Consider the following 144,179-nt stretch of genomic DNA (forward strand, 5'->3'; position numbering starts at 1 on the left):
AGCCTTCTTGACCAGCTTGGCACTGTTACAAGAATATTTTTCTTTCTATTGTTTTCTATTATTTTAAGTTAAGCAGGACAGAGTTCTTTTAAAGAAAGATTTACTTATATTCTCAAAAGTTAAGCATGACAGGCTTCTGTTTAAGAAAGAGACCTGTTTTATTGTGTTAATGTTGTCATTTTGAGCTAAAAATAAATAGCTAAATGATCATTTGTTTCACATGTGTTGATATCACAAAGAATAGAATATGCATCTACTTAAATCAACTTCAAGTCAAATGGTTAAAAAAATAATTTCACACACAAAAAAAGAGCTAGAAAATTCACCACACTGGGAAGGGTGAAGACAACTGGGTCGCCCGGTCCTGGCCACGAGGTGTCCCTTATTTATTTTTCAGGGAGTTGGCAACCCTAGCTCTGATGCTGAAACGATGTGTCCATGAATCAAACTGATGAGGCTGTAATTTCCTGTTTGGTCGTGCAGGTTTTACTACGTGAAATTAACTTTTAGCCTGAATCCTCTGTGAAGCCACATCAGCTCCCAGTTTCTGTCCCAGAGTCTGTGCCGTGCTGGGAGATGTTACTGGTTAGTGGACTCCACTTTGGATTGATGCTGGGAGCAGAAGCGAGGTACTGAGGCATTTTGTGTGAATTTTTTAAAGAATGACATGTTAGTGTTTTCTTATGTTAAATTCTTTCACATGTAGGCAGTAAAACCATTTCATACTGTATGTAAAACTGCATAAAGCGATACTTTAGCAGATACATTACATGGACACCAACCACCTCCACAGCACACCTTCAGAAGCTGCTCGGCCATGAAGCTCCTGGTGCACGGTTTCTGTGCTGATGGTCGGAGGCTTTAATACACTTTAATGCTCTCCTCTTTGGTTTCCTGTTTACTGGCTGAGCTGCTGTGCTTTCCAAACACTTTACTTCAATATCTGAGAGGGAGGAAACTTTATTAACTGATTTGTTGCACACGCGACATCTTCTTGCAGCACAATTGAATTCAGCAAGCTCTTTAAAACGACCCTTTCTTTCAGCAGACTGCTGAGTTTAATACACCCGAGGCAATGACGCCAAACACACCTGAATTCAAAGAGGTCTACACAGTGTATTTCTAAAGTATTAGTTAAAGTCTGTGAAGTGTGAACCCTTATCTGTTGTTCCTCATCCTTCTTCTCACCACTCAGTCTCTTCTTCGACTGTTCTCCTGTCTCCTTCAATCCTTCATTCTGCTCTGTCTGACATATCAGTCCATAACTAATCCCTTGGTGATGGATTAAGGCCTGTTTCACACTGCCTGAGGTGATCAACATCATAAAGTCTGTGTGTGTGTGTGTGTGTGTGTGTGTGTGTGTGTGTGTGTGTGTGTGTCTGCGTGTGTGTGTGAGGAACAGACATGACACAAAGATAATGAAGAAACAGAAGGAATGGCCGATACACGCCTCGTGTATAGAAACGTCTGATAATGTAATCTGCCAATAGAGTGGATGTAATTGAGTGCAATGGAGTTGGAAAGAAGGGCGCTATCACACTAAGAACCTTGATGTCAGGACTTCAGAGCATGGCTGCAGAACTGCATTTCTCTGGTGTTTAGTCTGATAAAGCTGGAAATAATCGGGTAAATTAGTGTTTGATAAAGTCTCACTCAGTGCCTGAAATGACTGAAGACACAACCAAGTTCAGTCTGACTGAATGATCATTTCAAAGCAAAGAGATGGCATCACTTCCTGGTTTGTCTCACTGAATGAAGTCTCATTTATCCACAAGCAAGATACGGTTAGAAGTTAAACTCACCGGACATTTGATTAGATACATGTTGCTGGTACCAGCCTGCCAGTACAGATTAAATCCAGTGTCCAGATTTTGGTCCATCACACAGTTGCTGCAGGTTTGTCGGCTGCATCCATGAAGCCTGAAACTTTTTTCTACTAGTTTAATGTTTTAGTGCAGAACTCACAGAAGTGTGCATATATAGATCAAAGACAACCGAAGAGCTCACCGCGTACCCAGTCCTTCACAGCCGGGTCAGTGTGGGACTCGTGGGCAGTCATTCTGAAGGTAGTGAACTCGACACTTGGTTTGATGAATGTTTCATTCAGCAATCATAAAGCACAAAGGCTTGATTCTCTTTGAACACACGTTCTTAAGGCTTTATTAAACTCTCAGCTGTGACTCCAGGCCAGTCACCATAAAAAAAACATATAAAGATATAATTATGTATACACCAGATTTTATCAACAGGAGATTTTAGGTTTAGACATGTCAGTGACTTTAAGTTTACTTTTGTTTTCTACTCTGGAAATTAATCCTAGGCTTAGGAACTAATTCATAAAGAAAAATGAAGAGCCTGCAAAATGCTTCTGGGACTGACTGTTGAATCTGGAAGTTCTTGATAAAGCAAACGAGGCGCTGACATTATTAGATGATCTCACTGAAGGTGAGTTTGTGGCGTAGGCGGCCCTAAATGTGCTTAGCAAACTATCTGCAGGCAGAAACTTATAAAGATGCGAAATCATATCTATTTGTTAGGAAGCACCAAGTCCTTCCCCATCCCACCCACGGTGGGGTTTCTAAAAAGTAAAATGAGTGCTAAACACACCTGTGCACCAACCCAGAAGCACAACATTTGGCGCAAGTTACTCAGGTCAAACCTCTGTGGCAGCCATCTGGTCTTGCTGGTAAACAGGAAGTGCTCCTCAAATGCAGCTTGTTTATTGGATGTGAGCTGGCAAGAGTAGGGACCATTTGCAGACATTTAAATTAGTTAGAGGAGTATGTGTACATTCGTATCTGACATGTCTGCTTCCATTTTGACAAGTGATTTTTTGTGAAAATTAATCTTCTTTTCTCTTCTTTTCCCTGTCTGGAAGGATTATGTCATAGGCCAGTTTGAATTGAGAAGGTGTGGTCTGGGAAAGCAGAGGTGGAGAGAGATGGATAGGTTGCCTTTTTGGAAGCTGCTCTGTGTGTAAAAGATCAGCCAACAAACTAAGGTTGCTCTGCGTTCAGTCACCTCAGAGTGATGTCGGCTGTTTTCCACACCTCTCTGTGTAACATAATTAACAGACATATTCACAGGTGCACGCTGTAAACCAAGCCAGCTCAGAGCTTCGTGCTTGTGGAGGCCACAGAGAGGCAGGAAAGGAAAGCTTAATCTGAGAAATGTCTGTGCTGCGTCATTTCCATGCTAACCCCCGAGGAGCTGCAGCTTTCAGACAGCAGGGTCTGTGGGTGTCAGTCTGAACCACCACAGTAAACACATTCACTTTTGTTCCCTTGACACATAAAAACCTAAATAAAGCCTCCTCATAAAGCACATTTATTGGAGCTATTCTGCTCTAAAGCAATATTGACTTTTTCTATGATAGTGACCAATCACATACAAGCAGAAAGGTAAACACAAAAAGTCTGCAGGGATTTTCGGCTCTCCACAGGAAATCACTGAGGGTGTCAGGAGAAGGATTGGATGTTATGAAGCTGCAAATCTTCAAGAACTAAAATCATTAAAGCAGTCTGCCTGACTCTGATTCATGCTGACAAAAGCTTACCTTTCTGTGTGGGGGTTAAAGCTAGAGTAGAGCCTGTGAGCTGTCTATTAACTAAAGCTTCTGTGATCATTGGTGCCTCCTTTAGCGTCTTTTTTTCTGCTGGTGTCCTGTTTGTATGGATGCTGAAACAGGTTTTAATGAACCCAGATGAAGGAAACAGCAGTTTAATTTCTTTACACTATAAAGTTTATTATAAGGAGAAAAAGGATTTAGTCAATACGTGAAGAAAGAGTAAGGCCAAGGAAAACTAAAAGACAAGACCAGGGGAACAGGATGGAAAGACAACCCAAATTCACAGAAACCCCAAACCAAAGATAACCTCAAACTGAGGACTCGAATAAACATTCAAATATTCAATTCAGTTTGATTTACAGATTCACAACGACAGTATATTGTTAGGCATAGACCCTATAAACTGAATGTAAACAAGAGCCACTGGGAAGTATAATCCATAAAACAAAAACTATAAATGTTAAATATGTCTATGAAGGTTCTCAGTCATCCAGGTCATCGTAGTCAAAGGAGCTCGCAAAGAAAAGCGTCTGGACTTCTTTAAGTTGCTTGAAGACGTTTCACCTCTCATCCGAGAAGCTTCTTCAGTTCTAAGGTCAAATGGTGGAGAGTCCCAGATATAAACCTAGTGGGAGTTTCCCCCCACAGAGGGACAAAAGGACCCCCTGATGATCCTCTAATCGCCTGAGCCAAGGTGTGAAACTGGGTGTGGGTCCCAATCAGCCAGGGTTTCGGGTGAGTTCATTGTGAAACCTGGCCCCACCTTATCATGCGAATTCCCGAGGTCGGATGGCCCAGGCAGCTGCCTTTATTTCCTTTGTAATGTCATTTATTCCATTTTATTTGGTCTCTCACATTTTCTCCTGCTTCTGGCTGTGTAGCAATGACATTTTCTTCTGTTCCACACAACGTACTCATCCCTAAAATTCATATAAGTTTTTTCACACTGCAAGAACCAGCTGGAAGCACCCATCATTTACAGTGACCCAAAGGGGACAATCGTCACAGTTTTTGCATTAATATTTGCCAATAAACAAAATAAACACAAGATCAAATCCAAACAAAGGAATTCAAAAATGGCTTTTTAAAAATACATGGACCATAATACTAGATTTGTGTTCTTCCAGGTACTCTTCATGTAGCTTACACTGAGTATGGAAGACTTTCTGTGGACCTGGGTGATTCTGGATGTGGAGAGCCAGACCGTTTGTCAACCGAACACAGGCCTACAGGAAACTACAGTAACAATGTGTGGACCTCCACATACATGTTCCTCACATCTGAAACTCAATAGAGTTAACAATCCTGATCAGTTCAATTTCTTTATTTATATGTGGCATCAAATCACAACTACAGTCACCTTAAAGCGCCTATGTGGTAAGGTAAAGATCCTATAATCATGCAAAGAAAACCCCAACAATCCGATGACCCCCTATGAGCGACCACTTATCAACAATGGGAAATAAAAACTTCCTTTTAATAGGAAGAAACCTTTTGCATGACCAGGCTCAGGGAGGGCAAGCTGTCTGCCGTGACTGTCCCAGAAGGGACTGGTACCATCCAACTACCGATCAATAACCTATCTCAGCACAACATGCCAGCCATCATAGTGGCTAAGATGAACAGGCATATGGCTCAGTACGTGGGCAGGGCCCAGAAAGTAATTGGTAGCAATGCCAGAAGGGGAGCTAGTGATAGATAGAGCAGTCAATCAAGACTCTTTGACCAGACTGACCTACCTGTGCATTACCTGGATTGGCTACAAGAAAACCTATGCCTCACACATGGATTCTGGAAAAGCCTAGAACTGTACAGCAGCAACAGAACTATAAGAACCTTCATCAGGAACTCAATGGGAATGCTGCACACATCACAGGCAACCAACTTCAATTCAACTCCAACTGCCACCAAGTGCAGGATTCACCCAGGAGATGCTCTGTCCCCACTGCTACTGCACATAGGCCTGAACCCCCAGATCATTAACAGCACTGGCTACGGAAACCGAGTTTTGAACGGAGCAATTATTAGCCACCTCCTCCGCATGGATGATATCCAGTGTGACAAGACATTGATTCATTGATCCACACCAAACGAGAGCTAGAGCAACCATATTAGAATGTCATTCAAACTGGATAAGTGTATTCGGACGGTGTGAGAGGGAAGGCAGTCAGAACTGAGGGGATTACACTACCATAAGAACGCTGCAAACATTAAGATTAGCTATAAGTGTCTTCCAATCCCACAGGCAAATGGGAACCATGAAGAGCCTGCCAGGAAAGCCACAACCACCAAATACCTGCAGAGACTAAGGCAAGTACTGAAGACTCAGCTGAAAGAACATAAAATGGTCTCTGTTTCTGCTGTATTATTGTAGGGGCTACCTTAAAATATAAAGCGCCTTGAGCTCACTGTTGCTGTGTTTTGGTGGTATGTAAATAAAACTGAGTTGAACTGAATCGGCTCTGAGCACCTTCTTGTTTGCTGTGGTGATGAACATGCTGACAGATGAGGCCAGGCAGGAGACTCTGCAGACTATGATGTTTGCAGAGATGATCTTTAACTAGAGTAGGAGGCTGGTGGAAGAGATGCTCTGGAGAGAAGAGGAATAAATGTCAGTGGAAGCAAAACAGAATCCCAAACAAAATCACACCCAGCCAGCACCTCATCATCTCTGCTCCCTTCACCTAAACATCCCTGAAGTTGGCTCTAACCACTGTAACGTGCTCATAGCAATATGCCTACTATAAAGTGCCTTGAGCTGACTGTTGCTGCGATTGGGACTTTGCAGCAAATTGCAATTTGGAGTGTGGTATTGGAGGTGCAGCCAAGCAGCTGCTGGTATTACAGAAGAATTAGATGTTTTTTGATGAGCTTGACAAAGGTCACACACTGGGCTGAACCAATCCAGGCTCATGTCTAACTGCTGCTGTGTTTTCTGGCTGCACACTGTGTGTATGCATCTTACCGTGCACGTGTCTTTGTGTACCTCTCGTGGTCTTTTATCCTGGCTCAGCCTTAGATCTCTTTGTTTGAGCCTCATTAGTTTGTATGAAGCTGTGAATTCAATCCAGCGGTGCCACTGCTCTGAATCCATCCGCTCTTTATCCTCCCTCCTTAGTGGCCTATTTTCCTACCTCTCACTTCTCAAGAAAGATGCACACAGTCAATGAACATATTAACTTGTGTTTGATCATCAGTGCAAGCCTGTGTGTGTTTGAAGAATAAGACACAGACATGTAACCTATATTTGCTAATGTTTGGATACAGTTGATGGCATAAAAACTCAAGCTGAATAATAAAAATAATAGTAAAAGTAAGACCATAATTTAATAAAGTGATTCCAGTGTTATTGATCCAATCTGTGCAAAAGCAGAAAAAACTGTTAAAGCTTTAAAAGCTGAAGTTCTAAAATAAAGAAAAACATTAAAAACTCAGTTCCTGCTTCACGGGCGCTCTCATGCAGAATTAATGGGCTCTATGGAGCTTTATAAAAGATGTGTTTTTACTCTGCTGTCAAAAACATGTTGGTTCTCTGTTGTTGATGAGATATGGATGTCTGTTCATGTACTCACGTTATAGCTGTGCCATTTTGACCAGGTCTGTCTAGATGTTAGATCTGAACTGGACTTCTTACTAAAATAACCAAATAACTTGTACCTAAGTTTAAGAAACCTCAAACCAAATGACAGCCAATGAGAAGAATAAGAGAACAGTTAAAGAATCAGATCAGTAAGTGATACTGATTATTGAATCAACATCAACTCCCGCTCAGGTGACTCACCTGTGCATTCAGTGGTGTTAGATCACTTAGTCGTCTTTACTTATTTTGATTTGAGCTCAAATGTTTCAGACCAAACATGGATTACATCACTTCAGTTTCCTACAAGAATTAGCAAGTTTAATTGAGCAGTTTAGCAGTCTGATGAGCTCTGAGCCAATGATGGAGGCAGGTTTGTGGACATGCTTTATATTTGTGGTGTTTGATTTCTAAACAGTTAAATTTTGCAAGAGTGAGAGAGTTTACTTGATTAGCAGCACTTTGTTTCTGTGTCCTGATTCTTAGATTGATCCTAAATCCAATTCTGTGCTCCCTTGAAAAGCTCTCTGACTGTTTCCCTAGTTTTCCTGCTGAGTGCCTGGACACAAAACTGACATCCGTCCTATGCACCCTGGCTGCAGGTGTTCATCATGTGCTGCTGTAAAAAGTAGGACGTTACATCCGGTAGTTTTCTCCTCTCTCCACAGGAGGTTTTTGTCTCCACACAGGAGTCTGTGTTCATTAACCTCATTGTTTGGCTGTATCTGTCCCTGTCTGACACATCTGAGTGCTGTCTCATTAAATCACACTGACTGAATGCTCAAATGCCTTAAATGACTGATTGTAACTATTACAAAATGAAACTCATTTCCAGGGAATCAAAATGTAATTTGATATAATCTCTCAGTCTCGTATAATAACCTTCTTAAAGTTGGGTGTTTTTTCATATATTAAAGACATTTTGTGAGAATTGTTTGCATCCTAAAAGCTGAGACCTCTCTGACTCTCTGTAATAGCCAATGTCTATGTGAACGTTAGACTAAACTTTAAACACTGTGCTGTGAGTGCCTCAAAGCAGACGACTGAGGGAGCAACTCCTCAGCTTCGCATCAAGACGTTCCACCACACACCACATCATGTACACAGAGACAAAAGCAACAAGAATAGCCTCCTTTAGCTCTGAGTGAAGACCTGCAGGTGCTACAAACAGGTAGCACAGCTGCATCATGGGAGGTGCCTCAGGCCCTGTGTCCGATAGGTGTCGCGTCACCTGTTCAACACCAGAGGTTTCACTGAGTGACTGGCATTCAGATGCTATCCCCACGTTTACATGCATACTGTTTATGGGCTGTTTGTGAGGCGGGAGGATGAATGTCATGCTGTTACACCTGACCTGTGACCCACCTGTGTGTGCTGCAGTGGAATATGATGGTGGATGTTAGCATTGTGTGTATGAGGTCCACTGATCACATCTTCTCATATGGACCAAAATAACAGCTCCATCAGCTGATGACATCGCCTCGTCCGGCGTCTGTGGTAGCTGCGCTTCAGTGGTTTTGTGATCATTTAGAGCTTTCCTGTTAATTATTCCATGCTTGTAGTTTGGAGTTGCTTTTTGTAGTCCTCAGTCCTCCCCCGAGTTTTCCTTAGTGAAGAATTGCTGTGTGCATTTGTTAGTTACTTCCTGGATTATTTGGGGATGATTTTCTGTGTTGGGTTTTACTTTCTTTGTCTTGTTTTCGTGATTAGTTTCAGCTATCAGAGGTGGGGTGGGAGGCATTCACAATATCCTGCTCATCTTCTCGGTGGTTTCTGGATTTATGAAGGTGTGGATTTGAATGTGATTTTGTACTTATCATCTTTAAACCCTTGCCCTATCTTTCACTCCTCAGTTTTACTCCTTGGTCCTCCACAAACTGAGTTTTGGATCTTTTTTTGCTATAAAACAAGCCTATTCAAATGGCGGCCCGCGGGCCAAATGTGGCCCAGAAGCAACCTGCGAGTGGCCCTGCCTGTGGTCCTGGCAGAAACACAGAGAAAACCCCAAAAATGAATTAATTAATTTTAAAAAAATCAAAAAATGAAAAATTCCTACAGCGTAGTGTAGACTGTGAACGCAACACTCCTAGTAGCCTAGCAATATTTAACCCACAATGCACCGTGATGTAAACAAATTAAACAATCATCGTAATATATGATACGACAACAGCATGTCTCTCTCACTCCAAAAGCGCAAAATTGACAATGAAAACTGTCGGTTTAACCCTGCCTGGACTGACAAATACTTATTCATTTTACCGAGTTTAGTAATCTTACAACCGGAGTTGTACTACCATGGTGAGGGTCCTGTACAGCCCAAGAGAGAGCTGCAGCATCTTCCCTTCGTGTTTGCTTCTTGGTGAAGAAGAAAAGGCCTTTCACAGATTCTGAAACAATGAAATACTGCATGCTGGCCGTGGTGGATGCGGTGAAAAGTGATGAATAAATTAAAGTAAGTGTGACATCTGCTATTAAAAACGTACCCCTGTAGGACAGTTCAAATATTCGTAGAGTTGAAGTTCTGGCTTCAGACGAGTTTGAAATGCTGTTAGATGACCTGAAGAAAACTGATGTAATGTCTATAGCAGGAGATCACAGACAGAACTGATAATGCACAGTTGTGCGTATATGTCCGTTTTTTGGATGGGAAATTGCTCGGTTTACTACCGTTAGAGGGACACACAGCTGGCGAAATAATGTTTGAGAAGATTTCAGCTCTTTTTGAGGAAAATGGTCTGGATATGAAGCATGTCTGTATACTTGTGACGGATGGTGCTCCATCCATGGCAGGAAAAATGAGTGGTCAGCGAAATATTTATTTTAATTTGAAAGGGAATTATCAAAATGTTTTTTTGTTATTATTATTATTATTTCAAATGTGCAAAAATAGTTTAGTTATAGCTCCCTTTTTTTTAAATGGACCTTTTGGTGTGCATTTGTGATTTACAGGGGAAAAGGAATAAAAAAAATTACTTGTTGTTCAATACAGTTGTGTGGGTTTGAAATTGATCATGATCTGCTGCTTACTGTCTTCAAAAAAAATATCTGGCCCAGATAAATTCCTCGGTTTGAAAATCTGGCCCAACTAATTTCGTAGTTGAATAGCCATGCTATAAAAGAAAACTGAACACACATAGTTTAGGAGGAATGAATATAACTTTATTAGTTACTTATTTTTAATAACTCACTGTGTTGAATTGATGACTAAAGAAAAAAGAGGCTTAAAATTTCTTTATTAGGGGCGTGGCCTCTCTGACAGGCAGGTGGATGGTGACACAGGTGGCTATAGTTGCCAGCTGTATGGGAGGCTCAGCTAAGTGGACCTCTGGTATTTCCTCACATAGATACCATATCACATGAGAACATTAACATCACATTAAGTGCAGACATGCGGGCCAGTGCAAAGATCGTTTCCTGTGTTTGATTCTGTGATTTCTGAGCAGGAGAACAGGAAGCTGCCACAAACTAGTTTAAGTGCCTTGTTTTTCCGCTGTGGAAATCAAATGAACAATGAAAATAGCTTTTAGGTCTGTGTGTGTTTGACCTTGTTATGATGCCAGAGGAGATGTGTTTTTATTACTGCAGCACAAAAACAAGCCAGTTGTTTCATTCTGTTTTTAGTTTGAATTCACAAAAACCAGAAGAGTTCATGTGTGTCGCTCACACAGATAGTTTTCCAGCGGTGTGGTTCGCCCTCTTGGTAAAAGTGGAAGTACACATGTTCAGTTTGTTTCAATTCAGGGTTCTTTAAACTCTGATATCTGCTGCGCTGTTGGTGCACTTTGATTAACATTCAGTTAAATGAAATTCAGTTTTATTAGCAACAGATCACAACAACAGCCACCTCAAACCGCTTTATATTGTAAGATAGACCCTACAACAGTCAGACAACCCCCTACTGTATGAACAAGCTCTTTGACGACAGTGGGAAGAAAAACCTCCCTTTTATCTCAAAGAAACATCTAGCATAATAACAGTAAACCCGTACATTACTGAATGATTCAATAACCTGGTAGTAACTGAAAAAACACCATGATTAGATCATTTAGGATCTGCTCGGTGGTTTGTGCCTGGCTGTTATAGGTGTCCTCTGGTGCCTGTAGGAAATATCATGATGGATTCTGGTAAACCTAAACAAACACTACCCTGGACTCCAGGGGGTGTAACTACAAAACAATGAAGGCTCATCGTAACCAGTTTTATAACAAGTACAACAGTAAAGCTGCTCATTATGGCTCTAAAACTTTAAGCATTGTCATCATGTCCAGTTTGTGCTGCCTCCAGCTCACCTCTCGGACCTTCACTCATGATGTCATTCTCGTAGTTCACTGAGTAAAACAATCACTCCAACAAGCCGTGAACACTCATTTTTATATCACTTTGTAAATTCTCATTAAATTAATTTATTTATCACTTTTATTCAACAGGAAGTCCCACTGAGATGTCATTTAAACACTTCAACATAAAGTTTCATAAAACCGGTAATTAAATTAATTTTTACCGGTAATTCTTTTTCTCACATCAAGGCATTAAACCTGAATGCCTGGGTTTCTACTGATGAGACCTTTCTCCCATCCGTCCGGCTGATCAGTATTCCTGTGGAGTCTCCTATCGGCAGCAGCAGAGATGGAGATGACATGTGCAAAGGTCCTGGGAAACTGAAATTTTCTGGACGGAGAAACATAGCAATGGAGGCACAATGAGGCTGGCAGAGTGTAATACAGAACTGTGTGGAGAATATGGGGGTCTCTGAGCTGCTATCTGACGGATGGGACCTCCTGAAAATCTCTAAATTACTCCAGAAATAGGACTCCAGAAATAATACATAGCGAATTATTTTCTATCCAATCAGCACAGCAAGTTTGATTTGACACAGCGTTCAGCAGCTATATGTTTCTGATCGCTGACTGCATTAACAGCCGCATGCTGTTCGCAGATGCAGAGCATGCAGCGCTGACTCAAACAGGGAGTAGCCAACCAAACGTCTCAGGACAGCGGCATTAAAAATGTGGCCCCTCCCTGCTGCTCAAACAAACACACACACACACACACACGCACACACACAACATAGTATATTTATGTATCCCCCCTCTGTTTGGTGTTTTAGGTGCTGAGTATCACAAGTGTGCTTTGTAACAGAAGCAGCCGTTGGAGGTCCGTTTACGTCACCCTCAACACCCCACCCACCCCCTCCCATTATCTCCTTTCTTCTTATGTTTCGTCAGCCTTTACCCCTAATCTAATATCCAATAGTCAGTAGTATGAATAAAAAAATTAAGTAACTAAAACACAAACATTAATCAGAGGAGGGCTACAAAGCATTCAGACCATAATTCAGGTCAGGACATCAGGACAGGATACAAAAACTAATGGAGCACAAAACCAGCTTGTCAGAGTATTTACCTGTCACCATGGTGAATCTTGGCTCTACTGATAAAGGAAAAAGTAAATAAAGATATGATGAAGGAAGTGACAGCAGAGCTGTACATTTAAATTTGTTCAGAAATCTCTCAGTCAGAACATGCTATATCATGTTTAGGTAACTAGCGAAACTAGCGAGCTAACTTCCGCTAACTTCCTGCTAGCTTCTAACTCCGTTAAGTGTAATAAATTCTGCTTCAATCAATCAATCAATCAATCAATCAAGGCTTTATTCGCCATGTGCAGGTTGCCCTGCAGTGAAATAGGACACCCCCCGACCTTACACACACAACACAGACATCACATGGGGATACAGGTCGGAGATCGGTAGCGCTACAGAAAAAAACACTGAAATATACACTACAATGGGAAAGTACAAGAGGAAAAAAGAGACCTCTACTCTCGCTGAGCTCCTGCGAGGACAGCATGAGAACAGGAAACAAAAAAACTCCTCTGCACAAAAAAGCACATAAATGTCCACAGCACAACATTATGGAGCACGTGACAAGCCATAATCCGAGTAATCCGAAGCAAACACAGCAGCCATCCTGTGTTTCCCCATTTTCATGGATGCCTGGATGTTAAACTTCATAGTTACACCTGGTAAAGCAGCAACGCTGATCATTTTATTAAAGATGAAAGAATTTAGACAGTTTTTAACTCTCAGTGATGCCGCAGTGTTCATTTGACTTTAGGACCTGAAGCATACAGAGTTTAGGACCCAGATTACTCCCAGATTTACGAGCACCTTAGTCCGACAAATACGGCAATAACGACGGCCGCTTGCATGTTCTACAAAAATGTGCTTTGGTGGGTATCTGACGGACAAACACCAAACCAGTTCCACATCACTGAAGTTCCAAAAACCAGTTCTGGTTCATCTGTTTCATTCAATGATCCACTTTCCCCTTTCTTATTCTCCGTTGCCGCCATGCTTTTTCGGCCATGTGCATGCGCGTTTTACCCATATTCTATCGCGATATTTTATTTTCTTATCGTTGCCCAACATTATACCGGTATTACCATGAATGGTATAATATGGCCCAGCCTTACTTGTGTCTTTTATTTCTCAGTTTGTTTTTGCCACCAAATAAAAGCTGCTGCTTTAAGTTCGCCATCTCAGAGTCCAGCCCCTCCTGCCACAAACATTACATAAGCTTTCAGTTTATTTTAAATGATGCTCACATTTATACTCACACTAAAAGCATCTCAGTAACCACGGTGTCTCTAAATTCAGTTCACCAGCAGTGGTCTCTGAGAGTGTGGTGAGAAAACCTAAAGAAGTCCGGACACTTTACTTTCCATGCTCCGTAGACTACGGTGGCCTGGATGACTGAGAACCTTCACAGACATTAAGTTTGCATTATTTGATTGATGTGGAGATAATCTGATAAATAAGCAGAAGACTGACTGTCTGAGCATCGAATGTCATTGAGCACAGAAATATTGCTGCTCCTCTGTGATGGAGGTGAACCTTGTTAGGTATCTCCTCCTCCTCGCAGCCAGCTGAAGGTGAGACCACACACCAGAGTCATTAATCAGCCTGTTAGTGCATCCAGGCCACGGTACAGCCTGCTGCTGTCTGCAAAAAGATAAATAACAGGGATGAGCTTCTTTGCCTCATTTTGCCTCAGGAAGACCAGCACAATATTTAACCTCTTTAGAAGCGCCACCTCCATCAGTGAACAACACTTCCTCTTATTTCTCGTTTGCTGCCACCTTGTTGATTGAAGTAATTGGCAAAATTGTGAGCACCCTCGCTGCAGCACTCTTTGCTGCTCTCACTTAGCAGGCAGCGCTTCCAATTTGGCTTCAGGAAACAATTAGAGAGCACTCCCTGTGGAGGGTTTGGCTCAAACTAAAGGAGAAGCTTATTTCATACAGCAGTGATATTCATCATATACCAGGGACAGGAACTTTAAATATGTCTCAATGCTGACGAACTGTCGAAACTGCAAACAAACGACCTCATGAGATGTGCCGTACGCCCCCATGGCCGAGGTTCGGTTCACTGTGAATGGCTTCCTGTTGTGGTTAGGGCGATTGTGCATTTTCCGGCCATCTGTTTCTGTAAACTACTGAAAACCAGTCATGTGCAATCCTCATCAGCTGAAATCATACACTTCTGTTCATTTCCTCAGCTGCGATTGGCTCTTTGACTCCAGTGACCACGTTCCCTGCTCAAGAGTTAGAACTTGAGCTGTTCTTTCTCTAATTTGGCAGGTTTGTGTGATTTTATGTGATGTGTTTGAACCGAGGTGGGATCTAATATAACCTCTAGCACTCATTGTATCACCAGCAACAAATCAAGAGTTAGCTCTGGTGCTTCTGTTCAAAGATTTTCCATTCACATTTCAAAGTATAAAAACTACAACAAATACTATAAAAATGGAACTTAAGAGGGTATTATTGTTATTATTATTATTATTGGGTCCTTATATTATGTTATATTATTAAGCCCTGTGAGAGTGTCCCCCAAGAGGGTCATGGACCTCCTATTGATCCTCTACCTAATCACACGAGCCAAGGTGTGAAAACAGGTGTAGGTCAAAATCAGCAGAAGTTTCAGTTGAACCTGCTGTGAAACCAAGCCCCGCCCTATCATGTGACTCACTGAGGACAGCTGGCCCAGGGTGTGAGTGGGCGTTAAGGCATCTGGGAAGGATCTCAAAACTGGATTATAGATGGCAGACAGTTGGTGTCGTAAGCCCTGTCGTTCACAGTGGACATAAATGGCTTCTTTCACTCCTCTTTCAAACCATCTGTCTTTGTCCAACATGTGAACATTGGCATCCTCAAAGAGTGACCTTTGACCTTTAGACGCAGATGTACAGCTGAGCCTGGTCCCGTGGAGGTGGCTCTTCTATGTTGTGGCTGTTTGCTGTCTCCAGGTCTGAGCTCTGCACAGCTACGTGGTTGAGTTTGTGTTTGTGATGAACCAGTTTGTGTCTGAGTGTGTTGCTGGGTTGAAGTACTGCTTGGAGAAGACTGAGCATCTCTGATAAACCTGCTACATGAGGGATGGCCCTGTGATTCTTCCTCGTTGGTGTCTGACCTTCTTCTCTGAGCATCTTTGATGGAAGCCCATGTTTTAAGAGCTTCCTTTACATGTGTGTGTTCCTTTTCTTTCCCTTCTGGCTCAAAGGGAACATTTTATTGTTGTAAAAGGTGTTATTTTAATTCAAACCAAACAAGGGTTGAAGTGTTCCTGGAAAATCTCCTTTGACTAGGTCTTCACTGCTTCTTTGTCGTTTTACATATTAAATCTAATTTTCATTGTTCTTGTTTTACATTGTCTGTCATCGTCCAGTTGCCTGCACCTTCAGACCAGTTCTCTGTTTTTGTTGTTTCTGTTTTTTTCTATCAAAGTAAAATAACAATAATAATAGTGTGTGTAATAACTGCTGTGAGTGTGTTTGACTGACTGTGATATAAGATAAGATAAGATAAGATCAAACTTTATTAATCCCTCGGGTGGGTTCCTCTGGGAAATTCGGTTTCCAATAGCACAGCACCGACAGAAGTTACAGAACGTGAGCAGAATATTATATATATACACATATATAAACACAGAGACATATATGAATAAAATATACAAAAGGGATAAATAGAATAAATAGGAATAAGAATACAAGGGAATTGCACATTTCAAGTATTGAGCTCTATTGCACCATTGACTATTAACAAAAGTATTGCACAAAAGGTATTGCACAGTGAGGTGAAGAGGCACTACAGCTTAGTTGTTCCCCCCTCCTTTGTCCTCCTGTCTCCCCTCCCTCTCCCCTCCAGAGAGGAGTTAAACAGTCTGATGGCGTGTGGGACAAAGGAGTTTTTAAGTCTGTTGGTTCTTGTCTTTGGGAGAAGCAACCTGTCACTGAACAGACTCTTCTGGTTGTTAATGGCCGTGTGCAGAGGATGCCCAGCATTGTCCATAATGTCCAGCAGTTTTTTTAGTGTCCTTTTCTCTGCCACTGTCACCAGAGTGTCCAGCTTCATGCCGACCACAGAGCTAGCCTTCCTGATCAGTTTCTCCAGCCTGGATGAGTCCTTCTTTGGTGTGCTGCTCCCCCAGCACACCACAGCATAGAAAAGTACTCCAGCAACCACCGACTGGTAAAACATCCTCAGGAGCTTCCTGCAGATGTTAAAAGACCTCAGCCTCCTGAGGAAGTACAGTCGGCTTTGGGCTTTTTTATACAGGTGCTCTGTGTTGCATGACCAGTCCAGTTTATTGTCCACCCACAGCCCGAGGTACTTGTACTTGTTGACCACCTCCACCTCCTCCCCCTCTATCTGAACCGGCAGTGGACCTTCTCTGGACCTCCGGAAGTCCACAACCAGTTCCTTGGTCTTTGAGGTGTTGAGCTGCAGGTGGTTTGTGTGACTCCATGCGACAAAATTCCTCACCAGACTTCTGTACTCCTCTTCCTGATCATCCCAGATACACCCCATGATGGCTGTGTCATCTGCAAACTTCTGAATGTGGCATAATTCAGAGTTGTAGCAGAAGTCAGAGGTGTACAGGGTGAAGAGAAGAGGGGACAGCACAGTTCCCTGTGGTGCTCCTGTGCTGCTGACCACTGTGTCAGACGTGATGTCCTTCAGCCTGACGTACTGTGGTCTGTCGGTGAGGTAGTCGGAGATCCAAGCGACCAGGCAGGGGTCCACCTCCATCCTGTTCAGTTTTTCCTGAAGCATACAGGGCCGGCTGGACATACTCTCAAGATGGGTGCTAGGGTGCAGACACACAGCTTGGCAGGTCCTGTGCGTTTGCCAAAAAACCCACCTAAAAAACCATCTAAAAACCCCTGGATCTTGACATCAACTTGTCTTTTTGTTTTTATACATTTTTATCTTCTGTGGAGTTTGACATGTCCAAGAAAGCTGAATAATTATACCACTTTCCCAGCCAAATGGAGTCAACATCTTTTGTTCACAAGATTCTTGGATTTTGGTCATGCTAGACCACCCCCAGGTAAACATGAACAATCAAATATACCACAACTATCGCTGGAGATTCTGAAACTTGTTCTGATGCTACTTTTGGCTGGTGATTTAGAACTAAATCCTGGACCTAATTCAAACATCAGTGATTTGGACTGGCTACAACTAATTAGCCTAGTTAGCCTAGGCCTGCCTGGGCCTCCAGCTCAGCTGCCTGGGCCTCCATTTCAGCTGCCTGGGTTTCCACCTCGGCTGCCTGGGCATACACCTCGGCTGCCTGGGCATCCACCTCAGCTGCCTGGACCTCCACCTCAGCTGCCTGGGCCTCCAGCTCAGCTGCCTGGGCCTCCATTTCAGCTGCCTGGGTTTCCACCTCAGCTGCCTGGGCATCCACTTCGGCTGCCTGGGCATCCACCTCAGCTGCCTGGGCATACACCTCAGCTGCCTGGGCATCCACCTCGGCTGCCTGGGCATCCACCTCAGCTGCCTGGGCCTACATTTCAGCTAGCTGGGCTTTCACCTCAGCTGCTCGGGCCTCCACCTCGGCTGCCTGGGTTTCAATCTTGGCTGCCTGGGCATACACCTCAGCTGCCTGGGCCTCCACCTCAGCTGCCTGGGTCTCCACCTCAGCTGCCTGGGTCTCCACCTCAGCTGCCTGGAACTCCACCTCAGCTGCCTGGGTTTCAATCTTGGCTGCCTGGGCCTACACCTCAGCTGCCTGGGCCTACACCTCAGCTGCTCGGACCTCCACCTAGGCTGTCTGGGTCTCCACCTCGGCTGTCTGGGCCTCCACCTCGGCTGCCTTGGCCTCCAAAGCGGCTGCCTGGGCCTCCATTTCGGCTGCCTGGGCCCCCACCTGCTGTACCCAAACTACAGTCTCCGGTAAAGGGTTTCTCATCATTAAATGCTCATAGCATTGTCAACAAAAGGACAAGAAATCCTGCTATTAAAATTTACAGAGGAACAAAGATCTGCAAGACATTTAATCAGGCTAAAGTAATCTGGGACACTAAAAATAAACCAAAGGGGCTTCTATGTGGACACATTAACATTCGCAGTATGTTACCAAAGCATGAGCAACTGGAACATATTCTAAGCAATTCCAATATTTCTATTTTTGGGTATCTCTGAATCTTGGCTCACAAGTTCTTCTCCTGAGTCTGCGGTTGTCTTTCCAGAGTGCACAGTATTCAGAAGGGATAGAATTGGAACAAGAGGAGGAGGAATACAGTACTTGTGTATGTAAAAAAACACCTAGATTGCTCTTTACTTAGTTCACCAATAGATGTTGAAATAGAACATATTTCTGTTAAAATCACTCTTTCCCCAGAAATAAGATAAGATAAGATAAGATAAGATAAGATAAGATAAGATAAGATAAGATAAGATAACCTTTATTAGTCCCACACGTGGGAAATTTGTTTTGTCACAGCAGGAAGTGGACAGTGCAAAAGTTATGAGGCAAAAATTAGAATACAATAAGAATAAATACAGTACACAACTGTACAGAATAGAATAAAATAAAATACTATATACAGTAGAATAAAATAAAATAAATATACAATAAGATAAAAATAGAATACAAATACAAATACTATATACAACTGAGTAAAAATACAACGATGACAGAAAGGATTATTGCATTTTTGATTATTGATTATTGCATCAACGTAAATGTCATTTACGTTGATCTGTTTATATCGCCCTCCTTCCGCAAAGAATATTTTTTATGAACAACTACAGATATTACTTAAATATCATGCTATAAATAATAAGTCTAATGAAATAATTGTAATGGGAGATTTTAATGTCAACTGGGACTGTGAAAAGGACAGAAAAACACTCAAGGGCATAATGGAGACTTTGAACCTTACTCAACACATTGAACAACCCACAAGAATAACAAGACACTCTAAAACTAAAATAGATCTGGTTTTCAGTAATAAGCCCAAGCGAATTATTAAATCTTATAATTTTATCACTGGTATTTCAGACCACAATTTTATATTATTTTCTAGAAAACTTTTAAAATCACGGGTTAAGAATGACTTTCAAAGTTCATCTAATAGGAGATCCTTTTATGAATTCATACCAAGAAGTCAGCGACAAAATGTAGCAGAACCATTAGCATCAGTTAACTGGGAGCCTTTATTGTGTAGTGATGATCCACAATTCTGCAGCAGTCACTTCACTGACAGCGTTAAGGATGTTATATCAACATACTCAATTAGAAGTCGACAAAAAATAAAGACAACATCTAATTTGCCCTGGTTAAACAAAGAGTGCAAGAATTTAATGAAAACAAGAGATCAATTACTAAAGCAGTTCCTGAAAACAGGTCTAACTCTGGACAGACAGAGATTTACTTCAATGCGGAACAAAGTAACAAGAAGTTTGAGACAGGCCAAAGCAAAAATTTTTATAAATATAATTGAAAGAGCCAAAGGTAATGGTAAAGATCTGGCAACACTTAAATAAATTACTAGGCCGTCATTCAAACAAAAGTAAAAATACAATTGAACTTTATGTAAATAACTCTATTGTTAGAGAGCCTCTATCTATTGCCAGTAACTTAAACACTTTCTTTATTTCATCTGTTAAGGAGATCAGTCAGAGCTTTGACTCAGTCGTATGCTCTGATAATGTAAATGATGCTGGTCAAAATTTGTTCACCATCACTCATATTTCAGACACTGAAGTTGCTAAACTAATTACAGGTTTAAAACAATCAAAAGCACTTGATGTATATGGTATTAACACAAATTTCCTAAAGGAACATATGGATCTGCTCGTACATCCAACAACTCGTGTTTTGAATATGTCTTTCAAACACTCCATTGTTCCAACAGATTGGAAAATTGCTGCAGTTACACCAATTTTCAAAGCAGGTGTGAAGACTGACATGGCTAATTATCGCCCCATAAGCATACTCCCGGTCGTATCTAAAATAGCTGAGAAGTGGGTGGTTAAACTCCTCACTGCTCACCTAGAAAACACCCAACCCTCATTACATCCATTGCAGTTTGGCTTTCGGGCACATCACTCCACAGATACTGTCCTGTGTATGTTAGTGGAGAACTTGAAGAGCTTGCTGGACAAGAGTCCCTGTGTTGGAGCTGTATTTTTAGATCTGAAGAAGGCTTTCAACTCTGTAAACCATCAGATATTGTTGTCCAGATTGACTCAGTTTAATATCTCCAGTCAGGCTCTTCAGGGGTTTGCCTCATATCTCTCACACAGGAAACAGTGTGTGGTGTTGGATGGAGTTAAATCTCCATATTTAGACTGTGATACAGGGGTTCCTCAAGGATCTGTTCTTGGGCCCTTATTGTTCTCTCTTTTTATCAATAACTTACCTGAAGTCTGTCCAAATATATTTGCTCAAATGTATGCGGATGATGCAGTTATATATACGCAAGCAAATAGTGTCCAGCAGGTGGCAAAAGATCTTACAGCTGCTTTAGCATTAATGCATAGCTGGCTGGAGGACTCATGCCTAATGTTGAACACCTCAAAAACTGTCTGCATGTATTTTTCAAAACGCCCCTGAAACTTGAAGCAGTCAAACATATTCCTGGATGGAGTAGAGCTTGAATTAGCTCCAGAATTTAAATATCTTGGGGTCATTCTAGACCCAACATTATCCTTTAAGAGTCACATAAATAAAGTGTCGCAGGTACTTAAATTTAATAATCGAAATTTTAATCATATACGTAATAATTTAAATATGAATGTTGCAAAAACTTATTTTTACTCAATGATCATCTCTCATATGGACTATTGTTTGACGTCCTGGTCACTTGCTTGTCCAACAACACTTAAAACTATTGAAAACATTTATAAAAGAAGTTTAAAACTACTTGACAAAAAACCGACCTCCCACCACCACTGTCATGTGTTAAAAAAAACATAAATTACTGAACTTCAATAACTTAGTGAAACTTAAAAGAGTGAGTTTAATATATAAAGTCTTACACTCCCTTGCTCCACCACCACTAAAGCAGTTCATTAGGCATAAAGAAAGCTCAGACAGGACCACTCGAGCTTTAATCTGAGGAGACGTGTTTATACCCCACAGACGGACAGCATTTGGGCAGAACGTCCTCTCTGTCCAGGGTGGCCATCTGTGGAACAGTCTTCCTCAACCCATTAGAGAATGCTCTACACTCAGTTTGTTTAAGGCAAAGGTTAAAAACTGGTTATGGACAAATCAAGTGTGTGATCATGTATGAGTTGTATAGTTTTAATGTTTTATTTGGGAACAGAATGGTGTGTATGTGTAAGTTTGGTGATGGAGTTTTTATTATGAATGAATGATGAATTTTTATGAATTATTATGTCTATTTTTTTATGTTTAAGGACAACAGATGGAAATTAGCCTTTGGCTATAATCTGGCATGTTTACATTCATGTAATTTTTTTTTTTACATTTATGTTCATTAACATGCACTGTCCTAAATAAATTAATTAATTAATTAAAGGCACTGGAAAAGTCAAGAAACAGGATCCTGACCGTGCCTTTTCCCCCATCCAGGTGTGAGTGGGCTCTGTGTAGGAGGTACAGGATGGCATCCTCCACTCCGACACCCGCCTTGTATGCAAACTGTAGTGGGTCCTGGGCATGTTGTACCTGTGGTCGGAGGAGGTTGAGGAAGAGCCGCTCTAGAGTCTTCAGAAGATGTGACGTCAGAGCCACCGGTCGGAAGTCATTCAGCTCATTGGGCCAGTTCCTTTTGGGGACCCGGACGATGCAGGATGTCTTCCATAGGGCGGGCACTCTCCCCAGTCGCAGACTGAGGTTGAAGACTCGTTGTAGCGGCTCCCCAAGTTCAGCAGCACACGCCTTTAGCATCCTAGGACACACCTTGTCTGGACCTGCTGCCTTTCTGGGGCGAAGCTTCCTCAGTTGTCTCCTGACCTGATCCACTGTAACACTGGGAGATGATTGGAAGGAGGGAGGGGAAAATGTTCTGCTGTTGACAGAGGGGTTGGAGGAGGGGGGTGTCATAGTGTCAGGAAGGGGGGGGGGGAAGCGAGGGAGGTAGGAGAGTGGGGAGAGGGCTCTGTAGTAAAGGTGAGGGTGGGGGGGTTGTGGGCTGGTCAAACCTGTTGAAGAAGTTGTTGAGTTCGTTTGCCTTCTCTACAGTCCCCTCCCCCCCCCCCCCCCCCCCCCACTGTGCTTTTCTTGGTGTTGTGGCCTGTGATGGTTTTCACACCATTCCACACCTCCCTCATATTGTTCCTCTCCAACTTCTGCTCCACCTTCCTCCTGTAGGTGTCCTTTGCTTCCCTCAGGCAGCGTTTCACCTCCTGCTGTGCTGCTTTCATCTCCTCCTTCACTTTGCTCCTGAAAGCCTTCTTCTTCATGTTGAGGACAGCTTTGACTTCCTGTGTTACCCACGGTTTGTTTTTAGGATAACACCGTACCGTCTTAGCAGGGGCGACTGTGTCCACACAAAAGTTGAGGTAGTCTGTAAGACAGTGTGTCGCCCCCTCTATGTCCTCACCATGTGGGCTCAGAAGCACATCCCAGTCTGTGGTGTCATAGCAGTCTCTCAGAGCAGCCTCCTTTTCTGGAGTCCATCTCCTGATGGAGCGTGTTGTGACAGGCTGCCTATGGACGAGGGGTGTAAAAATGGTAAATGGCCTGTATTTATATAGCGCTTTACTAGTCCCTAAGGACCCCAAAGCGCTTTACATATCCAGTCATCCACCCATTCACACACTGGTGATGGCAGCTACATTGCAGCCACAGCCACCCTGGGGCGCACTGACAGAGGCGAGGCTGCCGGACACTGGCGCCACCGGTCCCTCTGACCACCACCAGTAGGTAACGGGTGAAGTGTCTCGCCCAAGGACACAACGACCGAGACTGTCCAAGCCGGGGCTCGAACCGGCAACCTTCCAATTACAAGGCGAACGCCCAACTCTTGAGCCACGATCGACCCCATTGTGGCTTGTGGCTGTATGTAAACCAGGTTGTGGTCTGACTTCCCTAGTGGGGGGAGGGGGTGACTCTGTATGCATCTCTCTCATTAGCATACAGTAGGTCAACTGTCCTGTTGCTCCTTGTGGGACAGTTCACAAACTGGTGAAAAGCAGCCAGAGTAGAATCCAGTGTGGCATGGTTAAAGTCTCCTGATATAATAATGAAAGCCTCGGGGTGTTGTGTCTGAAGTCTTGCTGTAACTGTGTGTATTTGCTCACAGGCAGCTGCTGCGTCGGCCCTCGTCTAGGGCCTCTATCGTTCTCTATAGTCTAGGATGTAGCTTTTAACTGCCTCTCTCTCCTGGAATGAAGATGCTTCAGACACATGTGATGATCACATCCTGCTGAGGAAGTGTCACCACGGTAGCAATGATAGGAAGAGCAGCTCATCATGGCTCATTATACTTGCTGTACTGACCCTCACAAACAGGAGGCCTAAATTCATTTCCCCTAGGGTACGCTACACATTGGTGTTGCAACAATTTAAATAGTTTTGACTTTTTCTGCTCTTCTGTCAGTGCTGACATCGTAGTTTTGTCCGAGTGGCGACGCCTGTCATTCAGGAGAATACTGCGGCGAAGACTCACTCACTGAGCTGTGGTAACGTCCCTGTTTGGGGACACACACATTTCTCAGCACGTGGTTCAAACTTTTCTAGCTCCTGAAGTTTTTTCGTTTTATGCAGTTAAAATCATGATTACATACAAAAGGCGGTTTGTAAAACTCCCCCAAAACTATCCAGAGCTTAAACAGCATAAATATGAGTCCAGCCATCAATTAATATGTAAAAAATACAGAAATCAGTTACACCCTGCATCCTAATGATATAAATAATGATAAAATTACCCACTCCAGAAGACGATCAAAGCAGCCAAACGTGAGTACAGGGACAGGGTGGAGCAACAGTTTGACAACCCTCGGAGTATGTGGCAGGGACTAAACACGATCACAGACTTTAGAGGGAAACCCAGCACACCGCAGACCACGGCCTCTCTGTGTGAGGATCTAAACGTATTCTACGCTAGATTCGACACAGCGAACACCATGAGACCGGACAGTGTGCGCACCGCGGATGACGTCAGTGCGCACACTGTGTCTGAGGAGGATGTGCGGAAGTGCTTCAGGAAGGTGAACGCACGCAAAGCTACTGGTCCGGACGGGATTCCCGGCCGCGTCCTCAAGTCATGCGCGGCTCAGCTGGCTGGAGTGTTCACGCACATCTTCAACCTTTCCCTCTCTCTGTCTGTAGTCCCAGCCTGCTTCAAAATGGCCACCATCGTCCCTGTACCCAAATCCTCCACCACCTCCTCATTGAACGACTGGCGACCTGTAGCCCTGACCCCCATCGTAAGCAAATGCTTCGAGAAGCTGGTCAGGGACTTCATCTGCTCTGCACTACCCGACTCACTGGACCCTCTACAGTTCGCATACCGCCACAACAGGTCCACTGATGATGCCATAGCCCTGACACTACACACTGCCCTGTCACACCTGGAGAAGAGAGACACGTATGTGAGGATGCTGTTTGTAGATTACAGCTCAGCATTCAATACCATCGTTCCCTCGAAGCTGGACAGGAAACTGCAGGATCTAGGACTGAGCAGCTCCCTCTGCAGCTGGATCCTTAGCTTCCTGTCTGACAGACGCCAAGTGGTCAGACTGGGCAGCATCACCTCATCCCCCATCACACTGAACACTGGTGCTCCACAGGGGTGTGTACTGAGCCCTCTCCTATACTCACTCTACACCTACGACTGCACAGCCACTAACAACTCCAACATCATTGTGAAGTTTGCGGACGACGAGTGGTGGGTCTTATCACCAACGGTGATGAGACGGCTTACAGGGAGGAGGTCAGGGCCCTGACCCACGGGTGTCAAGACAACCATCCCACCCTCAACGTCGCAAAGACAAAGGAGTTGATAGTGGACTTCCGGAGGTGCAGAGAAGTACACACCCCCATCACCATCAACGGCGCTGCTGTGGAGAGAGTGAGCAGCTTCCGGTTCCTTGGTGTACATCTGGCTGAGGATCTTACGTGGTCAGTACACACAAACAAAACAGTGAAGAAGGCGCAGCAGCGCCTCTTCTTTCTCAGGAGACTGAAAAGATTTGGCATGAACCCCCGCATCCTCAGGACCAGCGAGTAGTGCGGTGCTCTGAACGGATAATTGGAGGTGAGCTTCCCTCCCTCCAAGACATCTACAGGAAGCGGTGCCTGAGGAAAGCGGGGAGGATCATCAAGGACTCCAGTCACCCCAGCCATAAACTGTTCAGACTACTTCCATCAGGAAGGAGGTTCTGCAGCATCCGGTCCCGTACCAGCAGACTGAGAGACAGCTTTTTCCATCAGGCCATCAGACTGCTGAACACGTCATAGACACCTCACCTTCACTACTGGAACTTCAACATTATGCACTCCATACTGTACAGTAATGCCACAACTCTGTATATTTTTAGATATTTTATTTATTGTTTATTTAATTTGTAAAATATGTGTACACACACACACACACACACACGTAGAAAAACATTTAGTATACACATCCAAAAAAAATTTTTTTTTTGCATATACTATTATATATTGTACATACAGTGTTGGGAAGGTTACTTTTAAAATGTATTCCATTACAGAATACAGAATACATTCCCCAAAATGTATTCTGTAACATATTCCGTTACGTTACTCAATGAGAGTAACGTATTCTGAATACTTTGGATTACTTAATATATTATCATGCTTTTTACAACTACATGAATGTACTATTGCTGTGATTTATTACTGTTACTGAAGGTCCGCGGCTCCGAACCCGTAGTAAAGGGACCTCTGACTAATACGTCGGTTCCGTGTCAGGCTCGTAGCCGAAAAATAGGTTTACTTTGTTGTCTGGGTCAACTCTGCTTGCGAGAGACAGAGAGAGGCGTTGAAAGGCTGCTCCAACAGAACTCATTGTTTCGGAGGAAAACACGAACACAGCGTACAGTCGAGTCTTAATAGCTTACTTACAACTGGGCTCGTCAGGCACTCTTCTTGGCTGCAGTGGTTATTATTATATTTACATGCTTCCAGCTCCCGTTTTTCCTCGATGACAACTCGTACCTTTCCACTCCCCTTTTTCTCCCTCCTCGCGCTCACAGACCCATAACGTGTATGGCAGTCCATTCTCCCTGCAACACGGACTACACTGCCCATGATGCTACATTCTTTAGAGCTATGCTTGTAGTATTCTGCCTGTTAGCTTAGCACAACAACAACAACAACAACGAAAAGGCGCTCTCTCACCCAGGAAACACACAGTCGCAGAGAGAGAGAGCGCGTCGCCCTGTAACTATGGCAACCGTAACGCTGCCGGCTGGAACTACAGAACGTAGCTGTCAAACAAACCCAAACAGTCCTGACCCGCGACAAAATGAAACAGGAAAGTACCGCAGTGTAATCCATTTATTTCAACAAAGTAACTGTATTCTGAATACCACCTTTTTAAACTGTAACGGAATACAGTTACTCGTATTTTGTATTTTAAATACGTAACGGCGGTACATGTATTCCGTTACTCCCCAACACTGTGTACATATATTTATTAGTTTCAGATGTAGCCATTCTTATATTTTGCTTGTTTATATTATTGTATTTTGCACAACTCTGTTGCTTGTGAAGCTCGCACACAAGAATTTCACTCACATGTGCTGTACCAATGTACCTGCACATGTGATGTGACAATAAAAGTGATTTGATTTGATTTGATTTGATTTAAAAACCTCCTGATAACTCTGCTCTGCCTCTGAATCCAGCTGCTCATCCTTCAGGTGTCTTTTCCTCCTCATTGCTTGATGGCGTCCATCTGTGTTTTGGTTCTGCGTGAAAAACATGTCTGTGACTACCCAGAATGCACTGCGATTCCCAAGCTCTGCTAAGGAGCTAACATGAACGGGACACTGATAGGGCACATGATATGGAGCACGCGTGTCTGCTGTCAGCGTGCTCTACCTCACTGTGCTTTGACACAAGCTTGTGAATTTTCAGCCTCACAAACTTCTCAGGCCTTGAAGCCACGCTGTGTGGCGAGGGGTGAATGATCCGGTTAGATGTGAAGCGGCACTCCCTCCTGCATGGAAGAAATCAGCAAAATTAATTCAGTTTGTTTAATTAGAGACCTGAGAGCAACCTGCCATAAAAATAATTCAATCACTCGTAGCACTGGAACACAGTTGCGGTTTGTCATGTTGGAACGCAGTAACAGTCCGTACAGACTCGTTAAAGCATGACTGCAGGAGAAGAGTGTCCTCTGCTCTTTATCACATTTACATACTGATGCATGCCTGACTGAAAATGTAGCTCATGTTAATTTCATATTTGGTCTGAGATGGAGAATAAGATGATTAAAGTTTAATAAAGTGGAAATGTAAAACATCCATGGCATGTCCTCATGTAATTTGTTATTTAGTAACTGATTTGAAAGTATTTGAGGTGATTTCTTATTTTGAGTTTGCTGTTAACAAAAGTAAAGAAGATAAAAATCAGTTTGCCTAAAATAAAATATCTATTTTTTGTCACTTTTAGCTAATTTATTTTGACTGTCAGTAAATTCTGCCTGGACATCAAAATCAGTCTTTTTTTTTACATTTGTTTCTTCAGCACTGAAGCCAGTCTTCATCTTCATCTCCCACCATCACTCTGCTCATCTCTCTCTGCTGCCTGGAGCATCCTTCTAACCCAACATTGTCCATTTTATGAAAAACCATCCATCACACTCGCATCGCCTCTTTGGACATCCATTTTTATTGTTTTTTTATTGTTGTCGCCCTCAAGCTTCATCTCTGTGATATCTCACTGATCTCTGTGGTCTTCATTCCGTTCTCCTTCCTAAGAATTTGCATCTAATTTCAGCATCATCATGAGAAATAAAGCTCAGCGGCTGCAACACCAAGCTGCAAAGGAAAAACAGCTGACTCTGCTGGGCTTGACAATATCTGACAGTCATAGTTTAGAGTCTTCGTCACACTGTCAAGTGATGCAAAGCGTAGTGAACAACTTTCTGTTTGTATTTATCAGACAAACTCAGGGCGCTCAGCAGGCCCTAAATGGGGGCCTGTGATGCCAACAGCTGTAATCCCACTCATACAGCAGCTTATCATGGCTCCCATTTATCTGTACCTTAAACAGAGGACCTGGGCCTTTGCTCTGCTTGCACACTGCACAATCAACCTGTTATTTTAAATAATTTATTTGGAAAATTTCTAGATCCTCTTACTTCATAAGAATAATCCAAGAGTACTATTTGATACCATCAACTGTATTGTTTCTCCTCAAGCTGTTACTTCCTGATGAAGATTGTAATACTTTTCTCAATCACTTTGTGAATAAGGTGATGGACTTGAGATCCAAATTCTCTTCAAGTGCCTCCTCTTATGAAGATGGTCGTTAGTCTCCTGGGTCATTTACTACTACAGTTACACTTGACTTAACTGGGTGAAAAGAAATCCTCATCATGCTCTTTAGATATATTACCTCCTTCTGTCCTGTCAGAGACTCTTACCAGCATCTGTCCCACATTGCTATCCAACATCAACAGTTCACTGAGGTAAGGTCGTGTTTCATTGTGTCTGTGGCTACAATGTAGCTGCCATCACCAGTGTGTGAATGTGTGTGTGAATGTGTGGATGACTGGATGTGTAAAACGCTTTGGGGTCCTTAGGGACTAGTAAAGCGCTATACAAATACAGGCCATCTACCATTTTTTTCATCCTATTTTAAACTTGAATACTGAAGAAACAGAGTCTTGATGCCAACGATGGGCTCATTTCAAAGTTGCTATTTAAAACAAATTATTTGACATAATTGTATGTCTGTGAAGGTTCTCAGTCATCCAGGTCATAAGGAGCTTGGAAAGAAAAGCATCTGGACTTCTTTAGGTTTAAAGATCACTACTCTGCTCAACAATACCTACCTACGAAGCCTTAAAGCGAGACCCCACAAGCAGCTACAAAAAGCTACATCAGCAAAACTAGAGAGATGATAGTGGACTCCCGAAACGACCAGTCAGAGAACACCAGCCCATCCACATCAACGGTGTCAAGGTCGAAAGGGTCAGCAGCTTCAAATTCCTTGGAGTCAACATCACTGAGGACTTCTCCTGGACCCTTCACACAGACACTGCTATCAGGAAAGCTCGCCAGCGGCTTTACTTCCTGAGGAGGCTGAGGAAGTTTGGCATGAACGCCAACATTGCCTCACATTTCTACAGGTGTGCAATTGAGAGCTTGCTGATGAGCTGCATCACAGTTTGGTACGGAAGCTGCTCTGCCAGCAGCCGTAAATCACTACAGAGGGTGGTGAAGGCAGCAGAGCACATCACTGGCACGAGGCTTCCTGCCATTCAGGACATTTATCTCCAGCGATGCCTCCGTAAAGCACACAGCATCATCAAGGACCACAGCCACCCAGCACATCAGCTGTTCTCCTTGTTACCATTTGGCAGATGTTACAGGAGCCTGTCTGCTCGGACTACAAGACTTAAAAACAGTTTTTACCACCAAGCCAAACGACACCTCAACCACAACACTTAAACACACACAACACAGCACTCAGAAGCTACCCTGCAGCTTCACAAGTACTCTGTTTAATCTGCACTGGTCACTCCACTTTATTGTTATTGATATTTATGTGCAATACTGTAATTTTCTGCTGCTCATTCCTGTGCAATATCCAGTGTTGGGACTAACACGTTATTAAGTAACGCGTTACAGTAACTACGTTATTATTGTGGTAACGAGCACGGTAACTAGTTATTATGCCAAAACCAGGAACGCGTTACTCATTACTTGAATTTAGATAGGGTCGTTACTCGTTACTTCGTGTGGTGGCATCGCGGAGCTTCCACAGATTCAGTAACATTAGCAAGTGGTGGAGGCCAGCAGGTGGAGGAGGGAAAGGGGACGCAGAAGGAAAAGAGACCCGAGGCGGCCGCTGGTCCAAGTGTGAACTGAACTTCAGGTAAGAAGTTATAACCTGCAGTCTCTCTGGGTCAGATACCAAGCTTAGGTGGAGTTTATTTTCGTTGTGCTGACTTTTTCCGTACTGCGTGCTAGCTAGCATGACGGAGTTTCTATACAGCTGGGTGGTGCTGTGTTACTGATGTTGAACTTTATTTTGTTCATAAGTTATTAGAGTTGCCAACTGTCCCGTCTGGTATTCAGAGAAAATATTACGTGTTTCTTATTGAGGTGAAAAGGAACAGTTTGTCCCGTAATTCAGCTGCAATGAAAAAGACACAAAGCTGGAGTTATTCTGTGTCTTTGCTGCACAGCTGCCTCTTCTTCTCTCATCCTCTCCCCTCCCTCTCCTGTTTCTACTTCAGTCATGAAACTGATCAATGATCAGCTGATCGGCTCTCTTGTTTGTTTATCGCTCACTTTGTGCCAGAAAGAGGAAACCAGCGGATGTTGCGCTAAACAACAGCAGCACGTTTAAGCTTGATCAGCTGTTGTTAGAATTTATTTAATATTAACTTCTAGTATCAGCTGATGTTTGCTGGAGCCACAGCTGTAAAGCTGCTGGTCATGATGTCGGTTTGGATATGTGGTGAGAGGGAAACATGAAGATGAAACCAGGAGATGTCCTTACTGAATCATCAGAGCTGTGATGGAGAAACAGGTTTACCTTTTAGGTGACATGAAGGAGTTGAAGTTATGAACTGTTTCTGAGAGACAAATAACACCAGGATCCTTTTTTAGGTAGCTGACAGCTGGTAACTGTGCAGGGGCGGGTCTAGCAAAGTGTGGCCAGGGGGGCATGTAGGGCATTAACAGGGAGAGGGGGGCACAAAGAAATACTTTTCTTTCTTATTCTCATTTAAAATGTCTAGCTTTTAAAAAATAATTATCTGAATCTTACAACAAACAATTGATAGATTGATACATATATACCATCAGAACAGTGTACATCACTGTCACAACAGTGTTTATTTTCATTCAAAGGCTTTATGATTTTTCCTATAATGGTGGGCCGGTCTCTAGTAAAAATGCCCGGGCCGATTTTCTGTCCCAGTCCAGCCCTGTATGCAGCTCAGCTGCAGTCTGCTGTTACCTACATCTTCCTATTCAGAAGGCAGAATTTCCGAGTTCTGAGTACAATCAAAGCACCACGACTGCAGTTTTTGTGTTGGATGTAAAAAGCACACATGACGCTGTGACGCAGGCTAGAATCATGGCAGCAGTCCAGGCGTGGGATTTCTCTCGTGGAAATGTGCACATTATCTTTTCCTTTCTATTGGTAGGTGGCACAGTGCACTGTGGCAAGTAAGCAAGCTAGAAGACTGCAAAGTTATGGAAGCAACATATTAACAAGAGAAGTCTGAGTAAAGCCAAAGTTACTTTCCCTAGTAACTAGTTACTTTGAAAGTAACGAGTAACTTGAAGTACCTGAGTTATTTTTGAGAGAAGTAACTAGTAATGTAACTAAGTTACTATTTTAAAGTAACTTACCCAACACTGACAATATCCCACCTGCCCTCCCATCATATTTCTTTTCAAGATTTTCTTATTTAATCACTAGTGTACATATATTTATATTTATAGATACATATATACACTCAACAAAAATATAAACGCAACACCTTTGTTACTGCTCCCATTCCCCATGGGATGGACGTAGAGACCTAAAATTCATTCCAGATACACAATATAACCATCCCTCCCAAACAGTGGTCACAAATCAGTCCAAATGTGTGGTAGTGGGCACATCTGCCATATTGAGATAATCCATCCCACCTCACAGGTGTGCCACATCAGGATGCTGATCTGACATCATGAGTAGTGCACAGGTGTACCTCAGACTGCCCACAACAAAAGGCCACCCTGGAATGTGCAGTTTTTTGCACTATTGGGGGTCTGGGGACCCAGAACCGGTCAGTATCTGGTGTGACCACCATTTGCCTCATGCAGTGCAACACATCGTCGCATGGAGTCTATCAGATTGTCAATTGTGGCCTGTGGAATGTTGGTCCACTCCACTTCAATGGCTGTGCGAGGTTGTTGGATATTCGTGGGAACTGGTACACGCTGTCGTATACGCCGGTCAAGCACATCCCGAACATGCTCAATGGGTGACATGTCCGGTGAGTATGCTGGCCATGCAAGAACTGGGACATTCTCAGCTGCCATCTGCCCTGAACAATGTGAACCATGATTCATCCGTGAAGCGCACACCTCTCCAACGTGCCAGACGCCATCGAATGTGAGCATTTGCCCACACAAGTCTGTTACGGCGACGAGCTGGAGTCAGGTCAAGACCCCGATGAGGACGACGGGCATGCAGTTGAGCGTCCCTGAGACGGTTTCTGACAGTTTGTGCAGAAATTGTTTGGTTGTGCAAACCAATTGTTCCAGCAGCTGTCTGGGTGGCTGGACTCAGACGATCTTGTAGGTGAACCTGCTGGACGTGGAGGTCCTGGGCTGGTGTGGTTACACGAGGTCTGCGGTTGTGAGGCCGGTTGGATGTGCTGCCATATTCTCTGAAACGCCTGTGGAGACGGCTTATGGTTGAGAAATGAACATTCAATGCACGGGCGACAGATCTGGTTGACATTCCTGCTGTCAGCATGCCAATTGCACGCTCCCTCATTGCTTGTGGCATCTGTGGCATTTTGCTGTGAGACAAAACTGTACATTCCAGGGTGGCCTTTTGTTGTGGGCAGTCTGAGGTACACCTGTGCACTACTCATGATGTCAGATCAGCATCCTGATGTGGCACACCTGTGAGGTGGGATGGATTATCTCAATATAGCAGATGTGCCCACTACCACACATTTGGACTGATTTGTGACCACTGTTTGGGAGGGATGGTTATATTGTGTATCTGGAATGAATTTTAGGTCTCTATGTCCATCCCATGGGGAATGGGAGCAGTAACAAAGGTGTTGCGTTTATATTTTTGTTGAGTGTATTTAGTAGGGGTGCAACGATATTCGTATCGATATTGAACCGTTCGATACAGTGCTTTCGGTTCGGTACGCATATGTATCGAACAATACAAAATTTTTAATTTATTTTATCAACTTTCCTTCTGACGATGCTGTCTGTGTTGAGCGCTCAGTGAATCTGCGTTCGACTACTCCGCCTAGGCTCGACAGTGCAGCCTAGGCGGAGTAGTCGAGTCATGCACTAAAGTAAAACAGTATGTTGGATGTGCCATGCAATGCTCAATTACATGGGTGGGAACTAGTGTGTTAGCGCAGTTAGCTCGTTAACGTGTTAGCCGTCTAGCCCCATGCACGGGGCGATCGGCGGTAGCTCGTTAACGGAGATTTGCTGTGTTGTGGCGTTAAGGTCATTTCAACGAGATTAACCTGAAAGCACTAGTGGGAACACAACGAATATGACTGCACATTTACGCCGACATCATCCTAGTGCAAAGACAAAAACAACAAGCATGCTACTAACTTTAGCCGAGTCATTTAGACAGCTGTTAGCACATGATTCTCCTTATGCTGCTGAGAATATAGCCCAGAAGAAGCGGATAGTATAGCTTTTATTTTGGAAAGAGACATTTCTCTGTAATAAACTCTCTTTTCCAAAGATGAGTGATTCCTCAATCAGATACAGGGCTCGCAATATCGCTAGCCCGACGTCCTGGAGCTAGCGATTTTTTCAGTCGGGCTACCAAAATCTATCTCTGCCCTGCCCGTCGGGCTATCGTAGGAAGGAAAAATATATGTCAATGCTTTTGCATTCTTTCAGAAATGTAGCTGGGTAATTATGTCATTGGCATCGGTGAGCCACTGTCAATATGTGACATATTGAAATCGCGTTTGAATTTGCGCTTGTTTTTTTGCTTTCACTTTGCAATGACAGCACTGATCTGTGAGTGATGATAATTTGTGCACCAATTCCTCTGACATCGTCTTATTAATTGGTAGCTTACTATGCAAACATGACAAGTGAAATCTCCCGCAGCAAGCTTAAACATGTGAGAGGTTGATCGCGCAGAGAATCGCTGAGCTTATGTGAGTGCGTGTGTAAAAGCAGCAGGATATATATTTGACTACAATGACCTGGATGACTGAGAACCTTCACAGACAGAGATATATTTTAGTTCTGCTGAGCCAAATAAGACAGGTCAGGGTGAAGAAGTGACAGCCAAAGAAAAGCTTACCACAAAACGGAGAAGTTATGACAAATCAGACTATAAGGCAAAAAGAAAGTGCAGCTTTATGGTTTCATGGACAAAAGAATTTCTGTGGCTGCAATATGACGAGCTAAATAACCAGGGCTGCACATAAGTGGTCCGCAGGTGCGCATTCGCTGTCAAAATAAAAAACACGCACAAGGGTTAGGGTTAAATTTAAAAACTGTACTTTTGAGTTAAAATATATATTTATAATTTTAATAAATGACAAATTAAAAAGGCATGAACATTTTTTTTGTATCGAAAAAATATCGAACCGTGACACCAAAGTATCGAACCGAACCGAACCGTGAATTTTGTGTATCGTTGCACCCCTAATATTTAGTCATCTTTTCTCTTTTACCATGTCTCTGTAATATTTTGCTCCTTACAATGAGCTCACCCGAAACCCTGGCTGATTGTGACCCACACCCATTTTCACACCTTGGCTCATGTGATTAGGTAGAGGATCATCAGGGGGTCCTGTTGTACCTCTTTGTGGGGAAACTCCCACGGGATTTAAATCTGGGACTCTCCGCCATTTGACCCTAGAACTGAAGAAGCTTCTCGGATGAGAGGTGAAACGTCGTCAAGTAACTTAAAGAAGTCCAGACGCTTTTCTTTCCAAGCTCCTTAGAGATAATTGTAGAAAATCAGATTACATTTTTGACAAGGTGCCAAAATATTTTGTGTACAGTGCTTTGTGACCGCCTGTGTGAAATGTGCCTGTTCAACTCTACTCTAGGAGTTAAATGAGGCAATTCGCCTCCGTATTGATTTTGAAGAATTTGACTGAAACATTGTAAATCATTGAAGACATTCACACATTAACAGCAGGAGCTGACTGGGCTGAGGTCCTCATTAAACTGATTGCTGATTACCTGACAGGAAAACCACAATATGTGCGTCAACATTGTGTGTCTGACAAGGTAATCCGCAACACAAGGGCACCACAAGGGACCATACTCTCTCCCTTCCTCTTCACCCTCTACACCACAGACTTCTGCCACTGCACAGAGACCTGCCATCTCCAAAAGGTTTCTAATGACTCTGCGGTGGTTGGATGCATGAGCAGGGGTGATGAGTCAGAGTACCGGGCTGTGGTCGACTCCTTTGTCACGTGGTGCGAGCAGAATCACCTATAGCTCAGTGTGGCGAAGACCAAAGAACTGATTGTGGACTTTAGGAGGACCAGGAAACCTGTGACCCCTGTTTCAATCCAGGGGGTCGATGTGGACATTGTGGAGGACTATAAATACCTTGGAGTACACATAGACAATAAACTGGACTGGGTTAAAAACACTACTGCACTTTACAGGAAGGGCCAGAGTCGTCTCTGAGGTCCGTCAACATCTGTCGGACAGTGCTCAGGATTTTCTATGAGTCTGTTGTGGCCAGTACTATCCTCTACACTGTTGCATGCTGGGGCAGCAGGCTGAGGGTCACAGATGCCAACAGACTCAATAAACTGATCTGCAAGGCCAGTAATGTTGTGGGGATGGAGGTGGACTCCCTTAGGGTGGTGTCTGAGAGGTGGATGTTGTCCAAGATAAAGACAATGTTGGATAACACCTCCCACCCACTCCATGACGTGCTGGCTAGTCACAGGAGCATACTCAGTTAGAGACTGAGATTACCCATAATGCACCAGTGAATGAATCTCCCTGTACAACTCCTCCATCTAATGCACAGAACACACTGCAATAGTTACACATCCATGCCATCTGCACATCCTCTCAGAGGATGGTTGTTATGGTGCATATATATCTATAATCTCTGTGATATTCAATTTTCAGGATGAAAACCTCCTTGTTGTTTCACCTTAACAAAGGCGTGTCAACTAAGACAGTCCTACAACATTCAGAGTCTACAGGAGCTCAGGGTGGTTCTTGTCTACTATAGGGACCATAGGGACCATGACTACCTCAGGGACCTATCAGATGTCTCCGTTGTCCCACAGGCTAGGACCCAACAGGACTCCTTCTTCAGCTTAATGGTTCCCTTCGCCTCTGGTGTCCACCATCTGCTTTGGGAATTACCACCATGGCAGACACCAGCCACCTTGCAGCCACAACTCCTTGCAGTAGCCTCAGCTATTGAGGTGTGGAAAAATCCTCTACTCACACTCCCTCAGATTTTTGCCAAAGTTCTGCAGGAAGTGGGAGATGAAGATCTCCCAGACCAGGAACTCAGTGCCAGGGGATTCCCAGTTCCACTGTATCCCTTAAAACACGTTAGGTTTGCCCAGGATCCTCCCCCAGCAGCTGATCCAACCCACCACCAGGTGGTGATAGGTTGACAGCTCAGCTCCTCTCGTCATCCGAGTGTCCTTAACATATGGCTGCAGACCTGATGGCATTATTACAAAAGGTGCAGGGAAGAGTGACTTTTATTCATCAGTGAAACTCCAATGTACTGGCAGCAAGCAGATGGTACACAAGAATACCTAACCCTGCACGCTGCCTCTCACCGAGGACAATATCAGATTGGAGAAGAGTCCAGTACCTAAGGTGTCTCCTGTGGGTGGTTGGCCTACAGGAGTTCGGGACCATGTCTGCTCTTCGGGCCCCCTGGTGACAGGTTGGGGCCATGGTAAGTTTATACCAGGTAAGGTAAACTGAACGCTTGATTGATGAACATTTCTGGTGAAAATAACTAAATATTTTTAAACAATGAAAACTGAATCTGAAAGTGAACTAACAATGGCAGCCCAATATTGTAAACAAAGCATGACGCTAGCATCGATTGTCCTGAAGTCAGGTTGTCTTTGCACACAAAACAGCAGACAGCTGAAATCAATAGGTGATGGCTCGGTGTGCATGTTCTGTTCGGCGTGGCATGTTTTCTGTCTCTCTGCTGTTGTTTAAACCCAACAAGAAAAAACTGAACAGAGGGAGTACAGATGGAGCATGGTCATCAGTCTGATGCTGCTTTATGTTTACATACAGGTGTCGACGCTCACACTTCCATTATCATCCTGTTTGACCCTCGTCCTCTTTGTCCTTGTTGTCCTCATCAGTCACAACGCTCTGTTTAGTATTCCCGCCACAATGTTCAGCTCGCACTCCATCACACAATCAGATACAGGCTGGAGGAGATAGGACGGATGATTTATCTTTTCTAATAGGCAAAACAGACAAGTCTCTCTCTCTCTCACACACACACTGCATCCACAACTGTAGTTTCATGTGCACACGTTGTGGTCATGCCATCCAATGTCAAGAGTAAGGGGAAGTCCCATTAGGATGAGTGTTTTCTTCATCGCCTTCCCGGTATGATAAACACTGGGGTGAGTGAGGGGTGGACCTGACTGACAAACTCCACCTCATTGTTACTCCATTTTAAAAATCTCTGCCATGTTTCAAAGAGCCCAAAAGTAAATAAGCGGCAGACAGAAATGAGGCAGGTCGAATTGTCTTGCGTTTCATGCATGCGCACGACTGGAACGTAAGCGTTTTCGGCCGTTTCAGTGTGGACGCACAACTCTGTGAAAACAGATGAAAACGATAGTGTGGACGCGGAGAGTTTTCAGATGAAAACGCAGTTTTCAAATCTATCCGGGCCAGTGTGGAAGTAGCCTGAAGGAAACCATCACACCCATACAGCAGCAACTAGTCAGTGTGTGTGCTGACCCACCTTAAATCCTTCCTGCTTTCTCTAATGGTACCCTAATTGCAAAAATGAACATTCAGTTCAATTCAAATTTTATTTATGTAGCACCAAATCACAACACCAGTCATCTCAGGGCACGCTATATTTTAAGTTAAAGACAGGAGAATAAAACAGACACAAGACCAACAATCAGATGAATCGAGATGAGCAAGCACTTGGCAACAGTGGGAAGGAAAAACTCTGTTTTAACAGGAGGAAACCTCTGGTAGAACCAGACTGAGGGAGAGGCAGTCATATTTTACTCAACTTGAAAATAGAGACATATAACATAAAGTAAAGTATCAACTGAGCTCAGACATCAAGAAGCTCATTTTAACTCTGACAAACTTGGAAAAAAACACTGAAGCGGGTGCCGTAATCAGCACATTCCAGAGGAAGACTGATCCAACATACTGTGCATGTTCAATGGTAGTTAGATAGCACTCCAAAACCACAAAAATCAAATCCAACTGGGAGAAGAGACAACAGCCAATGACAAACACTAAGATTGGGGCTTAAATACTGGGAGAAAATAAAACTTAAAACAGGAAGTAACACATCGCAGAAATGCTGAACAAAAGCTCAACATAGAGAAACTTGGAAAAGGAACGCTAGGGAAGGCTGGGAAAGTAACCAAAGCAACCAAACACAGAAAAACAAATTCCATTAATACTCAGACTTGATGTTAATAAAAGGCTCAAAAGTCAAACTGCATAAGTCAAAACCGAAAACTCAGCGCACAGACTAAACAGTATACAAAAGGACAAGACACCAAATCCTTCACCACCCAAAAACCAAGGACAATGGTGGTAGTAATAAGAATAAAATCAAAGGGTTGATGATGAGAAAAGTAGTTTTAAGTAGTGTTTGTGAATATGACATCAGTAGCTGTGAAGGTGCGAAGGCTGTTTGTCCACCCTTTGAATCCCCGGTGCTGAGTAGGGGTGGGTTTTTATAATCGATTTATCGATTAAAATTGATTCTGGCTTGGATAACGTGATATCGATTCATTAAAATCCTGAATCGATTTTTTAATATTAATTTATTTTGCCTGAAACGCCAGAATCTCAGGTTAAACCTCACAAAATTTCAACAACCACCAAACAGCTAAGACAGTAAATAAGAGCAGGAACACGGGTCCTGCCCAAAGACGTAAACACAAAGCGCCTTTCTCATCCGACTGCACGGACACGGTCGGGGCTGAAAGCCGACAGCTCGCTGATTCTGATGTTTCGGCGGGTCGAGCTTTGTGTTTACGCCCTTTTTGCGCCAATTCTGAAGCTGCAGGTTTAATTTCTCTCCAAACAATATTGACCGAACCAGCAGCAAAAGAAGACCCAAACTACGCTTCACATAAACATCGTCATGATTTCACTCTGAATTTTGCTGTTTTGCTTCCACCACACTTCATGCACAGCTCCCTCTCTCTCTCTGTACTTCAAGAACAGTTTCCCGTCTAAAAATCTGTTTTCTTCATTATTCGCTTGCTTGTTACGCACAAGTCTACTGTTGTTTACAGGCTGTCAGCCGCTGTTTTTTTTCCTTTTACTTACTTCCAAACAGAAAGCCTCATTTCTTCCGTTCAACAGGTTTCTGAACAAATGTAAACTTTTGGAAATTATGCAAAACGCTCAGCCGTGTCTCTAATAAAACCGCTGTAACTTCAGAGGTGATGTTCATATGTTGATTAATGGTTTTCTTTCATTTTTGATGTACTGCAGAATATTTTTATAAAATCCAGGCCAGGAAAATCACCTTCATGTTTTTCTGTGTTTTATCTTCAGCTACTTTGACACAAAGGCATCTGCTGTGATGCTCACACCTTTGATAAAGTCTTGCGTGTGTCAGCTTCCTTTTTATAGATACAAAAATATGTAAATGTACAGATCTGAATTATAATATTTCTGACTGTCTGAAGCAAAATTTCCCAGATTTAAATCGAATTGAATCGAATCGATTCGGGACCTTGTGGATCGGAATCGAATCGATTCTAGAAATCAGTGACGATACCCAGCCCTAGTGCTGAGGAGAGACGAAAGCTTTAAGCTGTTTAGATGTTCCCTTTAGGCCAGGGTCTAACATAAATAACCATTCAATGAAATACATTAACTTGAGTTCTTAACACGACCGCAGCTGTTTCCAGCTGAGAAATAACTGTGGCTGTGAACCCGGAGAAACTACTAACCTACTAAGTTAACTGAGCAAAGGTGGAGAAATACGACTGATTTGTTCCTGTTGGTGTCACGGACCCGGTTCCGGGGACTCGGGGTTCGTGAACAGTGTGGACCGTAATTGTTATTGTTATTGTTGTTATTATTATTGTTATTAGTGTATTGGATGTATGTTTGCTGCACTGTGCTCTTGTGTTCCATGCTGGTGTGTGTGTGTGTGTGTGTGTGTGTGGGTGTCTGCGGGTGTGACTGAAGGATGAAGGACAGCCACCTGCAGGCCTGATGGGCGTGGCCCTGCCGGCTGCCGGTCACGCCTAGGTTCTCACACACCTGTTTCTGATCAGGCTCGTCGGGGGAGCTACTTTACAGAGCGATGGAGCTTCCTCCGGCGCAGGATCGTTGAGTTAGACTCCATGTCAGTGTTTAAAGTGCTGTTCAGTGTATGCCTGCTGGAGTTGGTGCCATAACGGCTGTGTCTGTTGTTTTTCCTCAGGAGGACAGCGGAACACAGGACTGCAAGACACACGGGGTGTGCGAAGGCACAGGGGCAGAGAGCACGAAATACCAGCACTTAGGAGAAGACACGTCACGGGAGTCGAGGGAGCACTTTTGGAGATTTAATGTGTGGTGTACATTTACCTCACTGTAAATAAACCCACTGCTCATTCCACTAAGTCCAGCGTTTGGGTCCTTTCTCCAACATCCCCCACGGTCTGCCACCCAGACCGTGACAGTTGGTCTCTTTTACATAAAGGTGCATCCTTATTCTTGGATTCAGCATAGCACTGCAGGGGAAGAATAAAGGAGGTTAGAGATGAGGAATAGTGATGTGCCGGATCTTTGAAGTGAACGACGCAAGCCGGCTCCTTATTGGGAGCCATGGTTTGTTTTCTTTCTCTCGCCCTTTTTTCCCGCTTCACTCTGCACGCGAGCCTTGTGCTTGACCTGAGCAGAGGGGGGAGGGGCGGTAGTTACACTCGCAGTAGCACAGGAACAGAGCGGGAGGGACAAACTCCGAAACACGTAGAAACTCCACAACACGTACAAAACACAACAGAAGTGCTCCAGGATGCTAGGGCGCAGTGTTGAGCTTTTGTTACCGAGTGGCTACACAAGCCAGGAAGTACCACTGACCGGATTTGGTGTGTGGCAGTAACAGGTAAATGAACATTTTTTTTAAATTATTTGAATATATATGAGAGCTTTTGTATAAATAAACAAACCATACACATATGCTTTCAATTGTGTAATTTAAGTGATGTAGTAGCTCTGTTTTGAAGTTCAGTTAATGCTAGAAATGTGTTTTGGAGTTTGTACGCGCTTTGTCTCTAGGGGCCACCGCATATATTTATATATAAACATATATAAATAAAACCATGGTTTTTTTTACATTAGTAATTCTTTTTGTGCATAATTTTATATTGTTTGTTACGATCCAATGTTGTCAGTGTTTTGTGTTAGGCGTGACTGTTATGTGAGCATAGGGACCATTAGGGAGTTTTGTTTGTTATTTTTGGCACTGCTCACTGCTGAAGCAAATAAATGGCTGCTTAGCATTTTTAAAAGAGATTGTTGTTTGTGTTCTTGCTTGGGTGGAGTGTGGTGGGCCAATGTTTTGTTGCGTTCAGGACACGCCTAGCCCTAGAACGTAACATAAATGGGGGCTCGTCCGTTGATAATACATTAATTAAAGCAACAAAACAACCTGAAGATCCAGTTGGGAGCCGAAAGAGCTGGCTCTCTAAAAAGAGCCGGAAATCCCATCAGTAATGAGGAAGAAGAGGAAGGTGTCGAGTTTAACATATAAAGAAGAAGAAAAGAAGAAAGAAGATGAGTATGAAGTATGAAGACACAGTAGAAACACATCGATGAGGAGAAGTCACACAGAAATGCAAATATTTAAATCTAATTGGAGAAAAACAGCCAAAGTGAGTCAGAAACAAAGGACAGACTGATAAGTGACTACAGCCAGCACTGCCATTTTAGGAGACTTACTCACTCGTCTTCTTTTCCTCTTTCCAATCATGATCTTTATAGCTCAGTCGCTGCCTTTGTCTTTAGATCTGCTGCCACATGATAACAACATGCAACACAGACACTTTAAATCGAACCACAAAAAGAGGATTTGGCATCAGGTCTCAGATCGGTGTGAATCACAGAGAAGCTCCCGCTAAATGTGAGATGATGGCAGGCAGATGAAGAACATGTTCTGACACAACCTTTTACCAACACTTGTGTTAACAAGAAGAGACCTCAAACAGAACCAGGATCAGACAGGGACAAATGTAGCTGCTAAAACTGGTGGATCTAAATCTTCACCACAAAGTCCATTCACATACAAGAAGAAGGGGACTGAGTGGGTCAGCGCTCAGGGCACAGAGACTAAATCAGCCTTAAACACACCATTTATTTCCATGGAAAAAGGCAAAACCAGAATTACAAATACAATTTCAAAATACCCTATACAATAAAAAGAACGTTCTCAATGCACTACAAACCCTGCCGGCAGAAATAAATATACACTATGCAAAAAAATGCTACAATGTTTCCCATACACTAAAATTTCCCCCACAGTCCCGTAATCCCACAGTCCAACCACACTCGGGTAAATCTGAAAAAAAAAGAAAAAAAACCCAGGAGAGGAATTCCTCTTCCGGGATGGAAATCACGCCAAAAAACCAAGGAGGAGGCTCCTGTCGCAGACCTGTCTCCTCCTGACAGCGCGTCACTGCACAGTCCAGCCACACACCTGAACACGGCCTCCCTCATAGCACCGCCAGATGCAGGCAGAGACACACCCCTGCCCTGCTGTGGATTTCACGTGTCACCTCCCACTGTCGCTATTCCTGCCGTCGGGACGCCGTGTTCCGCTGGCCGGTCCGTCGCCGAATGACTTGTGGCACCCCACAGTGCGAGAGCGAAGTGCTCTAATCCGGTTGTTCAGTGATGACGCGACGAATCCTACTTCCAAGCCTAAAGTAGTCTGTGTTTAATGTGCCTTTTGTGTTGTTAACATGTTTAATGTTTTGTATTTTCTTATATTTGATCTCAAAAAGCTCCTAAAACAGTCGGTGATCACTGTTGACCTCCCTCGGCTTTTATTACCGCTAATCATTTATTTAAGCTCAGTTTTTAAAACCTTAGGGTGTAACTACAGCCCAGCCCATGCAGCAGTATATGAATGACTAACCTCGTATTGTGGATGGATTATCTCAGTTGTTCTCCTGGCTGAAGTTTGGTCCTTTTACAGCATCCTGCCATGCGATTACATTTGTTCCTGACCACCGAGAACACTCACGTTAACTTTTATCGAGTGGAAAAAAAGTTAGCTTGTTTATATTATGCTAACATAGCTGTGTCGCTAGCGGTCACGTAGCACATCATTATATACCAGCTAGCCCAACTTCAGTAACCCTACAAACGTCACTGCTGTTTAGTTTTCTGTCTTCATTTATGCTGGAAGTGATAACAGAGCTGTACGTTTTCATTTGTTTCCAATACCCCGCAGTCAGGACATGCTATATTGTATTTAGATAGAAGCTCGCGAGCTAACTTCTAACTCCGTTAAATGTCATAAATTCCGTTTTCATGGATGCCTGGATGTTAAACTCAATTGTTACACCTGGTAGAGCAGAACGCTGATCATTTTATTAAAGATGAAAGACTTTAGACAGTTTTTCAACTCTCAGTAATGCCATAGTGATCGTTTGATATATGGACCTGCAGCAGAGTTTAGGTCCAGACACGGCTAGTGACGTCAGACTGAACAACCGGATAGGGTGATATGGTACTACAAGGTCATTAAGATAAGATGGGGCCTGATTATTTAAGACCTTGTATATGAGGAGCAGGATTTTGAATTCTGGATTTAACAGGAAGCCAAAACAGGAGAAATCTGCTCTCTTTCTAGTCCCTGTCAGGACTCTTGCTGCAGCATTTTGGATTAACTGAAGGCTTTTCAGGGAGATTTTAGGACTTCCTGATAATAATGAATTTAGAGCAATAATGAGAATCATCAGTAAAAAGGAGCAGAGCTTCTCTGTTATGGTGCCATCCTGTGCTGTAATGCCCTTTTCTCTGCCTCTCTCATTTTCTCCATGAGTCTGTGTGTGTGTTTGTTCATGTGTGAAAGCATGACCCCTCCTTACTTTACAGTGGCCTCCGGGATCCCCGCCTTCCTGCCACACACACCTAGGATAATCACCCCCTGCTAATCATCTGGCAATCAACAGGCTCCTTTAAAATCTGGGGAAGCTCCTTCAGTCTTTGCCTGAGCGTTGAACCTGTTGTGGTAGTTAGTCACCCACATGCTCTAAGTCTGTTTACCTGTTGTCATGCTTGCCTTCTTTTTACTCCTCATCCCTTCTGCAGAGGTTTTTGTGTGAAAGCTGGAGTGGAAAATCAGTATGGTGGACTTTGGCATGTGGCGAACAGAGGACTTGATTACCTGACCAACCTCCTTCCTGCAGCTATGTGCTTGAGAGACGGTGGATTTGTCCCTTCTAAAAGAAATAAACTCAATGAACTTCATTTCTGAGACCCATTTTTGAGTGCCTTTAACTATGAGCTGTCTGGATACATCTTTAGCTGCTGAACCTGGCTGAATCTTTACAAAACTGGACCTACCGAACGCATACCATCCAGTGCGCATCAAAGATGGAGATCACACTGATCTCCATCAGTGGAAGACAGCATTTAATGCTAAACTGGGACACTTTGAATACCTGTTCATGGGCATTGGACTCACAAACTTAAAAGGCTTGTCTTTGTATATCTAGATGACATACCTATCTTTTCACGAGTCCCACATCCATCTGGTCCTGCAGCGCCTCCTGGAGAATACTTTTTTTGTAAGCGGAGAAAAGTGTGAGTTACACCCACTCTGTCTCTTTATTGGGCAGATCAGGGCAGTAAATGACTGGCCCACACCAACCAGAAGCAGCGCCGATGCGTCCTCACTCAAGGAACTGTTTGCAGAGGATTCTCTTCTCTTTACATTGAAGATCATTTCACTTTGAGTCATTACACGTTAGGTCTATGCCACGTGTGGCTTCTGGGTAACAGTGTTGATCTGTGGTACAGGTTACTTTATACCACATTTACTACTCACAGCTGAGACTTTTCTGATGTGGAAATCTTAGTATTTTATCTCTTATTTAATCAGATTCCTCCTGAATTGGACCTGTGGGAGCTGATCTGACCTCCACACATGTTGCACTGCAACTTTGTCTAGACACCCATTAAGTACTTCGACTGACTGTCAATCCAAGTCAGGTCTATTTCCGTAACCAACTCTCCTCTCTGTTTCTCTTTTCTATCAAACGTCTTCCTGTCTCACCCACGCTCTCACCACCTTCTCTCTCTCCGGAGGCAGAAACTGGAGGAGATAATGGAGGATCACAAATTAAAGCTGAGACCTAATGAACACACACACATATTAATTTGGTCCGAGTGAGTCACACTCAAAGCACTTAGCTTAGTTCAATCTAATCTGAGTTTAAGTGTGACGGACAGGAGAACGTTCTCCTCTATCCTTCCATGCTACATGTCGTCCATTTAAATAAATTAGATCTGAATCGTTAACATTTCTATCAGACAAGCTCACTGGTTTAAAAGAAATATAAAAATGTGTGTAGACCAAAGATTTCCTTACTTTCATGTTAAAGAATGAACCGAACCAATCGAAGTAGAAGTCTCCTTTGGTCATATCCATAATGCATGGTTATTTATTTGACATCTGAGCTGAATAGCAGACAGACTTTAAAGAACCGAGGAGTTCTTCATGGCAAACAGTAGTTTTATTAGGTATCAGTGGACTAGATTAAAGTATTCATCATATATAAATTATTAATGTGTACTTTATGGATTTTGTCAGCACAGGCTGCCTCATCCAAAAATGACCTTTTCATTTTCTCTGTGCTCTAGTTTCATAAAGCTCTGCATTGTCAGAATGAGATAAACTTAACACCTGCCAATGAAAATAATCTCATATCTGCTGACACTCTGTGCTTTCCTGAGGATTTTTGGATACATCAGCTCCTCACTGATAAATGGTCAGTCTGTGGGTCATCTCGAAGACGTGATATCAGTGATCCAGTGTGTCATTCTGTGCTGCACTGTGAGCTGCATTCAGACAGGATTAGTGTGTGTGTGGAGGTCAGATCATTTTATGTCTGCAGTGAAGATGATAATCCTGTCCACATCAGCCCTGGCTGTGTTTTATATCTATAACCCTCAAGATGTTTCCCACACCTGTGCAGACAGGGGTGTGTGTGTGTTAATGCATTACTTTAAAATATGTGGAGACTGCTTCAGTCATATCTGACTTTGCTGGATGGGGGAAGGCAGAAAAAGACACTAAAGTATTTGGGATGACTTGTCTTAGGAAAAGGCACTAAAACATACAACATAAAACATCCTTCCACACAATAGGTACGTGCTGTGCCCGTAAAGACTTGTTATAAATATAATGAAATACAGGAATTAGTTGCTGAGCACAACATTTGAGCAAACAACGACAAATATTATCAGGTCCATGAGACAATTTAATTTGGAATTCAACTTTATTTATACAGCGCCAAATCACAACAACAGTAGCCTCAGGGCTCTTTATATTGTAAGGTAGACCCTACAATAATACATACAGAGAAAACCCCAACAATCATATGACCCCCTATGAGCAAGCACTTTGGCGACAGTGGGAAGGAAAAACTCCCTTTTAACAGGAAGAAACCTCCGGTTCAGGGAGGGGCGGGGCCATCTGCTGTGATTGGTTGGGGAGAGAGAAGGAAGACAGGATAAAGACATGCTGTGGAAGAGAGACAGAGATTAATAACAGATATGATTCAGTGCAGAGAGGTCTGTTAACACATAGTGAGTGAAGAAGAAACACCCAGTGCATCATGGGAGTCCCCCGGCAGCCTACGTCTATTGCAGCATAACTAAGGGAGGATTCAGGGTCACCTGGTCCAGCCCTAACTATATGCTTTAGCAAAAAGGAAAGTTTGAAGCCTCATCTTGAAAGTAGAGATAGTGTCTGTCTCCTGAATCCAAACTGGAAGCTGGTTCCACAGAAGAGGGGCCTGAAAACTGAAGGCTCTGCCTCCCATTCTACTTTTAAATACTCTAGGAACAACAAGTAGGCCTGCAGAGCGAGAGCGAAGTGCTCTAATAGGGTGATATGGTACTACAAGGTCATTAAGATAAGATGGGGCCTGATTATTTAAGACCTTGTATGTGAAGTGCAGGATTTTGAATTCTGGATTTAACAGGAAGCCAATGAAGGGAAGCCAAAACAGGAGAAATCTGCTCTCTCTTTCTAGTCCCTGTCAGTGGGGACAAAGAATAACATCCCCGAACCCCCACCCAGAATCATTGATGGGGATCCTGCCATCACTGGTCAACGGATTCTGGAGTCACGCTGTCAGGGCTGGAGGTTTCAGCATTTGGTGGAGTGGGCTAGTTCTGACCCTGAGGAACATTTCTGTGTGCCATCCCATTTCATCTTGGACCACTTACCATTTAGGAGTCAGTTGAGGAGACTGTCTTGAGACTTCCATCACTGTTGTCCCATACCATTAGTCATGGAGAGTGGGGTCAGGTCAGGTAGTAGCCAGGACACAACACCGGCATATCAATTTAGTAATCCAGGCATTTTGCTTCATTACTGACATAGGGCTGGATCAGGTGGACCCTAAGTCCTCCTTTAGTTATGCTGCAATTGGTCTAGGCTGCTGGGAGGATTCTCATGATGTTTGTGCGTTTGTTTTTCAGTTGGTGTTTATACACCACTCTGCATTTAATCATTAGTTATTATTCATCCCTGGCTCTCTTCTATAGTCTTTGTCCTGTCTTCCTCCCCTCACCCCAGCTGGACCATTGGGGTGAGGGGAGGAGCCTGAATCTGCTGGAGCCACCCCATATGGAAAAGATATATATAAATCTTATAAAGTTTTTATCTGTCTTGTATGAAACTTGTATGAAAAGCATACAAGAGTGAAAACACATATAAGATCCCTTGAAAAATTATATAATGAAACTTGTATGTTTTGTATACTTACTAAAAATATATATGAAAGTAATGAGAAAGTGGCCACTTTCATGAGTAAATCATATATGTTTTTACTATTTCATTTCCATATGGGACATTCTCATAGGGGTTGTATGAGCGTTCTTTTTTTTGTCCTGTTCTCTTTCTATTATTATAGGGCCTTTACCTTTCAATATAAGGCACACTAAGGCAAGTTAAAAAGTAGAATGGGAGGCAGAGCCTTCAGTTTTCAGGCCCCTCTTCTGTGGAACCAGCTTCCAGTTTGGATTCAGGAGACAGACACAACTGTTGTTGTCGTTTGGTACTATACATATAACATTGAATTGAGTAGAATTGAAGATTATATGACATGAAAGAGTCCTTTGAACTGTCTTGAACATATTACAGGCTAGATTATTAAAATCTTTATCCAATTAAACAAAACTGAGGTCATCATCTTTGGGTCTTCTACATCTAGGTCAGTTCGCCCCATATTTAAAAACTCATGCAAAAGACCTAGTTTTGTTTTGCTTTGACAAAAAAATTTGTTTTGTTGTCACAAATAGTTGATCTTTTTATGTTATTCATGATCTCGAGAAAGTCATCCATGCCTTTATTACTTCACATCTGGATAACTGTAACTCCATCTACCTCCATCTCCTTGCAGATGGTGCAGATTGAGCCGACTGCTGTCTGCTGCACATCACTCCAGTGCTGTGCTCTCTGCACTGTCTTCTTGTCCATTTTAGAATTCATTTTAAAATTTTACTGATGGTTTTTCGAGGCTCATCATAGGCCTGCCTGTAGATTGTGTTACAAATCTTATTCATTCACATTCGGGTCTCTCACATCCACTGGCAAATATCTCTTACATCTTTCAAGGTCACGCCTCAAATAAAAACCTGCTGCGCTGCGAGTCTGGAATCAGTTACCACTTGATGTAAAAAGAGTGCCCTCCTTCTTTGCCCTTACATGTGGGATCAAACCCACCTTTACTCTTTGGGCTTTCAGCCCACCAACCTCTCGTGTTGTTATAGCTATAACTCTGTTTGTCTCCTGATGTGTTTTTGTGTTTATGTATCTGCTTATTGTTGAAGGCCTCTTAATTCTGTGTTGTGTGTCCCCTTCTGATTTTTTTAATGTAATTACATGTTTGTGTATATATACACTGTAGGTATAGCTACTTTGTACAGTGAAAGCTGGGTTTTAAATCTGATTTAGAATTGCATTTTATTAGTGCAGATTAGTGTGTACACACTTCATTTGACTTTACAGATGATAATGTGAAATCACAATAATTGATTACACAGCGGTGGAGAGTAGACTTTATCACAGTAGATGTCTTTCTGAAAGCGCTGTAACTAAGTTTAAGAATATAATCCACCCACTGTTATCATCTTCAATGTCCTGTACCAACACAGAGCAGAGCAGCTATCTGAACGCTACTCCAACAGAAGTCAATTATCTTGTTAATAATTTCACCTCCTCACTACGTACGACTCTGGATATTGTAGCTCCTGTGAAAACTAAGGTCTCTAATCAGAAGTACCTGACTCCGTGGTATAATTCTCAAGCACGTACCCTAAAGCAGATGACTCGTAATCTGGAGAGGAAATGGCGTGTCACAAATTTAGAGGATCATCATTTAGCCTGGAGAAATAGTTTGCTGCTTTATAAGAAAGCCCTCCGCAAAGCCAGAACATCTTACTACTCATCACTGATTGAAGAAAATAAGAACAACCCCAGGTTTCTCTTCAGCTCTGTAGCCAGGCTGACAAAAAGTCAGAGCTCTGTTGAGCCAACCATCCCTTTAACGTTAACTAGTAATGACTTCATGAACTTCTTCACAAATAAAATTTTTATCATTAGAGAAAAAATTACCAGTAATCATCCCACAGATGTAATATTATCTACAGCTACTCTTAGTACCATTGATGTTAAGTTAGACTCTTTTTCTCCAATTGATCTTTCTGAGTTAACTTCAATAATTACTTCCTCCAAGCCATCAACGTGTCTTTTAGACCCATTCCTACAAAACTGCTCAAAGAAGTCCTGCCATTAATTAATTCTTCGATCTTAAATATGATCAACCTATCTCTAATAATCAGCTATGTACCACAGGCCTTCAAGCTGGCTGTAGTTAAACCTTTACTCAAAAAGCATCTCTAGACCCAGCAGTCTTAGCTAATTATAGGCCAATCTCCAACCTTCCTTTCATATCAAACATCCTTGAAAGAGTAGTTGTCAAACAGCTAACAGATCATCTGCAGAGGTTTATTTGAAGAGTTTCAGTCAGGTTTCAGAGCTCATCACAGCACAGAAACAGCTTTAGTGAAGGTTACAAATGATCTTCTTATGGCCTCTGACAGTGGACTTATCTCTGTGCTTGTCCTGCTAGACCTCAGTGCAGCGTTCGATACTGTCGACCATAATATCCTATTAGAGCGATTAGAACATGCTGTAGGTATTACAGGTACTGCACTCCAGTGTTTTGTATCATATCTATCTAATAGACTCCAGTTTGTGCATGTAAATGGAGAGTCCTCTTCACACACTGAGGTTAATTATGGAGTTCCACAGGGTTCAGTGCTAGGACCAATTCTGTTTACATTATACATGCTTCCCTTAGGCAGCATCATTAGAAGACATAGCATACATTTTCACTGCTATGCAGATGACACCCAGCTCTATCTGTCCATGAAGCCAGATAACACACACCAATGAGTTAAACTGCAGGAATGTCTTAAAGACATAAAGACCTGGATGGCCGCTAACTTTCTGCTTCTTAATTCAGATCAAACTGAGGTTATTGTACTCGGCCCTGAAAAGCTTAGAAATATGGTATCTAACCAGATTCTTACTCTGGATGGCATTACCTTGGCCTCCAGTAACACTGTGAGGAACCTTGGAGTCATTTTTGACCAGGACATGTCCTTCAACGCACATATTAAACAAATATGTAAGACTGCGTTCTTCCATTTGCGCAACATCTCTAAAATTAGAAATATCCTGTCTCAGTGTGACGCTGAAAAACTAGTTCATGCATTTATTACTTCCAGGCTGGACGACTGTAATTCATTATTATCAGGAAGTCCTAAAAACTCCCTGAAAAGCCTTCAGCTAATCCAAAATGCTGCAGCAAGAGTCCTGACAGGGACTAGAAAGAGAGAGCATATTTCTCCGGTTTTGGCTTCCCTTCATTGGCTTCCTGTTAAATCCAGAATTGAATTCAAAATCCTGCTCCTCACATACAAGGTCTTAAATAATCAGGCCCCATCTTATCTTAATGACCTTGTAGTACCATATCACCCTATTAGAGCACTTCGCTCTCGCTCTGCAGGCCTACTTGTTGTTCCTAGAGTATTTAAAAGTAGAATGGGAGGCAGAGCCTTCAGTTTTCAGGCCCCTCTTCTGTGGAACCAGCTTCCAGTTTGGATTCAGGAGACAGACACTATCTCTACTTTCAAGATTAGGCTTAAAACTTTCCTTTTTGCTAAAGCATATAGTTAGGGCTGGACCAGGTGACCCTGAATCCTCCCTTAGTTATGCTGCAATAGACATAGGCTGCCGGGGGATTCCCATGATGCATTGAGTTTTTCCTTTCCAGTCACCTTTTTCACTCACTATGTATTAACAGACCTCTCTGCATTGAATCATATCTGTTATTAACCTCTGTCTCTCTTCCACAGCATGTCTTTTATCCGGTCTTCCTTCTCTCACCCCAACCGGTCGCAGCAGATGGCCGCCCCTCCCTGAGCCTGGTTCTGCCGGAGGTTTCTTCCTGTTAAAAGGGAGTTTTTCCTTCCCACTGTTGCCAAAGTGCTGCTCATAGGGGGTCATATGATTGTTGGTTTTTTTTCTCTGTATCTATGAAGCGCCTTGAGGCGACTTATGTTGTGATTTGGCGCTATATAAATAAAATTGAATTTAAATTGAATTGAATTAATGTGCATACATAGTACATGTATGCATCCAGTTAACACACGTGGAGTTTTCACTTCAGTAATCATGATGCAAACATCTGCATTATAATTAGGTCAACGTTTGACCACTAGAGGGCGTCATAACTCCAAAACAATGTGATATAGCTCAGTGGTTCTCAAACTTTTCACAGCAACGACACCTCATAAAATAAATGGCTCTTGAAGTACCATCCTAATGACCGACATTAAAGTGCAGTAGTATAGGCCTGTTTAACACCACATACAGTTTACACAAGACACTTTTATTTCTTATATCAATGTTATTTATTGTAAATGTCATAAACAGGATGTGACACGTGATAATAATAACAACTGTACTGCATTAAAACATTGACAGCAGGTGGGATAGCCAATCTTTAAGTGCTGATGTATGAACCCTGGATGACTCCAAACTACTCTGCATTTATTAAGGCTGTTGTGTTTTTAACATGTTTTAGTGTTTTGTTTCTTGTTCTATTTAATCTGAACAAGCCCCTAAAAACAGTCAGTGATCACTGTCGGCCTCTCGGTTTTTATCACCACTGTTAATTTTAAAGCTCAGTGTTTAAACCCTTAGGCTGTAACTCCAGCCCAGCCCATGCAGCAGTAGAATCTTATATTGCAGTTGTTCTCCTGACTTGGTCCGTTTACAGCATCCTGCCATGTGATTGCATTTGTCTCTAACCATCAGGATCCTTCACGTTAACTTTTATGAGTGGAAAAAAGTTAGCGTTCATCCTCCAGCTTCACTGTTTATGTTATGCTAACATAGCTGTGTCACTAGCGATCACGTAGCACATCGTTATATACCAGCTAGCCCAACTTCAGTAACCCTACAAACGTCACTGCTGTTTAGTTTTCTGTCTTCATTTATGTTGGAAGTGACAGCAGAGCTGTATGTTTGAAATTTTGCTGTTGCGGCTAAGCTGCAGGAATGTTGGCTTCACGACCCTCCTTCGTAGTTCGTGTACGTCAAAGCTCCGTTTGCTCTTCGTGGCGTTTCAGCCGACAACACCAAATGTGGGGGCCTTGCTGGATCCACTGTCCACCCACCATGTGATGACCCTCTTCTGGGATCCCCCCAGCCAAGGGAAATACACAGCTCTCAATACACCGCTGCTGCGGCGCTACTCCCTCTTTTACATAGAGCGGGCCATGAAACTCCTCTCTCTCTCTCGGGCGTGGGTGATGGTGCCGCTCTCAAGCTCATGGAGAGCACGCTGTCCTTGCTAGGAACGGATGACGGCGGATTCCTCTTCACTCACGTCTTTCTCCGACAGTGGCTTGGTATGACTTGACCTCGCCAACTCCCCGCTGCTGGCTGCAAAGGATTACCCCCCTCTCGCTGAAGAAGCTGATCGCATTCAACTGGCTACCAGGAGCTTCGGCATCCGGGCGATAGTTCCCGACTCACCGACAGCATCTCCTGCGCCCACACCGATTCTCCTGGGAGCCTCCAACTCATCAATTGTGGCTGGCATCGTGGCATGGTGGAAAAGGGCAGTGTCTTTACCATCTGCGTGACAGCGCTGTGGTGCCTTTGCAGTTTTAAGTCCCAGGGAAACAAGCCCACCAGCATTCTGTAGCAGCCGTGGCTGCTGGCCATAAGGAAAGGCTGCTCTTCATAGAGGACTCGCGCTCGAGGAGCTCTTAAGCTAAAAATAAGCTTCCTAAAATAAGCTTTAAATTATTTTAGGAACAAAATCTGTCTGAACCTTTGGAGGAAATATGAAATATTAAGTCCAGTTTCCACCAGGATCACCTACAGTAACATCAGGATGATCACAGCAAATTGGTCATCAGCTGGCAAAGCTAACAAGGGTTTAACCTGCAGTTCACATGAAAGAGGCTGGGCTGGCAGCATCTGACCAAACATTATTGAGGAGTGGCATAGCTGTAATAATAGAAAGATGTGAAGATGTTACACAGACTACAGACTGAAGGCAGGACAGCAGTGTCTGGTTCAGAGTGATTAAAATTGAGCTCTTTATAGCCTTCAGTCGTTCAGACTGTAAAAGAGCTGGTTTATGAAGAAGTTTAGCATATTTGTAAGAAACCTGGTAAAAATGAGGACTGTGAGTGAACAGACTGGTCAATGTCACAGCTCGATCAAAGGGATTTTTAGTTTTTATTCTCTCAGCTGGAGTTTAACACTCTGAAACAATAAAAACTGTAATCAAACTCAAGATCAGACTAAACCTGATCTGAGGCCAGCAGGTGCAACCAGCTGATGTTCTCAGATCAGATATTAATGTTTATAGTTCAATAAAACTAAAGCAAGTGTAACAGTGTATATTAAACACTGATGTCCATCATCAAACACAAAGACTTTGGAACACTGAGGGATCTTCATGACACTATTTTTCAGAGATCTGATTGGTCAGCAGACTGTGATTGCTTACCTTCTATCTCTAATGTGGAACCACATCTCAGAACTTTGATAGAAAATACAGATTATTGAGCAAAGGAGGCTCTGCCCAGACACAGGAGCTGCAGGAGACAATGTTAGCTCACTGAGACTTCTCCCACTGGGATGTCTGACAGTTTACTGCTGCAGAGTCACAATCAACACAACAGAGTAGTGCTGTGCGTGTGTGTTTGTGTGTGTGTGTGTTTGTGTCCAGGTTTCACTTCCACCTTGGCCTGTGCAGCTTTGTAGATAAAAAAATAGAAGAGTTGGTTGGACTCTGGTTCTGTGAATGTGGCAGATGAGTTAAAGTTGCAGTATGTGTGTGTGTGTGTGTGTGTGTGTGTGTGTGTGTGTTGTTTCTGGATGTTTCTCTGCTTTCACTGTTGAGTCAATCTGACCCAAACAGGATGTTCATGCAGAGACTTGATTTTTCTGCTTTTCCAAACCTTTAATTTGTCCCCATAATTTCCAAAAACAGATATTTGCATATGAATAAACATGTGTCTGGCTGTGCAGGAAACTCTGGTTTATGGTAAAACAAACCATACAAACAATGCATGCCTCGAGCTCTGAAAACCACACACACTGGAAGCGAAACAGAGCTGAAACATGGACATGCCTTCACTTAGTGCAAAGTCAGGGGAGAACCAGTGTAGGCGGAGCTAACATGTTTAGTTTTTATTGGCTGTCAGATATGTCAAGTTCTGTGATGATGACAGGAGACATTTGCACCTGAGCAATAATCAGCCCTGTTCTGAGCTGATGCTCTCAGGTGAGTTACATTCATAAACTGACCCAGGATCAGCTGTTTGAGCTGATGTTTGCTGCAGAAACAAACCTGCATTAAACACTGCGAGCGTGTCAGAAACTCAGTGTGCATTGTCAGTGCCCTCATGTGGTGACAGGGTAAACTGCACAGTGTGCTGGTGGCAGCTCACCTGTGAGTCGGTGTGTGTCAAACAGGCTGAGAACACCTGAGAAAGACTGCCTGCTGAGTCAGTGAGCAGCAGAGCAGCTGCAGGTGGTGGAAACAAATTTGATATCAGAAACACAATGCAGGCTGGGTTCAAAGGTCACCCTAATATCAGTCAGTGAAGGCTGCTGCCAAAACACAGCCAGAGGCAGGAAAGGGTTTCCTGTTTCCTGCAGCTGTGGTTTACAAATGTGTGGTGTGTGCACTCATTCAGTGTTACACAGGTGAGTCAGTAACTCCACCTCATCTGTGCAGCAGTTAAAGGCAATGATCAGTGAATGGAAACCAGGAAGGAAATCAATTCATAAAAACTTCCCATCTTCCAGCTCGCTCTTTGCCCTCTCCTTGGTGGATGGCGCCCCCTGCTGTTCACCGTGTGTGTCTGTTTGCAGAAGCCACAGGAAGCTGTCCAGCTGGTTCTTTGACGGAAAAGTTATTCAAGCCCGCAGCATCTCCATTGAAACAGAAAACTCAGGACTAAACATGACTTTCTGACCCCCCTCCCACTTTAAGCTGTAGGGACATTTGTAACAATATCAGCATCGAAACTGAACAATGATTTAAAGACAAGGTAAAACAACAATAACAACAAAAACAGGTGTGTAGGCAGTGACATCACCGAGGCTATTAGTTATCTCCGTTATCTGATTGAAATAAACTGCTCTCTGATATTAATGCGCTGGCCAGAGTTTAAACACCGGATCAGATACAAATGTTTCCTGTTTTACTCAAACGTCGTGCTGATACAGCTGCAGGAGTGTGTGTGTATTACTGGACAGGTAGGTGTGGTTTGCTGTCTGGTGTGTAATAACTAACCGCGTGCTTCAATAACGTGAGTAAACAGTTGATAAAGTTTTTTTTCAACTCCAGCTCTCTTGCCTGCATGGACGTTATGTATATGCGCATGCGCCGTGGCGCCCGTGTCCGTCAGGGCGGTGATCTCTCTCCTGTTCTGCGTGTCTCTCTCTCTCTCTCTCTCTCTGTGGGAAAAACCCAAGTAGGAGGAGGACTCCTTCCTCTTCTCCGTCTTGTTCTGCTCCGGCGGCGGTGAGCTCTGATTGGAGTAAATGATAAAAAGCTCCCGGTGCGCGGCGGTGAAGGCAGACAGACGCACGCGGATGTGTCTCCGGAAGCGCAGCGGAAGCCGCCCCGCGGACCTCCTTCAAGCCCAGATTGTGAGTATGAGCTGCAGAGGAGGGGGCGGGGAGCGCGCTTTCACTTCAACCCCCGTGCGGGCTCCCGTCCGCGGCCACGCTGCTCCTCCCTCCCCCCCTGCCAACGAGCGGCCAGTGTGCGGGGGTGGGGGGAGAGGAGGACCCGTGTCTCCTTTCCTGCTTCCTCTCTCAGTGACATTGGACCGACAGCTCTGGGGGAGGAGTGAGGAGAGGAAGGCAGCTCTTTAGTCCTCTTTCCTTCACTCCGTGCTTGTTTCCTTCAGCTCTCATGTGTGCCAAAGACCTGCGGAGGCTCAGTGAGGAAGGCCCGGTGCAGACCAGCAGGGACAAACTTTAATGGGTTAGAGCGGACTTCTGTTCTCCTGCTGTGACAGATGTTCTGGTGTTGTTAGCCATGTTTTGGCGTTCTGACAGAGGTTCTGTTTTCATGAAAAGACGTTCTGGTGTTCTAGCGGAGGCTACGATGTTCTGACAGATGTACGGACAGATGTTCTGACAGATATTCTGGTGTTGTTAGCCATGTTTTGGCGTTCTGACAGAGGTTCTGCTTTCATGAAAAGACGTTCTGGTGTTCTAGCGGAGGCCACGATGTTCTGACAGATGTCCGGACAGATGTTCTGACAGATGTTCTGACAGACATTCTGGTCTTCTAGCAAAGGCTAAGATGTTCTGACAGATGTCCGGACAGATGTTCTGACAGATGTTCTGACAGACGTTCTGGTGTTCTACTGTGAACGGTATGATATGGCCAAAACAATCCATAAATCCAAAATACTCCCCAAAAAAGGGCACACACAGCTTGGCCCAGACTGCAAGGTCCTCATGGTGATGTGATCTGCCTGACACATCATGTCTGTTAGAAATATTGGGGTAGCTCTCTGGGGTGGCTGTGGCTCAGGTGGTAGAGCAGATCAGCTACTGACTGGAAGGTTGGTGGTTCGATCCTTGGCTTCCCAGGTCTGCATGCCAAGTATCCTTGGGCAAGAACCTAAAACTAACCCCAAGTTGCTCTCCGATGCATCGGAGTGTGAATGTGTGTGAATGCTTAGAGTACAGAAGGAAGTGCTTGTATGAGTGGGTGAGTGAGGTCTGTTGTATAGATTGTATAGAGCGCTTTGAGTACTCCGGAAGAGTAGAAAAGCGCTATATAAGAATCAGTGCATTTACTAGAGCAGGGCGATATGACCAAAAATATTTATCACCATATACATTTGAAAATTTGCGATAACGATATAACTGACGATATAATTGACACTAGACAAAATACTTTACAACTCCTCAACTTTATTAGTGCAAAAAAAAAAAATCAATGTATTTTCACTTAAACAAGCAGCTGTTTATGTGCATTAAAGTTATATAAAAATGTAACAGTGCAAATTCCTCGCTGACAGTTTCACCAAAAGGCGTTTCCAGTGGAAACTGGCCGACATATCCTCAGCATAACCATGTATAATATCCACAAAACTGGTTCTGGTGTTCTAGCAAAGGCTAAGATGTTCTGACAGATGTACGGACAAATGTTCTGACAGATGTTCTGACAGACGTTCTGGTGTTCTAGCAAAGGCTAAGATGTTCTGACAGATGTCTGGACAGATATTCTGACAGATGTTCTGACAAACGTTCTGGTGTTCTAGCAAAGGCTACGATGTTCTGACAGATGTACGAACAGATGTTCCGACAGACGTTCTGGTGTTCTAGCAAAGGCTAAGATGTTCTGACAGATGTTCTGACAGATGTTCTGACAGACGTTCTGTTGTTCTAGTGGAGGCTACGATGTTCTGAGATATGTACGGACAGATGTTGTGACAGATGTTCTGACAGACGTTCTGTTGTTCTAGCGGAGGCTACGATGTTCTGACAGATGTCCGGAGAGATGTTCTGACAGACGTTCTGGTCTTCTAGCAAAGGCTAAGATGTTCTGACAGATGTCCGGACAGATGTTCTGACAGATGTTCTGGTCTTCTAGCAAAGGCTAAGATGTTCTGACAGACGTTCTGGTGTTCTAGCAAAGGCTAAGATGTTCTGACAGATTTCCGGACAGATGTTCTGACAGATGTTCTGACAGACGTTCTGGTGTTCTAGCAAAGGCTAAGATGTTCTGACAGATGTCCGGACAGATGTTCTGACAGACGTTCTGGTGTTCTAGCGGAGGCTACGATGTTCTCACAGATGTCCGGACAGATGTTCTGACAGATGTTCTGGTGTTCTAGCAAAGGCTAAGATGTTCTGACAGACGTTCTGGTGTTCTAGCAAAGGCTAAGATGTTCTGACAGATTTCTTGACAGATATTCTGAAAGATGTTCTGACAGACGTTCTGGTGTTCTAGCGGAGGCTACGATGTTCTGACAGATGTACGGACAGATGTTCTGACAGACGTTCTGACAGACCTTCTGGTGTTCTAGCAGAGGCTAAGATGTTCTGACAGATGTTCTGACAGACGTTCTGGTGTTCTAGCAAAGGCTAAGATGTTCTGACAGAAGTATGGACAAATGTTCTGACAGATGTTCTGACAGACGTTCTGGTGTTCTAGTAAAGGCTAAAATGTTCTGACAGATGTTCTGACAGATGTTCTTACAGGCGTACTGGTGTTCTAGCGGAGGCTACAATGTTCTGACAGATGTACGGACAGATGTTCTGACAGACGTTCTGGTGTTCTAGCAAAGGCTAAGATGTTCTGACAGATGTCCGGACAGATGTTCTGATAGATGTTCTGACAGACGTTCTGGTGTTCTAGCGGAGGCTACGATGTTCTGACAGATGTACGGACAGATGTTCTGACAGATGTTCTGACAGACGTTCTGCTGTTCTAGCGGAGGCTAAGATGTTCTGACAGTTGTTCTGACAGACGTTCTAGTGTTCTAGCAAAGGCTAAGATGTTCTGACAGATGTCCGGACAGATGTTCTGACAGATGTTCTGACAGACGTTCTGGTGCATTAACAAGAGTTCTGTTGTCATGAAAGACATTCTCATTAGGGGTGGGTTTTTATAATCGATTCATCGATTAAAATCGATTCTGGCTTGGATAACGTAAAATCGATTCATTAAAATCCTGAATCGATTTTTTAATATAAATTTATTTTGTCCGAAATGCCAGAATCTCTGGTGACATCTCACAAAATTTCAAGAACCACCAAACAGTAAATGAGAGCAGGTACAGGGATTCTGCACATAGACTTAAACACACAGCGCGACCCGCGGATCAGAATCAGTTAGATGTCGCCTTTCTCACAGTCGGGGCTGAAAGCCGACAGCTCGCTGATCCGGGTCCGCGCTTTGTGTTCACGCCCTTTATGCGCTGATTCTAAAGCTGTTAGTTTGATCTCTCTCCAAACAATATTGACCGAACCAGCAGCAAAAGAAGATCCAAACGCTTCACATAAACATCGTCATGAATTCACTCTTTTACTGTTTTGCTTCCATTGCGATGCGCAGCTCTCTCTCTCTCCCTCTCTCCCTCTCCCTCTCTCCCTCCCTCCCCCCCCTCTCTCTCGAACAGTTTCGCTTTCTTCATTATTCGCTTGCTTGTTACGCACAAGTCTACTGTTGTTTACAGCGCTGTCGGCCGCTGTTTTTTCCCTTTTACATTCTTCCGAAAAGAAAACCTCATTTCTGCTGTTCAATACTGAACAAATTTAAACTTTTTAATATTATTCAAAATGCAAAATGCTTAGCCGTGTGTCTAATAAAACCGCTGTAACGTCAGAGGTAATGTTCATTAATTAATGGTTTTCTTTCGTTTTTGATGTACTGCAGAATATTTTTATAAAATCCCAGGCCAGGAAAATCACCTTCATGTTTTTCTGTGTTTTATCTTCAGCTACTTTGACACAAAGGCCTCTGCTGTGACGCTCACAGCTTGGATAAAGTCTTGCGAGTGTCAGCTTCCTTTTTATAGATACAAAAATATGTAAATGTTCTGATCTGAATTATACTTCTGACTGTCAAAATTTCCCAGATTTAAATCGAATCGAATCGAATTAAATCGAATCGTGGATCGAATCGATTTGGGACCTTGTGAATCGGAATTGAATCGATTCTAGAAATCAGTGACGATACCCAGCCCTAATTCTCATGTTCTGAAAGATTTTGACCTTGTAAGAGAGGCTCTGAAGATCTGACGTAGGTTCTGGTGTTCTGACAGACGTTCTGGTGTTCTAGCAAAGGCTACGATGTTCTGACAGATGTACGGACAGATGTTCTGACAGATGTTCTGACAGACGTTCTGTTGTTCTAGCGGAGGCTACGATGTTCTGACAGATGTCCGGACAGATGTTCTGACAGACGTTCTGGTCTTCTAGCAAAGGCTAAGATGTTCTGACAGACGTTCTCGTACTCTGACAGAGGTGTTGATGCCGCTGATGCTTTAGTGTTCTGACACAGGTTCTGTTATCAGGAAATATGTTCTGGTATTCTGACAGAGGCTCTCATGGATAGATACAGGAGCCTGATAAAGAGTCCAGTCTACAATACACAACAAGACACGACACACTTAAAGGTGCCATCTTATACTATAAGATTTAATACATTTACAACAGTGTTTTTTTTTTGTTTTTGTTTTTTGCCTGTCCCGTTTGGCTCTTTTGCATCAGAATTGTTGTCTAAAGGCAAAGAAAGATGCCCAATGGATTTACTTTACCAAATTGACCATCCCAGCCTTGCCGTAATGGTCCATTTGATTCACCTTTTATTGTTTATTTTATTTTCACTTACTGAATACGGGACAGACTTGACTGGGGGAAAGAAGGGGAGAAAGAAAGAGGGAAAGAGAAACAGCTGAGAAGAGGGACGGGGGAGAAGGGCAAAAAACAAAAACCAACAGAATGAGCAGAAAAAAAAAAAAGAAATAAAAAATGCATCTATCAATCACCTGGGTCACCTGCTGAGAAAGAAAAAAGAAAACAAGCAGAAGAGAACAAGAGTAATAGAATAAACAACATCACAATGATCTATGGGAATATGACAGTAAATACTAAATATTAAACATTATTGTGCAGCACATAAGATCAACAGAACACAGTGTGCTTTGAGGTAGGAGCCAAAAAGGGTGTAGTTTGTGGGTGTGATCACCCATGTGTACACCTGTGAGCATGGACGCGCTTGTTTTTTTTTAAAAGGTTCCTTCATGTAATGATCTGCTAGAGGGTGTGGGGGGGCCACAGCCCCGTCCTCCAGGGCATGAAGCAGGTATGGAGGAGATCAAAACTCCAGACATCCAGAGGCCCCCAGAACACAAGAGACCAAGGAAGACCAACAGAGGGGCAGCCGCGCCACTGTCCCAGAAAGAGCTGAGGAGAGTCCCAGATGAGGGCTCACTCAGCAGCCGCGGAGCAGAAGCCAGGGGGAGTTGCAGTGACGCACCCGTGAGCTCCGCCGGCAGCCAGCCGTGCCTGAGTGACCGAGCCCCAGGCCGAGAGGCCGGGGGCACCCCACCTCCGAAGTGGCCCGAGCGAGCCCCAGGCTCCAGGCCCCGATAAGCGGCCGCCAAGGAGTGAGCCGGTGTGTACCTGGACGCCCATCCCCGGACACAAAGAACCACCAACGCACCGATGTCTGAGGGAGTCCGCCACTGGCAGGGGAAGTGGTGGTAGGGGGAGATAGGCCTCCAAACCTTGGAGGGCCTAAGATGTCCCCAGAGAGGTGGCGCCTGACACCCAGCCTGACATATAGACACAGAAATACAGGCACACACATTTACAAACATCCATTCCCACCCTCATGCTCTCATATGCACTTACTCCACACTCAACCAACGTGGAGACAGACATAAAGAGACGCTGTACACACGATCACACTCCCCAAGCGTACTCTACAAACCGGGTCTAGGTACCCTTGCCCCTGGAGGGGGAACTGCACCCAGACCCAGGTGGTATTACCTTTTTCCCTGCGGTGGGGGGAGGCAGACCGCCCCGACTCCGCAGCAGCAGGGAGGCCCCACACTCCAGACCGCAGTCGGACGGCCAACTCCTCCTCCTAGCCCCCCCGCTCCAGCAGGTCGCAGAGAATGGGGGTGAGAGAAGACTCCAAACCTCCCTCCACCCGCTCATTGTAGTGTTGATGCATGTGTGTTCTAAGGTGCATTTAAAACCCAGGAGGGCATGGAGCTACCTGCCAGAGAGCAGCAGGTAAGCGCATGGTCCCTCCTGCTAGCCCTCAATGCCTACGTGTATTTAACCTTGAGAGGTGGACAACGACGCCAGGGGTGGGGTGTACACCCTGATGGTACTTTGGACTCCGTGTATCGTGCCCACCCCCAAGATCCTATATGTATGTGTAATGAGAGTGTGAGTAATGTGAATGTCCAAGTTGTGGGATAAAATTGAGGCAGAGGCAGCCAGAAGGGGACGGGGGGGGGGGGGGGGTAGCCTCCTCTGCACCCTGGTGACATACCCCTACTCCAAGGTCCTGCATGTGTTAAAAAAGTCCAAATAAAGTTAGTTAAACATGGTAAAATTAAAACTGACATTTTATAACAGAAGTGCAAACAGCATTCAAAAACTTTTTGTGCACTACCAGTTAGGGCTGCTCAATTAATCGAATTTTAATCACGATTACGATCTGGGCTTTCAACGATCATTTTTTTTTTTTTTTTTTTTTTGAGAATTATAGGCGCTTTCAACGATCATTAAAAATGACTGAGCCGATTATTAGCCCCTCCCTCATTTATCTGCGACACCTTAAAGGCTGGTCTGTGAAAATATTGTCGGGCATAAACCGGTCCGTGGCGCAAAAAAGGTTGGAGACCGCTGATTAAGAGGACCCGAGGGAAGCTCGGAAAGCTAAGCAGGAGTTATTTGGAGAGGAGAGAGTGACTGCCGTTGGTTGAAAAGAGAGGTAAAAAAAAAACTTCAGTGGTGTTGCACACTATTTTATATTATTTTTTAAAGTCATTATTCAATACATTGTTATTGTTAACCCTTTAAAGCCGGTCAGAGCAGCACGCTCCGTGTTGTGTAACTATTTTTAAATCCCTGTAGAACCTGAACCGCGTAAGCTAGCACAATAATTTGTTTTGCATATGAAACCAGAGGAGTTGTACTTACATCTTATGCCATCAGCTTGTCCTCCGTCACGATTTCCTTCCACATATAGTTTTGCAAAAATTGCATAAAAAGCGCTTGCAGGAACAAAAACATAATATTCCAGAAACACGCTTTGCCGATCCGATCAGCTGTTCGTAACACTTCCCACAGTGAGACAGACGTCAGCGCGAACTATCGCATGTCCGCCATTTCCTGCCCGAAACCGGAAGTGACGTCATTTTCGTGGAAAATTTAGTTTTTTTTTACTTGTAGGCCTTAAAAGCCTATACTGGTCATGTTTGACTTTTCTGAATAGTTTCTGGGATGCTTAGAACTCAAATTGCACTGCTGGAAATAGTTTATTTTGATGCACCTGCTGTTTTCTTTGCAAATTTGCATCATAGGATTGTTTTTTGTTTTTCCTGCAGTGTATAAAAATTGCTGTATCTCCAAAATAAAACTATGAAGACACTCAAAATAAATTTCCTGTTGTTGTAAACTATTTTTTGCAACTTTTTTGTATTTAAAGTTTTGAGGGATAAGCCTCTTAAATTTCTCCAAGTAGAAATATATGTAAAAAAAACAAAAACGATTTTCAATTTTTTTGTAGTTTATTGCACTTTTTTGCCATTAATGTAGTTACTATGGACTTAATGCATACATATTATTAAAATATGGGCTATAACAGTTGTATAGCAACTTGAAATGCTCCCACAAATGGCACTACAACATGTAAAAAAATAATATAAGCTCTGGCGGACTTGGTTCTATAGTAGGTCTTAAAGGGTTAAATAAATATCGTCAAATAATCGAGATCTCAATTTCAGTGAAAATAATCGTGATTATCATTTTTGCCATAATCGAGCAGCCCTACTACCAGTCGAACGTTTGGACACACCTTCTCATTGAATGGTTCTTCTTTATACAAAAAAGGGTGAAATAACTCAGAACCGTGTTTTAGATTCTTGGTAACATCCAGCCTTTACTTTGATTCCTGCTTTGCTCACTCTTCTCATTCTCTCCATGAGCTTCATGGGGTCGTCTCCTGAAATGGTTTTCCAACAGTCCTGAAGAAGTTCCCAGAGATGCTGAGCACTTGTTGGCCTTTTGCCTTTACTCTGCGCTCCATCCCAATCCATCTCCACTGGGTTTAGGTCAGGTGACTGTGGAGGCCTCACATCACTCTCCTTCTTGGTCAAACAGCCCTCACACAGCCTGGAGGTGTGTTTGGGCTCATTGTGCTGTCCTGGCATGTGTCTGCAGGATGCTGTGGTAGCCATGCTGGTTCAGTTATTATGGTTCTTGCCATAATATGAATTCTAACAGTTGTCAAATAGGGCTGTGTTTGACAACTGTGAACCCTGACAGGCACACCTGTGAGGTGAAACCATGTCAGGTGACGACATCATGTAGCTCACTGAGAGAAGGCCGAGGGTTTGCAATCAGCAAAGCAAAGGATGGCTACTTTCAGAATTTAAAATATAAAACACATTTAGTGTTTTTATCAATCTTTCTTTGCTACATAATTCTATAAAGCTCGATGCATATATTTGACGTTTGTATCTACAATGTGTAAAGTAGTAAAAATACAGAAAAACCATTCAATGAGAAGCTGTGTCCAAACGTTCGACTGGTAGTGTAAATGTAAGAAAAACACCTGTGTGAAGCTGAAGTTTATTTATTTAGCACATTACCAACAGTCCATGCTGCACAAAGTGCAATGTAAAATACCACTAAAATAAGATGCACAACAGTGATGCAGGTAAAACATCGAAGAGAGGAAAAAAAATAAAACAAGTAAATAAAAACAACAACTAAGGCTGTTAAAACCAAAATGTTTAGGTCAACGTGTGTTAAAAGCCAGACCATAAAAATGTGTCTTTAGTGATGATTTAAAATGTTAGTGTTTGTGCAGGTCTAATATTAAGACGAAGACTATTGCAGAGTCTGGTTCCTGCCACAGAGAAGCCTCTGTCACCACCACACTTTAGTCCAGGAGTAGTTAAGGTTAGTTCTGACCTGGACCACACGGTCCAACAACAAGAATGCAGAGTTAAGAGAATATCATTAACAACCCTTCAAAGTGCCGTCTCTGTGTTGTGTACTGATTTAAAACAAGATTGAAACTTTTCATCGATCTCATTAAGACCGAGGTAAGCCTGCAACTGTAAACTGTAAATAGACCAGTTTCTCCAGAACTTTTGAAAGAAAGGGAAGCTTTGAGATTGGTCTGTAATTGGACAGAACAGTTGGGTCCAGATTGTGATTTTTAAGACGAGGCTGAACTATAGCTTGTTTAAAACATGATGGGACACAGCCTGTAGCAAGGCAAGTGTTGATTAATCTGTGGATAAAAGCCCAACAGTATTAAAAGTATTTTTAAGCAGATTTGGAGGAAGCCGATCTGATGTGCAGTGTGATGATCTTCGGTGATGAACTACCACAGACAGTTCACTCAAACTGAGACAGCTGAGCACACAGGAGGAACACTGAGGTCTGAGGCAGGGGGCGACCAGACATAAGAAACTTTATCAGTAAAAATGCTGAAAAGTCATCAACTATACATCTGACATCACCACATGGACAAAAAATCAGATTAAAACATTATAAAGTACCTGAGGCTGTTTGTGGACACCAGGTTTGAGACAAGCTGAGTGTTTGCAGTCTGTGCAGCCTCTTGGTAAGCAGAGACACAAACATGAAGCCTATCGTTTTTCCATCTCCTTTCAGCGTGTCTGCAGTCACGTCTAAGGCTGTGCGTATGTTCATTCAGCCATGGCTCTGATAATGGCTCAGCACGCACAGTCCTGAGTGGAGCGATTCAGTCCAAGATTTAAGTGCAGGTTGAATTAAAGATGTCAGAACGTCCTCAGCGCTTTCACAGCTGGAGTTCATTTTTCCACAAACCATAAACGCAATAGAAAACTTAGGCGCTATCAAAGTATTAAGGGCTCGTCCTTTGTGGGCTACAGTGCACGGCTTATCCACAAACAGCCCAAAGTTAAAGTGAACAACTCAGGAAAATGATCAGAGACGTGCACGTAGAGCAGGGCGATATGACCAAAAATATTTATCACGATATATATTTGAAAATTTATTTATGTATATTTATATATTTGAAAATTGATGATAATGAAAATTGTGATAACAATATAACTGATGCAAGACAAAATACTTCACAACTCCACAACTTTATTAGTGCAAAAAACCCCATTAATATATTTTCACTTAAACAAGCAGCTGTTTTTTTATGTGAATTAAAGCTGTATAACAATGTAACAGTGCAAATGCAAATTCCTCGCAGACAGTTTAACCAAAAGGCATTTCCAATGGAAATGGGCTGACATATGCTGAGCATAACCATGTATAATATCCACACAAGTTAAAAACTGGCGCTTTGCAACATGGAACTGCAGTGTGCCAAATAAACAAGTCAAATAGGTATTTTTCGGACCATAAGGTGAACGGGATTATAAGAAAACCAAACAGTCAAACTTGACTCATTCTTCTCGCTTCCTCCACGTCTGTACCATTGATTCATTAATGTTGAATTCTCTCACAGCTGCTCTAGTCCCATGTTCTACTAGTCCCTACTAGTTCTACTCTAGTCCCAAGTTTGAAATCCACTTCATAAGCAGTCTCTTAACAGGAGCCATTTGTGGTCCTTATACACACACACTACTGTAATATTATGTTGAAGCACAGTACGTATCACTCCGCGAGGCTCCTGCCTACAATAGCCGTAATGCTCCAACAATCCATCAGCTGGTGCGCCTTCGTCGCTTACCAAAGGCGTACTAAAACATTTTTGACAGATTTCTGCATGTACCACATAAAATCGGTTAGAGGTCAGTAAGCACAACCAGAATTCATACATAAGGCGCACTGTTGATTTTTGAGAAAATTAAAGGTGTTTAAGAGCACCTTATAGTACGGCAATAACGACGGCACGCTTGCATGTTCTACCAAAAACTGTGCTTTGTTGTGTATCTGACGGATGAAAGCTAAACCAGTTCCACACTAGAGGTGGGAATCACCATACATCCCACGATACGATATTATCACAATACTTAACTCACGATACGATATTATTGCAATTTTTAAAAATATTTTGTGATATTCAGATTCTGTACATAAAGGTAAACTTTATCAATATTCATTTTATCTAATATCAAAGTCTCGCACTCAGTCTTTCTCTCATTTCAGTTTTATTGTTGACAAACTGAACAGTTTGTATTACAGTCTAGTCCAACTTAACTGAATGCAACCATCTGGTGCAATTACAGCTATTCTGAACTATGAAATTTATTCTTGCTCAGAAAAAGGATCAACATGCTCTGAAGTCAGAGCCAAGATGGCGCCGCGGATGGTCGCCCTGGTGCTTCAGTGCGTTACTTTTGTTTTGTTTTTGTGCATTTCTTCTGTTTCTGGGCACTCCTCTGGATACTCGTACACCAGAGAAGAGCTTCTTAACTACAGGACTACAACGCCTGTGGATTTATTTCCAATATTTGTCGCATCTGCGGCAGATTTACTGCTGACTCTGACCAGGAAAGCGAGACGCCGAAAGAGAGGGAAGCGAGCCGGCGCACTCGTGCGTTTGAGGAGACGCGGACTGCGAACTGCTCTTCCTGGGATCTTCCTTTCTAATGTACGCTCACTCGGGAATAAGATTGACGAACTGGCCCTGATGAGAAGCATGAACAGAGACTTTGCCTCCTCCTGTGTCTTATGTTTTACGGAGTCGTGGCTCAGTGAGAACATCCCAGACTGCGCGCTCAAGCTGGAGGGCTTCCATCTGCTGCGCGCGGACCGGCAGGCCGCTCTCTCCGGTAAGTCCAAAGGTGGAGGTGTCTGCTTCTACATCAATAGTGGCTGGTGCACAGATGTGACAGTGATTGCTCAGCACTGCTCTTCCTCTCTGGAATATCTTTTTATCCACTGCAAACCGTTTTATTCTCCGCGGGAGTTTGCTTCATTCATCCTGGCCGCTGTTTACATCCCGCCAGACGCAGATGCGCAGGCAGCTCAGTGCGCACTCGCGGAGCAGATTCTCCACACGGAGCGGACATTCCCGGACTCTCTCATCATTGCTCTTGGGGACTTTAACAAAGCCAATCTGAGCCATGAGCTTCCAAAATATAAGCAGTATATTAAATGCCCGACCAGAGAGGAGAGGACATTGGACCACTGTTACAGCACGATCAGCGGGGCCTATCGCGCGGTGCCCCGCGCTTCACTCGGACTTTCTGACCACGTCATGATCCACCTAATCCCCGCGTACAGACAGAGGCTGAAGCTCTCCAAACCTGTCGTGAGGACTAAAAAACTGTGGAGCAACGAGGCTGTGGAGGAGCTTCGCACGTGTTTGGAGACCACAGACTGGGACACATTGAAGGCTGCTTCTAACAGCTTGGACGAGTTTACGGACACTGTCACCTCCTATATCCACTTCTGTGAGGACAGCATTGTGCCATCACGCACCAGGGTGAGTTATAACAATGACAAACCCTGGTTTACTCCTAAACTCAAAAAGCTGTGGCTGGAAAAGAGAAAGGCGTTCAGAAGCGGAGACAGGGACTGCTACAGAGAGGCCAAGTACAGGTTCACTAAAGAAGTGGACATTGCTAAACATCAGCACTCTGAGAAGATGCAGCAGCAGATCTCAGAGAATGACTCGGCCTCTGTGTGGAAAGGTTTTAGGAATATCACAAACTACAAGCCTAAAACCCCCCACTCCACTGATGACTTGCTCTTAGCCAACACCCTTAACGACTTCTACTGCCGTTTTGACGAGCCATCAGGCAGCCTTCACACCTCCAACGGCCCCAACAATAGAGGCACTTTGGACACTAATTCCCCCACCTCTCCCCCCTCCATAGAGCCATCACCACCTTCAAACCGTTCACCTACAACACCCCCCTCCTCACCCCACACAAAAGAGGATTTCACACCACCTCCTCCCACCACAACTCTTCATATTCATGAAGCAGATGTGAGGAAGCAGTTTAAGAACCTGAATGCTCGGAAAGCTCCCGGCCCAGACGGTGTGTCTCCTGCCACCCTCAGACACTGTGCAAACAAGCTGGCCCCAGTGTTTTCTGGCATTTTCAACTCCTCACTGCAGGCATGTCATGTGCCTGCCTGCTTCAAGTCCTCCACCATAATCCCTGTCCCCAAGAAACCTAGGATCACTGGACTAAATGACTACAGACCCGTGGCTCTGACATCTGTGGTCATGAAGTCTTTTGCGCGCCTAGTTCTCTCCCATCTCAGGACCCTCACGGCCCCCCTCCTGGACCCCCTGCAGTTTGCATATAGAGCCAACAGGTCTGTAGACGACGCCATCAACATGGCCCTACACTTCATCCTGCAGCATCTGGACTCCCCAGGAACCTACGCCAGGATCCTGTTTGTGGACTTCAGCTCTGCCTTCAACACCATCCTTCCAGACCATCTCCGAGACAAGCTTTCCCAGATGAATGTGCCTGATCCCATCTGCCGGTGGATCACTGACTTCCTGACGGACAGGAAGCAGCATGTGAGGCTGGGAAAGAATGTCTCGGACTCCCGGACCATCAGCACCGGCTCCCCTCAGGGCTGTGTTCTTTCTCCTCTGCTCTTCTCCCTGTACACCAACTGCTGCACCTCCACCCACCAGTCTGTCAAGCTAATCAAGTTTGCAGATGACACCACCGTTATTGGACTCATCTCTGACGGGGATGAGTCTGCCTACAGGAGGGAGGTTGAACGTCTGGTGTCCTGGTGCAGCCACAACAACCTGGTGCTGAATGCCCAGAAGACAGTGGAGATTATTGTGGACTTCAGGAAGCACACAGCCCCACTCCCCCCCATCATCCTGACTGACACCCCCATCACCTCTGTGGACTCATTCCGCTTCCTGGGTACCACCATCACCCAGGACCTGAAGTGGGAGCCCACCATCACCTCCGTCATCAAGAAAGCCCAGCAGAGGATGTACTTCCTGAGGCAGCTGAAGAAATTCAACCTGCCAACACGGACGATGATGCAATTCTACACTGCAATCATCGAGTCCATCCTCACCTCCTCCATCACCGTGTGGTACGCTGGAGCCACTATCAGGGACAAACAGAGACTGCAGCGTGTTGTGCGCTCTGCTGAGAAGGTGATTGGCTGCAGACTCCCATCTTTGCAGGACCTGTACACCTCCAGGACATTGCGGCGTGCAGCTCGGATCTCAGCTGACCCTTCTCACCCTGGACACAGTCTGTTTGACCTGCTCCCCTCAGGCAGGAGGCTCCGGTCCATTCGCACCAGAACCTCTCACCATAAGAACAGTTTCTTCCCCTCTGCTGTTGGACACATGAACAATAACCATATGACTGTTCCCACCACTAACACATGACCCTACGCTGTGTCGCTGCATCATTTCATGTTTGGCACTGATCACCACCTGCACTCATGTATATATCTTTCAACGTAGCACTCTTAATTCTTATTCTCATGTATATATCTCATGTATATCTCATGCACATATCTTCCCACGTAGCACTTTTAATTCTTATCCCTACTTTTATTTTTTTCCATGTCTATTTAAGTGCTATTTATGACACTATGTTTGCACTGAAGCACCGCAGCAATTTCCTAATGTTGTAAACCTGCTCAACATTTGGCAATAAACCCCATTCTGATTCTGATTCTGATTCTGAAAAACTTTTTTGTAACAAAATATCGATTCCTGCTGTCCCTGTATCGATACATTATTAGCAAACAAAATATCCCGATACTACACAGTATCGATTTTTCCCCCACCCGTATTCCACACCACTGAAGTTTCAGCATTTTTACAAACCAGTTCTGGTTCATCGTTTCATTCAACGATCCACTTTCGCCCTTCTCATTCTCCGTCGCCGCCATGTTCATATGAAAACAAAGGCACTGCGCATGCGCGTTTTACCCATATTCTATCACGATATTTTATTTTCTCATCGTTGCCCAACATTATACTGGTGTTACTGTGAACAGTATGATATGGCCAAAAAAATCCATAAATCCAAAATACTCCCCAAAAAAGGGCACACACAGCTTGGCCCAGATGTGGCTCACATCTGCAAGTTTTACAAAGACTGCAAGGTCCTCATGGTGATGTGATCTGCCTGACACATCATGTCTGTTAGAAATATTGGGGTAGCTCTCTGGGGTGGCTGTGGCTCAGGTGGTAGAGCAGATCAGCTACTGACTGGAAGGTTGGTGGTTCGATCCTTGGCTTCCCAGGTCTGCATGCCAAGTATCCTTGGGCAAGAACCTAAAACTAACCCCAAGTTGCTCTCCGATGCATCGGAGTGTGAATGTGTGTGAATGCTTAGAGTACAGAAGGAAGTGCTTGTATGAGTGGGTGAATGAGGTCTGTTGTATAGATTGTATAGAGCGCTTTGAGTACTCCGGAAGAGTAGAAAAGCGCTATATAAGAATCAGTGCATTTACTAGAGCAGGGCGATATGACCAAAAATATTTATCACCATATACATTTGAAAATTTGCGATAACGATATAACTGACGATATAATTGACACTAGACAAAATACTTTACAACTCCTCAACTTTATTAGTGCAAAAAAAAAAAATCAATGTATTTTCACTTAAACAAGCAGCTGTTTTTTATCTGCATTAAAGTTATATAAAAATGTAACAGTGCAAATTCCTTGCTGACAGTTTCACCAAAAGGCGTTTCCAGTGGAAACTGGCCGACATATCCTCAGCATAACCATGTATAATATCCACAAAACTTAAAAAGAGGTTATACACACACAATACGGTAATATTATGTTGAAGCACAGTACGTATCACTCCGCGAGGCTCCGCCTACGACAGCCGTAATGCTCCGACAATCCATCAAGCGGTGCGGCTTCGTAGCTCAGCAAAGTCGTACTGAAACATTTGACAGATTTTCGAGCGCCGTGCACATAAAATCGTTTCGAGGTCAGTAAACACAACCAGAGTTCATACATAAGGCACACGGGATTATAAGGGGCGCTATCGACTTTCAGGAAAATCAAAGGATTGATTTTAAGTGTGCCGTATTTTCCAAACAACACGGTAATAACGACGGCCCGCTAGCATGCGCTACCAAAAATAGTGCTTTGTTGTGTATCTGACGGACGAAAGCTAAACCAGTTCCACACCACTGAAGCTGCAGCATTTTTACAAACCAGTTCTGGTTCATCTGTTTCATTCAACGATCCGCTTTCGCTCTTCTCATTCTGCATCGCCACCATGTGCGTATGTAAACAAAGGCGCTGCGCATGCGCGTTTTACCCATATTCTATCGCGATATTTCATTTTCCTATCGTTGCCCAACATTACACCGGTATTACCGTGAACGGTATGATATAGCCCCGCCCTAGCATTTACCATTTACTCTCATAATGACTATGAGGTTTGTTGAATTTCTCAGGTTAACCCTGATCATGTGTTGCTAACCTGGAATTCAAACGTGAGGCCAAGCAGTGTTGCTGCCTTGCTCATGTGAGAGAATTGAACCGTGTTCCTTAAATTTAGAGCTGCATTTGGAACAAACAGACACAAAGTGTTCCTCCGTGCTTCCTTCCTTTCTTGGTGTGTCGATGACTCGTATAGCTTACGTCAGGATAAGCTGCAGTATGGGGATTTATGGGAATGTTGTCATTATGACCATATAGGGTGCTGGGTCTGGTTTCAGGAGGAAGAGACACTGAAAAGCAGAAATAACGTGTTTCTGCATTGAAGGAATCGTATTTCGAGCAGTAGTTTTTACATCCAAGTCCCTCAGAGTGGAACAAACACCTGTCTGTAATCATTACTGATCACCTGCGGGTGCTTCGCCTCGACTCCGTTTCCCTTCTTTCTGAACACCCAGCCCTCCCTTCATGTCACTCTTGGTTTTACATATTAGGCTTAAAAGCATGTTGGAGGTGAGGGTTGTGGGTCATTGCAATAATGTGTCTTAATGTGAAAGTCTTTGGAAGCCTCTGGAAAGAAAGCTGTGCTGGTTTGTTTGAAGTCTCTTGTCAACTTTGAATAAAGCCACCTCTCAGATAGCCGCCGGAGGACGAGGAGCAGGACGGCTTTTTCTGTCTTCCTGTTGCCAGTTGGTACACACTTCCTCTTCCTGCGTCTTTCTTCATTATGTCTGTTGCTTACTTCCTCTTTTTCAGACTGCTCATCTTCTTCCCTTCTGTCTGTTTCTCCTTTTGTCTTGTGTTTCTAGCACTCCGGCCATCTTTGCTTCATCGATGCGTACGTCTGTGGGCTTTTATCAGACGATGCTGCTTCATCAGCCTGTTAAAGGTCATATTCACTCAGAGAACCGCAGCAGTGATTCAAGATACAAGAACTTTATTGTCAGTACAACAGTATACACAGTATGCAGCGTACCGAAATACCCCCCCCCCCCCCCCCCCCCCCATGGTGCATTTATAAGAATATAAAAGATAAATCTCCAAGAGATATAAATCTAGGCATTACAAAAAATAGTAACTTATAAAATAAAAAGGTACTATTACTAACTATACAATACTAACTGTACAATAAACAAAGGACAGAGGCAATACGAAGTGGATTGTGCAGCAGGTATTGAACACTTCCAAAAAAAAAAAAAAAAAAAAAAAAAGAACACAATAACTGGAAGATGATGATGGAGACAGATTGGACAGTACATGAAGCAGATGTGGGACTGACAGAGAAACTTGTGATAAGCCGACATTACCCAAGATGACGATCAAAGTGACTCTGTGTTACCCAACATGTAAGCGAGGAAACTGCTAAAGAAAAAACAAGTGGCTTTAAAGAGTTCCATCTCCTCTCCGTTCATAAATAGACACACAAACATCGTGTAGTTCTTCACATGATAAAATACACATGGAGTCAGCCTGTGACTCATCGTGGTGCCTCCTTAATGTGAGGTCAGAGGTTTGATCCCTGTTCCTTCGTCCTGGATGCTGTCCTTGGACAAACCCCTGAACACAGAGGTTTCCTGTGTGCTGGTGTGTCAGGGTGTGAATATAGAAACGCTAACAGCAGTGAGGGTCCGTTTACAGCCTTTATCTCCCCTAGCCTTAACCCTAATCTCCCCCATTGTCAGCTTTTCCTATTGAAAGTGATAAAGAGTGGTGGCATGATGGCTGACCACTGATTCTAACTTCTTCCTTCCAGAGTTGGAGAAAAAGCATTTTCAGAACCAGAAATTTCAGTTACTCGTTTTTTTCTGTCCATGTGTTACAGTGGAAACATCCTCAGCTCCACCTCTGATGGTGGGTGAAGTTCTCGTCTTTACGGAGACTTTGCATGAAATCACGGTGCACAAAAACTTAACTGTGTTTGCCTGAATGGTTCGTTAACTGGAATCTGATGAACTGGATTAAAATGTGACTGTTTAGTACAGGTGTCATTGCTCCCTCTGCTGCTTTCTTGGTCATATGGTTTTACACTCGCCACACTCACGTCCTCCAAATGTTTACAACTAATTGAATGCATCAGGAGCTCGTTCATCTCTGCTGTTCGATGTTCGAGGTTTAACCCTTTATTGACGATGGGCCCGCTGACAGGCCCATTTTACAAGCGCTCTTTAAACGACGGTAACTCCGTCATCGTTTATGCTAGAGAGAAAATGTGGACGCTTACTGAAAGACGAGAAAACTTTATGGTGCATCTTTAGAAAGCACGAGCAACCGATGGTCCAATCACATGTAAGAATTGATGATGCATGGGTGTGAAGAAGTGGCAACGCCCCAAAAAAGGCCTGCAGATTTAAAAAAAACTGAGTGGCTTAGGCTCAAAAACTTCATTGTACATATTTAGTATAGTTCATTTTTAGAGTTGATGTGTTACATTTTGTTTCTGTGGAATATCAGTTTCCACTTAACTATAAATCTGAAAACACAGAGTCTGTTTTTTATTTTCGTCCACTGTAAACTGTTGTTGCGTTGTCACAACAATACAGTGATGTAAAATGACTGACAGATATTTAAAGCTGGGGTTATTCTGAAAAAAGGGGCAAAAGCATGCACTTATAGTGTGATTTCTGCCCCTATTACAGCCAAAATGACCAAATACGTCCAGGCGGCCTAATGATGCTTGGTCAGTAAGAGCAGCAGATTAGAGGTGATGATGTCATCTGGTCCTCACAGCGCCCAGAAAACACGGCAACGTGTCAATCGTTTAAATATAAAGTTCATTAAGAATCTTTCAGTGTCCTTTTCCCACTTTTGCACACACACACTCACTGTGGTTTTTTTCTCTCCTTCGTGTGTGTGTGTGTGTGTGTGTGTGTGTGTGTGTGTGTGTGTGTGTGTGTGGACACCTTGTGAATAAATCTGCCTCTTGGTGGATTTGTTGGTGCTGTTTGATGTTGCATTTGTGAACATCTCCATGTGTTTGGACTGTATGTGCTTTTGTGCATTTCGCTGTGTGTGTGTGTGTGTGTAAAGCAGAGGTCCGAGGCTGAAGAGAGGATGACATGCGTGTGCCCGGCCTGCTAACACCGCTGACGACGCACGCTCTAACCGACCGGCCACTCTCTCGACATGGCGGATGTTCTGGTAAAGCCCTCTGACTGTGTGTCCTCTCTGTGTCCGTCTGTCCGTGTGCCACACAAACACGTCCTCTTCTAGCAGTAATGAAGTCACATCACCATCAGCAGTGTGAGAGTTGTCCTCGCGCACCACACAATCATTTCTTTATGGACTCTGCAGCAGCAGACCAGGGAAGGTGCTGTCATGTTGTAACATGCACGAGAGCTGAAACTGGATGTAATGTGACGCTCATCTCGGACCAGAAGCACGTAAAGGGTTTTGTCTGTAATGTGTTGAGAAGAACAAGGGCACAGGCCAAGCGAGCAGCTGGGCTGTGACAGCTGGGCTGATGTTGTGATGAGCTGTGGGGATTTAGCCTCAGGGATGTGGTCAGGTTGGTTTTCCTGTGAAAGAGAGAAACTTTGACAAGTCGAGACTGGACTGATTCCAGAGATGAACAAGTTCAAGAATGTAAACACTGCTTTTAGCAGCTTTTTCCTCCTTTTCCTGCCTCGGTGGTGTGAAGAGGTCCGTGCAGTCCTCGTGGCAGGGTTAGTTGTGTGTGTGTGTGGACGCCAGGTCTGATTCATCAAGTTTCAGAGAGAAACCAAGAACCCCTGTGTGTCACAATACCTCTGATTCTGCTTCCTGCCCCCCACCCTTCGTCTCTTCCTCCTTTACGGGAGTGAAGGCGTGCTGATTGATGGAGGCGTCGTGGCTGTTAGCGAGCGGCTGAAAGGAAGGAGAAAGAAGGACTAGTTTGTCGATCGTTCGCCGCTGAATCGTCCCGTCTCTGGTGAGTTGTGTGGCTGAATGCTTTCTGTGTGCTTTAGCGTGCTGCCGTGGGCACTCCTGTCACCTTAAAGACGATGGATGCAGGTACGGCGTGAGTCACGCCATGCTGTCGATACTGTTGATTATCGACCGAACTGAAGGTTCATATCTAAGATTTGAAAAATGATTTCTGATCTGTGGGTGTTCGAGGAAAGGCAAAGGTCTTTAGTGGAAAATGCATCATGGTCAACTGTATTTCTCAGTTCCTGAAAAGCTGAACAGTCTGGGAAATGCTGATTTTCATGTGTTGGCTTGTAAACAACAATGAAAGGGCCCAGCAGACTTTCAAGTTGAATATTTGAAAGCTGCAGAGGCGGCAGACAGTCTGTATTTAAATAAGAAGTACAGATAGTAGTTTTGAAAATACTCCAGTAAATGTCGAAGTACTAAATAAACTCTTTGAAGAAGTACAGAGTAAGAAATGAAAGAGTAGCTCCCTGGAGGACGTCTGACAGCTGCGCACACATAACTCAACCTTGTGGTATAAAAATGAGAATATAAACCTACTTGAGATGAATTTTCATTGCAATAAATGCAGTCAGCCTGAATCACTGAAGCAGAACATGAGCAGCTGCCTACATGTTGGCGCCGGGAGCGGGCCAACAATAACCTGAACTATGCTCAATACAAATCTGCCCCAACTGTAAAGAGCAGTAAATTATCTCATTTTGATTATAAAGCATGTTCTGCTAGAATAAAGATGTAAAATTGTGGAGTAAGTCATAAACAGGGAAATGTTTAACACATAACTAAGAAATGCTTAATAGTTGTTTTTCAAATGTAAGCAAAGGCAGTAAGGGCTTGTGTGTGTACACGGCAGCATGAACTCGGTTGGATTTACCTGCACGTGTAAAATGTTGTCCTGTTGCTGCGCTTACAGAAACGCTGTCTCTGACTTGAAAAACTTTACTTTATGCTCCTCCCACTCCCTGCTTCTCAGCTTGATGCTGACATCTCCCCTCGGTGAGGGGTTAGGTCCGAAACAAACCACATTAACCCCTGACTTCAGTTGTGCCTCTTTCATCTCTTTTTATGCGATGTACCCCGGTGATTTATACACGAGTAGGATTGCCTCATGTGTTACAGTTTACGCTCATGTCGGTTAAAAAATAACTACTCAATTAAAGTACAGCTCCTAAAAGTTGTACATAAGTATAGTAATAAGGTATTTATACTTTATTTTTCCCACCTGTGCCGGGCTGTGGAGATTTCCATCTTAAATGTTTCCCTTCAGGTTGGTTTTATATTCTGAGTGGGGGTAATACAGGCAGGTCTTCCCTCAGAGTGTGTTTGCTCCTGAGCCTGAATGTGGTCTTTGGACCGTTAATAACACCTTAATACTATTAGTGGTACCCGTCTGAGGACCCTGAGGAAGAGCACTGAAGCCGCTGCTTTTGTTGGGCTCCCATTTAGTTCTGTATATGATTTTTTAAATCTCTAATATATATATGAGTAATAATCCATGTTAAAATCAGTCACTACAATAGAATTGAATGGCCCTTTATTGTCATTGTACATGTACAACAGTATGGTGGCTACTCCATGCTGACTGAGCAGCAGTAAAAATCATAGAAATAGTAAATAAATCAGGAGTAAACAGGAAAGTAGTGTTAACAGTCCGAATGGCCCGGGGAAGAAGCTGTTAGTGAGTCTGGAGGAATAGTGACCCTCTGTGCAGCCTGTCTGACCCCTGAGTACCAAACACCAGGCAGGAGGAGAGCCTGAAGGCCAGCAGCAGCTCCTGCTCCAGGTTATTCTAAGTGCAGCCGCTGCTGGGCCTTCTTTACCAGGTGGTGGTGTTGTGGGTCCGGGTGAGCTTAGCGGGGTGGCCTCAAACAGAGCAAAAAAGACGTTGAGCTCCTCTGCGAGTTTGAGGCTGCTGTCAGGGGTTGGGGGACTCTGGCCTTTGTAGTTGATGAGGGTTTGCACACCTCTCCGCACCTGATGGGGGTTGCTGTCGGTGAGCAAGCCCCCTGTCTTCCTCCTGTACCTCCTCCCCAGGTTGGCTCTGGCAGTCGTGTATAAAGAACTGTCTCTCAGCCTTCGGCTGAGTTACGAGTTGTGATCAGAGCCTGGACTTCACTCGTCATGGGTTAGGAAAAACCTGGATGGTTTGGTGACTGTCACATTCTCTACAAGGCACTTACTGTAGAAAAGGACAGACTGAGTGAAGGTTTCCAGGTCCTGCAGTTCGAAGACGGATCAGTCTGTCAGATCAAGAGAACAACATCTGGCCTTGTTTTAATGACCCCGGTGCTTAGAGGAGTTTGTTTCCTGAGAGGGGGTGTATGCAGAGATAAGGAGCAGCGAGAGGGGGTCAGATTGTCCCATGTGGGGAGGAGCGTGGCTCTATTCCTGTACACATGGTCCAGTGTCCTGTCCCCGCTGCTAGGACAGTTAACATGCTGGTGGAATTTGCAGGGTAATGATTTCAAAAATGCCTTATTAAAGTCCCAGCAACAGCATGGATGTGCTCTGGGGTCTCTGCTTTCTGTTGATAGAAGTTGGAGGTGGATGAGACTTGAGCTAGCGTTGTAAACAATGGTAACTGTGGCTACCGTTAGCCCGTGAGGTAGATAAAAGCACCTGCACTGAATGGACTGAATGGAATCTCAGTGTGCAGTGACTGTCTGTGATTCCACTGTTGTTGTCCTGAAGCACATGAGCACAGAGCCCACCACCCCTTCCCTTACCAGAGTCTTTGTTGTGGTCCCGGAAACTCCTCTGTGGAATCAGGGATGTTTGGATGCATCCAGCATGCAGCTACAGTGAGTAGACAGCACTCAGGACAAAGCAGTTGTAGTAAATCTCTGATTGTAGCTCCTTTGTTGGCTACAGCCAACAAAGGAGCCACCCCTACCCATGAAGCCAGATAACACACACCAATGAGTTAAACTGCAGGAATGTCTTAAAGACATAAAGACCTGGATGGCCGCTAACTTTCTGCTTCTTCATTCAGATCAAACTGAGGTTATTGTACTCGGCCCTGAAAAGCTTAGAAATATGGTATCTAAGCAGATTCTTACTCTGGATGGCATTACCTTGGCCTCCAGTAACACTGTGAGGAACCTTGGAGTCATTTTTGACCAGGACATGTCCTTCAACGCACATATTAAACAAATATGTAAGACTGCTTTCTTCCATTTGTGCATTTGTGTATTTATTACTTGTAAGCTTGACTACTGTCATTCATTATTATCGGAATGTCCTAAATATTGGCTTTTCTTCATTGGCTCTATAAAGCACCTTGAGGTGACTATTGTTGTGATTTGCTGCTAAAAAACTAAAACTGAATTGTAAAGATTAGAGCTGCTGCTCCTACTGAGAGAGTGTGCCGAAGTCTCCTGTGTGTTTCAAGTCCAGCTGGGAGGAGATCCCAGTGTGTCCAGGTAAAAACATGCATACAGACTGTCTTTTACTTCTTTCTGTAGCTGCTGCAGAAAGTGTTTGTTTCTTAAACTCTAAGTGTTTTATAGGATTCTGTCTGTTTGTTTCTTGGCCTGAAGCCCTTTCAGTCAATGCTAACATCCTTGTAGCCTTAAAATGGGCGTGTGGCAGCTTGCTTGGTTACGCTGTGTGTGTGCGCGCTCTGAGTGCACGTGCACGAGCATAAACGTGTGTATATTTCAAAATACTTCTCCTAATAAGGACAGGGGCTGAATCTTGAGTCTGATGCAGTTTGTTGAAGCTGAAAAACCTCAAATGTGTCACCTCAGAACGGTTCGGCTGATTTAGACACCGCTGACTGCGTTCGAGTGTGAGTGCTCGAAAAGGAAACTAAGCCTGTGTGTCCAACATGTCGGTACAGCTCCTTTCCTTTCTGCCCCAGGCTCAAGTCCACCGGTGCTGTCAGCCTGGTGTCATGATGAAACATAGAACTGTTCACACTCTACAGTCACCATGACTCAAACGTTTATTCCCCTTTTCTGCATTTATGTCTTTCATTGTATCACACTCCATGTCTTCATGTCCTTATAGCTCCATGTGTCCTTTGTCCACATGTCTGCTGTTTAAAAAACACAGTTTGAAAACAGAACAACACTAATCTGTTTTTGTCATTAGGACCTCTCCCTAACACACACATGCAGAGTGCTGCTGCTGATCAGATGGTGAAATTATGAAGCGCTAATCTCTCAGATTAATATTTGAAATTTACTTAATTATGTAAACACAGCTCTGTGCGTGTGTGTGTGCGTGTGTTTGTGTACATGTGTGCGTGTGTGTGTGTTTTTGTGCATGTGTGTGTGTGTGCCTGCGTCTGTGTTTGTGTGCGTGTTTGGAGCTGCTCAGTGCTGTCAGTCTCCTGCATGGTCTAGGAGATGTTGTCCAACAGGGATGACAGCTTAGCCACCATTCTCCTGTCACTCTCCACCTTCACTGGGTCCAGACTACAGCAGGGCAATATGGCCAAAAATATTTATCACAATATATATTTGAAAATTTGCGATAACGATATTACTGACGATATAATTGATGCGAGACAAAATACAATTCCACAACTTTACTAGCGCAAAAACCCATCCATTTATTTTCACTTAATCAAGCAGCTGTTTTTATGTGCATTAAAGCTATATAAAAATTGAACAGTGCAAATGGTAAATGGTAAATGGCCTGTATTTATATAGCGCTTTACTAGTCCCTAAGGACCCCAAAGCGCTTTACATATCCAGTCATCCACCCATTCACACACACATTCACACACTGGTGATGGCAAGCTACATTGTAGCCACAGCCACCCTGGGGCGCACTGACAGAGGCGAGGCTGCCGGACACTGGCGCCACCGGGCCCTCTGACCAAATGCAAATTCCTTGCTGAAGGTTTAACCAAAAGGCATTTCCAGTAGAAATGGGCTGACATATCCTGAGCATAACCATGTATAATATCCACCGAAGTTAAAAAGAGGTGCTTTGTGGAAGGGCCGATGGCGCGTCCACAAAGCAGCTCTTTCGATATGGCAACCTCGCTTCTGTCAGTCTGCCCCAGGGCAGCTGTGGCTACACCTGTAGCTGCCTCCACCAGTGTGTGAATGTGAGAGTGAATGAATAGTGGAATTGTAAAGTGCTTTGGGTGCCTAGAAAAGCGCTATATAAATGCAATCCATTATTATTATTATTATTATTATTATTAAACTGCAGTGTGCAAGAAGAAGAGCTGTACGTTTGAATTTTTTCAGAAATCTCTCAGTCAGAACATGCAATATCATGTTTAGGTAACTAGCAAAACTAGCGAGCTAACCACTAACTTCCTGCTAGCTTCTAACTCCGTTAAATGTAATAAATCCTGTTTTCATGGATGCCTGGATGTTAAACTTAACTGTTACACCTGGTAAAGCAGCAACGCTGATCATTTTATTACAGATGAAAGAATTTAGACAGTTTTTAACTCTCAGTGATGCCGCAGTGTTCATTTGACTTTGGGACCTGAAGCATACAGAGTTTAGGACCCAGATTGCTTCCAGATTTACGAGCACCTTAGTCCGACAAATACGGCAATAACGACGGCCGCTTGCATGTTCTACAAAAAAATTTGCTTTGGTGTGTATCTGACGGACAAACACCAAACCAGTTCCACATCACTGAAGTTGCACCATTTTTACAAACCAGTTCTGGTTCATCTGTTTCATTAAATGATCCACTTTCCCCTTTCTCATTCTCCGTTGCCACCATGCTTTTTCGGCCATGTGCGTATGAAAACAAAGGCACTGCGCATGCGTGTTTTACTCATATTCTATCGCGATATTTTATTTTGTTATCGTTGCCCAACATTATACTGGTATTACCGGGAACGGTATGATATGGCCCAGCCCTAGTCCAGAGGGCATCCTAGAACAGAGCTGGACCTCCGGATCAGCCTGTTCAGTTCTCTTCCCCAGCACAGATGCTGCTGCCCTAGCAGACCGCACCTTAAAAGATGGCTGAGGCCACCACAGAGTCATAGAAGGTCTTCAGGAGTGGGCCCTTCACTCCAAACGACCTGAGTCTCCGCAGCAGGTACAGCCTGCTCTGCCCTTCCTGTAGAGGGCGTCTGAATTATGAGTCCAGTCCAGTTTATTGTTCAGATGAACACCAAGCTACCTGTAGCTGTCCACAGCCTTGATGTCCATACCTTGGATGTTCAGTGGTTGCAGTGGAGGATGTTTGTGCCTGCAGAAGTCTACCACCAGCTCCTTGGTTTTATTAGTGTTGATCTGGAGGCAGTTCAGCTTGCACCAGTCCACAAAGTCTTGGGTCAGTTCTCTGTACTCCCTGTCGTCCTCATCAGTGATGAGGCCGACTATTGCAGAGTCATCAGAGAACTTGTGCAGGAAGCACTGGGTGGAGTTGTGGGAGACGTCTGCAGTGTAGAAGAGGAACGGAGCCAGAACCGTTCCCTGTGGGGCCTGTACTGCAGACGACCCTCTCCGACACACAGCCCTGAGTTCTCACATACTGTGGTCGGTCAGTGAGGTAGCCCAAAATCCAGGTAGTGAGGTGATGCTCCACTCCTGAGTTCTCCAGGTTGTCCTTCAGGACTGTGGGAAGAATGGTGTTAAAGGCACTGGAGAAATCAAAGAACATGATTCTCAGAGTGCTCCCAGCGGTCTCCAGGTGAGAGAGGGAAGGATGCACGAGGTGAATGACGGCATCGTCCGCTCCAATGCCTGGTAGGCAGACTGAAGTGGGTCCAGTATTGGAGAAATCCGATCGTTCAGACCCACAGAAATGATTTAAATCATCATGTCAGTAAACTGTCATGAATGTTACTGCAGCTGTGATTCTCCTCCAGATTATCTCAGAGTAATGCGAATTTCCATTCCATCCATCTCCAGACGCTCATCCAAACGGGAGCCTCCAGCCCCCCCCCCCGCGAGGGGGGAGGCGGGGGCAGGTGGCTTTTCTGTCTAACACAGAGAGACAGATAATCATTCACACTAACACCTCGAGCTGAATCACAGAGTAACCCTAACATGCATGTTGAACCGTGGGAGCCCAAAGTGGCACAGAAAAAACCCACAGTCACTTTTAACTTTTATTTTGGGGGAAGAAAAACTCTAAAGCAGAGATATTCTTCAACTGTGAGAAATAAAAACATGACTCACACACACACAAGTGTGTGTCACATGTTGGGTCTCTTTCACTTCCTCTTGCTCTTCCTCTCTTCTATTCACGCCCTTTATTTTGTAAAACCCTGGTTTCTGTTTCCTCTTTTGTTTTTGTCTCTCCTCCTTTTTGATGTTACTTTGACTCTTTCCTGCTTTTTTCTTTCTTTCTCCCAAACAGTGAGTGTATTTCTCTTCCTCTAATCAGCGTGTCTTTTTCCCGTCTCTCATATTGTGGTTCTGATTTTTGATTTTTACTTGTTCAGTGTTGTTTCAGCTGCCTGCAGCCTTCAGTCACTGAAGGCTGCAGGCACCAACTTTTTATTGTTGGTGTCGGACTCACAGTAATAATGAATGACCAGTCGTGCATCTGTTTCGGTGCATGCAGTGAATACACATTTGTTTACTGCATAATAGATTTATGAAGTAGGAAACATCCTCGATCTTTCCCGATCATCCCACTCAAATATTTCAGATTTAGGACTGGCTGTGCAAAACAGCCAGAACGATTTAACCTGAGCAGAGCTGGGAGGATGCTTCATAAGGCCAAACAACCAGTGTAGTTCACTTCCTGTCAGCTCTGTGAGGATCTTCAGGAACAGTTTTCCAGGCTCCTTGAAGGACATTCAAAGCTCTTCTTTGGATGTTTTGTTCCCTGTCAGGATGATCCCACGCTGCTTCAGTCATGCTGAGGTCTGGCTCTGTTCCCCCGTGTGTTTCTATCCAGCTGTGCCTTCACTGTGGTTGGATCATTGTCATGCTGAAACATGAAGCTGATGTTTCCAGATGCTGCTGCACGGTGGATCACACTCATCAGTTTATCAAAGATCCATCTCTCCATCAGACCTGTTCCTCTGATTTCTGAGTTCTTGTGCAATTTCCATACCTCAGCCTTTCCTTGTGTTTCCCTTCATTATGGCTTCCTGATGCTGCCCTTCCACTCAGACCATTTCTGATGAGGTTTCAGTGGAAAGTAGATGATCATCGCTCAGTGTCCTGTGTCAGGTCTTTGCTGGACTTGTTCTTCTTTCTTCAGTTTTCACCTTCCCTGCTGTTTGGGAGTCACCTTTGGTGCAAAAACACTATTTTATTTCAGACTTTGTCATCGTTGGTATTTTTCACAGATTCGACTAAAGAAACCAGCTGCTGGTAACAAAAAGTCAAAGTCTTTGCTAAGGTGTCTGCTGTGTACATCCTTGAGTTAGAAGACTTTTTATGCTTTAGTGCTTCATACGTCAGAGTTCAGGGGTTAAAAACACTCCCGTGAAAAGGGTCAGGTACAGGGACTGAACAAAAACAAAAAAAGCAGCCGATGTCCAAAGAAGAAGAGCTTCAGAAAGCTGGAGAACTGTTGCTCAAAAGCACTTTTTCTTTTTTTTTTTCTTTTTTTTTTTTTTTGTCTGTCCCGTTTGGCTCTTTTGCCATCAGAATTGTTGTCTAAAGGCAAAGAAAGATGCCCAACGGATTTACTTTACCAAATTGACCATCCCAGCCTTGCCGTAATGGTCCATTTGATTCACCTTTTATTGTTTATTTTATTTTCACTTACTGAATACGGGACAGACTTGACTGGGGGAAAGAAGGGGAGAAAGAAAGAGGGAAAGAGAAACAGCTGAGAAGAGGGACGGGGGAGAAGGGCAAAAAACAAAAACCAACAGAACGGGCAGAGAAAAAAAATGCATATATCGATCACCTGGATCACCTGCTGAGAAAGAAAGAAGAAAACAAGCAGAAGAGAACAAGAGTAATAGAATAAACAACATCACAATGATATATGGGAATATGACAGTAAATACTAAATATTAAACATTATTGTGCAGCACATAAGATCAACAGAACACAGTGTGCTTTGAGGTAGGAGCCAAAAAGGGTGTAGTTTGTGGGTGTGATCACCCGTGTGTACACCTGTGAGCATGGACGCGCTTGTTTTTTGTTTTTTAAAAGGTTCCTTCATGTAATGATCTGCTAGAGGGTGTGGGGGGGCCACAGCCCCGTCCTCCAGGGCATGAAGCAGGTATGGAGGAGATCAAAACTCCAGACATCCAGAGGCCCCCAGAACACAAGAGACCAAGGAAGACCAACAGAGGGGCAGCCGCGCCACTGTCCCAGAAAGAGCTGAGGAGAGTCCCAGATGAGGACTCACTCAGCAGCCGCGGAGCAGAAGCCAGGGGGGGTTGCAGTGACGCGCCCGTGAGCTCCGCCGGCAGCCAGCCGTGCCTGAGTGACCGAGCCCCAGGCCGAGAGGCCGGGGGCACCCCACCTCCGAAGTGGCCCGAGCGAGCCCCAGGCTCCAGGCCCCGATAAGCGGCCGCCAAGGAGTGAGCCGGTGTGTACCTGGACGCCCATCCCCAGACGCCCATCCCCAAATGACAACAGTCCCCACAAGGCGCTTTATATTGTAAGGCAGACCCTACAGTAACACATACTGAGAAAAAAACAACAATCATATGACCCCCTATGAGCAAGCACTTTGGTGACAGTGGGAAGGAAAAACTCTGCCTCCCATTCCAATTTTAAATACTCTAGGAACAACAAGTAGGCCTGCAGAGCGAGAGCGAAGTGCTCTAATAGGGTGATATGGTACTACAAGGTCATTAAGATAAGATGGGGCCTGATTATTTAAGACCTTGTATGTGAGGAGCAGGATTTTGAATTCAATTCTGGATTTAACATGAAGCCAATGAAGGGAAGCCAAAACAGGAGAAATATGCTCTCTCTTTCTAGTCCCTGTCAGGACCAGTGTTGCCAACTTAGCGACTTTGTCACTATATTTAGCGAGTTTTCAGACCCCTTAGCGACCTTTTTTCTAAAAAAAAGTCGCTAAAAAAAGACGTGAAAGCCCATATTGCTTTTACTCTCAACAAGCAGCGGGTGCTGTAACGCAGTCAGTTCTTCTTTTACTCTTTTACTCTTATGCTGTTTTGTGGATCACAAGGTTTAAAACTACTTATAAACACACACACACAAAGTAACTCCACCAGAGTGCCTATTTCGGGTCACTTTTGCCAGTCCAAGCCCGGGTAAAGGAGCAGGATTGGAAATGTGACATTAAACAAAACAATAATTGCTAAAAGAAATTTAATTTGTAGTTCTAAATAAACTCTAAATGCATTTAGGACGTTTTTTACTCACTTTATGTCTCTTCCACGATGTTATTTGTCTCTCCAACAACATAGGGTACAATTAGATTAGTATGATCAATTATGCAAATTAGGCGATGACATCATTTAGCGACTTCTAGCAACTTTTAGGACAACCAATAGCGATTTTCCTTACTGAGGAGTTGGCAACACTGGTCAGGACTCTTGCTGCAGCATTTTGGATTAGCTGAAGGCTTTTCAGGGAGTTTTTAGGACTTCCTGATAATAATGAATTACAGTCGTCCAGCCTGGAAGTAATAAATGCATGAACTAGTTTTTCAGCGTCACACTGAGACAGGATATTTCTAATTTTAGAGATGTTGCGCAAATGGAAGAACGCAGTCTTACATATTTGTTTAATATGTGCGTTGAAGGACATGTCCTGGTCAAAAATGACTCCAAGGTTCCTCACAGTGTTACTGGAGGCCAAGGTAATGCCATCCAGAGTAAGAATCTGGTTAGATACCATATTTCTAAGATTTTCACGGTCGAGTACAATAACCTCAGTTTGATCTGAATTAAGAAGCAGAAAGTTAGCGGCCATCCAGGTCTTTATGTCTTTAAGACACTCCTGCAGTTTAACTAATTGGTGTGTGTTATCTGGCTTCATGGACAGATAGAGCTGGGTGTCATCTGCATAGCAGTGTAAATGTATGCTATGTCTTCTAATGATGCTGCCTAAGGGAAGCATGTATAATGTAAACAGAATTGGTCCTAGCACTGAACCCTGTGGAACTCCATAATTAACCTCAGTGTGTGAAGAGGACTCTCCATTTACATGCACAAACTGGAGTCTATTAGATAGATATGATACAAACCACTGCAGTGCAGTACCTGTAATACCTACAGCATGTTCTAATCGCTCTAATAGGATATTATGGTCAACAGTATCGAACGCTGCACTGAGGTCTAGCAGGACAAGCACAGAGATGAGTCCACTGTCAGAGGCCATAAGAAGATCATTTGTAACCTTCACTAAAGCTGTTTCTGTGCTGTGATGAGCTCTGAAACCTGACTGAAACTCTTCAAATGAACCATTCCTCTGCAGATGATCTGTTAACAGTTTGACAACTACTCTTTCAAGGATGTTTGATATGAAAGGAAGGTTGGAGATTGGCCTATAATTAGCTAAGACTGCTGGGTCTAGAGATGCTTTTTGAGTAAAGGTTTAACTACAGCCAGCTTGAAGGCCTGTGGTACATAGCCGATCATTAGAGATAGGTTGATCATATTTAAGATCGAAGAATTAATTAATGGCAGGACTTCTTTGAGCAGTTTTGTAGGAATGGGGTCTAAAAGACACGTTGATGGTTTGGAGGAAGTAATTATTGAAGTTAACTCAGAAAGATCAATTGGAGAAAAAGAGTCTAGCTTAACATCAATGGTACTAAGAGTAGCTGTAGATAATATTACATCTGTGGGATGATTATTGGTAATTTTTTCCTCTAATGATTACAATTTTATTTGTGAAGAAGTTCATGAAGTTTCTATGCCATATGTTAAAACAAGATCTAGAGTGTGATTAAAGTGGTGGGTGGGTTCTTTTACATATTTAGCATCTACATGGATGTTAAAATCACCCACAATAATTATTTTATCTGAGCTCAGAACTAAATCAGATAAAAAGTCTGAGAAATCAGACAGAAACTCTGTGTAAGGCCCAGGTGGACAATAGATGATAACAAGTAAGACTGGTTTCTGACTTTCACAGCTGGGGTGGACAATGTTAAGCATCAGGCTTTCAAATGAATTAAAAGTCTGTCTGGGTCTTTGGTTGATTAATAGGCTGGTGTGAAAAATTGCTGCCACACCTCTCCCTCGGCCTGTGCTTCGAGGTTTCTGGTAGTTAGAATGACTCGGGGGTGTTGATTCATTTAAACTAACATAATCATCCTGCTGCAACCAGGTTTCTGTAAGGCAGAGTAAATCGATTTGTTGATCAATTATTAAGTCATGTACTAACAGAGACTTGGAGGAGAGAGACCTAATATTTAATAATCCACATTTCACTGTTTTACTCTTTGGTTCAGATGTGGATACTTTATTGTTCTTTCTTTGTAATTGTTTATGTTTAAGTTGTTTGTTGCTGGTTTTTAGTTTGTTTTTTGTCTGTTTGGGAGCTGACACAGTCTCTATGGAGATGGGTTTTTTGGGGGGGGGGGGGGGGGTAGCAGGAGGAGAGAAGCTGCAGAGAGGCGTGTAAGACTGCAACTCTGCTTCCTGGTCCCAACTCTGGATAGTCATATTTTGGGAGGTTTAATGAATTTGTCCATATTTCTAGAAATGAGAGCTGCTCCATCCAAAGTGGGATGGATGCCGTCTCTCCTAACAAGACCAGGTTTCCTCCAGAAGGTTTGCCAATTATCTATGAAGCCCACATTGTTTCTGGGACACCACTCAGACAGCCAGCAATTTAAGGAGAACATGCGGCTAAACATGTCACTCCTGATCTGATTGGGGAGGGGACCAGAGAAAACTACAGAGTCCGACATTGTTTTGGCAAAGTTGCACACCGATTCAATATTGATTTTAGTGACCTCCGATTGGCGTAACCGGGTGTCATTACTGCCAACGTGAATTATGATTTTACTGTATTTACGTTTACCCTTAGCCAGCAGTTTTAAATTTCCCTCAATGTCGTCTGCTCTGCCCCCTGGAAGACAATTGACTATGGTTGCCGGTGTCTCTAGCTTCACATGTCTGAGAACAGAATCACCAATTACCAGAGTTTGACCCCCGGCGTGTGTGTCGCCGAGTGGGGAAAAACGGTTAGACACATGAACGGGTTGGTGGTGTACCTGGGGCTTCTGTTTAGGACTATGCTTCCTCCTCACCGTGACCCAGCCGCCCTCTTTCCCCAGCTGCTTGGGATCTGCCGGGGAACAGCTAGCGGGGCCTACGCTATCTTCGGCTGCACCAGCTACAGGGGCCTGGCTAGCTACGGGTGAATGAAGGGTGCGAAGCTGAGTCTCCAATTCAGTAATCCTGGCCTCCAGAGCTGCAAATATGCTACATTTGTTACAGATTTCATTACTGCTAAAGGAGGCTGAGGAGTAACCAAACATCTGACACAATGAGCAGGAAAGTGAAGGGGGGACAGGTGAAGTAGCCATGGTGCTAACGAGTCGGCTGCGAGCTAAGCTAAGCTATTGAAACAGTAAAGACACAGTGAGTGAATACTTTGGCTATAAATTAGGGAGTGAGTGCACAGAGAGTGTGCTTCGGATGAAGCATGTGAAGATTATACTATGAAAGAAGAAGGTATCTAAGTTTTTAATTAAATTGCTAAGCAGGTAAGCTACTCAAAAACATCACTGTGTTTGAGCAGTAACAGGAAGTGATACTCTACCGCAGAGAGCGCGAACACCAATTGTTAATATCGGCGCAATATGGTGCAAATGGAAAAGAATGTGTCACTGTTTGTTTACAGGTGCAAGCTCGCTGTCATTACTGTAAACAAAGGTTATTGGGAAGGGAGATTTTAAGCTCAAGTTTCGTCCTGTGACCTGAGCAGGAAGCAGCGTCATTTCTCTGAGTCGTCACATCCTGACTGAGCCCAAGATCATCAGCTGAAGCAGCTTTAAACTCAAACGGTTAACTGTCTCTTCCCAGCTTTTTCAAGTGGTCTCAGTCACTATAGTACCTGTGCAGGTAGGCCAAACCGAGTGCGTTCTAATAGACCAATATGCTTAGGAAGGTATCGAACTGAGACATGTGACAGGAAGTATCTGGTGTTCCAGTTATCCAAATACTAAGGAAAGGAGCTTCAGTACTTCCTTTAGCATAGGGTACATGCTAATATTACTGTGTTATTGTGCCACATGCGTTTATGCATTCATGGCTTCTGTGGGTGGGGCTAACTTGTACCGACTGAGTGTGAGCTCTGAGTGTCAGGACAAGGCCAAAGACTGAGCATCCAAGTGCAGATCATGCTTTCCTTCTGATAATAAACAGTCCGGGTAGCAACTATCACAAACACAACAGCCATGACTTTTTTCTCTTAGATTTTGTTCAATTTGCAGTAAATTGTGTGTCACAGAGTTTTTAATTCACAGTTGGGCGACTGAGTGAAATATTATCCTCCTGAAAGTGAAACTCTTGGAAATACGTTTGCGAGTGTTTACGAGTGTCTTCATGCGGCTGCAGACGTTGAATGTTCCTTCTTCTGTAAAACTCCAGCCTTTGTAATGAAGGATAGTTTTGTTGTGAAGCACAAATTAATGTAATAATAATAATAATAATAATGGATTGCATTTATAACTTATGTCTAAAAATGTATCATTTCATACATCTGTTAAAACACTCGACTCCAGATACATGACGCGCAGCTGGAAACACTTCCCGCAAGACGAGCTTCCCGAGATTCACAGAATTTACAGAAAATGTTACATTTATGTGATTTATATCGTTATCGGGATGATAGAATTCTTATATCGGGATATGAGATTTTGGTCATATCGCACAGCCCTAACAGTTACCGTTTAAAAAAGGTGGTATTCAAATTACAGTTACTTTGTTTAAATAAAGGGATTACACAGCGGTTTCATATATTAGGCTGTCCCCTCTCTGTTTTTGGTATTTACACGCTGGTGGAAACCCAAGGAAAACACACATTAAGAGGCTCAAATGTCTGTGTCTCAATCTCGCGTCTCATAATGACATGAAGAAATATTTTTAAAAATGTTTAATATGAAGGCAATAGGCAGAGTGTTACATGTAGGGCTGCCACGATTACGTCGACTATCAAAATCGTCGACGACTAATTTAATAGTCGACGCGTCATTTGAAGCTTTGCAAGATCCCAAAAGACGCAGGAATAAGTAGCAGGATTTAAGAGTGTAATAACGGACTGAAACAGAAGATGCCAGCACTGCATGTACAAGGATGCCAGCTGCCGTTAAACCCCGAAGAAGAAGACTGTGTCCCAGAATTCATAGCGCAGCCCAGCTCAGTTGTCAACAATGGCGGCAGCTAGTTAGTTTTAATATTACTCTTATTATTCTTTCTGGGTCACAAAATAAACTTTTAACATATTTTCAGGCGAGAATGTAGCTGTGGAAACCTCAAATATCTGCTCAGTTTATCAAGACACCGCATATTTTCAAAAGCGCTCCGACGTTTTATTTGTTTCTGAGTAAATCGGTTTGGCTGAGATTAAAGTTATAGTTTTTACACAGCTGAATAAACGTCAAGCAGACAACTGATCATCAGAAGTGTGAGATGCTCAAGAATTTACTCCGGTGAGTTTATTAAACTCCACCGAAACAATCTGCAAATTTCATTTAAATTTAATAAACTATCATCTTGTCTTTATTTTTAGTTAGCACATACCTGAAACACTGAAAGCTGTAAGCTAATGATAGTTATATAAGAGCAGCTGCTGCTGGTGCAATAAGCTGTACGTTTTACGTTCAATGGATGCATGATCTGATTAGTCAACTATCAAAATAATCGTTTGTGGCAGCCCTAGTTACAGGCATTGCCCTAAAGCATGCAGCCTGATGGGCAGTGTAGTCCGTGCTGCAGGGAGAATGGACTGCCATACCCGTTATGTGTCTGTGAGCGAGGAGGGAAAAAAAGGAAACGTACGAGCTGTCACGGAGCAGAAACGGGAGCTGGAAGCATGTAAATATAATAATAACCACTGCAGCCAAGAAAATGGTAAAATGGTAAATGGCCTGTATTTATATAGCGCCTTACTAGTCCCTAAGGACCCCAAAGCGCTTTACATATCCAGTCATCCACCCATTCACACACACATTCACACACTGGTGATGGCAAGCTACATTGTAACCACAGCCACCCTGGGGCGCACTGACAGAGGCGAGGCTGCCGGACACTGGCGCCACCGGGCCCTCTGACCACCACCAGTAGGCAACAGGTGAAGTGTCTCGCCCAAGGACACAGAAGAGAGCCTGATGAGCCCAGCTGTAAGTAAGCTGTTAAGACTCAACTGTACGCTGTGTTCGTGTTTTCCTCTGAAACAATAAGCTCCGTTGGAGCAGCCTTTCAACGCCTCTCTCTGTCTCTCGCTAGCAAAGTTGACCCAGACAACAAAGTAAAGCTATTTTTCAGCTAGGAGCCCGACACGAACCTGACGTATTAGCCAGAGGTCCCTTTACTACGGTTCAGAGCCGCGGACCTGTTTTATATACGCGCCAAATAGTTTTCTACACGAGATCGCTGCAAAAAGTGTAGCCTTACCTAATGTCCACCTACTGTTACTCATTTATATTAAGATTTTTACATCTAGTTGGTATTGGTATGGCGAGTAACCTTCAGTAATAAATCACCCAGCAATACATTCATGTAGTTGGAAAAAGCATGATAATATATTAAGTAATCCAAAGTATTCAGAATAGTTACTCTCATTGAGTCGCATAACGGAATACGTTACAAAATACATTTTGGGGCATGTAATCTGTAATGGAATACATTTTAAAAGTAACCTTCCCAACACTGATCACCCTGAGTATGTATCTGTACAGTACACAGGTCCGATTCCGGCCGAGCGAGGGGCGGAGCTCACCATGGGCGGAGGTCGCAGCGAGACCTCTGCACTGACCGGGACGGGAGGGGGGCGGGGCACGGCCACTACCCAAAATTCCCAGCGGCCCAACGCCTGCTGCTTCTGCTGGTGCTGCTGCTGCAGCTGTTCATGGTGAGACACACCTGCCTTACCTGGTCAGTGCTGCCCTTAACCTCATCGTGTGTGGCTGTGCTGTTTGTGCGAGTTTGTGTGTGTGCGCGTTTCCTGTCTGAAGGCTGTTTTATCATGTCAGTCTCACTGTCAGGAATGAAGAGGAGAGGCAGAGGTGGAGGAGGAGGAAGAAGATACCGGACACAAAGATGGAAACCATTCCAAACTGTGAAGCTTGGTGAGTCACTGCAGTCGATCGTTCTCTGCTCGACCTCAAAAACATGAAAAACACAACTTTTTCCGCACTGCAGAAAAATGCCACCAGGGGGCAGTATGACCTCAGCTGAGCTCAGCGAGCCGTGAAACATGTTGATGGGAGTAGTTTGGGAATAAGCTGAGCCTGAGTGTGAGTTTTATTTACCTGCAAAGGAAACGTGTTCAAACACAGATGTGGTCTGACTGTGCCTACATCAGTTTATCCTGCATTAACGGCTCTAGGATCTTTACAGACTCTCAGTGTTTAGCCTCACAACTGCAATTAAGTCAGAAATATCCAAATATTCGTACGTTCAATTTTATATCAGCTAACTGCAGACCAGGAACATACACAAATGAACAGATGAAGATGAACAAAGCTTTCCCCGCTTCTTCCTCAGCACCAAACCATCGTTAGAAGAGATCCGGCTGTGGTCTCAGTCCTTCGACAAGCTGATGAGGAATCCGGCAGGTCGAAATGTTTTCCGGGAGTTCCTGCGGACAGAGTACAGCGAGGAGAACATGTTGTTTTGGCTCGCCTGCGAGGACCTCAAACAGGAGATGAACAAGAGCGCCATTGAGGAGAAAGCTCGTTCCATCTATGAAGACTACATTTCTATTCTGTCACCAAAAGAGGTATGACTGTTTTTCAGCTGGGGTTATACCAGTGCTCACTGTTTAGAGGACCAGTGTGTGAACTATACAACAGGTGCACAGAGCTGTAAGATGTAAGGTGTGTCTAAGCCAGAGCTGTGATCGCTCTGTTACAAAAACACTGGATACAGGTTCTGACACCAGGATTTACTTCCTGTTTACGCATTCTCATTGCTATCCTCGAAGAAACCAACTCCAGACTTTTTTGGAAAAAAATTCTTCATTTAATCCCAAACGCTACAGAAAGAGTGCGTATTTCTCCCACATTAGCTTCTAAAATCCAGGTGTTTACAGGTGCACCTTACAGCCGTACGTCTTGGATTTTCAGCACTGGCACTCTCAGTGTTCGGGTTTTCTTTCTTTAAGGAGGTAAAGAAAATATTTAATTGATTTCAGCAGTTGAAATGACAAGTTACAGCACGCTGGACAGCACCACCAAAGCTGAGGCCATGCTTCTGGAGACTTCTCTCCAACCTCTGGCTGTGGAGGAGCGTCTGCTCCGTGGGTTCTGAGTCAGCTGATCTGTCGGTCGAGCCACACCAGTGGATGTAAGCTGTGGGGAGCAGAAATGTGTCTTCAGTTATCATTTTTGCTTCTGACAGTTCAAAATGAGTCAAACTGTATTTCCATAGAATCTTTCCAGATAGCATCAGAGAGAAAAACAGAAAAGTTCCCAAAAGCAGGTTTAAAAGGTTTTTAGCTGCTTTGAGAAGGAACCCAATGAGATGTCAGACTCAGGGGGAGACAGCGCCACAGTTTGGCCACTGATGGAAAAGCTCCGACTCCTTTAGATCTTGTTTGCTGCACAGCCAGCAGATGGCCTCGGGGACCTGCTGGGGCTGCATGGATGTACCCTGGTGCTCATCCATCCAATTCAATTCAATTCAATTTTATTTATATAGCACCAAATCACAACATAAGTCGCCTCAAGGTGCTTCATAGATACAGAGAAAAATCCAACAATCATATGACCCCCTATGAGCAAGCACTTTGGCAACAGTGGGAAGGAAAAACTCCCTTTTAACAGGAAGAAACCTCCGGCAGAGCCAGGCTCAGGGAGGGGCGGGGCCATCTGCTGCGACCGGTTGGGGTGAGAGAAGGAAGACAGGATAAAAGACATGCTGTGGAAGAGAGACAGAGGTTAATAACAGATATGATTCAATGCAGAGAGGTCTATTAATACATAGTGAGTGAGAAAGGTGACTGGAAAGGAAAAACTCAATGCATCATGGGAATTCCCGGCAGCCTACGTCTATTGCAGCATAACTAAGGGAGGATTCAGGGTCACCTGGTCCAGCCCTAACTATATGCTTTAGCAAAAAGGAAAGTTTGAAGCCTAATCTTGAAAGTAGAGATAGTGTCTGTCTCCTGAATCCAAACTGGAAGCTGGTTCCACAGAAGAGGGGCCTGAAAACTGAAGGCTCTGCCTCCCATTCTACTTTTAAATACTCTAGGAACAACAAGTAGGCCTGCAGAGCGAGAGCGAAGTGCTCTAATAGGGTGATATGGTACTACAAGGTCATTAAGATAAGATGGGGCCTGATTATTTAAGACCTTGTATGTGAGGAGCAGGATTTTGAATTCAATTCTGGATTTAACATGAAGCCAATGAAGGGAAGCCAAAACAGGAGAAATATGCTCTCTTTCTAGTCCCTGTCAGGACTCTTGCTGCAGCATTTTGGATTAGCTGAAGGCTTTTCAGGGAGTTTTTAGGACTTCCTGATAATAATGAATTACAGTCGTCCAGCCTGGAAGTAATAAATGCATGAACTAGTTTTTCAGCGTCACTCTGAGACAGGATATTTCTAACTTTAGAGATGTTGCACAAATGGAAGAACGCAGTCTTACATATTTGTTTAATATGTGAGTTGAAGGACATGTCCTGGTCAAAAATGACTCCAAGGTTCCTCACAGCGTTACTGGAGGCCAAGGTAATGCCATCCAGAGTAAGAATCTGCTTAGATACCATATTTCTAAGCTTTTCAGGGCCGAGTACAATAACCTCAGTTTGATCTGAATTAAGAAGCAGAAAGTTAGCGGCCATCCAGGTCTTTATGTCTTTAAGACATTCCTGCAGTTTAACTCATTGGTGTGTGTTATCTGGCTTCATGGACAGATAGAGCTGGGTGTCATCTGCATAGCAATGTAAATGTATGCTATGTCTTCTAATGATACTGCCTAAGGGAAGCATGTATAATGTAAACAGAAGTAGTACCGTGGTCTATGAAGGGGACGAGGAGTGTAACGGTCCTAATGCTCCTGCGTTGGTCCCAACATAGCCTGTTAGTCTTTAATGCAACGAGCAGACGTGCACACACAGCGATTGTGTTAAAGCTGCAAACGACACAAATCTAAATAGCCAGTCCTCTTCACCAGCCTCAAACATCACTCAGCCAGGGGAAGCTGGTTATACTAGACACCTGCTCAGCCAGGTAAAGGCCCGTGATTGGCCCAAAACACAGATCCCAGAGAATCCCGGGCCCAGAGCGAGACCCGTGTAAAGTTAGCAGATTTTTCAATAACAAAATTCACTTCCTGTATCATGTAGGTGGGAATGCACCCATAAGCATTTTGGTGCAGTCCATTGTTGTACTCGCGGCTGTCAGAAACTTGCGATTCTTTTAATTGAACAAATTGGTAAGCAGTTATGGGAGTTACAGTTCCCGTACCATAATTCCTTTATGTAGCACTTAGAACACATAGCTGGCCCAAGTGCTGTACAGCAGAAGAACAAAAAGTACAATAAATAACTAACAATAGAATAACAGTGTCAGTTACCCACTGAGTCAAAGGCCAGTGTATAAAAATGAGTTTTTAAAAACCACGTCTGAAGTCGACCGCCTACTAGAGGAAGCGCTTCAGGGTCTCCTCTAAGTTTCAGCTGCTCAGCTGACCGGAGTGAACCGTATAAGGCAAATATACCATTTAAGGATTTAAAAACCAGTAAAAGGATTTAAAATAGATCCCAAATTCAAATGGAAGCCAGCGTAAGGAGGTCAGAACTGGAGTAATATGATTTTTAAAACCATTTGAAAACACCTGTCTGGTGCCAGCGACAGGTCCTGGTTTACAGGGTTAAACTCGTCCATTTGGGCCAGTAACTGGTCTCTGTGGGCTCTCCACCATCATCCATAAAAATAATAAACAGAATTGTTGACAAAGGGAATAAACGAAGACAAAGAACCAGTCTGACTTTCTGCAGGCAAAGACAAGGCTCTGACTGTAGTTATACACTCAGAGAACAGATAGCTCCATACAAAGGGACGATACTCGATACCTTTGAAGGGACAGAGGGGGCGACGTGTTTGTTTTTTTATTTCCGTGCACTCTTCTCGATCCTGACTGAGCGCCTCTGGGTGTAGATTATGTAAGTATCTGCATTGTTGATTGGTTGATAAGTGGGCTGGAATAGAGAAGGGAGCGATAGCAGAGTTCACCGGGAACAGGAGTCAATACTCAATTTCTACTTTTTGTATGTAAGATCAACAACAACATGAGCAAGAGTGGCTCTCAGATGGTTGAACCACAGACTCTGTACACTGCCTCCCTCTGGCAGCAGAGCTCTCTGCAGGCAGATGGGTAGTCTGCAGCCTATAGGCAGCAAACACTGCTCAACCATAAATCTGCTTCCCCCCAGAGTTGCCTGATCATTTGCCAGAATTTCTTTAAGACTGAACAAAAGTCTTGCTCAAGGCTTCCCCTAACTCTCACAGCAGAGGTTTGGTTCATTCAACCATGACCAGAGATGCGTTCTGCCCATTGTTACCGCTCTGCAGCCTCCAGAGTCCACAAGTAAACCAAGCTCCATAGGCCTCTTCTTAGGCCTGTCTGCTTCAGGGATCACCACCACAACACCCACCGACCACTCCACAGGCACAACTCTGGATCGTGATCCATTCAGATCCTCGCCTGCAGTTCTGTAGAAAGTCTTCTGCCTGTGACAGACTCTCACAGGTCACTCTCACTATACTTTTGGGTACGCAGCTCCTGAAGACAACATCCAACATTTTTCCCAAAAGGCTGATTCTGTTCATCTGGACGTTTTCAGTGGGAGAAACGTTTCACGATCGTCTAAGTGACTCCTTCAGTCTCAGCTGACTGCAGGTTTCAACCTTATAAAGAGCACATTTGCACAATGACTGAATCCAGCCCACTGAATGAACAATGGGCTGTGAGGTCGGTTCCTTGAGTGATGAAACGTTTCTCCCACCGAAAACGTCCAGATGAACAGAATCAGCCTTTTGGGATTTACTTACCTGGATGACTGAGCATCAAGACATCCAACATTTTTATTGGAGATTATGTATCGGGATTTCAGGAGCAGGACCACGCCTCCAAACGCTCCTTCCGGCTGTCATCTACAGAGGTTCCCCCAGTTCTGCAAGCCGATCATTCTCGTTTACGTGCCTCACCCTCCCTCTCTCTTTCTTCTCCATTCTTCAACTTCTTCACTTCTATTTAGTGCATTGGGATCTGCCAGGCCCGGGAGCCATCGCCAGTCTCCTTCGAGGCCTTCCCCAAACCGCAGCTCAATTCATGCCAAAGCATCACTTTTACCTACTAAAATGCTGTCAAACCTAAAATGAGGACGTGGGCTCAGTTAGTGAAATGTTATTTCCATGTTAAAGACATGTGGAGACGACACAGTAGCCTGAGTTGGGTTTAGCAGCAGCTGTTCAATGCAGTGTGCCTGGTTAAGAGTCTCTCGTGAGCTCCTATCAGTCACGTCTCCAGCTCCAGGTTGGCTGGCTCATTAGTCACACTGTTTCTTTATGTAGTGAAACCTGAACTGCTTTGTTGCATCAAAGTGTGTTTTTCCCTCCAGGTGAGTCTGGATGCTCGGGTTCGAGAGGTGATCAACAGGAAGATGCAGGATCCGACGCCACACACCTTTGAAGACGCCCAGCTGCAGATCTACACGCTGATGCACAGGGACTCCTACCCACGATTCCTTGCCTCCAACATCTACAAGGCGCTGGTTCATGGCGGCTCCCGTACGCCCTCCGAGTCCTACTCCTAAACATCTTCATCCAACCTGCGCTCTGCCTCCATCCAAATCTTTCAAGCAGTCATCACTCCATCCTCAGCTCTTCCCACGTACTCATCTTCATCGTCTCTCCACTTCATGTTTTCTTCCTTTTAGTCACACTCCTGCTCACTTCTTTCTTCTTTTGTAGTCACCTTCTCTTAATATGGAGATAATCATTTTGAAAACAAGAAAAAAAACCCTGGAAACAGATTTACAATGTTTATAAAAATATATATATTTTTCTCGAATTTGAAATCTTAATCAGGCCTTTGACGTCAGTTAGACCTTGTTATGTGCAGGGTTAGTGCAGTGCAGTGATTAAAAACTAGCAGTTAAATATTAAGACAAACTCCTGGCCAACAGTTTCAGCTCAAACAGATGAATTTTAATAGCAGTGAACTTATTGATTTTAGGTGATTTATGAGTTTTACGTCACTGAAATCAGACTAAGCTGATCCCTGATCCATCCCTGCCTTCCTCCTCCTCACGGTTCACCTCTGCTTTGGTTCATGTTTCCCACCTGCTCCTGAGGGCACCAGCGAATGACACTGAAGTTTTACTGGGGTGATTGTTTTTTCAGTGGGAAAAATATTCACATGTGCCATCAGCTCTTTGTGGATTTTTACCAGCCTTGCTCCTTAGCATCTCCTTTCACAGAGCCAGCTGACTCCACCTCGCACTTCAGGAATGATGCGGTTCAAAGAAAAAGATGAATGCTGCGTCGTTCCCTTTCTCTGTTTTTGAACTGGAAACATGACGCTTCCTGAGACGCTTCATCTTTGGTAGTTCGCTGGATCGATGACTTTACTCCTGACCACAGGGGGGCGCCGCTTCCTCCAACTACTGATTAACAAACGACTACGTGAATATTTTATATCACAGAACTGAACGTGGAACATTTCACCTACTTTTGTTTGCCGTGGTCTCTCCTCGTCCTGGTTTTTCCAGAAGAGGATGACCCAATGAGACTGATTACACCCGACACACACACACACAGAGCAATAAAAACACTGGAGTTTAGAAAACACACACAGAATCAGTGCTACTTTACTTACACGGACCGTTCAATAATCAATACTTTCCTTCCATTAATGGTCAGAAAGACACAGATTTTAGTTTCGGAGTAAACGAAGCTGCTGTGACCGCTGTGTCTTTAAAATGAATGGATAATCAGTAATAATGATTATTGTTCATAACTAGTCTGCAACCAAAAACTACTATCACTGAGAGATGAAATGTAAAGAGTGCAAAGCTGCAGGCGGACGTTTGTGTTGTAATAAATGAACATTGTGTCTGCCTCGTGTCGCAGAGACCATAAGAAGAAGGACCTGTTAAAAGTGACACAGAGGAGGTTTTGTTTGTGCGGGTGGAGAACGCTTCACTGTTTACGACCAAGAATAACGCGCAGGTGAAGTTGGAATTTTATCTTCTTTAAGTCAGACGTACGCTGCCATTACGTGAATGTTTATGGTCGCCACATCTGTTTTCTTACAAATTTATAACAGGCCCTGTAAGTATAGTATCACACACACACACAGACACACACCGGGGCTGCCTACCTGGGCGCTGCTGCTGCTGACCTCTGCGACCTCTCACTTTTGACCTCATCACTGTCTGTGGCTCCTGATTAGCTGCAGGAGGCCACCGGGCTCATCTGTGGTTGGTCCATTCAGGAAGGGGGGCGGGAGGAAATCCCAGGTGCAAAAAAGCAGCCCATGTTGTGAGTCGGACGCTTCCTGCACTGCTTCATGGGAACGCTGGTAGATGGAGGCGGAGGCCACAGGTTCCAAACAGGAGATGCCTCCCTCTTCAGCAGACCAGTCACACGATGCATTTCTCTTCGTATTGTTGATGTTATTTATTTTCTATTTTGTTAAAACTGTGATTTTAATTGTACAAATATAAAGAGAAAACTGAAGATCCAACGAGAGGCTGCTTGTTTTGTGACAGAAATGACCTGAGAGGTCAGACAGTGTTCACACCTGTGTTAACACCAAGGACTGAATCAATAAAATCTCCCAGGCTAAAACGCTGTTATTATGATAACTGACCAGCACCGACACACTCTTTTTTGTGTGTGTCCCGTTTGGATCTTTAGCCATCAGAATTGTTGTCTTAAGGCCAAGAAAGATGCCAAGCGAATTTATTTTACCAAGTGGATCATCATGGCCTTGCCATATTGGTCCATTTGATTGACCTTTATTATAATTATGAATTTATTTTATTTTCATTTTTTAAAGTCGGGACAGACATGACTGCGGGATAGGACAGGGAGAAAGAATGAAAGAAAGAGAGGGAGAGAAAGAAAAATAGAGGAGAGAAGAGACTGTGAGAAAGGGGGAAGAAAGAAAGAAAAACAAACAAAACACCTGGGTCACCTGTATGGAGAAAAAAAAACAAAGCAAACAACAAAGATCAACATAATAAAAACAGCACCATCACAATAAACTAGCTAACAATAGATATCAGTAGATACTAAATATTAAACGATATTGTGCAGCACGCAAGATAGACAGCGCACAATGTGCTTTGAGGCAGCAGCCAAGAAAGGTGTAGTCCGCGTCTGTGAACACCTGTGTGTACACCTGTGTGCATCAGCATGCTTGTATTCCGAAGGTTTCTCCATGTAACGATCTGCTAGGGAGTGTGGGGAGCCACAGCCCCGTCCACCAGGGTATGAAGCAGGTATGGAGGAGATCCAGGCCCCAGACATCCAGAGGCCCCAGAGTACGAGGACCCGAGGAGGACCACTAAAGGGGGGGGGAACCGTGCCACCCTCCTGGGAAGAGCTGAGTAGAGCCCCAAACGAGAGGTCACCCAGCAGCTACGGAGCAGAGGCCAGAGGGGGTTGCAGTGGCTTGCACACACAGATTTCATTAACCATGTCAGGGTGCTAGCTCGCTGGTTTCCCGTGTTCTGATGGTAGGATTTCTTTCTAACCTTCGGCCTCGATGAAGAGGAAAACCTAACGGTGTTTGCAGGGTTGGTGAAGTCGGTCCAGCTGATGTGATGATGAACTTGAGGGTCTACGCTCGCCACAGATCACCAACACGTATATCTGACTTTGTGGTAAAGTCACAGACTTCGCTTTGATCTGTGACAAATCAGGCTGTGTGACAGGAAGCTTTGATGTTTCCATGGATACAGTCTAAAGTCTCACAGCTTAAAAACAAACAGCACTGAGCGCGTTCAGACACAAAATAATTCAAATCTTTAGATGAACCAGTTTCTGCTGCTGTCAGATTATTTTAATTTATTTATCTAAAAAGGGACAGTGCAGTTTAACATAGTCCAAGTACAAAACATGAAACTGATGTAACGCACATAAGTTTATAGCTATTGCTAATTTTCAACAATTGTCCCTTGTTGGGCTTACAATCAAAATAAATACATTTTACAACAACTACAATTAATAGACAATAAATTAAAAAATAAAAATCTGTTAAAAAATAAATATTTTACTTTTAGATTTTGTCTTTTTCAGAGGTGTTGTATTTTTATTTATCCTCATCTGATAAAGCATCTGAGCAGGGGGTGCTCACAGGGATCATTTGATAAGAAACAAGACTGACGTGACGTGTCAAATACCTTTTTTATGTGAGCCTGAAGCAAAGAGCCCGGCTTAACAGAGAAGGCTGGTAATCACGATACCCGTTATCGCTGACTGGAGTTTCAGATTTTAGTCCAGGAAGTCAGGATATATAGAACTTTAGTTCACGGTTAGCTACAGAGCTAATATAAAATCATCAACACAGGAAGCAGGAGGGTAAGGGTTAAACTGTTCCCAGTAACGATCACGCTGGGTGAAGGATGGAGACAAACACCATTGTAGGACAGGAAGAAGCTTAAAATGACACAAACGTGTCCGTCCACAGCTCGAGGTCAGTCACTAATCTGCTGCTGCCTGGTTTGAATGACTGTGACAAAATCCTGATCCTCAGTGTCGTGTCCAGAACGAGGGGAATTCTTTGGAGTCCAGGACACAACTTCTCTGCTGCTGGGTTAAGGTCAGACACTTTCTAATAAACAGTTCTTAGAGCACAACAGGAGCCAAGAGTACAACTCAATAAAGTTTCCACGAACACAGAAAATAATGAACCAGCTCCCTGAAATCTATAATCTCAGACGGTTTCCACTGAGCACCAATTATGTTCTCTTGACAAAAATAGACTTGTGAAAAGATTCATTTGTACATATGTTATATCTGTTTTCTCTGTCTCTCTTCATGCTCATGTATGGGAAGAGCTCACCGGTGTTTCCACAACAAACACAACAGAATCTTTCTCAGCTCTGTTTCCCCACCACTCTTCATCCTACCCGTCAACACACTTCCAAACACCAGCAGCATTTAGAAAAACAGCACGAGGCTTCTGCTCTTTGTTTAAGTAGTCTGTCTTTTGCTGGATGCTTCGTGGTACAGTGTTAATGTCCACATTTATTCAGACGAATACTGTTTAACTTCTCAAAAGTAAGAGCATGTTGGTCTGTCCAGGCCAGGTTAGATATGCATCCGACTGCCACCATCACAGATCTGTTTAATCTGCCTATCAGCCAACCAGCCTCGTCCGTTTAGACTTGTCCTTGACATTTTGGGGCATGAAGCTCCTTTCGGTTATAGCCTGAAAAATATTTGTTGAGTCTTGGTGGAAAAACCTTTCCCGAGTCTGTGTGAACATTTGTGTTGAATTTGAGGCGTTGAACACCTTCAGGGGTGATATAACCAGGATTAGCAATCATCAGGGTTCACTGGTACTGTAACCAGTCAAGTAGAGGAAGAAGGTTTGTTGTCACTCGTTGGCTGTTTTGCACAAACTAACAATGGGAATTATAATCCATTAAATAGAGGATTAGAGTAACTCTGCAAATAGTCTGAGGGTAAATTAATCTCATTTTCACTGACCGACAGTGAAGATGAACTGTGAAGGAGTGGAGAGACAATGCTGGTACCTCAACGCTGCACGAGGTCATCGTTCATTCGTCTCGATGAGCTAAAAGTCACACTCAGCTAAACAACCATCAAGATTTTTTTTTTCCTACAGGTGGCATGTAAACCAGCCGAATTCTTCTCAGTTCGTATTAATCAACATTTTTCAGATTGGAAGCCAGTCCAACCTACAGAATGACTGAAAACACAACATCATTTATTATAATCAAACCCAAGTGCCGATGACATCGTACCACCACTGACTCAGTCTAACAAGTCTTTGGGGAAATTACAGTGAAAGAAATCATTATGTGATGAAAGTTTTCCCACAAAGAAAGAAATGGTTTCTGGTTCATTTCAAAGGAGACAAACTATTCTGCATTAACTCGAAGCTTCAACTCTCACCACAGACTTTTCATCGACCTGAGGACAGGAGACTGGTGAGGACGGTGCATAATACCTCATTCTGGATCTTCGTCTTTAGCCGGTCCTTTGTTCTCTTAGTGCTATGTTTAAGGTCTTCCTGGAAAACCCACCCACAACCAATCTTCAGCATTCAGGCTGAGGGGACGAGGTTCTGGTCCAAGATTTTAATGGTACATGGCCCTGTACTTTGAAGACACAGGGCCTGTACACTCAGAAAAACGACTTCAAGCAAGTTTCCACTTCCATGCCCAACGGTGGGGATGCTGTTCTTTGGGTCATACGGCGGGTAGAACTCAGTTCCATTTTGGTTTCATCTGACCACAGCACTTGCTCACCCGGCTTTCCTGAATCATTTAGATGTTCACTGCAAACGTCAGATGGGCCTGCTTGAACATTTCAGTCCAATTTCTGAATACTCAAACTCAATGCCTCACCAAGTTCATGGTGGTCGTCTTTTACTTCATTCCAGCCATGGGCAGGTCTACGGTGGGAACCGGAATTCTAGCTGGGTTGTAAAGGCTCAAATACTCATTTCAGCCAATAACATGACATCAGTTTTGTCTAATGTGTTTCTCTAGATTTTTGGTTGATATTCTGCGTCTCTCCATTCAAATGAAATTCTAAAAGAAAGACTGCCGATTTCTTTGTGAGTAAACTTCAAGGTTCACCAGGGGGCAGGGATGGTTTCCCTTTTTATTGATGATGGTGATTTCTGAAGCCAAAACAATAAAAACAGCGATTCGATGGTCTTCATCCAAGAGCAGATTTAATATGTTCAGCACATCATGGCAAAGAAAGACACACTATGAGCTGTGATTTGAATCTGGCTCAAGCGTCTTCAGAAAGGAAGTCTCAGTCATCAATACAAAACCAATTCAACCAATGGACAACATCAGCTGGCTTTTGTCTCTCCAAATACATTGCAGCATTTAGTTTGATATATAAAAAGAAATTACACCAAAAAAATAAAAAATAAAATAAACTTCAATAACTTCAATTTGCTTCTTGACAGAAGAATAAACGGCCGAGTTTTCTTCAACAGAACTGAAAGACAAATACAAAGAGACACCTCAATCAGACCCAATGCAGAGAAACCTGAAACAGTCAGAAACAGATCCGACTGTCACCTGGCCCTAAACAGACACTATGAATCTCAGCACCTCAGAAATCAGAGGCAGAAGCTCAGTGGAAAAAGATCAAAGTGCACACCTGCAGTGGAAAAACACACCACAGAGCTAACAAACAAATGCAGATCTGGTAACTCAAATCTTTTCGCTTTGAGCAGCTTGAGGCAGCTGCTGTTGTGATTTGGCATTTTATAAATGAAAATGAATTGAACTGAAGCTTTGCTCTTCTCATAAATCACCTGCTTCTCCATTTAGTTGCTTCACTTTGACCTGAGTCAGCAGCTAAATCAGCTAGGTCGGGGTGAGAGGGTATGGTAAGATCAGAAGGTCAGGTAAAGAAGGTTAGCATGCAGATAGAGCTGAGAGGAAGAGGGGGAAGCTGTAATTCAGCCTCTGCTGCCACCATCTGGAGGCAGAAGCTGCAAACCTGAGCTCAAACATTCAAAGCAACAGACAGTGCACAAGACAAGTGAACAAAAGCTCCACAAAAGAGGAAGACTTCAGAGAGGATTCATGGATGTACTGAAGGAAGGAGGGTGGGTGTGACTGCTGTGTAGACCTCTAAGAAGGGTGATGAGAAAGAGGGTAGGTCGATTAGCTATTTATCAAATATTTGCAGAAGAGAAACTTTTATATGGCCCTAAATATTTCCAAGACAGCGCCGTCTGTAACACTGATCAGTGTCAACGCCAGTCCACATGTCCTGTGTATTTCTCAGAGTCAGGGGCCTTACCTTCCATCGGTTGCCGCAGTCGTTACACAAAACAAAAGTGGTCATGGGCTCATCAGCGCTGCGGGTCTGCACCTGAACACGAGAATGAGGTGGTGAAAACTGGTCAGAGAACAGCGACCATCAGCCTGAAGATGTGCTCATACCTGTGTGTACGTGCAGCTCTTTCCATGACACTTGCTGCAGATAAACATGTCCGTCTCAGTTCCTCCGACCTTGGAAAGCTGATGCTGTCTGATCGACTCTTTTGTCAGAGCCTCTCTCATCTGCTTCAGCTCTGCACTCGCCATTTCCTGCGCGTGCACACACACACACACACACACACACACACACACACACACACACACACACACCTTCATTCGACCCACTGACTCCACTCCTTTTTGTAGTTATCCAGTTTACATTCATACAAACCACCGCTGCACAAATGGGGATTCTTACCGTTTCACTCTATAAGCTCAGTGGGTTCTTGACCTCATCTCACTAACGTGAAACTAAAACAAATTACTTCCCATTTAGACTTTCAGAATAAAACAATATTAGGCCTATAAATATTTTGCCAGAGACAACTTTTTTCTAATTTAGGCTCTGTAAATCACCACAATCAATTTAAAATGAAACAACTGAGATGCAGGTGAAGTGCAGACTTTCAGTTTAATTCAATGGTTTGAACAAAAAGATTGCATAAATGTGAGGAACTAAAGCATTTTAATGCAATCAAACACAAAACAGAAAAGTAATCGGACCAATTACATATAATAAAATGTTCATTTCTTATACTTGGTTGAAGACCCTCTGCCTGAAGTCTTGGACATCACCAGATGCTGCTTTTTAACGCTCTGCAGGCCTTTACTGCAGCAACTTTCACTTCCTGTTTGTGGGCCTTTCTGTCTGACTCCAACCAGTGAAACGCTCAGTTGGGCTAAGATCAGCTGACTGACTTGGCCCTTGAAGAATTTTCCAATAAACTCCTGGCTGTGTGTTTCGGGTCATCTGTATTATGAAACACACTGACTCTGACTGCACGTAGACAGTCTGTCTCTGAACACCTCAGGAGTTCGTTCTGCTGCTTCGGTCACATCATCATAAACACTCATGTCTAGGGATGGGTATTGATAAGATTTTCACGATTCCGATTCCATTTTCGATTCTGTTTAACGATTCGATTCTTTATCGATTCTTTTTAAAAAGGAGGACACTAAGGTCGACTAGCTTAGAACTTTGTTTTATATCTTCTCTTTGAACAAGATAGAAATTTAGGAGTAACATGGCCTTACAAACCCAACAGTGAGATCTTAAGAGATCCAGCCTGCGGCTCTTCAATGGGGTGTCACAGGGTCCCCAGGAAAGAAATTGTAAATGTAAAATAATAAAATAAATATTCTTCTGTAGCAATAACAAAGTATAACATAAATTATTCTGTAGCAATTACACAAGAATATCCAGTAATGTCCCTGCCTACAATTACACACATTCACTTACTGAAAATCATCTGCTGTGGCAAACGGGTGCAAGCCTTTGACCACAAACTGAGTCACTGCTCGGTGACATTCGTCTATCCTGCCTGAAAGGAGACGCTGCCGGCAGACTGCAGCGAGAACTGCCAGCATCTGAGCCAGACTCTGTCTCTCATCATGGTCACTAAATGCACAGTAATGGCAGGTTTGTAATAAGGCAGATCGCGCTAACATAATATGCACTGTTAGTTGATTATTTACCTGCCGCATTAACGGGAGAGGATGTGCAAACGTTACCGCTGCTGCTGGGTTGAGATTCACGAGTCCAGAATTAAAAACACGACATTCATTTAAGGTCATCGCGTGTTTGTGAGCAAATGCTTTTGCATATTCGTAGTGTTTCCTCCCTTAAATGAAATATTTACTTTGCAAGTATTGCAAGTTGCCCTGTCGTCATCCGTTCTCGTAAAGTATAACCAAACTTTTGAGCGTTTGAGCCGCCGTGTTTCCTGCCAGGTAAATGACGCTCCACAACGTGGTGACGTCATTCGGGGCGACTGGAATCGATAAGGGAATCGTTTGCAAAAATGGCAAACTATTCCAAGGAATTGAAACAGTGGGAACCGGTTCTCAACAAGAACCGGGTTTCGATACCCATCCCTACTCGTATCCCAGTGCCACTGGCAGCCATGCACGTCCAAACCATCACACTACCTCCACCGTGTGTTACAGATGATGCTGTATGCTTTGGATCACGAGCTGTTCCACGCCTTCTCCATACTTTTCTCTTGATCTTGGCCTCATCTGTCCAAAGAATGTTTTCCCAGAGCTGTGCCGGCGTTTTTAGACGTTTGTAGCCGATCGAGCCTTTCTATTCTCGGGGCTTATGAATGGTTGCACCCTGCAGTGAACCCTCTGTGCTTTCTGTCATACAGTCTGCTCTTTATGCTGCACTTGGGTATCGACACGCCTTCCTCCTGGAGAGTGTTGTTCCCTTGGCTGACGTTGTGAAGAGGTTTCTCTGCACCGTGATTCTGCGAGCATCCACCACCGTTGTCTTCCATGGACGTCCAGGTCTTTTTGCCTTGCTGAGTTCACCAGTGCTCGCTTTCTTTCTCAGGATGATTTTGTCACTCCTAATATTGCAGCAATTTCTCAGACGGTTTGTCTTTGTTTGTTTCAGAGCTGCATTGACTGCATGATGTCTGTTCACAGCAAAATCTTCCAAATGCAAGAACCAAACATCAAGTCAAATCTTTATTCTTCACTGATGATGACATGACGAAGGAATTGCCCACACCAGGGGTCAGTAACCTTTAACACCCAAAGAGCCATTTGGACCCAGTTTCCACGCAAAAGAAAACACTGGGAGCCGCAAATACTTTTTGACATCTAAAATGAAAATAACACTGCATATATTGGGTTTTTTTTTTTACCTTTATGCTTCAACTAAGGTGTGTTGCTTATGAATCCATGAAGTGGTATGGAGAAAATTACATTATGTAATTAACACATTTTGAACTCTTAAAGAAATATAACAAAAGGAAACACCCAGCTGAACTAAAGTGATCCAGCAAACAAAAACTGTGAGCCGCCACCCTCATATCGCCTTTGGGCTTTTGGAGCCTTGACCTGACTTTGGAAAAAAGCACTATGCTGCTAAAAAAAAAAGAAAAATAGATATTTGCAAAATTCTGCCTACATATGTATTTTACCAGGTTAATGGGTGTGGCAGGGCGTGGTCTGCAGTGCCGCTGCAGAGGAGGCGGACGCACCTGAGAGTCACCCGCAATCACGCCTCGCCGCCTTAACCTCTGTGCTATCTGGCTCAAGCGATGGGAGTTCGCCTTGTAATCGGAAGGTTGCCGGTTCGAGCCCCGGCTTGGACAGTCTCGGTCGTTGTGTCCTTGGGCGAGACACTTCAGCCGTTGCCTACTGGTGGTGGTCAGAGGGCCCGGTGGCGCCAGTGTCCGGCAGCCTCGCCTCTGTCAGTGCGCCCCAGGGTGGCTGTGGCTACAATGTAACTGCCATCACCAGTGTGTGAATGTGTGGATGACTGGATGTGTAAAGCGCTTTGGGGTCCTTATCAAATCAAATCACTTTTTATTGTCACATCACATGTGCAGGCACACTGGCACAGCACATGCGAGTGAAATTCTTGTGTGCGAGCCCCACAAGCAACAGAGATGTGCAAACACAACAACACAAACGAGCAAAATACAAGAATGGCCAACCTGAAACTAATAAATATATGTACAATATATAATAGTGTATGCATTTCTGGATGTGTATACTAAATATTTTCCTACGTGTGTGTGTGTGTGTGTGTGTGTGTGTGTGTGTGTGTGTGTGTGTGTGTACACATTTTTACAAATTAAATAGTAAAAAAATAAAATAATAATAATAATAATAATAAAATATATAAAATATACAGAGTTGAATATGTGCAAAACAAGTGGCATTTATATACAGTGTGGAGTGCATAATGTTAGGGACTAGTAAAGCGCTATATAAATACAGGCCATCTACCATCTATCTGTGCTGCTGTGTTGGTATGTGTTGGGCTGTGAGCTTTAACACCGACTGTATGCGCACAGCAACCGTGTGTGAAAAGTGGTCAATAAAGAGATGCTGAAAAGCGTGTTCATGCAAACATTGTCGGATCTGCCGTGATATGTTTACTATGGGACTTCTGCTCCTGAACCTCTGCACACAGCGTCTGCAAATCGTGGCTTCCATCTTTACGCAGGACTGTAAGCTGTCATCTGTGAGGCATGAGCGGTGTTTGTTTTTAACATAGTTCACGGTGGAGAACAGCTGCTGACATAATGTGGATCCGAAGATCCATAACTGGCCTACCTGGGGTTGAAAGTCTCGATGCACGACGTTTCTGCGGGTACACCGGCTTCCGCGAGTGTGACGCTTATTTTGAGCGATGAAAAATAATAAAATATAATTTTATTTTTATATTTCAAAATCACAATAATCTTCCAATTTAGAACTACAAGTTAAAAAAAAGAACTAAATACAAGTAAAACACACTTCAGCTAAATACTTCTAATTTATTTTACCCAAACCACGCGGAGTCGCAGTACAAGGACTAAAGAGCCGCAGGTTGCCGACCCCTGGCCCACACCATCCATCGGCCTTTCAGACGATTGTCTGATTACTTTTGGTCCCTTTAAATAGAGGGTGGCACATGTTAAAGAGCTGAAACTCTTAAATCCTTCATCCAGTTTCAATGTGGATACCCTCGAATGAAAGCTGAGAGTCTGCACATTATGTCCTTTATACAACTAAAAAACAGGTTAAAAAAAAAAACAAAAAAAACCTTGTGTCAGTGTCCAAATATATATGGATGTAACTGTAGAAGTAATAAAGGGTTATACAGTTACACTGCACTGTATCGTGAAACTCCGCCCCTGACCCCTATTTAAAGAGGAAGACGCACTGACCTCAGCAGTCATACAGGCGATGCGATGTGGCGAGATGTTTCCACACAGTACGTTGCGGCGCAGTTCTGGGTTCTTCTGGTCTTTCAGGTTGGAGATTCGACTTCGTAGACGGGTTTTATATTTCATGTCTGTCGACTTAAACTCCTGGAAGATCTGTGCACATGGCGAGCCGTCAAGGATCAAGAGTGTGTGCGAAATGTGTTGGAACTGGAAAAACGTGCAGAACATTTATTGTAGTGCTGCTGGTGTTCATTAATACTGAAGCTTTTATGTAATCATGAATGAAATCTGCTCCAGTAAAGTGAGATCCTTCCTGTGAGGATGCTCCCGCCGACACTGTTCAGTGGTCAGGTTTCAGCAATAGCAACACGAAAGGATATGTTCTTCGATTTGAGCCGCCAGGTGCTCGCAGTCCACTCTGATGGCCTTGTGGTCATCTAAAACACAAACATTGGTTAGCTTCATGCTTGTAAACAGCACCACAAACACCTGACTATCAACTCTGACAGATTCCAGGTCTTTGTGTAAACAGGAGATTACTGAAACACAGATTCCTCATTTAGACAGTGATACGATCAGATTAATCTGATCAAGGCAGGGTTCAGAGTCTGAAAAGATCCAGACTTCATTATCTTCTCACCGTCCGTCTGTAGCGCCGCTACCAGCAGCTCTCGACTCTTGCTTCTCACGCAGCCCATGGTTACGGGGGCAGGGGGGAAGGAGGTGACCTGAGAGAGGGTGGTGGTAGTTGGGGAAGTGGGGGTGGACGGGGGCCCCTCAGAAGATTTACTGCTGAGGAGGAGGAGAGAGGAAGAGTTCTTATTTGACTGAAACTTTCTCCTGATCGCAAACATGTAAACAAGCTGACGCCGCCGCCAGTGTGCAACAGACCCTTTTTCACTGCTGCCATAATCCTTGGAGGTGGATGAAGACCTCACCGGAGAGCCGTCCTTTTTCTTCTCCTCTGAACCCTCTGTCAGATAAAAACTATCAAATGACTGCAGCCATAATTCTACTTCCTGTTTGTACACTCGGGATTACGGTTTCTAACACTTGATGATGCAACTTAAATCATGCGAACTGACAACAGTCACCTGGAGACACATTATATGTCACGTTTCGGTTTTTCTTTACCCACCCAGCAGTTTCTTCCAGGACTTGATGAGAGTTTTGGCTAAAGTCTGAACTTCTTCGTCTGAACTTTGTTTCCTCACAGCGTTCACCGACATACCCACTCTGGTAGACTACACACACACACACACACACACACACACACACACACACACACGTTTCTGCAGCGCTTTAAATGAAAACATTCACAGCAATGATAAATGGATTTGGTCTAGTGTATTCATAAACCTCGTGGACTTTAATCTCACCGGTGTGTTACTGCACACTGAAAGTCATAAACACCGAGTCCTGTGTTACCTTCAGTTCAGTTAAATCAGACACGCAAGTGAATTTCAGGCTTTTTCGTATCACCATATTGTTTGTGGAGTTGCTCACCTGCAGTGTCTCCAGAGACATGTTGATGTTCTTCAGTTCTCTCAGCAGGTCCAGAGCATTGTCCTGTAAACAGAACCACCATTTTATTGTACCTAGTCGTTTACTAAATAAACGTGTTGTGAAAAACTGTAAGAAGGTTTCTGTCTGAATGTTAAAAAACTATTAAAGTTTTTCAGTAAAGCTTCACATTTGAATCTCGAGTCCTCACTAAGACCAAAAAAAGTGGACCACACCAGTCCAGCTCCGAGGTCTTTACACTGGCTGCCTGTCCGTCAGAGGATAGACTTTAAAGTCCTGATGCTGGCCTATAAAGCTCTGAATGGTTTAGGACCAAAATACATCAGTGACCTCCTGACCCAGTATGAACCTTCCAGATCCCTCAGGTCATCTGGATCTGGTCTTTTATCAGTTCCCAGAGTCAGAACCAGACACGGAGAAGCTGCATTCAGCTTTTATGCTCCTTATATCTGGAACAAACTCCCAGAAAGCCTCAGATCAGCTGAAACACTCAGTTTATTTAAATCCAGGTTGAAGACTCACCTGTTCTCAGCTGCATTTGAATAAAGCACCAAATCCACACTTTTAAGCTTAAATTTCAAAACTTACATTTAACTACTGATTTTATCTACTGTTCTGATTTTATCTGTTCTGATTTTATATACTGTTTTGTTTGTTTGTTTATTAGTTTGTTTGCATGTTTTAATCAATTTTAAATCATGCTTTTTATTGTTTGTGTTTCTAATGTCTCTGTAAAGCGCTTTGAATCACCTTGTTGTTGAATTGTGCTATACAAATAAACTCGCCTTGCCTTTGTGCAATACTATTTTTCTTTGGTCAGCACACCTTTACATTCAGGTGGAATAAAAACACAGCTAATATTTCTTTTATCTTTTACCTCTTTGATAACAAACAAAGTTTCACCAAGAACTCAAGGAGCTGCATGACAAGACGACAGACAAACAGAAGAAAGTTCAGTACAGTCAAAGAGCGCAAGTTAAGCAAAAGAGAGTAACAGCAGAAAGCAGGACAAGACTGCTCAAAGAAGTCCTGCCATTAATTAATGCTTCGATCTTAAATATGATCAACCTATCTCTAATAATCAGCTATGTACCACCAGCCTTCAAGCTGGCTGTAGTTAAACCTTTACTCAAAAAGCATCTCTAGACCCAGCAGTCTTAGCTAATTATAGGCCAATCTCCAACCTTCCTTTCATATCAAACATCCTTGAAAGAGTAGTTGTCAAACAGCTAACAGATCATCTGCAGAGGAATGGTTTATTTGAAGAGTTTCAGTCAGGTTTCAGAGCTCATCACAGCACAGAAACAGTATCAAGCCTACAGCCTCTCCGTCAGTCCAGCCTCAGAGGTCTGTCTGCATCATGCTGCACACGTTGGTCACATTTGGAGTTCAGGAAACTACAGTTTGAATATTTTGTGCCATGTAATGACATCACTAATCACCTGACTGCAGGTGATGAGCTCTGAGCTGATTCCAGGTGTGTCCGTTTGAAATCTGAACTGTGTCATGATTTCAAAGTGTTACCTTCCTCGCTCACCATCACCTGTCGGCCGCTTTCACTCACCGTGCTCTTCTTCTGCACCATTTTATCCAACTTTCTGGCGATGCGCTCCACTTCCTGATCCTTCACCATGTCTGCGTCACTGCCCTGCAGAGGAAAGCTCCATGGATGGAGCGCAAACTCTTCTCCGTCCTCTTCTCTCCTCTCACGGCCGGTCGTTGTGTGCGAGGCATTGTGGGAGATGGAGTCTTCTTGTCTCTCCAGGTTAACGTTCTTCTTCTTTTTCTTACTTTGGTTGGCAAAAAACAAAACGGCGCATTACCGCCTCCAACTGGTGTGGAGTGTGAACTGGACCGTCGCTCAAAAAAGCCCCAAACAAACAAATTCTCCCGAGCGATTTACCCTCTTTTACAAACTGGAATAAGGCCTGATAACTTTCACTTCATGGGTCCTTTTGCAGTAAATCAATAAGATCCAGTTTCATTTACATATCACTGAGGTTTCCTTCATTTCTTGCCTTACCATACTCGTTATCTCTGTCTGACAGAGGCTAATACCCAGGTTCACTACCCCATGCTTTGTGGCTTCCTTTGCAGCTCTGTCTGCCATTTCATCTGCTCTGACTCCACAGTGAGCTGGAATCCATAAACACATGTGTGTATATTCTGTGAAGTGTTGCTGAACCTCTGTTAGGACATCTGCTCTGCTTTCTGAGCGGCTACTCTGTAAACTGACCAATGACGAGCCAGAGTCGTAACAAATTACTGCTTTAAACGGCCTCATGTCTTCTACCCAGTGAACAGCTAACCGTATTGCGAGCATTTCTGTATACTGACAGTCCGTCACTGATCCTTTCCCTATTTTGACTTTAAACTCCGGAACAACCAATGCTACACCGGTTTGACCGGCTGTGTTCTTTGATGCATTTGTATGTATTTGTACATAATTATAATACTTGTCGATATAAGCCTGTCCTGTATGTGCGTTTAAATTAACTACCCTGTCCCTGTTCTTCTTTTCCAATAATGGATACTTCCTGTGGCATCAGGTAGTATCCATGGAGGTATTGCTGATAACGGCACTCTTTGACTGATGTTGAACTGATGCTCTCCTAGTCACAGTCCATCCGAAGCTCTTTGTTTCCTGCAAGGTTTTAGTACCTCTTCTGTTGGGTGATCCTGTCCATGGCCGTCCAGATTTGCCATTAAGTGTTAACTGCTCTCTTCTCATTCCTAGTGGCATCTCACCCATCTCCATCTGTAAAGCTGCTGTTGGGCTTGTTTTAAACACACCTGTGCAGAGTCTCAGTGCCTGATACTGAATATGGTCTAACTTTGAAAGGTTTGTGTCTGCCACTGAATTATATGCTACACATAATCTAACACTGATTTGACTAACCCAGGGTATATGGCCCTCAAAGACTTCCTATCTGCTCCCCAGCCCATCCCAAGTAAACCGCTCATTATATTTATTATCCATTATTCCCTGAATGTGTTCAGCCCGTGTTACCCTTTCATCCAACCACAATCCAAGAAACTTAAATTTACTCTCTCTTTCTAACTCCTGACCGTATAACTTAAGCTTGACTTCCTCTCCAACTCTTTTTCTCGTAAAATCATTGCCTTGGTCTTATAAACCGAAAATTTAAAACCCTGTTTATACGACCACTCTTCAACTTTTCCAGTTGCCCCCTGTAGTTTCTTTACAATAAACATTTTTATTGTAAAGAATAAAAATGTTTTCCCTCTCTTCCCCATCGCTCCATCAAAGTGAAACCCCCATCCCACCCTGTATGTCATTAAACACATGATTTATCATTAAAGGAAATAACAAAGGCCTCACTCTGCTCCCTTGATGTGTACTGTTTTCTACGGGAAACCTCTCCGAGTGAATCTTCCCAATTCTCACTTGTATTTGTCTTCCCCTTAATAAATCCTTTATCATCTGAACATCCACTGATACCCGGTTTCCTGACTTTGAGGCCTTTGAGGCCTTCTCTCCACATCGTGTCGAAGGCTTTTTCCATGTCAGCAAACACCTCAACTACACTCTCTTTGTTTATTTGTGCTTTCCTGACTTCATGTTCCAAACACAATATGGATCCTCTTCTGAAAGCACTTTGATGTTTACAGGGAGTGCAGAATTATTAGGCAAGTTGTATTTTTGAGGAATAATGTTATTATTGAACAACAACCATGTTCTCAATGAACCCCAAAAACTCATTAATATCAAAGCTGAATGTTTTTGGAAGTAGTTTTTAGTTTGTTTTTAGTTTTAGCTATTTTAGGGGGATATCTGTGTGTGCAGGTGATTATTACTGTGCATAATTATTAGGCAACTTAACAAAAAACAAATATATACCATTTTCAATTATTTATTTTTACCAGTGAAACCAATATAACATCTCCACATTCACAAATATACATTTCTGACATTCAAAAACAAAACAAAAACAAATCAGCGACCAATATAGCCTCCCTCTCTCTCTCTCTGTTCCTCTCTCTCTCTCTGTTCCTCCCCCTCTCTCTCTCTGTTCCTCCCTTCCTCTCTCTCTGTTCCTCTCTCTCTCTCTTTCTCTCTATTCCTCTCTCTCTCTCTCTGTTCATCTCTCTGTTCCTCCCCCCCTCTCTCTCTGTTCCTCTCTCTCTCTCTTTCTCTCTATTCCTCTCTCTCTCTCTCTGTTCATCTCTCTGTTCCTCCCCCCCTCTCTCTCTGTTCCTCTCTCTCTCTCTCTGTTCCTCCCTCTATCTCTCTGTTCCTCCCTCTCTCTCTCTCTGTTCCTCCCTCTCTCTCTCTGTTCCTCCCTCTCTCTCTCTCTGTTCCTCCCTCTCTCTCTCTGTTCCTCCCTCTCTCTCTCTCTGTTCCTCTCTCTCTCTCTCTGTTCCTTCCTCTCTCTCTGACAATATGACAATCCTCAAATATACATTTGAAACCAGATATTTACAAACTCTTCAGATAAAAACACTTTTTTAATTGTAACATCAAATCAGACTAAATGTTTATTTTTTTAGATAAATATAAAAACATATTTGTTAACTTTACAGGAAGTGCAGAATTATTAGGCAAGCTGTATTTCTGAGGAATAATTTTATTATTGAACAACAACCATGTTCTCAATGAACCCAAAAACTCATTAATATCAAAACTGAATGTTTTTGGAAGTAGTTTGTAGTTTGTTTTTAGTTTTAGCTATTTTAGGGGGATACAGTATCTGTGTGTGCAGGTGACTATTACTGTGCATAATTATTAGGCAACTTAACAAAAAACAAATATATACCCATTTCAATTATTTATTTTTACCAGTGAAACCAATATAACATCTCCACATTCACAAATATACATTTCTGACATTCAAAAACAAAACAAAAACAAATCAGCGACCAATATAGCCACCTTTCTTTGCAAGGACACTCAAAAGCCTGCCATCCATGGATTCTGTCAGTGTTTTGATCTGTTCACCATCAACATTGCGTGCAGCAGCAACCACAGCCTCCCAGACACTGTTCAGAGAGGTGTACTGTTTTCCCTCCTTGTAAATCTCACATTTGATGATGGACCACAGGTTCTCAATGGGGTTCAGATCAGGTGAACAAGGAGGCCATGTCATTAGTTTTTCTTCTTTTATACCCTTTCTTGCCAGCCACGCTGTGGAGTACTTGGACGCGTGTGATGGAGCATTGTCCTGCATGAAAATCATGTTTTTCTTGAAGGATGCAGACTTCTTCCTGTACCACTGCTTGAAGAAGGTGTCTTCCAGAAACTGGCAGTAGGACTGGGAGTTGAGCTTGACTCCATCCTCAACCCGAAAAGGCCCCACAAGCTCATCTTTGATGATACCAGCCCAAACCAGTACTCCACCTCCACCTTGCTGGCGTCTGAGTGGGACTGGAGCTCTCTGCCCTTTACCAATCCAGCCACGGGCCCATCCATCTGGCCCATCAAGACTCACTCTCATTTCATCAGTCCATAAAACCTTAGAAAAACCAGTCTTGAGATGTTTCTTGGCCCAGTCTTGACGTTTCAGCTTGTGTGTCTTGTTCAGTGGTGGTCGTCTTTCAGCCTTTCTTACCTTGGCCATGTCTCTGAGTATTGCACACCTTGTGCTTTTGGGCACTCCAGTGATGTTGCAGCTCTGAAATATGGCCAAACTGGTGGCAAGTGGCATCTTGGCAGCTGCACGCTTGACTTTTCTCAGTTCATGGGCAGTTATTTTGCGCCTTGGTTTTTCCACACGCTTCTTGCGACCCTGTTGACTATTTTGAATGAAACGCTTGATTGTTCGATGATCACGCTTCAGAAGCTTTGCAATTTTGAGACTGCTGCATCCCTCTGCAAGATATCTCACTATTTTTGACTTTTCTGAGCCTGTCAAGTCCTTCTTTTGACCCATTTTGCCAAAGGAAAGGACGTTGCCTAATAATTATGCACACCTGATATAGGGTGTTGATGTCATTAGACCACACCCCTTCTCATTACAGAGATGCACATCACCTAATATGCTTAATTGGTAGTAGGCTTTCCAGCCTATACAGCTTGGAGTAAGACGACATGCATGAAGAGGATGATGTGGACAAAATACTCATTTGCCTAATAATTCTGCACTCCCTGTAGATATGTATCCCTTATTTTCTATATGGTACGTGAATCTTTCACGTATCATTCGCTCCATTATTATACAGATATTAGATGGTAAGGCTATTTGTATCATCCTTTCCTGGTTTACATATGGGCACAACCCCCAACTAAATCTTTCACAGACGGCGTTGATGAACGTGCAGACTTGATGATGTCATTGAAACACTTTCTACGCTTTTTATTTGTTTCTGCAGGTAAATTCTGTTTTTTTCTCCAGAGCTCACACATGACCTGAAACTCTCGCTGAGCACATTATTAGGAAAACCTGTAGAAACCCACACTCTAAGAATTGAAATACTGCTGTTGTTTACAGGATACATGTTTTTTACGGTGACTTTACGCTACATAATTAGTTTTTTTACTCTCAAAATAAGATAAGCAGGCTTAGTATTAAAGTAATACCGTGAGATGTTAAGGCTACAAAATCTTTGCTATTCAAATTACTGTCTCAGTTCAGAAGGACTGGCCCTTGAACTGCACAGTCTCGCACATGCGCAGTACTAGGGCGATCGTGGCTCTGGGGGTTGGGAATCGCATCTGTAACCGGAAGGTCGCCGGTTCGATCCCTGGCCTCTCTGTCCTGGTCGTTGTGTCCTTGGGCAAGACACTTTACCCTACTTGCCTACTGGTGTTGGCCAGAGGGGCCGATGGCGCCATATGGCAGCCTCGCTTCTGTCAGTCTGCCCCAGGGCAGCTGTGGCTACAACTGTAGCTGCCTCCACCAGTGTATGAATGTGAGAGTGAATGAATAGTGGTATTGTAAAGCACTTTGGGTGCCTTGAAAAGCGCTATATAAATCCAATCCATTATTATTATTACTATACAACTGGCGGGGTCTTTCTATCTCTTGAATTCAGGCAAAAGCAATAACTAGCTGACGTTAACAGGGGGCTTCTTTGATTTGGTTTGCTTGCCTGTGCGTCCCTTGATACACTGCTTTAGCTTAAGATCTGCCAACAATCATAATGTCAACACATGTTAGATGCTTCAGCTTTGTCTCATCCGATAGATGCAAAGGGTCAAGAAGGTAAGACTTCTTGACCTCTTAGATGTTACAGTATTTGCTCCACATCTATTGCTCTCTTGCTTGAATGCTGTCTCTCTCTTTCAGTTAAAAGGGAAGATAAATATGGGCCATTCAGTGCCTTTAAAAAGTCTTGTTGAAAAACTGTCTCCCACAGAGTCCATGTGTTGGTTTAGCCTCAATACAGCATTTAAGCTGACTGTAATGACTGTAATGAATAATTGATTGCCTACAATGCAGGTGGGTCTGAGGGTCACATTTCTTTCCAAATACTTGTGTAAAATATATCCTGTAACAAAGGAGAGTGGACCAGTGATGCTTACCCGGCAGAGTAAACTGAAGATTTCCAGGGAAAAACCCCAAATCTAATCTAAAGACAAATATTTGGTTGATCTGTAATGATCATGTTCTGTCCATCTCACCTGTGAACAGAAAATTTTTTTTAAAATAGGATGTGTAACAATGTGTTTAATATTTACTTTTTCTAATCGAATATTTTGTTTAACTTGTGCTTCTGTAACCAGGCTTTAGAGATGTTCCCTTGTTAATGCCAACTGTCTTCATGCTAGACTCTTTTCACATTACTGTAAATCAGCACAGAGAGTCACGTCAGTTGGCTCTACTTTGCATTTTCGATAAGTTGTCGCGAAATATAAATATTTAAGTGTATTTTATAGGAAGGATTTTAATGAGATAACAATGAGAAAGCATAAAGTGACGCAAGTGTTACAGAAGACTATAGCTGTGTTTAAAGTGGCAGAATGAGAGTAAACAACTTAAACCTTCGGAGTTAGCTATAGTTAAGAGAGCAGTGGGCTAGTTTGAACTCATTCAGGTGTAAAACCTATAAAAATAATAAAACTTGATTATCAGATCATCAAGTGAGACATTCACTGATAAGGAACTTTCAGTTTTATGCATCTTTATTTTCTTCACATGGGGTATACTTAGGTACATATGCAGTTTTTGTAACTGTATACTTTTTTTCTCAGTACACATAGCATGCGTTAACTACCGATACATGTTGTGTGCATGTTTTTCTTTTCTGTTAGATGCCTTGTTAGACAATGTTCTAAATCAGAGTTTAATAAAGTCAGGTTTAGATAGAGCTTTATTAATCACTTGGGTATGTTCCTCTGGGAAATTCAGTTTCCAGTAGCAGAACACCGACAGAAATTTGCATAGTAGTAAAAAATTAGAATAAAAATTAAAGGGGGAAAACAGGAATATAAGCTTAAATACAGCATATATAAATAAGCTACGTAGCAGCCAGAATGTGTATTGCACAGTGATTGGTTCTTATTTAGTTTTGTTTTTTCAGTTGTCCCCGCCCTCCTTTGCCCTCCTTTGTCCTCCTGTTCCCCCTCCCCTCCAGCGAGGAGTTAAACAGTGCGATGGCGTGCGGGACAAAGGAGTTTGGTCTGTTGGACCAACAGACTTAAACTTGTCTGTTGACTTGTCGCTTTACTAAAGCAACTTGAGTATATTTGACCTGAAAACTTAAACGGCGCAGCTATGCTGTACAATGAACAAAAGCTTCTAATATTAATACTCATCATTTGTATTTAGTGAGCTAAACTTAATCATTAATCAAGTTAATTGAACCTGTTGTCAGTAGATCCAAGAAGATGATTTTAGCTAATGTAATTGAACTATATTCTCTTTAGTATTTAATTAACACAGCTTAGTTACATTTACTTAAAATATATGATTACAATTAAATGTAATTACTGTTCCCATGTAAACAGCGAGTTTTGTGGGACTGGTTGGTATAACTTGATTAAGTAAATACAACATTTTATTTCTTACCTGAACCTTTGTTCCGAGTTACAGCAGAACAATGGCGGAGCGGGGGGGGAGGCTTAAGCCCGGGTTGTTTTTTCAGAAGCACGGGGTCTTTTGGAGTGTAATCTTTTCATAGTTAGATGCCTGGCTGACAACTGTATAAAACAAAACTACACACAATATTCGAAGCACATAATGCACACTGTGGGAATTAACGACTGTGCGTAAATCTCCCCTAATATTGGTATGATCCGAGCTCAGACACTAATCAACTGAGTGAGGGGGCGGGGCAGCTGCTGCCTGCAAGTGCGCTGTTGGAGAAGCGCAGCCAGGCAGACAGAGGAGAGCTTAAGTTTGAGCAGTGTTAAGGTTCTAATAATGAGGAAGGAGAGTACAAACAACCAGGTCCAGAACTTGGTCAAACAATTGATTTTAATGAATACACGCGTGGGAAGACCAGCACCTGTTCGCAGACAGGGCTGATCTCCGACTTAATCAAAGCATACACAGATTTTTATACCATCAGGGTTTGAATTAATGACGCCCCTTCATATGTCACCAGACAGAATATATGGATACGTCAAATCAAAACCACAATGACTTTTAACACAGTTTAAAAAGAACATTGTCTTCTATCTTCATGGCCGGTATTTCCTGTCAACCTTTTGACTTCCAGTTCTCGTCTGGAAACTGTTCCTCTTTTTGCAGAGACAACAAGAAATTGTTCCTCTTTCACAGTTGCGAGCAAACATAACTAACCTCTCACCTATAAATGATTCTCTCTAACTGTGTGTGTTTGTGTGTATATGTCGTCCTCAAATGCTCTTTCATCTCACCCGTTGCACTTCTGACCTTTCACCAGAACAGAGGCTCATCCTCACATGTAATCCTCAAAATAACCTGCACTTAGACTACTTTCGGTTTCAGTTCTGCAAAAGGCACACGCTGCAAACCTGCAATTTCCTGTCAGCCTGTGGCTTTAGTCTTTCTGAAAGACACACACTGTTTAAACATCTGAATGCAATATCAATACTGTAAATTATATTATTAATGCAATGGTCATGATGATTATTAACAATAGCAGTAAAATAATTTCCCTGCTCTCCACAGCAGGTACTAAAGCAAATCATTCGTACTGTACAAATAATGTAAATATGACGGTGTATCACAAAAGATTGATAACAAACTGATCACTTGACCAATATTACGTTACTTGCTCTTAAAGTGAATCAAGAAATGGCGAAATGAAAAGCTGAACAACAACAAAGCTGTTTCTTTAGAGAGTCTCAGCTTACATGTGTGTTTATTTCATATTTTCAGTTGTTTCCCTCCACGGCTAAACAAACCGGTTTCAGTAATGTACTGATATACAAGAATGGACATAAGGAGCTTCTTTCAAAGAAAAAACTCAGGTAGATGTTATTTTATTTATCATGCTTTGTATGTTGTTCAGTATATTTCTATGCAAAACAACAGGAACTTCAATACACAGCAGTATATTCACAGTTTAAACCAGATATTTACACTTTATGGAGAAAACATAAAAACATTATTTTACTGTTAAACATCAATTTAGAGTACACTTGTTTTGTTTTGGATAAATAAATAAATATTTAAAATCTTTTGAATTAGTTAAATGTCAGAATAAAGACAGATATAGCTTCTATTTTAATCACTTTCATCAAATTTAGGAGTACATATGCACTAAGTTTATTGTTAATTAATAAGAAAACTCCAGACGATTCCATTCTGAGCTGAAAAAGCTTCTGATAGGTTAGTAGAGTCCATGTGAGTAAATTGGTGGCACAGCTGTGGATGCATATAAGGCAAAACACAGGGCCTGTTTCTGTGACATGGGAACATCCAGAGATGTCAACCAAAACACCAGGAACAGGGTTGTGGATCCTCATAAGTGTGGCTCAATTTGAATACAATTTGGTGCCATTTACAATTAAGAATTATTAGGCAAATGAGTATTTTGTCCACATCATCCTCTTCATGCATGTTGTCTTACTCCAAGCTGTATAGGCTCGAAAGCCTACTACCAATTAAGCATATTAGGTGATGTGCATCTCTGTAATGAGAAGGGGTGTGGTCTAATGACATCAACACCCTATATCAGGTGTGCATAATTATTAGGCAACGTCCTTTCCTTTGGCAAAATGGGTCAAAAGAAGGACTTGACAGGCTCAGAAAAGTCAAAAATAGTGAGATATCTTGCAGAGGGATGCAGCAGTCTCAAAATTGCAAAGCTTCTGAAGCGTGATCATCGAACAATCAAGCGTTTCATTCAAAATAGTCAACAGGGTCGCAAGAAGCGTGTGGAAAAACCAAGGCGCAAAATAACTGCCCATGAACTGAGAAAAGTCAAGCGTGCAGCTGCCAAGATGCCACTTGCCACCAGTTTGGCCATATTTCAGAGCTGCAACATCACTGGAGTGCCCAAAAGCACAAGGTGTGCAATACTCAGAGACATGGCCAAGGTAAGAAAGGCTGAAAACGACCACCACTGAACAAGACACACAAGCTGAAACGTCAAGACTGGGCCAAGAAATATCTCAAGACTGGTTTTTCTAAGGTTTTATGGACTGATGAAATGAGAGTGAGTCTTGATGGGCCAGATGGATGGGCCCGTGGCTGGATTGGTAAATGGCAGAGAGCTCCAGTCCGACTCAGACGCCAGCAAGGTGGAGGTGGAGTACTGGTTTGGGCTGGTATCATCAAAGATGAGCTTGTGGGGCCTTTTCGGGTTGAGGATGGAGTCAAGCTCAACTCCCAGTCCTACTGCCAGTTTCTGGAAGACACCTTCTTCAAGCAGTGGTACAGGAAGAAGTCTGCATCCTTCAAGAAAAACATGATTTTCATGCAGGACAATGCTCCATCACACACGTCCAAGTACTCCACAGCGTGGCTGGCAAGAAAGGGTATAAAAGAAGAAAAACTAATGACATGGCCACCTTGTTCACCTGATCTGAACCCCATTGAGAACCTGTGGTCCATCATCAAATGTGAGATTTACAAGGAGGGAAAACAGTACACCTCTCTGAACAGTGTCTGGGAGGCTGTGGTTGCTGCTGCACGCAATGTTGATGGTGAACAGATCAAAACACTGACAGAATCCATGGATGGCAGGCTTTTGAGTGTCCTTGCAAAGAAAGGTGGCTATATTGGTCGCTGATTTGTTTTTGTTTTGTTTTTGAATGTCAGAAATGTATATTTGTGAATGTGGAGATGTTATATTGGTTTCACTGGTAAAAATAAATAATTGAAATGGGTATATATTTGTTTTTTGTTAAGTTGCCTAATAATTATGCACAGTAATAGTCACCTGCACACACAGATACTGTATCCCTCTAAAATAGCTAAAACTAAAAACAAACTAAAAACTACTTCCAAAAACATTCAGTTTTGATATTAATGAGTTTTTGGGTTCATTGAGAACATGGTTGTTGTTCAATAATAAAATTATTCCTCAGAAATACAGCTTGCCTAATAATTCTGCACTTCCTGTAAAGTTAACAAATATGTTTTTATATTTATCTAAAAAAATAAACATTTAGTCTGATTTGATGTTACAATTAAAAAAGTGTTTTTATCTGAAGAGTTTGTAAATATCTGGTTTCAAATGTATATTTGAGGATTGTCATATTGTCAGAGAGAGAGGAAGGAACAGAGAGAGAGAGAGAGGAACAGAGAGAGAGAGAGGGAGGAACAGAGAGAGAGAGGGAGGAACAGAGAGAGAGAGAGGGAGGAACAGAGAGATAGAGGGAGGAACAGAGAGAGAGAGAGAGGAACAGAGAGAGAGGGGGGGAGGAACAGAGAGATGAACAGAGAGAGAGAGAGAGGAATAGAGAGAAAGAGAGAGAGAGAGGAACAGAGAGAGAGGAAGAGAGAAAGAGAGAGAGAGAGGAACAGAGAGAGAGGAAGGGAGGAACAGAGAGAGAGAGGGGGAGGAACAGAGAGAGAGAGAGGAACAGAGAGAGAGAGAGAGGAACAGAGAGATAGAGGGAGGAACAGAGAGAGAGAGGGAGGAACAGAGAGAGAGAGAGAGGAACAGAGAGAGAGAGAGGGAGGAACAGAGAGATAGAGGGAGGAACAGAGAGAGAGAGAGGGAGGAACAGAGAGAGAGAGAGAGGAACAGAGAGAGAGAGGGAGGAACAGAGAGATAGAGGGAGGAACAGAGAGAGAGAGAGGGAGGAACAGAGAGAGAGAGAGAGGAACAGAGAGAGAGAGAGGGAGGAACAGAGAGATAGAGGGAGGAACAGAGAGAGAGAGAGAGGAATAGAGAGAAAGAGAGAGAGAGAGGAACAGAGAGAGAGGAAGGGAGGAACAGAGAGAGAGGGAGGGGGAGGAACAAAGAGAGAAATAGAGAGAGAGAGAGAGGAACAGAGAGAGGAACAGAGAGAGAGAGGGAGGAACAGAGAGAGAGGGAGGGAGGAACAGAGAGAGGAACAGAGAGAGAGGAACAGAGAGAGAGGAACAGAGAGAGAGAGGGAGGAACAGAGAGAGAGAGGGGAACAGAGAGAGAGAGAGGGAGGAACAGAGAGAGAGAGGGAGGAACAGAGAGAGAGAGAGGAACAGAGAGAGAGAGAGGGAGGAACAGAGAGAGAGAGGGAGGAACAAAGAGAGGAACAGAGAGTGAGGAACAGAGAGAGAGAGGGAGGAACAGAGAGAGAGAGGAACAGAGAGAGAGAGAGAGGAACAGAGAGAGAGAGGGAGGAACAAAGAGAGGAACAGAGAGAGAGGAACAGAGAGGGAGGAACAGAGAGAGAGAGGGAGGAACAGAGAGAGGAACAGGGAGAGGAACAGAGAGATGAGGGAGGAACAGAGAGAGAGAGAGGGAGGAACAGAGAGAGAGAGGGAGGAACAGAGAGAGAGAGAGGAACAGAGAGAGAGAGAGGGAGGAACAGAGAGAGAGAGGGAGGAACAGAGAGAGAGAGAGAGGAACAGAGAGAGAGGGAGGAGGAACAGAGAGAGAGAGAGAGAGAGGGAGGAACAGAGAGATAGAGGGAGGAACAGAGAGAGAGAGAGGAACAGAGAGAGAGAGGAACAGAGAGAGAGAGGGGGAGGAACAGAGAGAGAGAGAGGAACAGAGAGAGAGAGAGGGAGGAACAGAGAGAGAGAGAGGAACAGAGAGAGAGAGGGGGGGAGGAACAGAGAGAGAGAGAGGAACAGAGAGATGAACAGAGAGAGAGAGAGAGAGAGAGAGAGAGAGAGAGAGAGAGGAATAGAGAGAGAGAGAGAGGAACAGAGAGAGAGGGAGGGAGGAACAGAGAGAGGAACAGAGAGAGAGAGGGAGGAACAGAGAGAGGAACAGAGAGAGAGGGAGGGAGGAACAGAGAGAGGAACAGAGAGAGAGAGGAACAGAGAGAGAGAGGGAGGAACAGAGAGAGGAACAGAGAGAGAGAGGAACAGAGAGAGAGAGGGAGGAACAGAGAGAGGAACAGAGAGAGAGAGGGAGGAACAGAGAGAGAGGAACAGAGAGAGGGGGAGGAACAGAGAGAGAGAGAGAGAGGGAGGAACAGAGAGAGAGAGGGAGGAACAGAGAGAGAGAGAGGAACAGAGAGAGAGAGGGGGAGGAACAGAGAGAGGAACAGAGAGAGAGGGAGGGAGGAACAGAGAGAGGAACAGAGAGAGAGAGGGAGGAACAGAGAGAGAGAGGGAGGAACAGAGAGAGAGAGAGGGAGGAACAGAGAGAGAGAGGGAGGAACAGAGAGAGTAACAGAGAGAGAGAGAGGGAGTAACAGAGAGAGAGAGAGGGAGGAACAGAGAGAGAGAGAGGAACAGAGAGAGAGAGAGAGGAACAGAGTTCTTACACACACTGGACATTCTGGACATTGTTTCACTTCATTACTTAAATCACGCTGCTGTTATTGTGTATATATTTATTTATATTTCTTCATACATTCTTATATAGTTCTATATTGTGTATTTTGTTGTACAGTTATTTTATTTTCAACTTTAATTTATATATTTTATCTTATTCTCCCAGTTAAATTTACCCTTCATTCTAATTTGTGTTGTACAGTTATTTCATTTTTAACCTTAATTTATATTTTATTCCTTCCTAGTTAAATTTACCCATTTTAATTTTTCATATTTATTTCCTATCTTATTCATAGCCTTTTCCTTTTTTGTTTTCTTTAGGTCACGAGCAGTTGTCCAAGCATTTCACTACATATCGTACTGTGTATGACTGTGTACGTGACAAATAAAATTTGAATTTGAATTTGAATTTGAGGTAGAGGAACAGAGAGAGGAACAGAGAGAGGAACAGAGAGAGAGAGAGAGGGAGGAACAGAGAGAGAGAGAGGAACAGAGAGAGAGAGAGGGAGGAACAGAGAGAGAGAGAGAGGAACAGAGAGAGAGAGAGGGAGGAACAGAGAGAGAGAGAGAGGAACAGAGAGAGAGAGAGGGAGGAATAGAGAGAGAGAGAGGAACAGAGAGAGAGAGAGGGAGGAACAGAGAGAGAGAGGGAGGAACAGAGAGAGAGGAACAGAGAGAGAGAGAGGGAGGAACAGAGAGAGGAACAGAGAGAGAGAGAGGGAGAGAGAGAGAGAGAGAGGGAGAGAGAGAGAGAGAGAGGAATAGAGAGAGAGAGAGAGGGACAGAGAGAGAGGGAGGGAGGAACAGAGAGAGGAACAGAGAGAGAGGGAGGGAGGAACAGAGAGAGGAACAGAGAGAGAGAGGAACAGAGAGAGAGAGGGAGGAACAGAGAGAGGAACAGAGAGAGAGAGGGAGGAACAGAGAGAGGAACAGAGAGAGAGAGGGAGGAACAGAGAGAGAGGAACAGAGAGAGGGGGAGGAACAGAGAGAGAGAGAGGAACAGAGAGAGAGAGAGAGAGGGAGGAACAGAGAGAGAGAGGGAGGAACAGAGAGAGAGAGAGGAACAGAGAGAGAGAGGGGGAGGAACAGAGAGAGGAACAGAGAGAGAGGGAGGGAGGAACAGAGAGAGAGAGGGAGGAACAGAGAGAGAGAGAGGGAGGAACAGAGAGAGAGAGGGAGGAACAGAGAGAGGAACAGAGAGAGAGAGGGGGAGTAACAGAGAGAGAGAGAGGGAGGGACAGAGAGAGAGAGAGAGAGGAAGAGAGAGAGGAACAGAGAGAGAGAGGGAGGAACAGAGAGAGAGAGGGAGGAACAGAGAGAGAGGAACAGAGAGAGAGAGAGGGAGGAACAGAGAGAGGAACAGAGAGAGAGAGAGGGAGAGAGAGAGAGAGAGAGGGAGAGAGAGAGAGAGAGAGGAATAGAGAGAGAGAGAGAGGGACAGAGAGAGAGGGAGGGAGGAACAGAGAGAGGAACAGAGAGAGAGGGAGGGAGGAACAGAGAGAGGAACAGAGAGAGAGAGGAACAGAGAGAGAGAGGGAGGAACAGAGAGAGGAACAGAGAGAGAGAGGGAGGAACAGAGAGAGGAACAGAGAGAGAGAGGGAGGAACAGAGAGAGAGGAACAGAGAGAGGGGGAGGAACAGAGAGAGAGAGAGGAACAGAGAGAGAGAGAGAGAGGGAGGAACAGAGAGAGAGAGGGAGGAACAGAGAGAGAGAGAGGAACAGAGAGAGAGAGGGGGAGGAACAGAGAGAGGAACAGAGAGAGAGGGAGGGAGGAACAGAGAGAGAGAGGGAGGAACAGAGAGAGAGAGAGGGAGGAACAGAGAGAGAGAGGGAGGAACAGAGAGAGGAACAGAGAGAGAGAGGGGGAGTAACAGAGAGAGAGAGAGGGAGGAACAGAGAGAGAGAGAGAGAGGAAGAGAGAGAGGAACAGAGAGAGAGAGGGAGGAACAGAGAGAGAGAGGGAGGAACAGAGAGAGAGGAACAGAGAGAGAGAGAGGGAGGAACAGAGAGAGGAACAGAGAGAGAGAGAGAGAGAGGGAGGAACAGAGAGAGGAACAGAGAGAGAGAGAGGGAGGAACAGAGAGAGAGAGGGAGGAACAGAGAGAGAGGAACAGAGAGAGAGAGAGGGAGGAACAGAGAGAGAGAGGGAGGAACAGAGAGAGAGAGGGAGGAACAGAGAGGGAGGAACAGAGAGAGAGGAACAGAGAGAGAGAGAGGGAGGAACAGAGAGAGAGAGGGAGGAACAGAGAGAGGAACAGAGAGAGAGAGAGAGGAACAGAGAGAGAGAGGGAGGAACAGAGAGAGAGAGAGGAACAGAGAGAGAGAGAGGAACAGAGAGAGAAAGGGAGGAACAGAGAGAGAGAGAGAGGAACAGAGAGAGAGAGAGAGGAACAGAGTTCTTACACACACTGGACTTTCTGGACATTGTTTCACTTCATTACTTAAATCACGCTGCTGTTATTGTGTATATATTTATTTATATTTCTTCATACATTCTTATATAGTTCTATATTGTGTATTTTGTTGTACAGTTATTTTATTTTCAACTTTAATTTATATATTTTATCTTATTCTCCCAGTTAAATTTACCCTTCATTCTAATTTGTGTTGTACAGTTATTTCATTTTTAACCTTAATTTATATTTTATTCCTTCCTAGTTAAATTTACCCATTTTAATTTTTCATATTTATTTCCTATCTTATTCATAGCCTTTTCCTTTTTTGTTTTCTTTAGGTCACGAGCAGTTGTCCAAGCATTTCACTACATATCGTACTGTGTATGACTGTGTACGTGACAAATAAAATTTGAATTTGAATTTGAATTTGAGGTAGAGGAACAGAGAGAGGAACAGAGAGAGGAACAGAGAGAGAGAGAGAGGGAGGAACAGAGAGAGAGAGAGGAACAGAGAGAGAGAGAGGGAGGAACAGAGAGAGAGAGAGGGAGGAACAGAGAGAGAGAGAGAGGAACAGAGAGAGAGAGAGGGAGGAATAGAGAGAGAGAGAGGAACAGAGAGAGAGAGAGGGAGGAACAGAGAGAAAGAGAGAGGAACAGAGAGAGAGAGGGAGGAATAGAGAGAGAGAGAGGGAGGAACAGAGAGAGGAACAGAGAGAGAGAGAGGAACAGAGAGAGAGAGAGGGAGGAACAGAGAGAGAGAGAGAGGAACAGAGAGAGAGAGAGGGAGGAACAGAGAGAGAGAGAGAGGAACAGAGAGAGAGAGAGAGGGAGGAACAGAGAGAGAGAGAGGAACAGAGAGAGAGAGAGGGAGGAACAGAGAGAGAGAGGGAGGAACAGAGAGAGAGAGAGAGAGGAACAGAGAGAGAGAGAGGGAGGAATAGAGAGAGAGAGGGAGGAACAGAGAGAGGAACAGAGAGAGGAACAGAGAGAGAGAGAGGGAGGAACAGAGAGAGAGAGAGGAACAGAGAGAGAGAGAGGGAGGAACAGAGAGAGAGAGAGAGGGAGGAACAGAGAGAGAGAGGGGAACAGAGAGAGAGAGGGAGGAACAGAGAGAGAGAGAGGGAGGAATAGAGAGAGAGAGAGAGGAACAGAGAGAGAGAGAGAGGAACAGAGAGAGAGAGGGAGGAACAGAGAGAGAGAGAGAGAGGAACAGAGAGAGAGAGAGGGAGGAATAGAGAGAGAGAGGGAGGAACAGAGAGAGAGAGAGGAACAGAGAGAGAGAGGGAGGAACAGAGAGAGGAACAGAGAGAGGAACAGAGAGAGAGAGAGGGAGGAACAGAGAGAGAGAGAGGAACAGAGAGAGAGAGAGGGAGGAACAGAGAGAGAGAGAGAGGGAGGAACAGAGAGAGAGAGAGGAACAGAGAGAGAGAGGGAGGAACAGAGAGAGAGAGAGAGGAACAGAGAGAGAGAGAGGGAGGAATAGAGAGAGAGAGAGGAACAGAGAGAGAGAGAGGAACAGAGAGAGAGAGAGGGAGGAATAGAGAGAGAGAGGGAGGAACAGAGAGAGAGAGAGGAACAGAGAGAGAGGGAGGAACAGAGAGAGAGAGAGGGAGGAACAGAGAGAGAGACAGAGGAACAGAGAGAGAGAGAGGGAGGAACAGAGAGAGAGAGAGAGGAACAGAGAGAGTAACAGAGAGAGAGAGAGGGAGTAACAGAGAGAGAGAGAGGGAGGAACAGAGAGAGAGAGAGGAACAGAGAGAGAGAGAGAGGAACAGAGTTCTTACACACACTGGACATTCTGGACATTGTTTCACTTCATTACTTAAATCACGCTGCTGTTATTGTGTATATATTTATTTATATTTCTTCATACATTCTTATATAGTTCTATATTGTGTATTTTGTTGTACAGTTATTTTATTTTCAACTTTAATTTATATATTTTATCTTATTCTCCCAGTTAAATTTACCCTTCATTCTAATTTGTGTTGTACAGTTATTTCATTTTTAACCTTAATTTATATTTTATTCCTTCCTAGTTAAATTTACCCATTTTAATTTTTCATATTTATTTCCTATCTTATTCATAGCCTTTTCCTTTTTTGTTTTCTTTAGGTCACGAGCAGTTGTCCAAGCATTTCACTACATATCGTACTGTGTATGACTGTGTACGTGACAAATAAAATTTGAATTTGAATTTGAATTTGAGAGAGAGGAACAGAGAGAGGAACAGAGAGAGGAACAGAGAGAGAGAGGGAGGAACAGAGAGAGAGAGAGGAACAGAGAGAGAGAGAGAGGGAGGAACAGAGAGAGAGAGAGGAACAGAGAGAGAGAGAGGGAGGAACAGAGAGAGAGAGAGAGGAACAGAGAGAGAGAGAGGGAGGAACAGAGAGAGAGAGAGAGGAACAGAGAGAGAGAGAGAGGGAGGAACAGAGAGAGAGAGAGGAACAGAGAGAGAGAGAGGGAGGAACAGAGAGAGAGAGGAACAGAGAGAGAGAGAGGGAGGAATAGAGAGAGAGAGAGGGAGGAACAGAGAGAGGAACAGAGAGAGGAACAGAGAGAGAGAGAGGGAGGAACAGAGAGAGAGAGAGGAACAGAGAGAGAGAGAGGGAGGAACAGAGAGAGAGAGAGGAACAGAGAGAGAGAGGGAGGAACAGAGAGAGAGAGAGAGGGAGGAATAGAGAGAGAGAGAGAGAGAGGAACAGAGAGAGAGAGAGAGGAACAGAGAGAGAGAGGGAGGAACAGAGAGAGAGAGAGAGAGGAACAGAGAGAGAGAGAGGGAGGAATAGAGAGAGAGAGGGAGGAACAGAGAGAGGAACAGAGAGAGGAACAGAGAGAGAGAGAGGGAGGAACAGAGAGAGAGAGAGGAACAGAGAGAGAGAGAGGGAGGAACAGAGAGAGAGAGAGGAACAGAGAGAGAGAGGGAGGAACAGAGAGAGAGAGAGGGAGGAATAGAGAGAGAGAGAGAGAGGAACAGAGAGAGAGAGAGGGGAACAGAGAGAGAGAGAGGGAGGAATAGAGAGAGAGAGAGAGGAACAGAGAGAGAGAGAGGAACAGAGAGAGAGAGAGGGAGGAACAGAGAGAGAGAGGGAGGAACAGAGAGAGAGAGAGGAACAGAGAGAGAGAGAGGGAGGAACAGAGAGAGGAACAGAGAAGGAACAAGAGCAGGTGAGACACACATGTTAGTCAAATGGTTTTTTACCAAAAGTATCACCGTATCATAGGTACTCATGTATCTCGTACCTAGTGTTTCTTTTTAGGTTTGTTATTTTTCAAATTCTATATTTATTAAGTTATGCAGCTTGTTTGCACAACAAGGCTAAATAATTATATAAACTTTTCTCAATCTAAATATTGGACTTTGGTAGAATTAAAAAAATATTGTAGTGCAGGTCTATGATGATTTTTAGTGCTACTATCATCTAGTTCTGATTCTGGTTCTGCCTTGGTTACGTCCTAAGTAGTCCTGATTTTAAACTGTTGTAGTCCTGTTTTAATTCCGGATCAGTTCTGGGTCTGGTTGAATTTGGGTTTAGTCCTCGTGTCTTGATACAGCCCGACTTGCTGCTTAATTAAAAAACTAATTTAAGGTGTCCTGCATAAGTGATATATATTTTTCCCTATATGAAGTCATTCTTTTTTGAACAAAACTCAAAACAGAGGCTATTAATCTTTCAGCCACAATCCCACATGCATACTATCCTTTAGGGCCAAGCCCTGGGTGTATCAAATGTCTGCCTCCGCCTCTGCTGCATCAGTTTACAGATGCAGGTGTATTTAAAGGTGTTTGCATTATTTTGGCCACTCATTAAAATACACCAGGACGTTAAAGTTTGTTTTTATATACCTGCCGAGCACAGCTGTCCCTAATAAACTAACTAAACTGACACTTTAACTGAAGTGTTTTCAGGTTTTTCATTTAATGTTCATGTTTATAGTAATGGTGTGTTCTGCACTTCTACAGGTGACCTCACCTTCAGCTTTGACCAGCTCAAAGACAAACAAAGAGGATTGAATGATTGTTTTTTGTTTTGTTTAAATTGTGGGTGTGAAGAGGTTTCTCCAGGGGGCGCTGTCTTCCTAAACATAAAGCCTGTGTGCAGACACTCTATCCCAGGGGTGCCCAATCCCGGTCCTCGAGAGCTACCGTCCTGCAGCTTTTAGATGCATCCTTGTTCCCACACACCCGAATCAAATGAATGGCTTGTTATCAGGCCTTTGCCAAACATGATGGCATGCTGAAGAGGTAATCAAACCATTTGATTCAGCTGTGTTGGAGTAGGGCTGCATCTCAAAGCTGCAGGATAGTAGCTCTCGAGGACTGGGATTGGGCAGCCCTGCTCTATCCCCTTCAGAGGAGCAGCGCTATGTTAGTCAGCTGAAACAACATGTTGTGACTCCTTCAGTCTCAGCTGACTGCAGGTTCCAACCTTATAAACAGCACATTTGCACGATGACTGAAACCAGTGCACTGAAGGAACAGGGAGCTGTGAGCTCACTTTATGATCATTAATATGCAAATTGTCTTGGCTATTGATCAGCAACCACTGATCATTGATTGATGGTCATGAGTCCCATTCACAGAGAGTTGGGGGAATGGCTGCAATCACAGCATTGTAAGATGGTGACAGATGTACCCTTAGACCCCCTCCTCGAATCAGAGATGGTCTTTCCCTTTTCACGTAAATGTGAAAAGGGAAAGACTCCGCGCTTAAACCAGCATTCCTCCCTGTCCAAGATGTGTACATCCTCATGAGACTAACAGGAAACGCTGAAGAAGAGAATCTTGTCCTGATTCTTCCTCACTCCTCCCTGTTGTCTCCAGAGTTTCTCTCTTTGATGCTTCTTTCTTTAATCGCTCTTCTTATTTATTTTTCTCTTGACTTTTCTTTTTTCTTTTCTTTCTTCACTGGTTTTTCTGCCTTTGTTCTTGTCTTCTTCTTCACTGATGTCTCTGAGGTTTTTCTCCAGTGAGTCGTATTCATCTGTTTGGTATTTACCTAGAAAGAGAGAGAGATCAAATGTCAGGCATACACATATTTTACGTATGTAAATATTTAGTTTTGTTGGGTTAGTTCTTAGTTGCACTGCAGTATGTCCTCCGGGCTTGTCACTACTTGTCGTTGGTGCAGCAGCAGCACCAACAGCCAACATGTTGTTAATTTGACACATTTCCTGATTTGCTTTTAGTTTCTTTTTTCTTTTGGTGTCTCAGCTTTTCAGCTGCACCGTTTTGCCACTCTTCCACTCCAAACTTTGTTCTGCACAGTGAAGGTCGGAGAGGGCCCAGTTACATTAGGAAATTTAATTTGGCAATCAACATTTTCTCATCCCAACGCGTCACATACCGACGGCATGTGACAATCCATCGGTATGTTACGCGTTTGGAGGAACGAGAGCCGTTTGGAATGAATCTATACATGTAAATGTGTTTTAGGTTCTGATCGTGAATCACTTTGGAAAACACTCTCTGACAGGGTTAGGGCTGGAATGGAGGACTGGAGCGTGTTCTGTTGGATTCAATTGACAATCTAGAGCGTCTCATAAGGACGGGTACCTTTCACCTATGAGACGCCTCGGGACGTGACAAATCGTCGCTATGTTACGCGTTGGGAATGAGAATGCTCGGTTAGCAATACGCTGTCATGAAAATGAACCAACTGGCTGTTCTCGGTGCGTGTGGGGCTGGTGCACAGCGGCCCTTTAATTGACCCATCAGCCCCAAAGTATGTCGGTCCGTTGGTCAAAATGACTGGTGTGCCAGATTACCATCCCAGCCCTGTGTGTTACTCACATGTGATATCCTGAAAAAATCTCTTCTCTTTACTGATGCAGACCTGTTTCCCACCAGCAAGGATGAAGGAGCCAGCTCCACACAATACTTGGCAAGCTTTCTGAAGGAAATGAGAATGGCTCCATCCATCCAGCTGAGAGGACACTTCCTGTCTCAGGTCATTACCAGCAGTGACTCCATAGATTGATTTTAAGTAGAAATGTTACTTCCTGGTGCCGAAGGTCAAATGAAGGAAAGTGTTCACTTCCTGTTTCAGATGACACTGCATAGATCAGGTTGGAGCAGAGAAACAGTTCCTGGCGTCAGAGGTCATTTCGTATACATCAGGAGAAGAGGACACTTTCTGAATTCAGGTTTTCACTTAGACTGGCATATATGTTGAGCTCGTCTACCCATAGCTAACACTACAAGTCACATTTCATTCCATCTTTTCAGATTTCGAACATGAGAATGTGGACTAACGGAGGTGAGGATTGGACCACCAACTTTCTGATCAGCAGATAACCTGTCTGCCTCCCGAGTCCTGGCAGTGGAGGATTAATAGAATAGAATAGAATAGAATAGAATAGAATTCAACTTTATTGTCATTGCACATGCACAGGTACAGGGCAACGAAATGCAGTTTGCATCCATCCAGAAGTGCTTTAGTGATATAGATATATTACAATATATATTAGCAATAATATAGATATGTGAGTATATTACAGAAATGGGTCTATTATGGTATGTTATAATGTACACGGTATGAAGTATGTTGTGAATATTCTATAACTATAAGTATGTACAGGCTGTAGTGAGTACAAGCTATGTACAGGATATGAACAGGATATAAATATGAAAAACTATACAGAATATGAAATAAATAACTTTACAGAATCTGGGATATACAGCTATACAGAAATGGGAACTATGCAAGTTGTAAACAGTTGTAGGATTAAAAATTATCGAATGTACAGAATGATTATTTGCACAGAGCTATACAGTAGTGCAGTTAAGATAAGTGAGGGTGTAGATAGTTTCTACAGAGGCTATATAAAGTGCTAGTGGTTGTGAGTGGTGGTTCAGTCCATGTTATTATTGTGTTTGAGGGTACAGTTGTCCATTGTGGGTGTGTGTATGTTCAGTCCATGAGTTTAACGTGGGTCAGATGTCAGGAGGCAGAGTTCAGGAGTCTGACAGCTGTGGGGAAGAAGCTGTTCCGGTACCTGGTGGTCTTAGTCCGGAGGCTCCTGTGGCGCCTCCCAGACACCGCTTCCTGTAGATGTCTTTTATGGCAGGAAGTGGTGCTCCGGCGATGCGCTGGGCAGCTTTCACGACCCTCTGCAACGCCTTCCGGTCCGAGGCAGAGCAGTTCCCGTACCAGACTGTTATACAGTTGGTCAGGATGCTCTCGATGGTGCAGCGATAGAAGTTCACCAGGATGTCTGAGGACAGGTGGTTCTTCCTCAGAGTCCTCAAGAAGAAGAGGCGCTGGTGAGCCTTCTTGACCAGCTTGGAGCAGTTGGTCGTCCAGGTGAGATCCTCGGAGATGTGGACTCCCAGGAACTTGAAGCTGCTCACACGCTCCACAGCCGTCCCCTTAATGTGGATGGGTGGATGTGGGTCAGCATTCCTCCTGTAGTCCACGATGAGCTCCTTGGTCTTCTCGGTGTTAAGCAGCAGGTTGTTTCTGTCGCACCACTCAGCCAGACGATCCACCTCCTCCCTGTAGGCGGCCTCATCGTTGTCACTGATGAGGCCAATCACCGTGGTGTCATCTGCAAACTTAATGATGGTGTTGGAACCATCAGCAGGTCTGCAGTCGTGGGTGAAGAGGGAGTAGAGGAAAGGGCTCATCACACAGCCTTGTGGTACACCGGTGTTCATTGTGATGGTAGATGAGCAGCGGTTATCCAGCCGGATATGTTGGGGGCGGTTGGTCAGGAAGTCCAGTAACCATTTGCAGATGAGGGAGCTGATACCCAGGTCTGTCAGTTTCCTGATGAGTTGTGAGGGGTGGATTGTATTGAATGCTGAACTGAAGTCTATAAACAGCATTCTGGCGTAGGTGTTGTTGTTGTCCAGGTGTGAGAGGACAGAGTGCATTGCGATGGAGACTGCATCCTCTGTGCTCCTGTTCCGGCGGTATGCGAATTGGTGGGGGTCCAGGGTGGGGGGGAGACAGGATTTGAAGTGTGCTAGGACCAGTCGCTCTAAGCACTTAGTGATGATGGGGGTGAGTGCTACTGGGCGGTAATCATTGAGGCAAGATGGGTTGGAGTTTTTGGGTATCGGGACGATGGAGGTGGATTTGAAGCAGGCCGGTACCACAGCGTGGGCCAAGGACAGATTGAATATGTCTGTGAGCACTCCTGCAAGCTCCCCAGAACACGCTCTGAGAACACGCCCGGGGATGCCATCAGGGCCTGCAGCCTTGTGGACATTGATCCTGCTCAGCACCGCTCCTACATCGGTGGGGGAGAGAGTCATAGGTTGGTGGTCTGGCGTCATGTCTGCTTTGGTTGTGGTTGTGGGGTTCCCTCGCTCAAAACGAGCATAAAAGTTGTTGAGCTCGTTGAGGAAGGAGACATCAGAGGATGCGGGGGAGGGTTTGGTGGTCCTGTAGTCTGTGATGGTCTGGAGTCCTTGCCACATGCGTCGGGGGTTGGAGTTGGAGAAGTGTTCTTCTACCTTCTTTTTGTAATGGTGTTTGGCTTTTTTGATGCCTTTCTTTAGATTAGCCCTGGCTGTACTGTAGGCGTGTGCATCTCCTGACCTAAAGGCAGTGTTGCGGGCCTTCAGGAGGAGACGAACATCCCGGTTCATCCAAGGCTTCTGGTTGGGGTACATGGTGATCCGTTTCTGGGTGGTGACACTGTCTGTGGTTTCGGAGATGTAATCCAGTACAGATGAGGCGTACTGGTCCAGGTCTGTGTGGGTGAACATATTCCAGTCTGTGTTTTTAAATCTGTCCTGGAGCACTGCCTCTGTCCCCTCTGGCCACACTTTAATTGTCCTCACAGCAGGTTTCACACGTTGGATGAGTGGTGAATACCTAGGTGTAAGGAACAGGGAGAGATGGTCCGATTGTCCAATGTGGGGGAGGGGTGTGGCTTTGTAGGCTCCAGCCAGGTTGGAATACACATGGTCTAAAGTCTTGTCTCCTCTGGTGTGGCAGGAGACATGTTGGTGGAGGGAGGACTGTCTTTAAGTTGGTGTGGTTGAAGTCGCCAGCAACAATAAAAGCAGCCTCGGGGTGTTTATTCTGGTGTTTGTTAATGGCTGCAGAAAGTTCTTTCATGGCCAACCTAGCATTAGCGTCGGGGGGGATATACACGGCAGTGAGTATGATCGAAGTGAATTCTCTGGGGAGATAATAAGGTCTGCATTTGACCATTAAAAACTCCGCATTAGGTGAGCAGTGACTCTCAGTAGTAGTGGAGTTAATAGGAAGAACCAACAAGTCCTGACATGTCTTCCTTTAAAGAGAGATGATCAGATTTTGAAAAACTGATCCTCAAATATGAAACGAGCTCATGTGTGTGAGCGCATTATTTTACTTTGCAGAGGTCAAATATGAAGTAAAGTCTCAGGAGTGTCATTTCATCTGCTGATCATGTGGAAGAAAAGCTGCTGCAGACATCAGATGGTCATCCAGTGGAAACCTGTCACTCCCAGGCAGGTTTGGCTTCACATAACTCTAATCTATGCTTTAATCCCTGTCTGCACTGAAGACGGTGGGCTGTCGTTAATGACGGTGAGAGCTTTCTTTTCCTAAATGCTGAATTCAGAATTAACACGAAGTCAAGTTTTAATGTAATTACTCTCAACCTAAAAACCCCAAGTTAAATCCAAAGAAAATTTGTGCTTAGTGACACAGAGAGAGGCAAAAGGATGTCCATGTGTTCTGAAAATTCTCTTCATGCTCTCCCACAAACTGTAGAGCTGAAACTGAAGCAACATTTTGCTAATTTCTGCCAAACAATAAAACCAAAAAAACACATTCAGATTCATCTTCAGTAAGAGGCTGCATTTACTCACAAGAACCATAACAAAAGTGTTTCGAGATCAGAGAGGCTAAGGACAATTACAGGAGGAAGCTGGAGTGGAAACTCCAGCAGAACAGCATGAGAGAGGTGTGGAGGGGCATGAAGACTATCACTGGATTCAGGCCAACCAACAGCAGGGGAGCTGAGGGAGGTGAGAATAGAGCCAACAAGTTGAATCTGTTTTTCAATAGATTCGACACCACAGTGTCTGCTCACACCCCCACAACCTCACCTGTAGTCAGCCTGGAATCCAGAGCCACACCACTGTGCCAGCCTCTCTCTTCACATGTTGCCTCCTGGGAGATTCCTGACACCCCTCCCCCACCCATCACCTTCACTCAATACCAGGTTGAGATGCAAATGAGGAGACTTCACTCAGGCAAGTCTGCTGGACCAGACGGAGTGAGTCCCCTCGTCCTCAAGACCTGTGCCCCCCAGCTGTGTGGAGTCTTTCATAAACTGTTTATGCTGAGTCTGAGTCTGCAGAGGGTCCCAGTGATGTGGAAGACATCATGCCTCGTCCCTGTACCAAAGACGCCACGTCCCAGTGGCCCCCAGGATTACAGGCCCGTGGCATTGACCTCCCACATCATGAAGACCCTGGAAAGGCTCATCCTGGACCAGCTGCGACCCATAGTAAGACCACATCTGGATCCCCTTCAATTTGCTTATCAGCCTCGTCTCGGAACAGAGGACGCCATCATCTACCTGCTCAATCGTGTCTACACCCATCTGGACCAGCCGGCGAGCACTGTGAGGGTCATGTTTTTTGACTTTTCCAGTGCTTTCAACACCATCAGGCCGACCCTCCTGGGTGATAAGTTAGCAGCGATGCAGGTGGATGCTTCTCTGGTGTCCTGGATTGTTGATTACCTGACAGGAAGACCACAATATGTACGTCTCCCACAGTGTGTGTCTGACAAGGTAATCAGCAACACAGGGGCACCACATGGGACTGTCCTCTCCCCCTTCCTCTTCACCCTCTACACCACAGACTTCAGCCACTGCACAGAGACCTCCATCTTCAGAAGTTTTCTGATGACTCTGCGGTGGTTGGATGCATCAGCAGGGATGATGAGACAGAGTACCGGGCTGTGGTCGACTCCTTTGTCACGTGGTGTGAGCAGAATCATCTGCAGCTCAACGTGGCAAAGACCAAGGAACTGATCGTGGACTTCAGGAAGACCAGGAAACACTTGACCCCTGTTTCAATCCAGGGGGTCAGTGTTGACATTGTGGAGGACTATAAATACCTTGGAGTACACATTGACAATAAACTGGACTGGGCTAAAAACACCACAGCACTTTACAAGAAGGGCCAGAGTCGTCTCTATTTTTCGAGGCGACTGAGGTCCTTCAACATCTGCCAGAAAATGCTGAGGATTTTCTATGAGTCTGTTGTGGCCAGTGCGATCCTCTATGCTGTTGCATGCTGGGGGAGCAGGCTGGTCAATAAACCGATTCGTAAGGCCAGTAATGTTGTGGGGATGGAGCTGGACTCCCTCAAGGTGGTGTCGGAGAGGCAGATGTTGTCCAAGATAAAGACAATGTTGGATAACACCTCACACCCACTCCATGACATGCTGGTCAGTCACAGGAGCACGTTCAGTGAGAGACTGAGATTACCGAAAAGCACCACTGAACGACACAGGAAATCATTCCTGCCTGTGGCTCCCTGTACAACACATCCACTTAACACACTGTTTACTGCAACAGCTACACCCTTCTTGCACATGTTCTTTTTCAGCTATTTATTAATAAGTGACTTATATGTATATATATGCCTGTATATATTGTGCTATTCTTAGTTAGCGTATTGTCTATCTTTGTTAATGTTTGTTTACAATGGAGCACTGTAACAAAAAAAATTTCCCTTAGGGATCAATAAAGTATTCTGATTCTGATTCATTCAGTGTTTGAGCAGCTCTTCTATTGAAATGACTGCAGAAAGACAATAATGTCATTATAGCAGGGAAGTCCAGCTGCGATAGGTTTGAAACATCAAAGAAACAGAAACAGGAAGCAGACGCTGACCTGAGGCGTGAAGCCTGGTGCAGTGAAACACTGCAGATAAAGATTATTAATCTGAAGCTTTAATGTGGCTTTGTTTTCAGATTTTTTAGCTTGTCGACTTTAAACTGTGTGTGTGTGTGTGTGTGTGTGTGTGTGTGTGTGTGGGTCTGTGTTTGTGTCTGTGTGTGCGTGGGTCTCTGTGTGTGTGTATGTTTGTATGTACGCAGCCACATTAAAGACAGGACTTCACCTGCTCAGTGATTCAGGGTTAGTTTTAGTGTTCGTCTCAGTCAATGCTGAGATTCGTAAATATGACTCAGAGTCAGACAGGTGTTATTTTCAGGTGTGATCAATTCCATATTTATCCATCAAGAAATCTGTGTAGAAGAAGGAGCTTCTTGCCCTCTTATTAGACACACTGATGCACGGAGATCTCAGCTGATGTTAGTTAGCTGCGGGAAACAGTACCTACTGCCTGGTCAGACTGAAAGACAGATGGACAGGCAGAGTCACAGACAGGTTGGTGGACAGACAGGCAGGCTGATGAAAAGACTGAATGATGGACAGGCAGACCGATACACAGACAGACTAACACAGGGACGGACATCCCAATCGGACCAGGAGTGACTGTTTGTTGTTCTTATCTAACATCCACCTGGGCCTCACTGAGTTTTTATCTGACTTAGTGCTCAGCTGAAATAAAATAATGATTGTGTTTGAGTTTAACATCCGTGTAGGTACTAAAAATGACAGCCTCAACACTGGATTTAATCTATCATTAGATCGAGTTGGTTTCTTTTTCATTGTGAACACGTGTACGGTGTGCTTCCTTATTTCCACAACTTCTCCAACATGGGAGATTACCTTGAACCTGCTTATTTGTAATTTCTAGTGTAATGAAAGATGTGTCCACCCAAATTCTGCTGAGAATCTTGAGTTGGTTGTTGTGTTCTGGTTTTCACTGCCTGCTATGGAAAATGCAGGGCATCGGATCACAATATCCAACAACGGATAGTGAGAGCAGCTGAGAAGATCATTGGAGCCTTTCTTCCCTCCATCACAGACACTTATAGCACCTGCTCCATTTGCAAAGCCACCAGCATTGTGCACGACCCCACACACCCCTCACACACACTCTTCACCCTGCTGCCTTCTGGAAAGAGGTACTGGAGCATCTGGGCCCTCACTGCCAGACTGAGGAACAATTTCTTCCCCCAGGCTGTCAGACTCCTGAACACTCAGCGACTGGACTGACACACACGCACAACTTCATACACGTCACTACCAACCACTCGTCTGCAGTATCTCACAATCGCGCACG

The 144,179-nt window shown here is 43.8% G+C and overlaps 2 protein-coding genes across 6 annotated transcripts; one reads left to right on the plus strand and one right to left on the minus strand.

Moving 5' to 3' along the window:
• Positions 1–56,817: 56,817 nt before the first annotated feature.
• On the plus strand, positions 56,818–102,138 carry rgs19 (regulator of G protein signaling 19). 5 transcript variants are annotated; one of them, XM_085443849.1, is made up of 6 exons: positions 56,968–57,033; positions 76,502–76,609; positions 94,124–94,296; positions 94,418–94,513; positions 94,932–95,166; positions 100,010–102,138. In XM_085443849.1, the coding sequence occupies exons 2-6, from the start codon at positions 76,595–76,597 to the stop codon at positions 100,202–100,204; spliced, it is 714 nt and encodes a 237-aa protein (XP_085299975.1). In that variant the 5' UTR covers positions 56,968–57,033; positions 76,502–76,594; the 3' UTR covers positions 100,205–102,138. The 5 variants fall into 5 exon arrangements, with proteins under 5 accessions (XP_085299973.1, XP_085299974.1, XP_085299975.1 ...); XM_085443850.1 differs by having other exon boundaries at positions 56,995–57,033; positions 76,499–76,609; XM_085443847.1 differs by lacking the exon at positions 76,502–76,609 and having other exon boundaries at positions 56,818–57,033.
• tcea2 (transcription elongation factor A (SII), 2) lies at positions 95,023–115,490 on the minus strand. The gene is made up of 10 exons (XM_085443852.1): positions 115,421–115,490; positions 113,839–113,901; positions 113,471–113,576; positions 113,224–113,305; positions 112,973–113,124; positions 112,713–112,769; positions 112,333–112,487; positions 107,567–107,713; positions 107,424–107,495; positions 95,023–95,737 (listed from the first exon to the last, which is right to left on the minus strand). The coding sequence occupies exons 1-10, from the start codon at positions 115,487–115,489 to the stop codon at positions 95,597–95,599; spliced, it is 1,044 nt and encodes a 347-aa protein (XP_085299978.1). The 5' UTR covers position 115,490; the 3' UTR covers positions 95,023–95,596.
• Positions 115,491–144,179: the final 28,689 nt, after the last annotated feature.

This window comes from Copadichromis virginalis, linkage group LG20 (genome assembly GCF_057382275.1).
Source record: "Copadichromis virginalis isolate Kocher_CV1m ecotype Utaka linkage group LG20, C_Virginalis_male_GT1.1, whole genome shotgun sequence".
Lineage (NCBI taxonomy): Eukaryota > Metazoa > Chordata > Actinopteri > Cichliformes > Cichlidae > Copadichromis > Copadichromis virginalis.

Excerpts from the sequence above, each read along its gene's own strand:
- tcea2 (XM_085443852.1), bottom strand. The coding sequence starts at position 115,489 with ATGGTGAAGGATCAGGAAGTGGAGCGCATCGCCAGAAAGTTGGATAAA. Across the intron at positions 113,306-113,470 it reads GTCCTGGAAGAAACTGCTGG|AGGGTTCAGAGGAGAAGAAA; the intron begins GTGGGTAAAGAA and ends TTTATCTGACAG. Across the intron at positions 107,496-107,566 it reads AGAGCTGCACGTACACACAG|GTGCAGACCCGCAGCGCTGA; the intron begins GTATGAGCACAT and ends TCTCGTGTTCAG.
- rgs19 (XM_085443847.1), top strand. The coding sequence starts at position 56,926 with ATGATAAAAAGCTCCCGGTGCGCGGCGGTGAAGGCAGACAGACGCACG. Across the intron at positions 57,034-94,123 it reads ACCTCCTTCAAGCCCAGATT|TACACAGGTCCGATTCCGGC; the intron begins GTGAGTATGAGC and ends GTATCTGTACAG. Across the intron at positions 94,297-94,417 it reads TGCTGCTGCAGCTGTTCATG|TCTCACTGTCAGGAATGAAG; the intron begins GTGAGACACACC and ends TTATCATGTCAG.